This window comes from Ornithodoros turicata, chromosome 6 (assembly GCF_037126465.1).
Source record: "Ornithodoros turicata isolate Travis chromosome 6, ASM3712646v1, whole genome shotgun sequence".
NCBI classification, from domain to species: domain Eukaryota; kingdom Metazoa; phylum Arthropoda; class Arachnida; order Ixodida; family Argasidae; genus Ornithodoros; species Ornithodoros turicata.
Genome location: NC_088206.1, coordinates 19,022,401 through 19,166,579, shown reverse-complemented (window position 1 = coordinate 19,166,579; position 144,179 = coordinate 19,022,401). Strand labels below are relative to the sequence as shown.

General features: G+C 44.5%; 6 protein-coding genes and 1 long non-coding RNA gene across 13 annotated transcripts; 3 read left to right on the top strand and 4 right to left on the bottom strand.

The window, feature by feature from the left end:
* Positions 1-34,141: 34,141 nt before the first annotated feature.
* LOC135397692 (uncharacterized) lies at positions 34,142-35,176 on the bottom strand. Its single transcript, XR_010423697.1, has 2 exons — positions 35,117-35,176; positions 34,142-34,736 (listed from the first exon to the last, which is right to left on the bottom strand). It is a non-coding gene; the product is annotated as an uncharacterized LOC135397692 (long non-coding RNA).
* Positions 35,177-65,241: 30,065 nt separating this feature from the next.
* On the bottom strand, positions 65,242-95,277 carry LOC135399334 (ubiquitin carboxyl-terminal hydrolase 19-like). Its single transcript, XM_064631205.1, has 27 exons — positions 94,922-95,277; positions 94,543-94,671; positions 94,314-94,444; positions 92,272-92,385; positions 92,054-92,160; positions 91,905-91,979; positions 89,886-90,001; positions 88,567-88,760; positions 85,744-85,909; positions 85,129-85,355; positions 84,053-84,118; positions 81,621-81,731; positions 80,717-80,827; positions 79,302-79,385; positions 78,188-78,282; positions 78,054-78,114; positions 77,149-77,264; positions 76,925-77,068; positions 75,846-76,053; positions 75,587-75,776; positions 75,394-75,494; positions 73,794-73,836; positions 72,841-72,916; positions 71,508-71,660; positions 69,909-70,075; positions 68,375-68,742; positions 65,242-65,490 (listed from the first exon to the last, which is right to left on the bottom strand). The coding sequence occupies exons 1-26, from the start codon at positions 94,992-94,994 to the stop codon at positions 68,408-68,410; spliced, it is 3,393 nt and encodes a 1,130-aa protein (XP_064487275.1). The 5' UTR covers positions 94,995-95,277; the 3' UTR covers positions 65,242-65,490; positions 68,375-68,407.
* A 6-nt stretch (positions 95,278-95,283) lies between these two features.
* On the top strand, positions 95,284-99,144 carry LOC135399337 (E3 ubiquitin-protein ligase Hakai-like). Of its 2 annotated transcripts, XM_064631212.1 has the most exons (7): positions 95,284-95,326; positions 95,697-95,855; positions 96,401-96,534; positions 96,923-97,009; positions 97,079-97,140; positions 97,215-97,338; positions 98,178-99,144. In XM_064631212.1, the coding sequence occupies exons 1-7, from the start codon at positions 95,314-95,316 to the stop codon at positions 99,084-99,086; spliced, it is 1,488 nt and encodes a 495-aa protein (XP_064487282.1). In that variant the 5' UTR covers positions 95,284-95,313; the 3' UTR covers positions 99,087-99,144. The 2 variants fall into 2 exon arrangements, with proteins under 2 accessions (XP_064487282.1, XP_064487283.1); XM_064631213.1 differs by lacking the exons at positions 95,284-95,326; positions 95,697-95,855 and adding an exon at positions 96,104-96,269.
* Positions 99,145-100,411: 1,267 nt separating this feature from the next.
* Positions 100,412-119,948, bottom strand: LOC135399335 (slowpoke-binding protein-like). Of its 6 annotated transcripts, none has more exons than XM_064631210.1 (14): positions 114,010-114,635; positions 113,712-113,767; positions 111,449-111,519; positions 111,271-111,368; positions 110,669-110,746; positions 110,287-110,558; positions 109,627-109,808; positions 109,438-109,544; positions 108,225-108,325; positions 106,840-106,884; positions 106,670-106,732; positions 105,548-105,624; positions 105,400-105,462; positions 100,412-105,325 (listed from the first exon to the last, which is right to left on the bottom strand). In XM_064631210.1, exons 3-14 carry the CDS (start codon positions 111,472-111,474, stop codon positions 104,581-104,583), a joined length of 1,857 nt encoding a protein of 618 aa, XP_064487280.1. In that variant the 5' UTR covers positions 111,475-111,519; positions 113,712-113,767; positions 114,010-114,635; the 3' UTR covers positions 100,412-104,580. The 6 variants fall into 6 exon arrangements, with proteins under 6 accessions (XP_064487280.1, XP_064487279.1, XP_064487277.1 ...); XM_064631209.1 differs by lacking the exon at positions 113,712-113,767 and having other exon boundaries at positions 114,010-114,247; positions 114,305-114,635; XM_064631207.1 differs by lacking the exons at positions 113,712-113,767; positions 114,010-114,635 and adding an exon at positions 119,914-119,948.
* On the top strand, positions 117,406-119,434 carry LOC135397691 (mucin-2-like). Its single transcript, XM_064629298.1, has 3 exons — positions 117,406-118,625; positions 118,698-118,970; positions 119,142-119,434. The coding sequence occupies exons 1-3, from the start codon at positions 117,446-117,448 to the stop codon at positions 119,306-119,308; spliced, it is 1,620 nt and encodes a 539-aa protein (XP_064485368.1). The 5' UTR covers positions 117,406-117,445; the 3' UTR covers positions 119,309-119,434.
* A 5,528-nt stretch (positions 119,949-125,476) lies between the features above and the next one.
* On the bottom strand, positions 125,477-128,051 carry LOC135397689 (uncharacterized). The gene is made up of 2 exons (XM_064629296.1): positions 127,726-128,051; positions 125,477-126,244 (listed from the first exon to the last, which is right to left on the bottom strand). The coding sequence occupies exons 1-2, from the start codon at positions 127,940-127,942 to the stop codon at positions 125,688-125,690; spliced, it is 774 nt and encodes a 257-aa protein (XP_064485366.1). The 5' UTR covers positions 127,943-128,051; the 3' UTR covers positions 125,477-125,687.
* A 1,784-nt stretch (positions 128,052-129,835) lies between these two features.
* LOC135397688 (uncharacterized) lies at positions 129,836-132,489 on the top strand. Its single transcript, XM_064629295.1, has 2 exons — positions 129,836-130,168; positions 131,650-132,489. The coding sequence occupies exons 1-2, from the start codon at positions 129,950-129,952 to the stop codon at positions 132,076-132,078; spliced, it is 648 nt and encodes a 215-aa protein (XP_064485365.1). The 5' UTR covers positions 129,836-129,949; the 3' UTR covers positions 132,079-132,489.
* The last annotated feature ends 11,690 nt before the right edge of the window (positions 132,490-144,179 follow it).

Here is a 144,179-nt window from a genome sequence, read left to right as displayed (position 1 = left end):
GGCAAAGTCCTGGAGCGCATGGTGCTGCACAGGCTCGAGTGGTGGCTTGAGAGGAGATGTGTTTTCCCCCGGGAAATGTCAGACTTCCGTAGGCATCGTAGTTCAATGGATTCGGTGATGGATTTGGTCTCTGCTGTTGAGGAAGCGAAAGCCCGGAGGCAAACCGTGATGGCTGTCTTCCTGGACGTCAAGCAGGCGTATGACTCCGCGAGGGTGACACAGAGAAGACTGCTGTACCGCAAGGTGTCCCGCAAGGAAGTGTCCTGAGCCCGTTACTATTTAATATTGTCATGGTTGACCTCAAGGAATGTATACTGAGGAGAGTAAATCTCTCCATATATGCGGACGATGTGTGTATCTGGACTGTCGGAAAGTCCCGGCCGGCAATTCAACATCGGTTGCAAAGAGCACTGGATGGCATCAACAACTTCTTCTTGAACGCGGGGATGGATACCTCCACCGAAAAAAGCGCTGTCCTTCCTTTTACTCGAAGAGAGATGCGGAGGTTCCAACTCCGGATTGGTGATTGCCCCCTCATACAAGTCAAGTTTCACAGGTTCCTGGGTGTTATCCTGGACCGCAACCTGTCGTGGAGAAGGCACATTGACTTCATCATCTCAGGCTCAGCGCTGGGGGAATGTGATTCGCCACTTTGCCGGCGCGCGCTGGGGCTGCACTGAGCGGGATCTTCATGTGCTCCACAAAACTCTGGTTCGCGGCTCCCTGATATACAGCTTGCCCGTATTGCACGGTATATCAGCAACGTCTGAACACAAGCTTCGGTGTGCACTGGCACGCAGCCTGCGGACGTGCCTTAGTGTCCCGCGCAGCGCTGAGACACGGATGGTGATCGCCGCCGCCAGGGAAATACCCATCGATGTCCTCCGCCGAAGAGAAACCATCCGACACTACCTACGGTTGCTCGCTCATCACCGGCGCCATCCTCTGGTTCAAAAGCTACGCAGGCGGAAGAACAGTAAACTCTCGCTATATGTTACAGCAACATCTGGAAACATCCCTGGCTTCACTGTTGCCGCGACCGCCCCTTCAGTGGCACCATGGACACTGCCGAGCCCATCCCTCTCGACACACATCCCTGGCCTCCTGGGTCCGAAGAGCCAGATCCCCGTTTCGGTTCTCAAGCAGTCTACTTTGGAAATGATGGATACAAAGTACAGAGGTCGCACGGCTGTGTTCACAGATGGTTCGTCTACGTCGGATGGCTCCTCCGCTGCCTTTGTCGTACCGGAGGAGTCACTGTCATGTGGGTTCCGCCTGTCACATCGCACTTCGTCGACCTCTGCGGAGCTGTATGCCATCTTGTTATCTCTAAAGTCTGTCTCCAAATACCCTCCCCGCTCCTGGGTGATATACACTGACTCAAAATCAGCCCTGCAATGTGTAGGAACCATGGGCATCCGCAGCTCGTTGGCCCCGCTGGTAGTTAGTATCCTGGCGGCGCTCAAGGTTCTCGGCGAACAGGGACACCGGATGACCCTACAGTAGGTCCCCGGCCACACCGGCATTCAGGGCAATGAAGAGGCAGATTTGGCGACTGCTGCGGCCCACCGTATCTCCAGAGCCGTGCCCATTATCCTCTCCAACGGAGATAGGCGCTCCTACTTGTCTGCGTTGGTGTCACCCTTGGCCCGCCAGCAATGGCTCCATGACATCACTCAATGGTCGCTCCTCCATGCAGTGGACCCGACATTATCATTTAGGATGCCAGGTGGCTTCCCTCGCAGCTTTACGACACTCCTGCGGCGTCTACGACTCAACGTCGCCTTCACCCCTGTGTTCCGTGTTAAGCTGGGCTACAGTAACACGGCGCTGTACCTAGCTTGCCGCACCCCAGCTACGATCCTCCATATCATCGAGGACTGTGAGCGGTGCACGTGTGAACGCCGGGTACTTCGACGCCAACTTGAATTCCTCGACCATAGACCATTCAGCCTGTTCAAAGTACTTGGCCCATGGAGCTCCCCTGCGCATCAGTGCCGGGCTCTTCGCTCCCTTTTTGCTTTCATGCAAGCCACTGGACTCCTCGAAGAGCTCTAAACAGAACTCCGACCTGTCGTCGCTTCACTCTCACCATAATTGATCCTCTCATATTAACGACTGTGAAGTGGGGTAGGGTCCTGTGGCTACCACGGGGAAACATCCCATGTCATCACCACTTCTTCATTTATTGTTGTTGTTGTTGGCTGACCTTCCCCCCTTTTTTCCTTTGGTCTAATAAATATACCCCCCCCCCCCGCCCCATCCGTACTCAACCCGACACCCGAACGAGAAGAAAGACAGGCATGAGCTGGAGTAACCGGCAAGGCTGTCCGGTCTCCAATGGGTTATGTGCATGAAAATTTTGTTCTAGACCCATTGACTGTGTCAGTAGTACGTAATGAAACAAAAATGCAGCCTGAGTGGCTCATTACATCATTTCTATTCCTCTTTTTGGAAAAATGTCTTTAAAAAGGTGTAAAAAATGAGACCCGTACCCGACCCTCTCAATATCGCGAGCGGGGACCCGTATAGGAAGTGCGGGTTATCCGCGGGTCACGGAGGACCCCAGGGACGACGTTGCGCCGCCTCACGAAGCACACGTGTAACTCCAGCTTTAGCGCGTATCTTCTCAGACAACCTAAACCACGGAATAATTACCAAAATCCAAATGGACGAACGTGGTATTGTCCCTCGTTAAAAAAAGCCTTTCTCCGCTACCGGTCATCGGAACGATGGATAATCGTCGGGTTACCGGCTCCCGTTATCTGGCATCCGTATCAAAAACAAGGAGAGCAGCGCGCCTTCTGAATACAGAACATGCCCGAACGATCCTTTAATTTATGTAAACGGCCGTCGACGAGAGAGACCGCACAAAACGGCTTTTGGGATTTACTTTCGATCCCTTTTCTCAGGAGTCTCGGTGGACACTATATGTCTTTATTTAGAGATAAGACCAACGTGTTCATTTCTTTTGTTCTTTATTTTGTATTTTAGCACTCAGCTATTGACGTAGTTCTTGCTTGCCGTTAACAGCATTTTTTTTTCTTGCATAATCTCTACGGCGATATCGAATAAAATTGTAAAATGGGCACATACTGGGGCCATTTGCAACGGGTGACGCCGTGAATCGATGTAGGGTTTATTGATAACGGTGGTAGAGTCGAACGTTCAATGTGTAATTTCTGCTTTTCAACACGCTTTGTATTTCGTGAATACGATAGCCTGTGAGATACTAATCGGATATTAGATATTCTCTTGTATACATCTATGAGGACACCTTGTGTAGCCAACTGGCGACAATTTAAAAGGGAAGAGTGACTCAGCGCCATGTGAACGTGTATTCAGTTTCCTAGCTATTACAAAGAGAATTGAACGAAATCGGAAACGTACGCTACCTGCACCAGCCTATGAACACACTACGATCTACATTGGCGCAATCTGGAATGTATCAATGGCAACAATACCGGACAGGATAATTCGAATTTTCTCTCGTACACAACAAGGAACGTAGTTACGAATAAAATTATAAGTATAGCGTCATAAAAATACAGCGTAACAGAAGAAACCGTTTGTAGCACATGCAACGACGCAATTGAGCGTTAATGTCACTTGAATTTCAAGTAATGTTATCGTCGCTAAACGTTAAAGGGACAACGAAACGGGGGGGGGGGCAGGCCCCCTCCGGGAAGTCTACCCAGGTGATACTCAAGATATGAACATTCCGAGGGATATCCTAAGAATCGCGTGTTCCATACGAGTGATCATGAAAATCCTGTAAGAATATGCCTCACAACGTCACAACACGGAATTCCCGACACCCTGCCCGACCTCTGTGTTTGAAAAAAAAAGGGGGGGTAGGGGGCGTTGTGGCCCGGCGCCCTCCTGCAGATTGCAAACTCTCCGCCTATATTTTTTTCGACGACTGACGTACTTTGACTATTATACCGGAATCGCACCGTCTTAGGAAGACAGTGCTATGGCAACGGACTGTTTGGGGCAGACACTTTTCAAATTTGCATGCGTGCGCTACCAGGCCATCGACGGACTCCGCAACATGTAGAATGGATCTCAGTCTCTCGCAACACGCAGTATTATCGATAAGCGCAATTTGACTACGATGGATCAATGCAGTGTGTAATATCGGAGTGTACATAAAGCAGCGTGACCCACCCGAACAGCAGTACATAATGAAGGGAAAGATAAACCTCATGACGCACCCCGTATCGCTAACTGCCACTAATGGGACAACATTAACATGTAATGTTCGACCACATGAGAACAGCCTAGAGCACGTCACAACGCAAGACAACTCTATTTCAGCATTTATTTATTTTTTTTTTTCTTTCACATGAATAGTCTAATGTTCACCCGCTCTATAGCAGCCAGATAGCAACGATTAACAAAATGTGTTATCCTTTTGATGCACCGGTATTTTCTAGTTTATTTTCCAATATTTTTATTTTATTTCTTATTAGTTATTCTGCATTTTCAAGCTTCTTCAGCCTCTAGTATGGTCAGAAAAAAAAAAAAAAAGGTCGCGTGATAGAACTTCTAAGAGTAAGTTGCCAATGTCCAAAATGATATTATGCGAGAAAAAAACACAAAAAAACAAGGCGGTTGAGAGCATCTATAATACACAAAAACTAGAGTTTCGTGCAGTGAAAGTGCACTGCGGAGAGTGCACTACTAGAATGCATGCAGTGCATAGAGCACAGTGTACTGCAGTTCAGTGCAGTAGAAGTGCACTGCACAGTGCACTGCTCGAGAACAGCCAGAGAGGAACAACAACCCTGGATGACCTCACCTACTCTTAGAGAATCCGAAACTACGCAGTTTCGCAGCTTCTTTAAAAAATTCGTGGAAACGCGTAGTGTTTACTGACGATATTTAGTAATGAAAGAAATATTTAGTAATATTTTGCGTACTGAGTCTTCGAAAGAGGTTGAGTCGTAATACGAAATCAAATAAGTATATTATCATTTTTTATTTTGTCAGTAGTGGTAGTTTAAAGGAACTGCGCACATCAAAAGGGCACTGAAGTGTCCTTAAAACAAGCTATAGTGTGCAACAAGTGTGCAAAAGTGCCTATACTGCACAAAGTCTAGTTTGTGGTATATTAAATAGATGCTCTCAACGGTCTTGTAGTTTTTTTTGTTTTTTTTTTCTCGCTTTTATCGACAAATTGACATTGTTTCTTCATACATTTTGCGATATTATGCTATTAAAACTATTAGAAATTGTTGGAAACTGGTTAAGCTGGAGTGCTTTGTTCACACAGAACTGAGGGCACCATTACCGCTCGAAAATGCAGCCTTAGCAAATATATATATATATATATATATATATAATAAAAATCACGCTTAAAAAATATGTAGGTCCTGCAACATATATACCATACTTTTGTAGTTTTTTTATTCAGTCAACGATTTATATATATATATATATATATATATATATATATATATATATATATATATAAAATCGTCGATATCATATCAATCGTCGAATTAATATATAAAATCAACGATTTATATATTTATATATATAAAATGGTACCACCATAAAATCGTTGTTCACCAGTCAACGATTATATATATATATATATATATATATATATATATATAAATAGGTATTCAATAAAGATCAGAAGTGGAGACGGTGCTTCTACAGGATAAGGAATAAAAGGGGGACTTTATTAAAAACTAAGAGGGGGGCCCTCTTAGTTTTTAATAAAGTCCCCCTTTTATTCCTTATCCTGTAGAAGCACCGTCTCCACTTCTGATCTTTATTGAATACCTTTATTTTTCGTGGTCAACCGCATTCGTTTATTTCAACTTATATATATATAATCATTGACTGAATAAGGAAACTACAAAAGTATGGTATATATGTCGCAGGACCTACATATTTTTAAGCGTGATTTTTATTTTCCAATCCTGTACAATTAAGCATGCTCAACGTTCGTCGCTAACAAATATCATTACTAAATGTTAGCAGATATTGTAATTCTAATTCGACTTCCAAGCCACTACACTGAATGAAACGAATAAACCAGTTGGAAGATTTCCATCTGCATACAAGACGAAATGTATACTGTATTTTAAACTATAAAGCTGCAATCTCATTTGCAGCCTCGATGAACTTCTCGATTTTCGAATCTCGCTCGGAACGACAAAGCCATTCTTGCCCAACCAGAATTTAAAGAAAAAAGAAAAAAAGAAAAAAAATATATGGTCTCATTCACATATCCTCAAACCAATCGCTTCAAGATGCATTCCATAGACCACCTTCCACGTGAGCGTTTCTTGCACGGAAGTAGCTTGAAGCATATAAATGTGTTTTTGGAAAAGCGTCATTGAAGCATAGTTTCCTCATTCGTCATTCGGAAAGAAGTTTACGACACATCGCTGCTGTGGCAGCAGCGATGGGAAAAGTACCTCAGAATTGTATTAAAGTAAATTACCTAGTAACTGGCATCAAGTATACAGTACAAAGCACTACACTGCAAATTTAGTTGTAGTACAGTACAAAGTATAGCGTAGACAAAGTACTTTGAAGAACTCATCAAGTACATTCCAATTTAGTACCTATCGCTTTGCGTTTCTTTCACTGATGTGTTTTGATTTTCTTAGCAAAACTTTAACAAGCAGCTTTTGCAAGTGCTATGATTCCCCGCTCGTTAACTTCTTACTCGTGAACGTGAACTGAATCAGATAGCATAATTTGCATTTACACGCACACGGCTGGCGATCAGCTGCGCTGTGATTGCGCCAAGTAGTGGGAAAGTGCTTAGAACAACAGGAAAGTACTAGTTGTAGTGAATAGTCAACAGCTTGAGCCCGTTAACAATGGAGCTCCTCCAAAAATACCCCTTCTAGATTTCGAACCCCTTTTCGTACCTTCTGTTTTTTGTCTGGAATTCCAGTAGGACGCTGCAGCACTTAACAGGAAAGTACTAGAGAAAAATACTTTAAGTAGAGTACAAAGTAGAAGTCCTCAGAAATGTACTCGAAGTGGTACTTGAACACTTTGCACTTCAAGTATAACCCATCATTGCGGTGGTAGTATTCGCAGGGCAACTGTTATTCTGATGTAGATGTACGGATAGAGATGAAGTGCTAGTAATAAAGTATTATGCAAAAACACGGGAGACCACCGCACAAAATGATTCGACGAGCACTGTAAATGAGAAAGAGGGGCGTAGCAACGGCGATGGATTCAAATCCTAATCGGGCCCAAAGCCAAACACCCGCACAGATTAACGCGAGTACTCCCACTCAGACATGCAGCCGCATCGACGAACGCATCAGTTCAACCCTTCTCGCTCAACGCACTCGCACGTGCTCGCACTCACTTTTTAAAAGTGTCTAACTACCTCGAAAGCAACGACGCCCTTCACTGCCAGCCCCTCGTAACCATCTCTCGCTCCATAACTCCTCAGTCGTTAACCAGAACAGAGAGAAGAATAAAGAAAGAACGACTCACCTATTCCCGCTTGTTTTTCGCAGCAGACGACGGACCGCTGGCCGGTGACGCCATTTTGGATTCATGCAAAAAAGCGCACACGGGCCACAAAGCGAACTTATCCGCATTTTCCGCAGTGCCATCGTCACGCCGTTGCGCGAGGCGTCACACATGGCATCACACCATTCACTCTTTCCCATCTCTGAACAGGTTCAACAGACGAGAGCCAAGGTCTAACGCCGCACTGAGTCGGAACGGGAAAGGGCGAGAGTCCGATATCGCTGGTCCATTGTTGCCGCGTCATTACCGTGCCGAGTTTTATTTCTCCAAAATGACTCTCCTCTCTCGCTCTCGTAGATTCACCTTCTTTCAGAAAAAAAGAAAACGAAGCAGACGACGACTTTCAACATACCACAAGAAAAAGGGAACTCGCTCCCTCTTCGCCGCCACTTGAAGCTATCATTATGTATCCCGGAATATACACATATGTACACGTACGAGAGTCCGCAAAACGCTGCTCTTTCTTGTCCAGTCGGCAGTACGCTTTCGAAGTTTCGGATTCGACACTGGCGCCGCTTCGGGGTTGAATATGTCGATGAACCCATTTTGGAATGGTCGTCTGCTTCATGCAGACAATCGTCTGCTGCCCGTTTGGATCTGTAACGAGAAGGTGACAAGGCAGCTTAGTGTTCGTCCTTCCACAGAACAAACAAAAATGAAAAAGGGCGTAATATACGGACGAAAAATATCTTACTCATGCCAATATTTTTTTGCTGAGCCATAGGACCTTGTATAAAACAGAGGAAACAGAACAGAAACAAGCTGGTGCAGGCTAAACTCTTAAAACAGATGGTGGTGGTGGTGGTGGTGGTGGTGGTGATGTTTCTGGAAGAGCTCACAGTTGTCGACCTCACAGAGGTGGGGAACGTCACGACTAACGCTCTGGGGGAATGTGCGCTTGAACCGACTTCTAAGGCTGAGCATACGCCTTTTTGTGGCACTACAAAACTACACCCTTAGACAGAACTTCACCACGCGACGCGCTTCTTGCCAACCACCATCGCGAATGACATCGGGACGCGTACGCCTTTTTGTGACACTTATACGCCCCGCGCTTTCCACAAATCAAGCGTTATAACGGTATCACTCTGCGCAATAGTTGGCCTTCAGCTCGTTAGGTGGTGAAGCTCTGTTTTAAGAGTGCACATAAATGTCACAAAAAGACCCACGCCTCCCGTTTTCAGCAAATCAGGGAATAGGACGATGCGTCTGTCCTTTGTGCATGTCTACCCAGACACAGCGAAATGTAACCGACAACTAAAGGACCTCCTCTGAGATACTTCGCCCTATAAAGGGGGCTACAAGCTTTGTCTTCATCCAACCGAAAGCTTCAAACAACCTACAGTTGGCAAAATAACCAACCTGCACAAGGATGTCTGCACTGCAACGGTGCATACAGAACTATTTATCTATCTGGAATGCGCAGAATTAATGAATTAATTGTCCAAAAACAGGCGTGCACCTCCTACTTTCAAGGAGTCAAGGGAGAGACCGATATGAGGGTTTGGCTCCGGACGGTGAGTTGTAGTGCAGCGTCGTCCTTGCTGCAACTTATGCTTACATAGACGTGTATACTCTAAAAACAGAACTTCACCGCATAGCACGCAGTGCGCCAATCATTGTCGCGAACGATAGGGTTATCGCTTTTGATTCGAGGAGAGGGGGAGGCGTACGCCTTTTTGTGGCAATTACCATATATTCAAATTGCCACAAAAAGGCGTACGCCCCCCTCTCTCCTCGAATCAGAAGCGACAACCCTATAATTCGTGGCAATGGTTGGCGCACAGCGTGCTATGCGATGAAGCGCTGTTTTTAGAGTGTACGCGCTTATAAAAAACAGCATTAACCACTGGATATTGCCATGACGGACATCCTGCATCATAGCAGGTGAGACGTGGCCAGTCAGTCATTGAGTCGCCATTCACGACACCCGAGCCGGTTCACAATACATTCGGCCGTCACCAAATTCATTAACGGTTGTCGCCGCGAGGCAAGTGACCCCTGGAGGTCGACAGGCGCAACGGAAGTCACGTGACCAGGTCCCGCCAATTAATTCGGGCTACGTAACACGCGACGGGAAAGCCTACACCGGTAAAGCGAAGGGGTGGAGGCCGATAATCGACGTGTATGTACGAGACGTGTCGCTTTTGCTAGACTGTACGGCGCCCAGGAAGTCGCCGAATAATTTCTCGGCAGAAACAGCATTTCACATAAAAAAAAGAAACGGAAAACGATATAGGTAACGTAAGATGTGCGCCCCTAGAGTAAGAGGTCATTGACGGCAAGCGTTCCTGTAGTCCCCCGAATTTATCATATTAAAAAAAGCGAAGTCAGTTTCAGGTAGCTTGCGATACTATTGTGACCGAGTTACTTTTTTCGAAATGCAACTAATCAGAGTACAGTTATCAAGTTAAAAAAACGTGAGGTACGCTCCTAAACCAGACTTCTGCCGCAGGTCGCTCTTCTATGCCAACCGTCATCCTCAGTGACATTGTGAGGCGTTCGGCTTTTTGTGACACATGTGTAGTTATGCTGACTGTCACCAAAAGGTGTATGCCCCGCGTTTTCCACAAATCGAATGGATAGCGGTAAGAGTAACAGTTACAAGCTACTTTCATAGAAAAGTTGGTGGTGGCGACGTTGTAAGCAGAAAAGTTACTCATTATTGTAACTTCGCAGTATAGTGTAGCTCAGTATAGCGACGAACTCACAGTCGCTGCGAACCAAACAGAATATTTAAAGCGACAATTTTGGCAAAAAAAAAAAAAAAGAGAGAAGGTGTAGAAACGCTGTTACAAGCCTTAATTCCTACGATGCTTCGGAGGCACCGTGAAAAAATATTTCAACTAAATTAGCAGCCAATTATTTACAACTGAAGTTTATAGCCAGCGCGTCGCTGCAGTGACGCCACTAGCAGTAACTTCTGGGTTCTGTTCTACCAAGTAGGTACGTAATCAAGCCACGGATTCGAGACAAAAAACTTGCTCGTTATATTTTACCACATCTTAAAAGAGTTTTCAACCACGTTTACTTCGATCGTACATCCTTGTGACGTCAGTCGAGCGGGTGCTTACGTCATCGTGAAGTCGATGCCGAATGTGAACATGTCGTTTGTTGTTGTTCTTTATCTAAAAACCATGGCCAGCCGCCGCCCCGAATGACATCATTCTCGCCTTTGATTTGTTGAAACTGGGAGGCGTACGCCTTTTTATGACACTTATGCAGTTATGGTAATTGCCACAAAAAGGAATACGCCTCTCGCTTTCAACGCGTAACTCACAGTCGAAAAAAGCCAAACAGCAACGCCAACAACCCGCACCTCTTGATTACCGACCAAGTGCGCTAAGCACTACGCTACACTGCTACACTAGCACGGCTTACTGTCGTCTTGCCGAGGGGCCTCGTTCAATGAACAGGTCGCGCACCCTTTACAAAGATAGCTCGTAATTACACATAGCCGTATATGCAATGCAAAGGCAATATCAGCGTAGGAATACCACGAATGCCACAAACAAAGACAAGCGGTCGCTGTTTCCCATAAAATGCCTCACTCACCCGAATTGCACTCACGAGCAGACGCGTTCTATATACTGTCCGTGGACCTAACTGGGGTGCATGTTTCCTTACTGATAGGTACACACTGTGCACTAACAATTAAACAAACCATACAACAATGGTTATTTCTCAAGCTCTGTTATCTGAGCGTGGTATGTACAATGATCGGATAATGCGAATCACAGTCCAGTTGCACCCGAAGTGAATAATGACTCAAGCCACAACCGTTCTAGATTTTCGTAACAACAACAAACTTTTCGCACACCAGGCGCAAACTAATAAATCTAACTTACTAATGGTCTAGACTGTTCCATATGATACTGTTATGAAGGAACAGCAAAGAAAAAACAAACAGGAAAAGTTATAAAATATAAACAGTATCTATGTTGTTCTTACAAGTAGGCCGCAAATCTCCATTTCAAAACGCATAACGCAAGGAATCACAGTGCATCGTCATCGTCATCATGTATAGCCGTTGTTATTGCTCTTTATTTCACATGAGACCTAAAACACACTATCGCTATCAGGCTTCGCCATACTTTCCTTGACATTCGGGCATGTTCGGAAGTCATTTTTCCCGTTCTATAATCCCAGCTGCCGAAGTATTGAGATGGTGATTTGAAATGGAATGCTGTTTGTAAATGCATTTAACTTGAAATTCTGTACCAAATGCTATTTCAGCCCAGCATTGTTAGCACAGCTAGCTATATATCTCTAGTTTTATCATTATTATTTATTGTTTATTATTTTATTTACAATTTATATTTATTTATTTATTTGTTTGTTTATTGTATTTTTATATTTACCTGGCACAGCACGAAAACTTATTTGATGCTGTTGTCCTGTTAACTATACGACCAAATTAAAGCGCGATGGTTGCTATCACAAACACAGTAAAACTTTCAAAATACCAGAATCAATTATTCTTGTAAGAGGTACCTATATAATAACTAATTTTTAAGAATCTAACCCTAAACGGGAACATAATAGCCTGCCACGTAAAATTGTTACCATAGGCTTTTATCTGGTCGCTCAACTGAAACTGCCCTTCTGATTCGAAACGAAATACAGCTAAAAAACATCGAAGATAGGCAGATAAAAAAACTCTATATTTGTTGATTCCTCTAGGGCATTCGATCGCATCCCTCACTAAGCACTGCTACAAAAATTGTGCATGCGTGGTAGTACAACATTATATCTACTTACATGTGGCTACATTCTTTATATTGCTGTGAAAGCTAGTGTACCGTAAAAAAGTACATTATGTCGTTCGCTATTTCTTACATAGGCGTATAAATGACATTGCTAACGTTTGGGGAGGAACCCATTGTGCTTTGTATGTCGATAACGCTATTAGTGATGCAGATTTCGTATCGTACTTAGACAAGGCGAAAACATATATAAAATTTTATCATGGGCTTCCCAGAATTGTCTGAGGTTGAATGAAAGAGAGGGGGAGATAAATGATCTTCCAGAATAAAATGACTGATTGAATGGTTTGAGGCAAGGGCTCTAACAGCCAATATAATAACACAATCTGATCTACAGAATCATCTGGAAGTGTATTTCGATGATAAATTAATGCGACAGACCCAGGTCGACATTGTTGAAGAGGGGGAAAACAGTTGAACTAACCAATCTCCAACCGAATGTGTAGGTTCACCTCCGCACATGACTTGTGGTCATGTTGTAATCATATTGACATCAGACTTTTCCGTGCCATGATTTAAATCATAACCGAGTCTTCTAGAAACTCTTTTTTTTTTCTTTTTTTTTCAAGAATAGCAGATCATGTTGGTGGTGATTGGAGCGGATTTACACGTAAGCCATATATTGAGGATCGCGCTAGTGCCAGTTATTTATTTGAAAAGCACGGCATCATTATTATTACATCAATATTACGGGTTATAAAGTTTCTATAAGTCTAGTAAATAGTCTAAATAAAGACGATACTGCCCACGAAAGTGAAGCAATGTTCGTAGATGCTGCATAGTTATCTTCGTTAAATCTTAAAATAGAAGTTCGGCGCTCACGGCTAACCTCTACAAAAATGATTCCGTTATCACTATTGTTTCGTGGAAAGCTTTGGGCGTACGCCTTTTTTGTGACAATTAAGGTAACTGCACGAGAGTTACAATCAGGTGTACACCTCCCGTTCCCAAGAAATCGGGAGAGAGAAAGGTGTTAATTGGGATGATGGTTGACTAGGATTGTGCTCAGCGATGATGTTTTAAAGGCGTTCACCTTTATGTGACACTTTGCATTGGTGTTAATTGGTACAGAAATGCGTTCACTTCCGATTTTCAACAAAAGCAAGAACGGTATTATTCTAAATGGCGATTAGTTCTGCGCGCTTAAAAGAAAACTTCACCGCATAGCGCGCTCTTAGCCAGCCACCTTCTCGAACCACATATCGTTCTGCACGATTGGTTAAAAACGGCAGGCGTACGCCTTTTCGTGCAGTTATGGTAATTGTCACAAAAAGGTGTACGCCCCGCACTTTCCCCAAATTAGGACTGATAACGGTGTCAATCTGTTTTAAGTGTGTGAGTGTGTTTTATGCGGTGAAGTTCTGTTGTTACAGCACAAAAAGAAAAAAAAACAATAACAAAAATAATGCAATATTATTATTAGATTTACTGATTTTGTGGAAAGTGAGCACTCATACAGAACCAAAACGAGATCAACCGCACCAACGACATGACGGCACCGTCCCACGGTGGCCATCGACTGCGCGTGCACACTTCCGGTCTGACGTCACATCCGGTCACCGGGAAAGAACTTGAAAAGTCGCCAGGTGTCAGAGTGGGCTGGGAAGTCATCCTCCCGGATAGAAAACAAAGAAGCAGGAATATTTCACCTGTTGTTACTCCGCATTAAGAGAGCTAGTGCATCTCATTTTACGTAATAAACCAGAGCCGGAAAGAGGTTTCCAGCCCAGTTATTACATTTTATTGGTTTTCGCCGGAGAGAAGTGACATCTTGTTACCGAGAAGCAGCTGAGAATTAATGATAAGCGTGTATTTTATTTTCGTTAGATAAAAGAAGAAAAGCTTCGATAAGACGAGCAATGAAAACCGGTTAGTGCGAGAAATCGTTATAGGCAACGGTAGCTGCTAATAATGACACCCCTAAGGCTGGTACGCATAGAACCGTTGGGTACACATGGATAAGGTTACGTACGCTCGGAAGCTCATACAGCTGGGCAATGAAGACAATTTGCACTGTGAAATTTAGAATAAAATTTCTAAACTCTTTTTATTCTCTTTAAATTTTTCTGTAGAGCTTAGCTTACAGATGTCTTTTCTCCTGACTGTTGGTGCAGTCTGTATGGGAGAGGGTAAAGTTGGAGAAGCCACGTGAAATGGCTTGAGGGACGAAACAATGAGGTCACTCCACGGGCAATAGGGGAGAGTGCGAAACTGGGAAGTTGCGCAGACAGGTGGCATACTTGCATAACGTATAGACTAGTGCTTCTGGAAGAGTAACACATCACAGGTTCCTTGGGGTCATCGTGGACAGATCTCTGTCCTGATCAGCCGAAGTTCAACGCATAAAGGAGAAAGCTACATCCGTCGTTAATGTCATGCGCTACATCGCAGGAAGTCGATGGGGAGCGTCTCCGACGGCTACGCTCGGTCTGCATCATTCACTAATTCGTCAGATGTTGGCGTACTCCCTGCCACTTCTACAAGGCCTGTGTCCCACCTCAGAATCTATCCTCGAGAGTGTGGTTGCAAGGAGCCTAAAAGTGTGCTTGGGGGTTCATCGGTCAGCTTCTAACCAGCTCACAGTTGCAGAAGCGAAGGAACCTCCGGTACCAGCTCTAAGAGTTCAGGAATCATTTCGTCACTTCATCAGACTGTCAACGCGGCATCGTCGTCACCACCTTGTTTAAGCAATTAATAAGAGAGATAATTCCACTTTTCACCAGGCCGTTCTGCCATACCAAGGCATCTCACCATCCTATAAACGCATTTCAGCATCGCCTTTGCCATGATGGGGTGTTGTGCCTCTCAGAGTCAATACAGAAGTTCCAGGCCTTTCGTCGAAGAAGTCCTCACCTCCTTGCATGCAGCGACAGCTGAGCTTGGAACTGATCCAACGTCTGGGTGATCGCACGGCGGCATATGCGGATGGCTCCACAATATATATACAGGATCCACCTGTGCCTTCGTTGTACCAGCGTCGAATACTGCCCGCGGTGCTCGACTATCGTATCGTACTTCTTCTTCTTCCACCACTAGGAACAGTGGCCACCAGCCACACAGGGCGTACTTCATCGACAGCAGCAGAGCTACACGCTCTTCTTCTAGCCATAGAGCATATCTCGTGCGCGCCTTCCCAGGGAAAATGGGTTATCTGCTGTGATTCTAAAGCAGGTTTACAGACCCTTATGACACCGGGTACACACCACCTCTCAGCTCCTGTACTGAATGACATACTAGTAGCGCACCAAAAAGCAGTGACCGCTGGCAATGACGTGATTTTCCGGTGGATACCTGGCCACTGTGGGATCACCGGACATGATGCGGCCGATCACAACGCCGGGAAAGCACATGGAAATAGTACATTCCGCAGTGTTTACTTCACGAAGGCGGACGCCAAGAGCGCCTTAAAGTCTCCGAGTCATAAGCTGTCAAAAGATCAATGGTTTTGTGGCGAGGCTGGATCTTCCCTTCTGCACCGGGTTGACCCCGAACTAGCCCTGGTCCTCCCAACATCCATGCCATGGCAGCTTACGCCATTGTTTCACAGGCTCCGGCTTAATGTACCATACAGTGCAAGACTCCTGTACAGGCTTGGGAAGGCAGACTCTCCTAATTGTCCAGTCTGTGGCTCAATCGAAGACGTCGAACATATTATAGTTATGTGCCCAAGATACTCTGAGTGTCGTGACAGACTTGTAGCGGCGTTAGGCCGGGTTGACAATCGACCCCTCGGAGTGCAGAAGGTGCTGGGCCAATGGCCAACGAGCACTCAACTGCCAGCTTTGCGAGCCGTTACAGTTTTTAAGGGACACCAAGCTGTTAGACGGGCTATGACCCTGTCTGTGGCGTTCGTCGCCGCTTCGCGACATCTCCAGTGGGTGTGGGTGGATGTGTCTGGCATTCCTTTCCTTAGGTGATCTGGGGTAGCCGGCCCCCGTGATGAGAGTTACAATCCCCTTTTTTTTTCTTTCATCATCATCATCATCATCATCGAGGGGGGGAGCATTTTCTCTCTTCTGGTTTGTTGAGAATGGGAGCCATACACCTTTTTGTGGCATCAAGTCAGGAATGATAAGTATCATTCTGTGCAATGGTTGGCCTTCACCGTGCTATGTGGTGAAGCGCTAGAATCGGGGACGTTGATATGCGCCGCACGAAAACAGAACTCCACCGCATCACACCTTCCCAATCGACAATAATTGCGAATGAAATCGGGGTTGTGCCCGCTGGTTGTGTACTCGCTTGGCGGAGTCGGCCTTGTACTCTTGAAACACGTTGGGGGGGGGGGGGGTGTTATGGCAGGATCGGCTCGCCGTTGTTGGCCATACAGAAGTGGGCGTCGTCACAGCTTGAAACAGAACTTCACCACATAGCACGCCGAAGGCCAACAATTGCGCTGAATGATACCGTTACCACTCACGATTTTTGTAAAAAGGTGGAGTGTACGTCTTACGACAAGTGACAAGACAAGCGACAAAACTTGTGACAAGAAAATTGACCTCATAAGTGTCACAAGAAGGCGTGTGCCTCCCGTTTTCCCGTTCGGAAAGAGAACGATAAGAAGCATGTTAAGCGGTGATGTTCTCTTTAGGTTCCACGCCTAGACTGGGAGGTGACACGGGTTCGAGTCCCGGTACCACCTGTGCTGTCTGGGTGTTTTCCCTATAGGTCCTGCTCAGACGCTGTAATGCAAGTGTCGGCACAACCCCGTGTGAAGTCGGCCCAGAACGGCTATCCACCCGAGTAAGATGTCGCCACACCGGCACAGACGGATCGCTCCGCAATACAGGAGCAGGAATCCCCTCCCAACGGAAGCAAAACGAACTGAACAGAGAGAGAGAGAAACAGCTACATAAGCTCGCTGTTGATGCACAGGTACTCCATCAGTTGGCTTTCATAGCTAACGTGTCCACCAATAAAAGACGACCGCGCCGAACCTGCCCCGCCGTATAACCACATGACTGCCACGACGCCATAGAGCTGCCTCGATACGGCAGAGAATATGCACAACCCGCTGAATCAACGTTAAGGTTTCCCTCCATATATAGAGACGCACGTTTGTTCGTACGCAGCCAGGTATAAAAGAACGATCCTTCAATGCTGATCGTGCCACGCACGGCGTCAATCATCCACAAAACGTTGTCCACCCACTGGCAAGAGTTAACCAGATCAAAAGCCATTCCTTGATACAAAAGCATATCTGACGTGCACTCGTCACAGGCGCCATTTTGTTTTTGTCCTCCTCCTACAACGCCTTGACCTTCCTGCTTGAAAGCGACCATGCGTTCTATGGCCCCCTATACTCATTAGATACGCTTGAGACGTCAACTGCCGCGGCCATCTTGGAGGTGGGCAAAATCGTCCAGGCGCGTCCGGGGACTGCCATGCACCGATGCCCGAAGCCTTCTTTTTGAAACTTCCGCGCCCCCGCAATACTTTATCATTATTTAACTCTTAACATTTACGACGTACTTGGTATAATACTCGAGGACCCTGATTATTCGCTATTATGCTCGGGGCATTCATGCACTGCTCAGAGGGATTCGCAGAAGGCAATGACCGCGCTGGCTGCCATGTTAGGGTTAGCCGCTAGGCCTAAATCTGCCGCGAAAGAGTTTGCTCGCGCGTGTTTGCTAGCACGATTTTGTGTGATTTATAATGCAAAAAAGATTTAACTCTCCCTTTGGCATTGGGTGACGTCACTCAACAGTACCTGGTGGAGGGGGAAACGAATATATCTGACAACACTCGAGGGTCACATTCGAGTGCACTGCACTTGGGAAACGACTTTATCGCGCTGTGACTTCGTAACCAGACGAAGCAGTTCGCGGCGTACTGAATCTCACATCACGGAACCAACGAGCTGGAATGCCGCACTGAGCTATGCTTTTAATGAAGAACGGAATAAAACATCACGTTCTCAAAAGGACCGTACGTATACTATAGAAAGAAAAAACTAATAAAGAAATCATGTATCCTACAAGTGGAATAAAACCGAAAGGGAACTTGTCCTCGCCGCACTCAGGTAATGTTCTTCGAGTTAAAAAGTAAAAAAACAAACAGGAGAGAAAGAAGACATGGGCATATATAGATGGCACCACCGGTGAGCTGGTCTGGCACGAAATTCCGTGAGGGGGCGTGTGACGGCTTTACTGCCGCACAAACAGTGCATTACGCTCCCCTCGCCCGTCGTCTTTCTCCCGACCGAGCCACGAGGACTGCATGTGGCTAATGACACCTAAGCACAAACGCGGTTCCCACATGGAGGAAAGGACGAGGAGGCGATCGTGTCCATGCAGCGGCATCGCACAGGGCGAATAACCGAGATTATAATCCCTTACAGAAGGTGCACGTATCTTGGTGGAGTAGTGCGTGATCGCGGATGTTACATGTTGTACTCGGTTAACATCAATAGTGTATTAGGTATTCGTATAGTTTTGCTTTCTTATAGCGTTGTCCATATTTGAAGGCTCTTATACAGGGTGTTACCCTATAAAAGTCTACCCGTGCCGCCATGCCGTATTCGCCAATTACTCAATGCAGGTGGCACATTGTGCGATCTTTATATAAAGCTCATAAGGACATTTACTCTTGGTAAATTTCAAAGTGATTGAGTGCCGCAGCACGAAGTTATAACTCAAAATGTGCAATTCCCATAGTCAAAACAAACAAGATGGCGGCGTTGAGAAGAGCACTTGACATGCTGCTCCCCACAGGACAACGTGTCGCATATCTTGCCAGCCGGATGGAACTGCAGTTTTCATTTCGCTTTCGTGTAACTGTCGTATTTTGCTCAGAAGTAAGCAGCGTGAGGAACGAAAAATGCCGACGTCTACTCAGCAGACGACACCCAAAACGGATGTCGTCTGCTAACTGAGAGGCGCCATCTTGGCTGTTTTGACTACTTGAACCTCACGTTTTGCGCTATAACTTTGCGTTACGGTGCTCAATCACTTCCATATTTACCATGATGGAATGTCCTTATGAGTTTTATACGTAGGCAACACATTGTACCGCCTGCATTGAGTAATTGGCGAGCACGGCATGCCGGCGCGGGTGGACTTTTATAGGGTAACACCCTGTATATTTTATTACTTCTTCAACCACCTTCAGCCCGTTTCCTCCACCAACAGTTTGCCATGTACCCTGGAACATCTCCCTTCTCTCTTTTTTTTTACTTTGCATTAAACATATCCCCCCCCCCCCTCTGGAAACTGTATTTGACATTCAACGTTATCGAGCACGTGTAGGTGGTGTGGACCTTTTTCTTCCTTTTTTTTTTGTTCTTTTTAATGTAGCAGGAGTGGCTTTGTTTATTTTGTTCAGCACCTCGATGTCACATGCGCAACATCATGCGAGTCGATGCGGAAAATACGCAGGACGATGTTCTAATTGCATCTCCATCCCACTGAAAACAGTCTGCGCAGCTCGTAGCATTTGTGCGAGAAATTATTCACGCTGTCCAACTTCTGACCACGCTGACATCGTATCATCATTGCCACCAACGCCTAGTGTGATGTTCTATTAACCACCCTTCAGCGGCACAGAGGAGCTGGAGTATAGCCGGTACTATGGTATACCGGTACTATACACTTGTGAAGCCACAATCTGGCCAGTCTATCAGGGTAGTTGCAGGTGTTTTTGTTAGGATACTATTCGGCACGTGCCAAAACCACCTCGCCGCGCCGAGGTATAGAAGGACGATCGCACGTCAATTTGCAGATATCTGTAATGGAATCCAAAACGATTCCAACTTCCTGCCCTCGGTAATCAGTTGCGAAAACAGCTGGGCGTATGCGGATGACCAAGAGAAAGGAACCGAATGTGCTCCAGCAGTGATTTATCCAGACCCCCTACACCTCCTAACACCCCCCAAATGTTCAGTGAAACCCCCCTAACTTTTTCACCTGTGTACCCCCTACAGGAGGTGCCCTTGAGATTTCAGCTTTAGACACATGTCGGTAATGATATGTTAAGCTGTGATGACGTAACTATAATAGTGACCCCCCCCCCAATTTTTTCCAACACCCCTCCATGCTTGGTATTCTGGATAAAAAACTGGCTCCCAGTGCAAAACGGCATCAGCTCCTCGACCGAAGAAGCAGCTGAGGTTCAAAGAATTCTGCAACATCGACGGGCTGCTATTCTTGCTCCGTAGTCTAGGATCCCTAAGGCCTATAGTGTTGCTTCGACGGGCCACACTTTGATTCCCGAAGCACGTTCTACGACAGCCCCTTCCCTCCACTCAAGGGTGCGCTGGGCCACCTTCCAGCAGACTCGAGTGTCCCGAGTGAGCTCTTAAACTGAGCGGGCGACTGCAGTGACATCGTTGTTGAGTTTGTGGGGCACGTACTGTCAGATTGCACGGCGGAGACAGTTACGTGACTGGAACAATGAGACAAGGACCCCTTGAAACACTTGGATCTAAGGATCCCTAAGGGCATGCAGAGCGGGACGCCTGGATCCATAGCTCCGTAAACCCTTGTGCACACATTGCCCTGAGAAGTGGCGCTCCGGAACTTCAATCCAGCATCATAACTATGCCCCCGCTCACGCATCTTTCACTACAAATGATTTTCTGGTGAAACATCCCGTTGCCTCAAGCGCTCCCTGCTCCGCTGACATATAGTTCCGCACGACATCTCCTTGTTGACCGCAACTGAAGAAATCAATTAAAGGTCGCCCATTCGGTGATGTCCAAGAGGTTCAAGGCAACACAGCGAAGCACATGAGGGCCGTTAGGAAACACGACTAGCAGAGGCGCTCTCGTCGCTGGCAGGAAGACGGAAATAGCCATGCATAATCCTAATTACGAGATGGGACCTTCTAGACTTTAACAGAGCACATTCACTCGCGAAAGAAAAAAAAATCATCAAGTTAAATAAGCAGTCTTCGTAGCAACCGGCAAAGACTAACCAGGTCCCAAAACTGGCATTGCGCTTTTGGGTGTTCCCAGTAACAGAGAGCTCAGCAAGAAAAGCCGTGCTCTGATAACTGTTGGAATGGGTTCGTTTCAGTTTGTGTCGAGACTGCCTCGTATCGTAGATTAGCAGCTCCTGCAAGAATATAGGTAGGATGGCTCTCTGAGCGCAAATCCACTGTCCTTTCACTTAGCAGTGCCCGAAGCATCCGTGCAATGCCGGTGCATGAACTCCGTGCCCAGAGGCACCTCGACATCGGAATCGCTGAACGGGGCATCGTATTTGGTGAATCTATACTTGACATGAGGGCATTTTGAGTTTATTGCAGCCACTTCCCAGTACTGGGATTGTCTAGAAGTTCACCGCACAACAGTAATGTCAAGTTCCCAGTTGGTGACGCCCGACGCGACCTCACGGCGCCAATGGAGACGTCAGCAGGGCCCGTTTTTCGTGTTCTCGCTATTTCTTTCTTTCTTTTTTTTTTTTGTTTTTTTTCACACGTATTTCGTGTTCTGTGGATCCTTCATGTAGTGACCGCGCAATTCCCTTCACTTCGATGCTTCTGCAGCTCATCACGCTTAACTTTTAATTATCTAAATGGCGTCAGGGAATCAACGTGCGAAAAAAATTGCAGAACAGCAGACGAAGAACGAGAAGGCGTGGTTTGGACATGTCACCTGATCTCATTAGCCAAGAGGACATCGGTCTCACAAGCGAACGACCCGGGTTCGAATCCGTGCGCCGGCTGTGCTGTCTGGGTGATTTCGCTGCGTTTTCGCCACAGTTCCCTGTGAAGTCGGCCCAGGACGCACGCCCCCCCCCCCTCGCGGTAGTCGTGACGTTGCCCGCCTGAGTATGGCCGACTATACGGCGAGCAGTTTCACCAACCACCGTCTCTCGCGGACGCCGCAAAACGCCATGGAGAAAGCATGTCGAACTTTTCGGCTTGGTGTCTCTCCTCCGCCGGATGTGCGCGTCTACTTCCACCGCCTGCAAGCGACATCGCGTCATCAAGAGGGAACTGAGCATGGGCATAAGCGTTTTCTAAGGCAGTTTCTCCTCCTCCTCCTTCCTCACGCATGCGGTGGCCGTGATCCACGAAGGGAGATTGTGGCCAGGGGCGCGTTGCTGGCGTGCTCAGGGCTTTTTGTGAGTAACGTCGTTTCACTGTCACCGTTTTGCTCCGAATGTGGGATTTAATTCAGCTGCAAAGGATAAACGACGAAAAAAATCAGAATTCCCTGAAAATAATAAACATCGGGAAACACCCCCCGAATATGCAAAAAAAAAGAAAGGACTCCGAAAACCCGGAACCCTAGTTATGTCGTCTCGTCTGTAGCTCTCTATCTCTCTTCTTCTTCTTCTTTGAAGTCTCGACAATTCCATTTGTTTGCCATTTAGCCCGGTCTTGTCTAGATCTTCGCGAGGCTTGCTGTTCAGGCTGTCTTCTTTTCTTTTTCTTTTTTTTTCTCTTCATTTTTGGCCATTTCCTATTTTCCCAAACTACAAGCGCCGGACTACCCGGACGTGTCCCCGTCTGCGCTAACAATTCCCATGTTTTCTTTCTTCATTTCAACTAAACCGCCTAAACTAGGGGTTGACGCTGGGCAATTAGTTTTAGAGGTCACGTTCGTGAATCACTGAACGGTCGGATGCCAGTGTTACCAGATTTAGCGCCTTTCGGACCAGCTCCGGTGGCGCAGCGGTAACGCGTGCGCTTGGAGACTGGGAGGTCCGCGGTTCGAATCCGCGGGCCGGCTGTGCCGTCTGGGGTTTTTCCTGGGTTTCCCTCAGATGTGTGATAGGCGTATGCCGGCACAGTTCCCCTGAAGTCGGCCCATGGACGCAGCTATCCTCCCCCGAGCGGATTCCGCTCGGTCTTCCACTTCACCCTTTCCTCTCCTCCTCTCCACCACCTTTCCCTTCCCGAGAAACATGCCGCCTAATCAGGCAGGCAGACCTCTCGGGTTCCTCCCAACGGCACTCCTCCTCCTCCTCCTCCAGCGCCTTTCGTAGCATTACAGAAACAAAACATTTCGGTCTGGCGCGAAGCATTATAGCCACTATAGAAGCCATCCCATACACTTTTAGGAGTTCAACCAACCAATGCGTTAACAAACAGACCACTATATAGTATACCTGAGGCGCTTCAACGTGTCTCGAATGTCCATGTGCAACTTCGAATAACATATTATTCGAACAGACATAATTCGATGGATTTTTTTTAAATTTCGTGTTAGCGCCGCGAAGCAACCGTTGCCACGAGCGGCGTACAGACGTGGACAGATGGAGAGAGGACAGCAGGAAAGAGTGGGGGGACAGGGGAGGTTAGTATGCGTCCTGGACCGACTTCAAGGGGAACTGTGCCGACATTCGTCTGGAAGGACTTCACCACATAACACGCTGAAGGTCGACCACTGTGCAGAATGATACATTTATCACTCCTGATTTGTGGAAAGCGCGGGGCGTGCGTCGTTTTGTGACAATTCTTCGCACATCACAGTTCCCTTAGAAGTCGGACCAAGACGCACATTCCCCCCGTAGCGCTATAGTCGTGACGTTGCCCACCTCTGTGAGGCCGACAACAGCGAGCTTTTTCAGCACTACCACCAACACCACCACCCTTGTGACAATTAACGTAACTGCAAAAGTGTCACAAAATGTCGTTTTCAACAAATCTTGAGAGAGTACGATGGCATTTTTGATTAGGGTTGGCTAGCTGCGTGCGATGCGGTGAAGTTCTGTTGCGATTAGAAAGGCGTTCAGTTTAATAATTGAAGGTTGACCTTCCATGTGGTCACATTACTTGCTTTTAGCACCCTCTTGCATCTAACAGGTTACCTTGACAATTACGCCAACCAGAAACACCCGTACTATAAGCTTGGCAACTCATCTATAGAGACAATTCTAATGTTAGGACTAGATTTATTCGTGTGAGTCAGCTAACTGCGGTAAAAGCCATAATTCCGCACGGGGAAATCATTTCAAAAGTACACGATGCGATTTGCCATTAGCATATGTATGATCGATCACACCGATAGAAAAAGAAAAAAATACGATCACACACAGACAAAAAAAAGGCATCCACACATTAAAATCAAGCCCATCATGCGCACGATACACATTAACATTATATGTATCAACGTCTAATCAAACTCAAGAAGCCCCGGAATATTCCTCCCGTTGTTCGAACTCGTTCTGCATGCACATAGTATAACCGCGGGGCACGAAATATTCCAATCTGGGCAAATTATGCACCGCGTATAGGATATCGTCCATTACTTTTAAATCAACAGCGCGGAAAAATACAAAATCGACCCGGGGTGGAAGACGTGGGTCGAACATCACCCGACAAAAGGGCCACGCCCGGTTCCAACACATGCAAATGCGGTCAGACAGGGAGGAAAATGAAAACACGAAGGCCGCGTTTTTCTACGAAAAGGAAAATTGGTTGCGCAATTATAGACTCACGCCCGGTGTACGTGGTGGTGTATCTGACGTTCGGGAATATTAGAGGAGTGCATGAGACGAAAGGAAAATGAGCGTATAGTGTGGCCGGTGTGACTTGGAGCAACTCAAGCAACTCGGATTGGATTGGATTGGATTGGATTGGAAGAAGCTACGTTCCCAAACAAGCGATTTTGAGGCGCGAGAGCTTGGAAATGTCACGCTTCTCAATGTCACACTCTTTAAATTATTATTTTTTTAGTTATTCAGTTATTTTACAATCTTTAGTTATTTCGCGTGCTTCGGGATATTTGACGCAAACAATTGTGCGTAAATAAATTCATTCCACAATCCGCTACGGGACACAATGTCGCAGCAAATAATCACAGGTGCAAATAATCCGACGTTTTGCGAGTGCATAACCGGTGACAAAAAAAATAGGAAATTTGGATGAACTTATGAAAAACGTAAGCAGTGCCTAGATGAAGACGCGCGTGGTGTGCGGGCCTACGAGGGCCAGCGCAGAACACGGAAATCAGTGTACCAATTTGTGCGCTCGGTATATAGATGCAGTGAACAAAGAGAAGTCTTCTTCCATAAACACTTTTGAACCTGTCTCTTATTGTGCACAAAGTTTAAAATACCGAGAATGGCATTATATATAGGAGTGTATTGTGTGCACAGGCACTTTTGCGGTACCGAGCGATATTTACGCGTCTTCACAGTCCATGTTGACTATAGAAGTATTTTCCTTCGTGACGAAGATGCGAGGTATCGTATACGAGACAAAATCTAACTAGACGCTGGGGGGGGGGGGGGGATATGTTTATTAGAGATAAAGAATGGGGGAAAGGTCAGACAGACAAAGGCCGACTTGCTATTCCCAAAAGAGAAAAGAAAGAACAAAAAAGAGAAAAGAGAAGCAGAAAAGGAAAAGAGAAAGTGGCAGGGGACGATGGGGTGGCTGATGGGGTGGCTCAAGGCTCACACCGCGCGGTTCGCTCAACGTGCGAAGGAACAGTATTGTGAGCTTGCCACGCGCATTGCTTCAGTTACGCAAGCTATTCTGCAGAATGTCCCATTGACACGTGGAACGGGCGATGCCGATGAAACATGTTTTCATTGTTATGAGCGTGCGTTTCGTCCTTGTATAACATTTAACGTTACACATAGAAGACGACAGCTGACAGTAACATAATTCATCCTGCGATGAGATATTTTTGCACTTTAGCGCTATTTTTAATATGAAAAGAACAGATTTCCATCTGTTCTTCTCTCTGTTTGCTCTGTTTGGTATTTCTCGTTTAAAATGATTTGGGGAGAGTGTTTAGGTTAGTGAGGTTACAACGTTATTTTCTCAAAAATTTCGAAGTGGTTTCACAACCCCTTTATGGTATAGCTATAAAAAGTCCCAAAACTGCGGACGCATCCAGTTTTAAACACTATGAACACATAACAATATCGACGTTTGGCTATATGAGAACATGTCATGTGGTGAAGATGAGCGTTTGCTTCGCTTCTAATTCCGTAATGCGGCAAAAACTTTCGCAAGTTGGTTGCCACGTTATATAGGCGATCGGAAATATACATATTAATTACCTTACAAGACGGCATGTACGTATCTTGAATTTCGTTACTATAGGTATTTGTGCGTTTAAAATACTTTTTATTTATTTTCTGGTCAATACTCTAATTACTTTTCGTTCGTATGTTTGTCTTCGTAGGAAATTAGGGAAACGGATAGCAGCTTACTGACCAGGACGAACCCCCTTATTTTTTTTAAGAAACAAAAGAAAGGTGACTAATTTGCAGAAATGCGAATTCCAGAACGAACCCATAATATCTATGCCTAGATAAAAACAAACAAAAAACGAATTACTTTCCTGGCCAATACGCACTCAATTGCCTTGTACTTTTCAAAGTATGTACTATAGTCCCACTCTCATTGTTTTCTTTTCCCAGTATTTGTATACTGTATCCTAAGCGCGTTCGCCCATCAGCATTTAGAATCGTATTTTACACACACTTTTATTATACACTCTAAAAACTGAACTTCACCGCATCGCACGCTCTGCGCCAACCATTGCCACGAATGATAGGTTTAGCGCTTCTGATTCGAAGAGAGAGGGGGCGTACGCCTTTTTGTGTCAATTTGAATACATGATGACTGACACAAAAAGGCGTACGCCCCCTTCTCTCCTCGAATCAGAAGTGATAACACTATCATTCGTTGGCGCAGAGCGTGCTATGCGGTGAAGTCAGGGGCGGTTCCAGCGAAGTACTTCGGGGGGGGGGGGGGGGGGGGGGCGACGTCAGCGGGCGTTTAGCCAGTCGCTATCCATTTGGGTGCGAGAAGGGGGGGGGGGGGGGCTTGGGACCGCCACTGGGTGAAATTCAGTTTTCTGAGTATATGTTCTACATGTCTTCCAACAAGTAACCAAGGTGAAGTATGAAATAAGAAATAACGCACGTGCGAAATAGGTTGCCTTACAATTATAAATAATACGAGCTCACAGAATATATGAGATGCTCTGCTATCTGGACGTTACGCACACTCTACACGCGCACGCACATAAAGGTTCCCAGCACGCTTTCTGTACACAAGGTATAGGTGCAGCGTTCAAGAAAAAAGAAAAAAAGATAACACGCAACCGCGTAGACCGCATGCAGGTTGAATAGCGCGAGCGTTTTCCACGGTCTGCTGATCCCCGCGGGCGACTTCCTTTTTGATTAGCGTACCTGCAGCCTAATCGGACGTCTATTCTCTCTTCTGCAGCCATTCTTTTCCCGTAGTAGTACTTAATTTCTCGTCTGCTGCGTGCGACAACAGCGGAGGGGGAGAGGAGGAAAAGTTTCCGCCGTTTCTCCCGTTTTCATTCAAGATTTGCAGCCGAACATGACGGGGATTTCCTTTGCGGCCGGATGGAGATCATGCGAAGTGCGCAAGCGCAAACCGAGGTGACCAATCAGCGGTTGGACGGGTGAGGTCGAAATGGGGCAGCGCCGAATACTAATCGATAGTGAACTACTATACGAAGTTCTACTAGTCGCCTTCAATTTGAAATTTCTTTTAAATTCTTTGTGGACGGCCGTCATATATAGTTCATGACGAAATTTTGCCTCAGGTACTGATAGTTGCCAAATACACTCTTTAAACAAAACTATGCCACATAACAAGCTGAAGGCCAACTATTGCGCAGAATGGTACCGTTTGATCACTCCTGATTTGTGGAAAGCGCGAGACGTATGCCTTTTAATGACAGATTAACGTAACTGCATAAGTGTCACAAAAGGGCGCACACCCCCCGGGAGAGAACGACGTCATTCGGGAAAACGATTGATTGGGAGCGAGACGTTCATATTTATCATTATTTTACTTTTTAGACGTATACTCGAAATACTTCTTATACTGCGTCGTCACAACATAATCTAATACTGTCTGAAGTAAAAAGCAAACAAACGGCTGTACCGCGTGAAAACGCTGACTTGAGTGATGACTCAAGAGGTATAGCGTTGAAGTCGGACTACATATTGTAGCACTTTTATACTGTGCTCCGTATATACAGTCAAAGTCTTTTATAGCGAACACCTTTTTAACGAAAACACCACTACAGCAAATTTTTTTTGCGGTCACCCGCTGAAGCCCTATAGGTCCAATAATGGACATCCTTTTTAACGAAAATACCTTTACTGCGAATTTTTTTGGCTGTCCCCTGAACTTCGTTGTAGAGGAGTTTGACTGTATACAGTTCCCTGCAATAGAGCGTATATTGCACGTTGCCTAAAGAAAGTGTCGAAACCTGTACTTAAAAAGCCAGTTCTAGTGGACGGAACATCTGTGACATGGTACATGCATCGTACCCCTATATGAGCGCAGCATGACACCGGCATAACATTTGCGACACCTGGCGGGGTGTAATGATCGGCCGGTCCCACGACAGCGCCGACCGGAAGGCGCCAAAGACAATGACGCCTATACTAACCGGAAGTTCCCCTTCACTGATTTGCAACAGACGATAACAATAACCGTTACCTAACTATGCAAATAAGACCAAAGTGTCGAGCAATATAACATCACGAGAACGGGCTGGGAAACGTGTAATGCTGCAGGTCACTTCCGGAGAGGATTTTTCTTTTCCAGAGACCATTAACTAAGGCAATTAATATTTAATAAAAAGTACGCGCCATGTTTCATTTGTGTAGGCTGCCTCCCTAACACGAGGAGAAGCTAAGGCCTTTTTCAAAGAAGTAACTTTTACAGGAAGATCGGTGTGTACCGACAACCCTATTATTCGCGGCAAGGGTTGGAGCAGAGCGTGCTATGCGGTGAAGCCCTGTGTTTAGAGCGGTCAGCACCGTGCATTCCCAATGTCTTAATGTAGTTACGTCTACCTTGTAGTATTTACCCGGGTAATAAACAACATCCTGATCAGCACCGTGCAATTAGAAAGGTTTCTGGAAATTTAATATAAAAACTGCAAGAAAGTTGATTGTTGTATAGGCCGGCCGTGAGTTGATACTACATTTTCGGCAGAACTCGAAGCTTTGTTTGTTTGTTTTTATTCTTCACTACTTTCATAATGTATACTGATGATCCTCTAGCTGAAAGTAGTCGACGTTCACTGGTCACCCTCAGTCGATACCCTTTTCTCCTTCACCAATTTTTCAACGTAGGTATTGGTCGCACACGTATTCCCGACCGATCTAATTTCTACATCTAATTTTCTACTCTAATAAAATCCGAAAACCTTCGAAATACACGTACCTTTTCTTTTTCCGAGCAGATGCATAACCAACCGCATACAACCACAACCATTCGAAGCTCGGGAGAGCCAAAAACCCTTCGCGGAGGGCAGAACCCGCGTCCCCTTCGATGAACGAATCCGAGCCTCCGAGTTCCGACCACGGCTCGATTTTCTTTTTGGACAAATGATCGGCTCCACGTCGGCGAGCACCCAACACGACATGCAGACGACATTGAAAGAACGAGCCAATCAGATCGCGCCGGGGTCTCCCTTCCTCCCCCACCATTGGGTGTGGCCAGAACGACGACGCCGTCGCCATGGCAACCGTTGGCGAATACAAACAGAGCGCCCCAACTATACGTATGCGCGCCGTGGTGACTTGGCGTTTCTGTTTCCTTTTTACGTAACGTTTGTGACGTGAAGGGTTGTAGTACTTTCAACGTGGTTGGCTATAGTAGTGTGCGACGTAAGAACGACACGTCAGGTGCTGATGCCGACGGCTGTCGTTTACTGTGTCGCATTTATAATTAAGGCTCGCTGGCGTTGTCGATATGCGAAAGTTGTTGCGCGCTTTATTCGGACATGTTTTTAATAAAACAAAATGTTATTATTTTACGGATTGTTGTGAGAACATTTTGGGAGTTTGAATCACGTGTCCTGCGTTAATGAGACAAGCCATAAGCTTTGCTAGTAAGCAAAATACAAAACTTCGCCCCCACAGCACACGCGCCTCTATAGCCAACCACCATTCCGAATGCCGTGGTTGCTTCCCCCGACTTTTTCTTGAAAATGGAAGGCATGCGACCTTTTGTGACGCTATGTAACAAGGCGTGATTATCATGTGCGGCGATTGGCCTTGGGAACCTCGAGTGCTGAGGTTTTCCCTGGGCTTTTCTGCAGGCTTTGCAGACGAATGCCGGCAGAGTTCCTCAGGAAGTCGACAGACTGTACTTCGTGACCTCTCAGTACTCGTTCCATTGTAGTTCACGTGTGAAATAGTGACCGTTCTAGTTGGAGATGCTCCATTGCTTCTTAATTATTATATGACCATAGAAATAGAGAAAGACCAAAGGGCACGCTTTCGTTTCTACGATGTGATAATGATATCATCCTGTTCCTTTTATTTTTATTTTTATTTTTTTTTTTGGGGGGGGGGGTCGAAACAGGATTCGCGTTGTTGCCCACACGCGTATGGGCATAATGGTTGGGCTTCCCAACATAACACCCTCTTCTCCAACCACTGCGCTGAATGATGCTGATAACCCTTCTGATTAGAGGGGAACGCGGGACATACACTCTTAGAAATGATGATGGTGGTGGTGGTGGTGGTGGTGGTGGTGATGGCGATAGGGCTCTTAGAAATGAACTTCACCACATATAGCACGCTCCTAGCCAACCACCATCTCTAATGACATCGTCTGCCCTGATTTGTTGAAATCGGGAGGCGTACGCCTTTTTTGTGACACTTATGCATAATTGTCACAAAAAATGCCTATGGTTCCCATTTTCAACAAATCAGGGCAGATAACGACATCATTGCAGTGAAGTTCATCTCTAAGAGCGTAGGCCTTTCTGTGACAATTTACATGGCCGTATAAGTGTCTCAAAAAGGCGTATGCATCCAGTTTTCAACGAATCCGTAAAGAGAACGGCACTATTCTGAATAACGACTGGTTCTCAGCATGTTGTGCGGTGATGCTCTGTTTTTAAAGTGCAAAGATAAACAAACGCTGTCGCTTGTTCCCATACGATGCTCAGAAACACCGTGCAAAATATTTCAATTACATTCACAGCCATTTATAAGTGAATTTTGTAGCCATCGCTTTCGTTGCTGCGACGTCACTGTCGGCAATTTTCGGTTTCCGTTCTGACACGCAATCGTCCCACCGAACTTGAGACAAAACTTGATTTCCTTTATACACTCTTAGAAATGAACTTCACCGCATAGCACGCTCCTAACCAACCATCAGCGCGAATGATATCGTTGTCTGCCCTGATTTGTTGAAAACGGGAGGCGTACGCCTTTTTTGTGACAATTATGAACAGCATAAGTGTCACAAAAAAAGGCGTACGCTTCCCGTTTTTAACAAATCGGGGCAGATAACGATATCAATCGCGCTGATGGTTGGTTAGGAGCGTGCTATGCGGTGAAGTTCATTTCTAAGAGTGTAAGATATCTCAAAACAGCCCTCAATCGCACTTACCCCGGTACACACTTGTGATGTTCGCCAGGGTGCGGTAGGCACTTCACTGCATAGTATACGCTCCAAGCCAACCATAATCCCGAAAGACATCGTTATGTCCTCTGATTTGTTCAAAACGGGAGGTTACGCCTTTTTGGGACACTCATGTGCACTCTAAAAACATAACTTCACCGCACAGCACGCTCCTAGCCAACCATTGTACAGAATCATACCTTTATTACTGTTGATTTTGTGAAAACGGGAGGCGTATGACTTTTCGGGACATTTATGCAGTTACGTTAAGTGACCCGTAAAGGCGTATGCCCCGCGCTCTCCACAAATCAAAAGTGGTAAAGGTATATCATTCTATGCAACGGTTGTCCTTCAGCATGCAATGCGATGAAGCTCTGTTTTTAGAGTGTGCGTATATGATAATTGTCACAAAAAGGCGTACGCACCGCGCTTTTCACAAGTCGCGAGTGATAACGGTATCATTCTGTGCAATATACGCGATTAGTTTTCCTCGTTTATGTAAAAAAATAAGGCGCTCTGCTGCGTGAAATTTCGCATTTGGTATTTGCACGTACGAATGAAACTGGACAATACATAAATTGTAGTTCGTACATCACAGATGACGCGTCGGACGAATCTTGTTCCTTATGTATTGCTTTCAAGGTAACGGCAGTTTTCATCCCGCGAGGAGAAATCTTTGCATTTTAGTGCCCTTTAAGTACAGCTTCGAAGTAACTTGCCCATCGTTGGAGAGGACTAAAGATAAGAACTTGATTTGGTCGATGCTGGATCGATAGGATTATTTGTGGCCAAGCGAAATACTAATTTAGTTCGCTATCGACCAGTATATCTTTCTTTACTGGTTCGATAAAATTATCGTGCACGTTGTTTTAGAAACGTCGACGTTAAAGGGGGTTTTAAAGCGTATGTTTAGGTTATTGCCATACAGAAAGGAAAGGGCGGAGGTGGTTTTTCTTTTCTTTTTTTTTTTCTAATATTTTGCGAAAATATCATATCTCATATCTCTTTACGCTAGATCGTGTCATTTCAAGAAAACGCATTACCGCGGGAACTACACTCTTAAAAATGAACTTCACCACATAGCACTCTCCTAGCCAACCATCATCCCGAATGACAACGTTCTCGCCCCTGATTTGTTGAAAACGGGAGGAGGAGCCTATTTTGTGCCGTGCATAATGGACACACAAAATAGGCTCCTCCTCCCGTTTTCAGCAAATCAGGGACGAGAACGTTGTCATTCGGGATGATGATTGACTAGGAGCGTGCTATGTGGTGAAGTTCATTTCTAAGAGTGTAGGCGGGATAATCGTAGAAATATTATGTAGAAAAGCATTTATCCTCAGCTAGCTGCTGTCAATATCGTATCAGGTACAGTATATGACGTGGTCATCTAAATGCCGCACCCTATAACTTGATGTTGGTATTGGTTCAAATGAGTTAACATGAACTGATGAGCCTGTGCGCTGGCACCTCACATATAACATAGATATTTGATCTTTTCAAAAAATTAAGAACAGAAAATACGGTGCCATATTGAAACGCTCATGTAGGTATATCTCATAATAACGTGCTTGTGGAAGCAGTTGTATATGCACCTGGATGTGGACAAACACTTATGATCCAGAATGCAAAAAACTGTTAAAACAGAACTTCACCACATAACACCGTCGTGAGACACGGAAGTCATTCCGAATTACATATACCCTAACTGGTTGAAAACAGGAGGTGTACGCCTTTTTTGGACACATTAATGCAAAATGTCCAGAATGAAGGGTAAGTCTGCCATTTTCAGAAAACGATGTGTAGTTTTTTGTAGGTCCTCTGCAGTGTCTCTTCATTGCTAAGAGACCATTAAGAAGTTGCAGCTTCAAAATATAAAACCCCATTAAAGGGCCACTAAAGTGCAAAAATTTCTCTTAGCGGAAAGAAAGATGTCGTTATCTTGACACCAACACAGAGGGAACGGGATTCATCGGTTGCGTCGTTCGTTATTTCTGAGCGAAAGAAACCGCAATTTCCGTTTTCCCTCTCCCTCTGCTTCTCAAGAAGGCCGAGAATGCGGAGCGGTCTCTCATTGGTTACCTCAAACGATTTGTCCAATCATCGCGGGAGATCGTTCGAGGAGACCAATCGAAGAAACTTGACAAGCGTGTTGATCTGGACGCGTTGTCCTGTGTCCAGCGCCGTGTCCTGTGCTTCTCTCTTGTCCGCGTTTTTCGCGCTGTATTCCCATGGAGCAATGGGAGGCCTCTCTGCATTGTCGCCTGGAGAACGAAAGGGAGAGGGAAAGCGTAACATTGCAGTTCCTTTCCATCACAAACCCCCATAGAAGCAACCGATGAATCCCGTTCTTTCTATATTACTGTAAAGGTAACAGAATCTTTCATTGCGCTAGGAGAAAATTTTTCCACTTTAGAGCCCCTTCCTCATCCTGAAATTCTCAGAAGTTTGCAACCTTATCCCTCCACAATTTCAGACTCATTTAAAGTATCACCATACTTTTAAAATAATCAATCAATCAATCAATCAATCAAGCCATTTTAGTTTTTGTTGAACTCAGATTTCATCAAAGAAGCGGTACAGTTCACATAAACGACGAACCACTTCCCAGAACACCATCACGTGACCCTGGCGACTGGCGGTCATATAGTGAGCAGACGACGACGACGACGATGATGAGGCAACGGATCGATCTCCAGATGCGAAGGTGCGGTCACGACCGTCCTAGGTGGCGCTGTTCATCCCGGCTGTCGGTGATGGCATCACTTATGCATGAACCAGGCCAACCCTCCTGGCAGCCATGAATCAATGGCTCGCTCACAGCTGCCCTTCCCTTTTACCCTTCCATCTATTTTCTTCCTGCTTTCTTTTCCCGACCGCGAATAAAAGTATCCAGAATGACGATACCTCTTCTCACAACGAAGCCCCCTTGTCGTCTTTTCGTGAACTTTCCTTCTGCAGGCTGCTTTGCGCTGTATAATGTAGATCTCGGTTCGTTCAGTCACGCAGTCAGCGTTGCCGTTAAAGTGGAAGTAACGACTCGAATTTGCTGTACGAGAGTAGGAAAGATACGGTGCCGGAAGCGCTTTGTCAACCAGCAACCGTCCCCGTGTGATACTGTAACGATAGTAGAGTATATATACTGCACTCTCGAAACAGAGTGTGTAAAACTAAGCGTGTAACTCTGCCAGCTCGCGAAGTATATGTCGAAGAAGACGCGCCACTTACACAGCCCGGCGACTGAACAAGGCGGAACACGTTCAATACGAGTCATTACGTCAAAGCGATACGTGGTTCCCAGCTTTTCCGCGGTCCGATTCCTGTAACCTACCTCGTCCCGTCCTATTCACCCGTTCTATAGTACGTGCCCTTTTTATATAGCTTCCAGGCAGACCAATTGCGAGAATGACTGCCCTCCTATATGGTACTTATATACGGGAATAAAGTATAGGAAAAGAGAGATACAAAAAGAGAAAAAGAAAGAAACACGACGATACCTGGGATCCCTCGAGCGCGTTAGGGCTAATTGCCGCAGATCAATCACTCGAACTTCCGAGCCGTCTGCTCCACGCATACCGATGCGTGAGCGTGGCCAAGCTTAGCCAAGCCAGGTCGGTCACGCTCTTTCATGCGAGAGAAGGACGACAGTAACATCACTGGTGATGTGAACGAATGCGGGTGAAAAGTGCTATCGAAGGGTTTGGGACATCGAATCGGTGCAGGATATGTACAGGATACATTGTATATACAGGGTGTTTCAAGAAACGTGTCATTCGGACTTTATAAAAAAAACGGGTCGACGGAAAAATACGGGGTAAAGGGCACTTGTGTGGCAACTGAATTTGCCAGCTTGCAAAAATATCTTCATTTGATTTCAATTAAAATAAATTGAATTACTTTAATTGAACTCCAAAATTTCCCAAGTCAACCTAACGTTTTTTTAACAGAATTTGAGAGCCCGTAGCGAACTTAGTCAGATCCACCAAGAAATCCACTCGATATTGCAAATGGAACTGCCCAAAAAAAGTCCCGAAGTTGAGGCTTCAGAGTTTCGGGTATTCAACAGCGCACCAAATCAGTCGGAAAAATGCGCGGAGGGCAGGACATGCTCCTGACCCCATGAAGCTAGAACAGTTTATCGCCGGACCGGCGTGCAGCACAAGACGCGCATATAACAAGGCAGGTGACATTCCACCATACGTTGATAAGCGGCAAACAAAAATGATTCCGCCTCTTTTTTCCCGCCCTGTTTTTTTTTCGACCTTCTATCTTTCATGGGGGCAGGAGCAAGTCCTCCTCTCCACGAATCTTTGCGTCTGATTTGGTGCGCCGTTGAATACCCGAAACTTTGAAGCCTCAATTTCGGGACTTTTTTTGGGCAGTTCCATTTGCAATGTCGAGCGGATTTCTTGGTGGGTCTGACTAAGTTTGCTACGGGCTCTCTAATTCTGTAAAAAAAAAACGTTAGGTTGACTTGGGAAATTTTGGAATTCAATTAAAGAAATTCAATTAATTTTAATTAAAATCAAATGAAAATATTTTTGCAAGATGGCAAATTCAGTTGCCACACAAATGCTGTTTACCCCGTATTTTTCCGTCGCCCCTTTTTTTTATAAAGTCCGAATGACACGTTTTTTGAAACACCCTGTATATTGTGTTTCACACTTAATCACAATGTGCGAATATTATACTGAAATAAAAATATCGTCACTTTTCCAATAATTCGTTGCGAGAACAACGATCGACAATGCACATTATGTGGTGAAACTCTGTGGAGCCCCCGTAGGTACTGTAAACGCATTTTTATTTGCGATGTATTAATTTTCGCGAATCGCGCATTCAGTCATTTGCGAATTTATTGGCGAGTATTTAATTTCGCCATTCCAGGGGCCAGGGCTGATTCCTTTCGCGGGATAAACGTCAAGCTGATTTCGCGAGTACAATTTTTCGCGATTTCCTAGCGGTCGGGAAATTCCCGAAAATACATCGCGAATAAAAATACGTTTACGGTGTACTGGGCATCAAATATACCGCCTCTCTGCAATTGTAAATTACTTTCGTTCACATTTGCACGCACTAAGATTTTGAGCATATGGATTGGAAATATCGTAGCAATAATTACGAATCACTGATGAGATGGAAAGGAACATGGATAATCAACCTTGAGACTATGGGGGTCACAAAACAAAACAACGGTAAAAAGTGTCGTAAACGCGTCGTTGTTTTGTTTTGTGTACCTCAGTCTCAGGCTTGACTATTGATGTACGTCATCACCAGCTCGCCTGCTTCCTTGCCATATTATATGGAAAGGAGGTTTCGAATACGTCCCAGTGAGACGCTTATTTTTAGGTATTGAACACACGTGCGCATTGACAAATTGGGAACAACAACAACTTTATTTTGAGATGGAGAGTGGGGAGGTTCATCGCCAGAGGCGATACTCTACCCCATTGCTGGTGGGGATGTGGGGAATAAAATAATGAGCCCCTTCACAATAACGATCGAAGGCCGATGGTGTCCAGAAATGTCAAAAGAGCTTTGAGCGCAGATCGTTGCTGGGCTGGATTGGGCCAGGGACCAAGGAGAAAAGTGTACGTGGCTGCATCAAATGGATACTCGAAATGCTATTTACAGGAAAGATATGAGGGGTGTTCAAGTCACACCGGGACTTTCTGTCTTCTGAGTGTACAAATGGCTCGCGCTACTTCTTTTTCGTGATTTCCACGCACGACAGGCCTCCGCGTCCACCACGTGGTGGGCCAAAGTTTGTGCAAAACAGAAGACACGTGCTGGACAAGATTGTCGACAACGAGGTGAGCGCGCACATCGAAAAGCGAATTGTCATCAAGTTTCTCGTGAATGAAGGCGTAAAGTCATCTGAAATTCACAGAAGACTTCAGGCTCAGTATGGCCACGATACACTTAGCCGCAGCAAAGCGTTTGAGTGGTGCAAACGGTTCGGAGACGGCCGTACATCAGTGCAGGACGATCCCGGCCGGGGCGGCTCAGAGCCCAGTGTCAGAGTTTCTGAGAACATCCAACTTGTGGAGCGCCTAATCCTCAAGGACCGACGGATAACATGTCTCGAACTGGCTCGAAAGACGGACCTTTCTGTGGGAACGTTGAACACTGTCATTCATGAACACCTCCAATTTCGGAACGTTAGTGCCCGTTGGGTCCCGAGGCAGCTCAGCGTGTTTGACCGGCAGGGAAGACTGGAAATCTCCCAAGTGCTAAGGTACCGTTTCGACACTGAAGGACAGCCGTTCCTTGATCGGATCATCACGTGCGATGAAACCTGGGTGCACCATTTCATTCCTGAGTCTAAACACCTATCAAAACAGTGGAAGCATCTGGGCTCGCCAGCTCCCAAGAAGTTCCGAAGCACCCCGTCCGCGGGTAAGGTCATGGCCACGGTTTTCTGGGACAAGGCTGGCGTTGTTCATATTGATTCTCTGCCCAGTGGTACCACCATCAATAGTGCATATTACTGCAAGGTTCTCAGGGATGTGCATAAGGCGCTGAAGCAAAAGCCACCGGGCCTCATCACCAAAGGAGTCCTCCTCCTACAGGACAATGCACGCCCGCATACCGCGCATCTCACGACACGCACCTTACAGGAACTTGGCTGGGAGTTGCTGCCACATCCCCCTTACAGTCCAGACCTCGCCCCCAGAGACTTCCATCTCTTCGGGCCACTGAAGGCGTTCCTTGGGGGCCGCCACTTCAGCTGCGACGACGAGGTCAAGAATGCGGTCCGATCATTGCTGCTACGCGCCGGTAAGGATTTCTACGCTGCTGGCATACAAGCCCTCGTGAAACGCTGGGGCAAGTGCATTAGTGCCAGCTGGAGATTACGTTGAAAAATAAAACTAATTTCTCGCCTGTAAGTTCATTTTACTTTTGCGAAAAATGAAAAATCCCGGTTTGACTTGAACACCCCTCGTAGTTCACGTATGCATGTGATTTTTTTAACATGACATTCTCGGGTAAACATAAACAAGTCTCTGCCACAACTTCACGAAGACTTCCACGGCACGAAGACTTCCACGGCACGAAGACTTCCGGACCTTCCGCGACTAAGGACGCTCGGAAGCAGCCGCCATGGAGAATTATATCTTTCGCTTTCCTGATTTGTTGAAAACTGGAGGCGTACGCCTTTTTGTGGCAGTTTCAAATGCCACAAAGAGGCATATACGACCCTCTCTCTCCTCAAATCAGAAGCGATAACTGTATCAATTGGCACAGTGGTTGGCGCAGAGCGTTTTTGCTGTGAAGCCGGATGTTGTTATGGCACCAAACCGGAAGCGGTGAAACCGAAGTGAACAGTTATAGTATTACCGAACCAAAGACATGCGTAGCACATATCCGGATAAACAGCATGATTGCATTGTAAACATAGGGATCTTCGTACGAAGTTAACTGCGACCAACCTCGACGAGTTTTTTTCGACGACTCCCCCCCCCCCCCCCTCTCTCTCTCTCTCTCTCTTCGAATCCGAGCGATAAATCTTTCATCCGTGGCAATAATTAGCGCATTGCGTGCTATGCGGTGAGGTTCTGTGTTTAGAATCGAATCCAGGTGCCGCCAACCTACCACATTCCTAGCTAACCGCCATATCGAATGACATCGTGCTCTCGAATGATTTCTTTTTCTTTCTTTTTCTTTTTTTTTTAACGGGGGGCGTACGCCGTTTCGCGACACTTATGCAGTTATGTTAAGTGTAAAAAAAAAAGTGAACAGATCCCGTTCACAAATCAGTAGTGATGACGGTATTATTTTCTGCAATGATTCGCCTTCAGCGGTGAAGCTTTGTTTTAAGAGTGCACTCTACCTCAATCAAAGAGGCACGCTCGAGGGGCCGTGACTCTTCCACACTCTTAAAAATGAACTTCACCGCATATCACGCTCCTAGCATATGAACAGCATAAGTGTCACAAAAAAGGCGTACGCCTCCCGTTTTCAACAAATCAGGGCATATAACGATATAATTAAAGATGATGGTTGGCTAGGAGCGTGCTGTGCGGTGAAGTTCATTCAGGGAGAGATTGTCCGAGTCTCTTCGTCAGCTGGACTCTCGCCCTTTCTCCCTCTCGAAATTGCTTGGTCCCTGGCCCAATCCAGCCCAGCAACGATCAGCGCTCAAAGCCCTTTTGACATTTCTGGACACCATCGGACTCCGATCGTTATTGTGTGTGTGTGGGGGGGGGGGGGGGTCTATATTTTACACCCCACATCCCCACCAGCAATGGGGTAGTGTATCACCTCTGGCGATGAAACTCCCCACTCTCCTTCTGAAAATAAAGTTGTTGTTCGCCGCATAGCACGCTGTGCGTCAACCAACTGCCACGAACGAATGATAGTTATCGCTTCAATTCGAAGAGAGAGAGGGGAGGGAGCGTACACCGTTTTGTGTAAAGTTTGAGATATAATAATTGACACAAAAAGGCGTACGCCCCCCTCTTTCTTCGACTCAGAAGCGATAACCCTATCATTCGTGGCAATGGTTGGCGCAGAGCGTGCTATGCGGCGAAGTTCTGTTTTTAGAGTGTAGTGTAAAATGTCGGGTGCTATCAAAGAAGGCATTGCCGTCGGGATAATAGATGTGTGTGAATCTTACCCTTGGCTGGTTTTCGAGCTACGCCCTTAAAAATGAACCATTGCGTATGCCTTTTTGTGATAAAAAAAATATAACTGTGCAACTGTCACAAGAATGCGTATGCATCCCGTTTTCAACAAATCAGGGGAGAGGACGATACTATTCGGGACGATAATTGGCGAGGAGCATGTTATCCGGTGAAGTTTAGTTTCAGTCCCCTACGACGCTTTCAGAAATATGTCGGCACAGTTTCCTTAGAAGTCGGCCCAGGACGCACAATCCCCAGGGCGTCAGTCGTGACATTGCCCACCTCTGTGAGGCCGACAACGGCGAGCCCTTTCGCCCCCACCACCACCACCACCATCCATGACGCTACTAAATATGGCAATGAGTTTTAGTAAATAAGGAAATACAGAAGTACAGACCGGTCCATGAAAGAGCTTAGAATTGAGCTGGTACTTAGAAGAAATTTAGTTTTGCTGCAGAAAGAAGGCCCTTACTGGAGGATCCGGAGTCATCGGGGAAAACATCTTGAAGAATTGAATACTGAGGAAGATATGGTGAAGCTATCAAGAATGGAAACAAGAGGAACTGGGAGAAGAGGTCATACTAAAAATGTATGAGTAGATACGAGATACCAAGAGATTTTCAATTTTAATGGTCATGTATTCGAATTTATAGGAGGCTTTATTTCTTCGTTTTTCTTTTTCTTTTTTTAGCAACACAGTTGATCATAATACGTGAAGGAGGAAAATGAACGCTGCCGGTTTTGCCGCACACGTTCCGTTGGCTGTGGCCCCATGGACGGTGGAGTTTTTCTTTTTCCTTCTTCTTCTTCTTTTTTCCCCTCCCTTTACCCTGCGATACCTTGTGTGGGACGGGGGGGGGGGGGGTCCTTCTTCTCTCTCTTTCCTATCATTTATTTTATCCCTCAATCTATAGTTTTTTTATTGTAAATAAATAAATAAATACCACCACCACTATCAGTGTTAAGCGTCACACCACTACCGCCACCTGTTTTAAGAGTGTAGCGGTAGCCCAACGTTTGCTTTCGCTTTAATTTCATTTCTCCGTTCAGCTTTGAATACTGGGCTGCGGTAAAAAAGAAAGAAACCTATAAACTTTACACAAGCCGCAAAGAGCGGAAGCCCCAGTACATCGAATGGAGGTTGTCTTTGCCTCTTCGAAAGGTCATCCCCTTATCTTTTGAGCGGGAACGTTGGATCTTTATCTCCCCCCAGTGGGTAATACAATTATTACAGGCATAACGGAATATCCATACATGGTGGGGGACCTGCCCTATGAGCAGAACAAAGGACGTCAGGGAAGAAAAATCCAAAAAGAAAGACGGAAATCGAGAAACCGATAAGACAATCAAGGCATCGAGTTCACCATTCGATCATGTTGCCCCGAGTGTAACGTTATACGAGGGGCGTTCAAGTCATACCGGGACTTTTCATTTTTCGCAAAAGTAAAATGACCTTACAGGCGAGAAATTACTTTTATTTTTCAACGTAATCTCCGGCTGCACTAATGCACTTGTCCCAGCGTTTCACGAGGGCTTGGATGCCAGCAGCGTAGAAATCCTTACCGACGGGTAGCAGCCACCCGAGCAGCACCCCGATGTCGGGCCGACATCGATCGACCCGATGTGCTCCTGCCGACACCCCCGACATCGGCCCAACACTCTGCAACACCGCCGAGAGTTGGGCCGATGTCGGGTCAGGATATTGGCCCGATATGATTTGGGCATGCTGCCGATGTCATTTCGACATGCTACCGATGTTGCGCAAACATAATTTTGTATTTTTATTCGTGTGTTGGCAATCGTAACAACAAAAACAACGTTAGACTTTTTATTTGCGAGGGACATTTTTTCTTACTCGTTTTATTTCGTATACGAAGACGGGAGTCAAGTCCTGTAGATCACATTAAAAAAATCTTCAGTGTCGGTTTCTGTATTTCGTTTTATTTCCTGATGGTTTCCTTTGTTTCTCGTATTTCCCACGGCGTGCAGTGAGCGCAGCGTTACAAAAAGCAAGACGAAAAAAAGTTTAAAAGCTCCCAGGACCACGAAGTGCAAGAAGCTTTCAAAAGATCAAGAAAAGATCTTCCCGGAACAGCACCGCAAGCGGTACAGCCCCGACGACCTTGTTATCGGCCGCACGTTCAAAGACACGGCCCACCCAGGGGCGGACCGCGTTATCAAGGGGCCCTTCTCCAAATATGAAGGACCGGCTCCCTTTCGCCTCCCTTCACCGCGAAAGATCAAAAACAGATGTCTTACGAGCTTTCGTAAATTCGAGAGCCCTGCTCGTCTCGGAATCAAAATGGCGGAGGTGACATATGTCTCAGTTTAATTCGCTCACGCATACAAACAAGGCTCAAATGAGGAATTGCTTCGAATATTAACTCGACATCAACGTAACCAATGTGTTTCCTACTTGCTTTTGGCGCGGGACACCAAGTAGGTCGATGGAAAGCCAGTGTCAGCGTCATGTCGTTGGTTTCGGTCAACATCGAGCGGACGTTGCCAGCTTAGTGGGATGTCGGTCGCAAGTTGGCATTGTCGGCTGCATGTCGCTTGTTTCGGTCAACACCGAGCCGACATTGCCAACTTCAGCGTGACATCGGTCGCAAGTTGGCAGTGTCGGCTAGATGTCGCTTGTTTCGGTCAACATCAAGCCGACATTGCCAACTTCAACGTGATATCGGTCGCAAGTTGGCAGTGTCGGCTAGATGTCGCGATTTTTCATCAACATCGAGCCGACATTGCCAACTTCTGTCGTACATCGGTCACAAGTTGGCAGTGTCAGGGATATGTTAGGCCGACATGCCCAACTTGCTACCGATATCGGCCCGATGTCGTGTGCTGCCATGATCGGACCGCATTCTTGACCTCGTCGTCGCAGCTGAAGTGGCGGCCCCCAAGGAACGCCTTCAGTGGCCCGAAGAGATGGAAATCTCTGGGGACGAGGTCTGGACTGTAAGGGGGATGTGGCAGCAACTCCCAGCCAAGTTCCTGTAAGGTGCGTGTCGTGAGATGCGCGGTATGCGGGCGTGCATTGTCCTGTAGGAGGAGGACTCCTTTGGTGATGAGGCCCGGCGGCTTTTGCTTCAGCGCCTTATGCACATACCTGAGAACCTTGCAGATTAATATGGACTATTGATGGTGGTACCACTGGGCAGAAAATCAACATGAACAACGCCAGCCTTGTCCCAGAAAACCGTGGCCATGACCTTACCCGCAGACGGAGTGCTTCGGAACTTCTTGGGAGCTGGCGAGCCCGGATGCTTCCACTGTTTTGATGCGCGTTTAGACTCAGGAGTGAAATGGTGCACCCACGTTTCATCGCACGTGATGATCCGATCAAGGAACGGCTGTCCTTCAGTGTCGAAACGGTACCTTAGCTCTTGGGAGATTTCCAGTCTTCTCTGCCTGTCAAACACGAAAAGCTGCCTCAGGACCCACGTGCACTAACTTTCCGAAACTGGAGGTGTTCATGAATGATAGTGTTCAACGTTCCCACAGAAAGGTCCGTCATTCGAGCCAGTTCGAGACATGTTATCCGTCGGTCCTTGAGGATCAGGCGCTCCACAAGTTGGAGGTTCTCAGGAACTCTCACACTGGGCTCTGAGCCGCCCCGGCCGGGATCGTCCTGCACTGATGTACGGCCGTCTCCGAACCGTTTGCACCACTCAAACGCTTTGCTGCGGCTAAGTGTATCGTGGCCATACTGAGCCTGAAGTCTTCTGTGAATTTCAGATGACTTTACGCCTTCATTCACGAGAAACTTGATGACAATTCGCTGTTCGATGTGCGCGCTCACCTCGTTGTCGGCCATCTTGTCCAGCACGTGTCTTCTGTTTTGCACAAACTTTGGACCACCACGTGGTGGACTCGGAGGCCTGTCGTGTGTTGAAATCACGGAAAAGAGTAGCGGGAGCCATTTGTACACTCAGAAGACAGAAAGTCCCGGTTTCACTTGAACACCCATCGTACATACGGGCTTCCGTGTTACAGGCACCTATTCTTCCGCAAATTTAGTGTCAGGGGGAGAGAGGCAAATTGGCGTCTGTATTTTTTATTTAAAAATTCAGCCTTTTACGACATCGACGTTAGCGATAACCGAAGAAAACATGCGCGTATTTTTTCCAGGAAAGGTGATACAACAACAACAACAACTTTATTTTGGCTTTGGAGAGTGGGGAGCTTCATCGCCACAGGCGATACTCTACCCCATTGCTGGTGAGAAAGTGGGGAATAAAATAACGAGCCCCTTCACAATAACGATCGAAGTCCGATGGTGTCCAGAAATGTCAGAAGAGCTTTGAGCGCAGAGCGTTGTTGGGCTGATTAGGCCAGGGACCAAGCAATTTCGATAGGGAGAAAGGGAGAGAGTCCAGCTGACGAAGAGACTCGGAGAGTGTGGTTCGGGAAGGTTGGTAGTGGGAGCAATGAAGGTGATACAGATTGTACACAGCTACGTAAACTGGCATGTGACACATATGGGCCGAGATCGATGGATTCCTTCTCTTCCACTCGCACAGCCTTGAAACAGAACTTCACGTCATATGGCTCGATCCTATAGCGAACCACCATCCTGAACGATATCGTTCTCTCCACAGACTTGTTGAAAACGGAACGGCGTACGCCGTGCGCTTTCCAAAAATCGGGAGTGCATTATTTTGCGCAATGGTAGGCCCTGTAAATGGTAGGCCCTGTAGACCACCTCTGTGAGGCCGAGGACGGCGATCCCTTTCATCATCATCACCACCACCTAGGCCCTGTAGGCCATTTAAATGGTAGGTCCTCTATGCACTCTAAAAGCAGAACTTTACCGCACAGCGTGCTATGCGGTGAAGTTCTGCTTTCACAGTGTGTGGTGAAATTCTGTTCTTAGAGTGTGTGGTGCAATTCGGTTTTTAGAGTGTGTGGTGAAGTTCTGCTCTTAGAGTGTGTGGTGAAATTCTGCTTTTAGAGTGTGTGGTGAAGTCCTGTTTTTAGAGTGTGTGGTGAAGTTCTGCTCTTAGAGTGTGTGGTGAAGCTCTGTTTTTAGAGTGTGTGGTTAAGTTGTACTTTTAGTGTGCATAGAGCACGCGGGGGCCAATCATTAGTGGCGGTGAATCGCCCGCCTCATCATCATCATTGTATGTATGTATGTATGTGTGTGTGTTTGTGTGTGTGTGTGTGTGTGCGCGCGCGTGTGTGTGTGTGCGTGCGCGCGCGTGCTTTTAGAGTGTGTGGTGAAGTTCTGTTTAAAGAGAATATTGTGCATCTGACGGTATCGCACGACTAATTCGACGACTTAGCATAAACATCCGTGCATACAGCATGCTGTATGCTGTATAGCATATGCTATAGGTGCATTGCAATGCACCTATAGCCCCCAAAAGGAGTCAGTAACTGATTACAATTACAGCTCAATTACTGTAATCAACTACATGCTCAGTAATTACTAATTAGTTATATCCAGGATTACTTTCGATATTTGCAACTGCAACTTAGTTACTGTTGCAAGTAGTTTGTAGCGCACTTGAAGTTACTTTTCGAATTAATTTGCATACATTAATTGCTTCTCTTTCGAAAGGGCAGTTTTTCATCGTTTTATTGTGGCATTTTTAATTCCCAAACTTTCTCTCGTGCTTTTGCAGCCTCAGTTCTTGCATGTTCTTGTGTTTCTGAAATCTATATATAGATTGCCGGTCATCGTACTACACTGTTGTCATCTCATTTGTCATTTCAATAAATATTTCCATATTTGTACTGCTTTCTTCATCAGGAAAGAAAATTGAAATTAGACCTCAAAATTCTGTACTGGAATGAATGTATAACCCAGTGTAACTCAATTACTTTTGAGTAAGCAGTCGTGGTGTTAACGTCTTCCTGTCTTTGGTATCGTTCATTAGTTGGTCCCTGTTTGTCTTTGTTCTGCTTTTTCTACTTTCCCTTCTATTCACGTGTACAGAGGTAGCTTGTCCCCCGGGACTCACATCTCCAGCTTTTTTTCTTTCTTTTTCCAATCAATCAATCAATCGATCGATCATTTTTCACACTAACCGATTAGCCGAGTAGTGCCGAAGTGCTGGAGTAGCCAGCCCAATGTAGAGTTGGGCCATCAACCATCTCCATATTTTTCTTGTTCATACCAACCAACCAACCGACCACGCTAACCGCAATTGTAATCAAATTACAGTTATGCTGTCATAATTGTGACCGTAATTTAATAACTTTAATTACTTAATAAAGAAAGATGTTGTAACTATAATTCAATTACTTCTTAAAAGTAATTTTTACGGGTCTGCAAATAGATTTCGGTACCGTGTCGGGCATATATACATACAGCGATCGAAGGCGATCCATCTCGCTCGAAAGCGAAAAAGAAGCGGCTCATTCGCGGAGTGTGCACGAAGTAGGAAGGAAATATCCTGCCTTGTGCTCTGGGGCACGCATGGGTTCACCGGCAGTCACGTCATTTTCTACGGGTTCCTTCCCTGGGGGATCGCAGCCGCTTATTACCCCGGACTGCATGCGCGGAGATGGACAGGTCGCGGAATCAGTTCCCATTGCAATTATACCGCGTATACACTAGGTGGTGCTTCCTCTGCTGATATGGACTCCGGATTGGCATCCGCAGGCATACGATATAGGCGCACTCTCTTTGGTAACGTTAGGCATAATTAACGTGAAAATGTATACTGCGACCACTCTGTTTCACTGTGCTTGCGTGCATATTTTAGGGAGAAATTCAACATATATAGACACTCAAGGGAAGAAACTTAAAACAGCCTCCTTTTAGTAGTGATGATGATAACACTGTTAGAAGAAAAGGTATAAAAAAGGTATAAATCAGGTCTAAAGTGCGACATTTATACCTCATTACCACTGTCTATACCCTGTTTAAACCATGTATAAGGTAATAGATCACTCCGTCTATACCTTCCACGGCAGCTTCTCCATTACCTTTATACCTTCAGCATTTTGTATACCGTTTCTTCAACAACATCTGGGATCACATTAATTTGTGACGGCGATTATATCATCTCAGCTAAACAATAAGTTAATTTAAAAACATAGCCCATTGCGACCACTCTGTTTCACTGCGCTTGCGTGCATATTTTAGGGAGCAATTCAACATATACAGACATTCAAGGGACTAAGAAACTTAAAACGGCCTGCTTTTAGTAGTGATGATGATAATGATGACAAGAAATAATATGGAGATGTATATAGCAGGATGCTCCAGAAGCGATTATGTAAAAATACGAACTAATTATGCATCGACTGAACCCCTTAACGCCCCTGAGTAAACGCCCTCCATACACCACCCTCCAGGGTGTATAAGGGGCGTTTTTGTAAGTAAACGCAGTTTACTTTTTTTACTCTGCAAGCTCAAGTGAAGGGGTGTAATAACGGTCTTGCTAAAAGATGTTTACAGAAAGCCTTCATCTGAATTCCATCTATGGAATATAGCCCCTGTAAATGGTGCTTTCTGCAGGATATGGAGTTTGAAATAGTGCTTTCTGTAGAATACACCAATTGCAGAAGGGTGTTTTGTGAAACATCCTTCTAAATAGGGCACTGTGTTGACTTTCGGGCTGTATCGAAATGAAACTTATACCACAAACGTGTGTGCCACGGGACACGATATTTACACCCGAAAGTTGTAAAAGATATTACTCTGAATGAATAGCGAAGTCGTAAAATGATGTGTTCTTCGCTATAACTATAAGCTCTTAGTGTTTGTGTTCCACATAGTTTTTTTTTTTTTTTCTTGATGATGATTAGAAATAAAGTGCATGTTTTCGAGCATGATCTCCGTAGTGATAACTTACATATCAGTATCGCACAGGGTAAGCTAATTCCCACTTCACCAACATCACAAGAGCCACGGTGGTTCCTGATGAGATATGACTTGCGTGCTAAAGTGCCCCTCCGCCGTGATATAAACTTCTCTATCGCATAGAGTTGCATTCAATGCTACAGGTAACTACCCAGGTGCAAGTGTAAGGCTTTATTATCGACTTCCACGTCGGGCTACTCTCTGCAGTTAAAAGTAACAATAGGACGCTAATATTTCCATTGTTTCCGAACCAATTATTGCACGTAGTCCTCTCACTGTCGAAAGTATATAAACTGCATAGCTCATGTCCAGGCTATAACAGCAGCGCCAACTCGTGGTGGTTTTCCTCTCGTGCGGAAGAGGCAGATGTTTCCCGCCCCTCAAACACACACACACACACACACGGGCAACACGCCCGACCAAAAGTTAGAAGTCAGTTCACGTTACTGAGCTATAATATGCTTTCGTCTGGCTTCGTCGATTGCGAGCTGGTCTTCCGTTTAAAATTGGCGCGTTTAATGTTACATCTGCTTCTCTTCACTTTATACCTTGTTTTACTTTTCATTTTTGCATAGACAGTGAACGCACAGCCGCATGCGCATGGTCAATCGACACATGCGCAGAAGGTCTCCGAACATCATTCATTTCGTTTGTGAATGGACCCTTTCCTTCGTTGCTTTGGTAGCGGTGGGGGAGGGTAACATATTACTCTCCAGTAATCCACTCTGGCTGTTTCGAACGTGTCTTTAGAAGTCAAGTCATGCAATGATGTCATTACATCCATACAAGCAGCCGTTCCGAATGAAATACGCGATATGTACGTTTTCATGCTTTCCAAGATTATGTACCACACTGGTGCAGAACGAAAAATGAGCAAAAAAGGTCGGTTGGATGTTAAATGATTTGTCGCAGGACCTATTCGAAACAAAAGCAAAACAAAAAATCTTCAAACGTTTAAATGAAACGGCGCTGGGCCCTCTGGTATTTGCACATCCTCTTCCTGTCTGTGTGTGCTCGGTCACTTCACTGAATTATTATTAATTATTATTATTATTAATTACTTCACTGATCAGTGGCATCGTGAACCTTGTCAAGCAATGCTGATGTCGATGATGATGATGATAGGAGGGAAATGACGGGTAAAGTACTTCATAATTGTACTTAAAAGTACAAATACCTGGCACACCACATTGCAAATGTAGTACCTCAATAAAGTACAAAGTAATAGGAAATGTACTTTAATGTGGCCACAAAGAACTCTGAAAATTTACTTTGTCACTTAGCGTTTCGCCGTTTGGTAGGTGTTAAAAGTGAGAAAGTAGTTAGGCTGATGTTTTAGCAACAGTTTAGCGAGCGTATCTGGCAAGCGTCAGTTATGAAGCCCTGCTAGTTAACTGCTTACTCGTGAATATGAACTAAACCGGATGTCATAATTTGTTGAGCTAGTGCAAAGTATAATTATATCCTGCCAGATTCGTCTGCCCAGTGCGCAGCATTATGGTGCTACTCTCTGGATATAATATGCAAGAAGGCATAATTTCAGGGGAAAACAACCAAGTCAACAGAGTCCAAGTTGGCACTTGAGTACTTGATGGGAAAGTACCGGAACAAAGTATACTTGAAAAGTACAAAGTAAAGAAAAAAAAGAAACAGCTTCAACTGTACTTCAAGTAAAGTGCAAGTACTCAAAATGTACTTAAATTAGCACTTGAACACTTGGTACTTCGAGTACTCCCCATCATAATGGAGGGAAGATGAAGTCACGAAATACAGGGTGGGTGCAGGTAAAGTAGCCCCCATTCATGCACGTATGGCGCTGTGGGGCTCCTTTATCTGCACCCACCCCGTATATTTGGCACTTGCACCACAAATGTTAATGTACATCCTTTGTAAACAACACCTTCTAATAGTTAGTTTCAAAGCGAAAGTGGTGCTCCGAGGGCTCAATTCAAAGTTGCAACGCAGTACAGGGACTAAAGGTTTTATGTTTTTCCCCATTTTCAGAAACAAATCAAGAGCCCCAAATTTGTATGCGATTTTTTCTTCGCATATACTGACGAGAATTTCCATGTACACATACATACACACATACACATACACGGTCACAATATGTTTTCGAGGTGAAGACACACAAGTTGTGGAAACACACACACTCGTGTGAAAAGGAAACACACGCACACATATGGCATTGAAGTGCGAGAGACAAAGCCTTCTAGAGAAATCTGATAAGTGCGGAAGCTCCTTACTTCTTGAGAATACTTTCCTCCTGATGTTCCAAATGAAATATCTTGTAAAGTGAAACGTGCTTTTAAAGTGGCAGATTGGGCCAGTTGGTACGTGATTTAGGTATGGAACTAGGAGCAAAACACAAGGACAGCAGAACAGAACGAAGAACAGACAGGAGCCGTGTGGCGTGCCGTTCTCCTGTCCTTGTGTTTTGCTCCTAGTTCCGTACTTTTAAAGATGTACCGACTATTATCTAAAGCAATTCATCAGCTACATGCAACATCGACGGTTCGCTAAAAGTAGGGTTTTACTGGTTCTTTCTTTCTTTCTTTTTTCCTTTGAGGAAATTAGCGGCACTGATTTCAATCAATCCATATGGAACTACACTTTAAAAAAAACATCAAAAATACACATACAAATGAATACGGCACTCTGCTTAAAAAATCGCGGCTCTAACACGGAAAAAAAAAGAGAAGAAACTCTGTTTAAATCTGAGAAATAAATAGGTAGGTAGATAGAACCACTTCTGCAACTCGGTAAAAGGTGAGCGATGTGTACCGATAAGATATCGGGACGTAACATTAGAGATGCGAAGGGGGCAACGACAAATACGGAATGTCGGCAACACCACATCCCCGGCGAAAACATGAATTGACGATGCAAGCGTGCAAGCACGGGCAAGACTTGATCGAGCTCACATGCGGGTGTTTATGATATGACATATGACACACGATTTCCCGCCATACGCTATGAATTCGCGGTAGGGTTACCGTGAAGACTACTTTATTCAAACATGTGACGCCCGAATTTTATAATAATAATAATAATAATAATAATAATAATAATAAATAAGCGTCGGCAGAGCGGGCACAGACCCCGACATGTCCTTTTTTACTTTATTTATTTCTGTACCAAAGTCCTGATTTTGTGTCCTAACGGTCGGAAAGTGGCCAAAGGAAAGATAAAAAACATGTACATGTATACCGAAAGCTTTGCAACACAACAGTGAATTTTGGGTAACTGATACAAATTCCAGATTGCCTGCGATACACATCAATCCGTTTGATAGCGAATACACAGATGACGAAATTGTTCGCTTACTCCCACCTGTTTTATCGCAAATACATAGATGCCGAACTGTAAGCGCGCTAGCTGGTGGTGCGATTTTCTTCGAAGTTTCCCACCCCAGTTCCGAAAGTCTAAGGGTAATAACAAATGCCAATCGAAAGTAATATAATGGTCGCGCAATCAATTCTTCACGTCTAAAGGAAACGAAGCAATCAAATATCTGTCCCGCAAAGCACGAAACCGACGTTCCGTACGCAACCGATGAAAGGACACAAGCTTACCTCCAAATCCAGAGAGACACTCGTCGAGCAAGTAGAAGGCAACGCACACATGTCTATCTCACAGAAACTCACCGGAGACGAACGCAGAATATACAACTTCAAACGCAGACGACAGAACGCGGCTCACACACAACGCGGAGAGCGCAGCCAACTTCCCTACCCGTTTCACCTGCCGGCGCACGCATCTCCCTGTTGGCAGACGACTCGTCATACTAGAACATCAAACCGCCATTCTGGTGTACGCTTCGCCGTTGTAACAGAAGGATAATTACAGAAGAAGAAAAAAAAAAAACAGCGGCCCAATAAAGAAAAAAACAAGAAAAGCAGGGCTCGCGCTGGCAATGGCAAAAACGAAACAAAATATCCGAGAGCAGCCGGACGGTAAGCGGACGTCACAAGCAAAAAGAAATCACAAAAGTGGCTCCAAAATGCAGGAAATAATATTTCGCGCTCGCGGTTCGCTCCAAGGACAATAGAAAAGGAAAGAACAAAAAATGTAAGCAGAAAACAAAGAGTGGGAGAGGACCGAGGATGAGGGAAGTACTAGAGAAACGGGGAGTAAATTCGACGTCATGCGTGACGTCACGCACCGCACGCGGGCTTTGAGGGTAGGCGTGGTGCGTGCTCACGTGGGGTGTGTGTGTGTGTACGGGGGATTTGGGGTCGGAGTTTTGACAGTTTCTCTGGGAAGTCCACTCGGAACGTGTGCAGTTGACTTTCTGCATTGGCTCTGCTCTGTAAAACATTTTGTCACCTTTACAAGACAGAACGTAAGATGTTTTGTGTCGGAGACTCGGAGTGACGTCACTTTAAAACCCTATGAAACACAGACAGTGGAACCACCATCTCTGTTGTCTTCCGTCCAATCCAATCTAATTCAATCCAATAGCAACAAAATGAATAGATTTATGGGTCCCAATCGTCCGAACCGGAAGCAGAAATTAAATGGGGAACTCTTTCTGCTGACCTTTCTGCTGAATGCGCTGGGAAGTTCGTTCACAAATTGAATGACGTGCTGGTAATTTTGTTATTGATTGCCTCTATAGACCCAGAAGGTAAGTCGAGGTGATGATTCAGGGATATTTAATGGAATTTTTACGGCGTTCTTATTCAACGTTCGGTAACAAACAGTGATTATGTACACACTTTAATGTCAAGAGTATAGGGCACTGCATTACAATAGATATTCGACCGACGACTTTACGAGGAAAAAATTACTCAAGAAAAATAAGGCGGAAATACACAAAGACAAGGACTCCAGACGCGGTGAAAAGTTGCGTGCGAAGCTCCAGACCAGGAAAAGGAAAATCGCCGAGAAAATTTCTCAGGCTAGACACTGTCTTCTGCATATGATTACGCCTGCAAACAAGAAAGAATGGACGACAGGACAGTACGAGGATAAGAGGGCGCCTTCCACCTTGCGTTTGTGCAGCATCTCTCTGCTTGGGAAAGTACGCGCCGGCCGCTACATAAAGACCACATGCATCTTATGGAGCGCTTATCGCTTCAGTGGACCTCCTGCTCTCGCATTTTGCGATGCACAAAACAGTCACATGGCGAAAGAAAGTCAGGATTAAGTCTGCGATACGTTTTAAAAGCCATCCTACTTTTTTTTTTCTTATTTTTTCGTGCTTGTGTGTGTTCGAAGTAATCATTTGGTAGTGTATGTGGAAAATTTTGATATTTTTTTAAATTTTGTTTGCCAACGTATACAGAATCAGTACTGTGAGAAACCATACGGGTCATAGCGTAAGCTAGTATGATCCTTAAAAAAATATGCATCGTGCATGCTTTACACATCAACCTCTGGCAATAAAAAGCAATACATTTTTTAGTCTTTCTACAACACTCGATATATGTTTTTTGTACAGCATAAACAACACATACTCCAACAAATCTATAAAGGGCTATAAAGCACAGTGACGCTGACGTTTTTAGTCTTTCTACAGACACTCGAAATATGTTTTTTGGCATATAACACATACAGCAAATCTGTAAATGACTACATGGCCATCACTTACATAATCCTACATGTCACGCAATCCTGCTAGTTCATCCAGTCCAGGGAATCTATGCGAGATAGGTATCTCCTAACAGCCAGTTTGAAGTTAGGTGACGTCACAACAGACACTGGTAGCGAGTTCCACTTGATTACGCCTTGGTGACCAAATAACCGTTTACCGTATACGTTTTTAAATTGTTGAACATTGGAATGGGGGTAATGCAGAACTACTTATACGAGTTACAGCCGAGAATTGCAATTCAGCAGCAATTTCCTCATTGAGAGTGCACTTACGAATAAGCAAAACACATCTTTCAAAGCGCAGTCGCTCGAATGGTAAAATCGTCGTAAAAAGTCGAAAATCACTTGGCTTGTGCGAATATTCGAATTTTTTAATTCTGAAGCGAACAATTCTATATTCGACTCGATTTCGGAATCGGATACGGAATCCTATATTCGAATTTCAGATGGGATCGATCTTTCTTCCAGACCGAATATATTGGAATAGTTCAGACGCTCCACACGTATAAGTCCGAAAACGGCGCAAGAGAGGGGCATAAAACAAAGTGAGCGCTACTTCATATATTCTGATCCATATGCATTTATCGCGAAACATGCTGTACACATGTCTATATATGTACATGTGCTGCATGGGTATCCCGCCCGGTTATAAAACTACGTATTCGCATCGTATTCGATTCGGTTTTAAAATAAATATTCGCAGGTGCCTAAAAATCGCAAAAAGTAAAGCTGCATTTTTTTTTCTCCGAATTTTTCTCTCTGACCGAGACTTCCGCTTGTCCCTAAGACCGACGGGAGGCACCAGCGAGCTCGAACGTCCTCGTTGGTGTAAGAGCCGTCGTCGTGTGAAAGCACTGAGTGGTCAAGACGAAGGAGTAGCAAGCTTGAATTGTATGGCTCACATTCTACACCAACTAATAAACAAACGAACAAACCACACAAGCAGTCAACAGCGATTGCTGCTTTAGGAGACAAGAAAATATGATATAACGGATATTTAAAAAAGAATGTTACGAGAAACGGTAGAAAGCACGAGATATCCCGACCTCACGTGTGATTCCGAAAAATATCCGAAAAATTACACGTAATTTGGCTCCACACTGGCATAATCATCCCGCCTTGTCGCAAATCTCCGCGAACGAAAACATTGAAACGTACCCTTCTCGCAATAAAGAAAATAAATAAATAAAGCGACACACATGTCGCTACGAAAAAAAAAAAGAAAGGAAGGAAGCCAAATGTTGCGCTCTCACGTCTTCTCCTTATTCGTATCAAAACGTATACTTCTCTACACCTTCGATTTATGAACCCTCGATTTACGAGTACCCTCACGAATTGACGAAGCAACGTCATCATGAAGTTACCGTACCCACGGGACCCAATGACAGCCATGCGTGACTCAGAACTCTATTCGTTGATTGGGTGCGGTAGATCACGCGCGTCATCAACGGTTCACTAACACCCTTTCCCGTTGTACCCGCGCTGCCGGACCTAATTACCGATACCGTAACTAACCGCTACTTTACTCAAAAGTACAGCACAATACTAGCGTCGCCACAAAATCCATACAAACTAAAATACTAGTATATCATCATTGCGAATGCTACAGTAGCATTGTGGTTGTTTATACAACTGATAAAAAAAACTGTCCCCGTTTTCCGTATTACTCAGGGTCACCTACTACTCTGTGTTTCGCGAAACGCTAGAAATAGGATTGGACATACTTTGTGATGATATCCTGTGGAATATTACCTTAATGAGAGTAGTCAGAAATGGGAGATAACCGTCAGACATGTCCACGTGGATGGCAGTAAAAGAAAATAACGAGGAATAAACAAACTGTTTTGTCGCAATTTCCCTTTCCTCTGCGCGCTTCTTGAGAAAGAGAGTGAAAGGGAAAGCGTAAATGGCGGCTTCTTCCATTCATAATGACGAATCACCAGACGAACCACAGGTAGTGGGAACGTAGCTATACGTTCCTACTGTACCGGGCGAGCGGCCGCAACGGTATGAAGGTCGCTTAGAGGTCACCGGCGAACCGCTTCTGAAAGAGCTCAAAGAGGTGGGTAACGTCACGACTAACGCTCTGGGGGAATGTGCTGACTTCGGCTGGTCCTGGGCTGACTTCTAAGGGAACTGTACCGACGAATGAGAGCGTCTGAGGAAAACCCAGGAAAACCCCAGACAGCTCAGCCGGCACCGGGATTCGAACCCGGGTACCTCCCAGTCTCGACGTGACATGGCCAGCATGCTAACCACTGAGCCACGCGAGCTGGTGCTCCTTGCGCGACTGACGCCGGACGGCAGTGACCAACCCATCGAAGCAAAGAAGAATGCGGGGGTCCATTTCCGGCAGCGTTGTTCATTTTCCGCTGCGCTATACACATGCTGGCCCCCATATCATCGTCATCATGTATTTCTCTCTCTCTCTCTGGCCACTGCGAAAGCGCGCGCGAGTAGGTCTCTCTTTTACCCCTCTCTCGTCTGTACCCTATACATCAGAAACGACGCGTTTTTAACGATTTCCACTGACCGCGTCGTCAGTTGTTGTTCCTCGTCGACAGGCCGTGGTTTCTTATGATGCTCGCAGTGTGTTATCTTAGATAACAGCTCGTGTATTATCTTAGAAAAAAACTTACAAAGGTCATTTATGCTCTAACACATCTCAGGTTTCTTTTGCCTTTAAGATGTCTGTTAACAGTTTATTACTCCCTGTTCAATAGTTATCTGTCTTATATGCTCTGGAGATATATGGTGTTACATATGATACGTGTCTTCTTGACATTTATATGTTACAAAAGCGAGCATTACGTATTATGTTACATTTGTTATATTCCGAGTCTATTACGTTTGGGTTTTCACTTTTACACATTAGGACTGTTTATGAATTACGTGACTTCAAATGTCTGACACTTCTTTATAAGATGCTCAGCGGTGTGGTAGCTTCTTCCATGATTAAGCCTCAATTCAGAAAAAGTGTGTATAGTCTACGTATTGACAATTTAACCCTCTATGTTTACCTCAGCCCTGTTCTAACTATGGATTGTTTTCCTTCACTTACTTTCCCGGTAAGCTGTGGGACGCTCTCCCTTATGAATTGAGAGACTCCGTCTTCTTTGAATGTATTTAAACGAGGTCTGACACTTATGGACAGTTAAAATTGTCAATTGGTATTTATTGCTTTTTCACCATGTTCTTTTTTTCTCTCTCTCTTCTCTCCCCCTCTGTCTCTTTGTCTTTTTGCCCCTGAGACTCTTTGTAATTGGTAATATGTACTCTTTTATTATGTGGGCCGCTTCACAGGCACTGCCTCGCGGCTATTAATTGTACTATGGTGCAACTTATGTTGTAATAAAATGAGTTGAGTTGACGGTCACTGCGCAAAATATATCGATTCAAGGGGTATCCAATTATTCATAAATGAATTTTTATAGCCAGCGTTTCTCCTATTATGACGTCGGTGATAGTAGATTCTGGTTTTTGCTCGGCAGCGTAATCAAGCCAGCGATTCGAGACAAAGCTTGTTGATTAGCACGTTTTATCATATCTCCAAGCAGCCTTCAATCGCTTTTATCTCGGTCACAATCCCAAAGCGACGTCTGCCAGTGTGCTTGAGCTCATGCTTTCGTCAACGTAAAATTGAAACCCGACCTGAACATGCCTTTCGTATTTCTCGTTTATCTAAAAAACTACTAAGTTCTCTCACTCTCTCTCTTGCAAGCAACTGTGGCTATAAGAGGTGTACAGACGTGGACAGATGGAGAGCGGACAGCAGGAAGGGGCGGGGGACAGGGGGGGATTAGTATGCGTCCTGGGTCGACTTCAGGGGGAATAGTGACACCATTCGTCTGGAAAGTCTGCCGGGTACCCAGGGAAACCTCGGACAGCACAGCTGGCGGAAGGATTTGAACTCGCCACCTGTCAGTCTTCAGCACGACCTTGGCTATCACAACGAGGGGATCGGTTGTTATCAGGGCGGCCACATACCGCTGGTATGCAGTTTTTCATGCGCGTGATCTTTACACGTCACTTAGAGCCGAAGACTTCTCAAAACCAGTCGATGACTCCAGACTGTCTGAACGTGCAACCTTAGACTAATAAAAAAATATATATTTATTTTATTTCGTATCGTAAATCGGCGTCAACTGAAAGACTCAGCCGTAAGTAAACATTAGGCGCTTCCACGAATTTTCTAAACAAGTCGCAAAACTGCACAGTTTCGGATCCTCCGAGAGTAAATGACGTCGTCGAAAGTTGGCGCCTCTCTCCCCCTAGCGACAGCGCGAACATCTCCGTTCTCCACTCAGCGTTGGAAGACTGTTACCGGCTGTTGTGAGAAGACGAAAATCGACGTTGGACGATGAATGTTGCCAGACGAATGGCAGCTTCTACACACTGTGACGTCATGCTTCTCAAAACTATAAATTAATTTCGTGACACTTTTTGTGGCACTTTTAACCTCGACGCTACATCCGTATCACGTGATCCATATCCCTGAAATGGTTGGACGCGCCGTGCAGTACACGCGTACCCTATCGCAGCAACACTTTCCGGCCCTAACGGTTGCCATCCACCACCGCGTTATTACGTGCACTGCAAGAGAACCCCGCCGCACCGAATATGGCATGCGGCGAGCGCCAACTTGAACGACCCCGGAATACGTACTCCCTTTCTCCCATTAGCTGCCTAATGTATTAATAAAGTCCCCATCCTATAATATCCCGACGCAGTATCGATTCGTCCTCTGCAGGCCGAGAATAAAAAGGCCCAGATAGAGACACAGAGGGTTTTATTTTGATCATCAGCAGGTATTATAGGTTTGCGCGTGATACTTATAACGATTGTTGGAACACGAGTGCCAAGAGGAAGGGTCCAGTTGCCAAACAAATCCGTTGCTAGGCAATGGACCTCCTCTTCAACGCTGGCTCCTCCCCTTACCGTCTTATCTGCCACATAGGCAAAAGGGGATATTTTGCACTTTGGCGATTTTGTCAGATTTTGCGAGAAGACAGATAATCTGCATACCCAAGGATATGGCTGTCCACGATAGCTATATAAAACACGAATTTCGCTTCTGATTTTGTTGTATTTCTGTATTTTTAAAATTAATATTTCCGTTTTCTTTCCAGTGAATAACGGGCTTAAGATGGGTAATGACGGGCTTAAGGCCGACTTCCGCCCAGGGCAGGGTGGTCGTCAAGTGTACCTTCCCCCATTTCGGAGCAAAGATTGTGCAATAGCCAGCAAAAATTTCACGCGTAGAATTTACTGAGTATTATATTACCCTTATAGTCTTTAGCTACGTATATAGATATGACAGGTACGAGTAATTAATTTGCGCACATCGCGATGTTCATATTCAAAAAGGCATGGATCACGAACGTAGTTTTCTTACGACGTAAAGTCACGCATTATCATTAAAAAGGAAGGGAAGAAAATGACGACATGTGAGCCCACTTGCAAGAACATTGAGGAGATTCCTCAGTGGCGTCCTCACTATATAGCTTTTGGCGCGAGCATGAGCAGCGCAGCAACAACTTTATTTGAATAGTGATGACTGGGGAGTTTCATCGCTACCCAAGCAAGCAATGGGCGACGGTTGGCAGAAAGTCGAATGCCAGCTGGCCAACGACTCTTCGGCCAGCCAACGTCGGCGCAACGTTGCATAGTGCTAGGCAGAACGAGGGTTGGCACCAAGTTGGAAGCTTGGTGGCCAACGAGTAATTTATTGCGTACACCTGTTTGTTCACCCACTTCATCCAGAAACCGACACACACTTGGCGCCAGCGTATAGCTCACATATGGAAAGGCAAAAGTACGTACGCTTTAGGCAAGAGGCTGGCCAATGCTTGGCAACAGGTTGGTTGGCCAAGCCTGGCATTAGGTTGGCAATACACAGGCTGGCCGAGGCCGATGGTTTGCAAGCCGTCTGCAAGGGGGAAGTATACCTTTACCATGAAACGAGCTCGTTGGCCAAACACCTGCCAAGCAAGACCAGGTTGGCCAGCCAAGCTCCTGCCAAGCTTGGCCCAATCTCGGTATGTAGCTTAGGCAGTGGCGACACTCTACCCCATTGCTGGCGGTAATGTCGTGATGAGCAGCGTAGAGGACTATAGCGCGTGCCTGAAGCAATACGGAAGCTACTGAGGACACCACTGAGGAATCTCCTCAGTGTTAGTTCAAGCGCCAGAAGCAGTTGAGAGATTTGTTACTTTTCCTCGCAGTTCCGTTCTAATCCACCAATATCTACGACTGGCCTGTGCCTGCCTCTGGCTGCTGGCCTGCTTCTGGCCTGTGCATTCTAAGTACAGTAATTTCCCGAGAAATCAACCTCTGGAGAGGGGGGGGGGGGGTGCATGCCGAACATTCAGGGTGTGTGTGGCGGAATATGCTTATGAGTATATATGTATTGGCAGCTGAGCTGTATTCAATGAGCTGTAGCAATCTCGGAAATTCGAAGGGAAAAAAAAAAAGAAATAGAACAGGGTTGACTAGGGAAATCCCTGTGTAAGTATCATATTCGAACGCAAACGCTAGCTTTCGTAAAACATCAGCAAGCAGCAATTTGTGCACAATTTCCGTGTTGCGTTTCTGTGTTTCATCTGAGGGAGCGCGTTTCCGCGTGAGGAGGGGGGGGGGGGGGGCTTACTGCTCTGTGCATTCATATAAAATACGTTCATTTCAAAAACGTTTTTAGGGGAGGAATTGCGAGGTCTGTAATGGTGGGGGTTGCTGGGAAAATCCCTGTCAGCAAGGACGCTAGCTTCTGGTTGTTATTCTATTACAGATTTTTTATCAAAAAGCTAGAGCAGCATAGATGTCGTTCTTGCAAGTGGGCTCTATAGCCTGCGCACATCCTCTCAAAGAGCTTATGTAACCACAAGGTGTCTAATTACCCAAAATTAATTAATTAACCATTTAATTAGGGTCATTTTGGGCAAAAGCGAGATAGCAGAATGTGGGACAATCCTCGTTGAAAGTCATTCTATTTCTCTAAAAATCCTGAAACGAGCTCCGTGCCGTGAAATATCTATCGCCGAATTTCGCTGTGCAAACGAACCGAAACCAAAACCGTGCGCCACATGAGCGCATGACCTTCGCCGACAGAGATCTGGGCCGCGAGGCGGTTAATCTGGCAAGCAGCTGAGCACCCCCAATCATCTCGATCGCTCCAAAGCACGTGGCCCTCTGACGTGGAATGAGCGCTGTTCTCCCTGCGCTCCAGATCGGCGCGGTTTCGGCTCATTTGCATAGCAAAATTCGGCAATGGACATTTCAGCGTACATGCGCGTTTCAGAATTTTTAAAAGAAATGGAATGGCTTTCAACGAGGATTGTATCCCATTCTATCTCGCTTTTGCACGAAATCCCATAATTGAAGAGATAGCGGATTCGGGTGGGCACGTGGTTCAGCAGACGACGAAACCCGAAGACGAGCGACCGCCATGCGTGATCCAAGCGACTAAAACCGCTAGATTCCTGGCACTCATTCGGGTGGCAACGGTCATGTGATCCCGAGCCCGAGCGCCAGTCTCGCAATTTCCGAGCGCTAGGCCGTATTGCCACGAAATGACCACCCGAATTCGCCGTTAATGAATTTCAGGTAATTAGTCATCTTGTAGTTACATACCCTGTAGAGAGGATGTAAGCCTGGTCGTGTTACTCAACTGCAAGAATGTATTTTATATGCTACTCTCGCAGCTTTCTTTATAAAAAAAAAAAAATGTAACGGACAAAAACGAACACGCTGTATGTGTAACCTCTAAAAATAGAACACCGTACCGTATAACGCGCTCCGCGCCAATCACAACGCGGAATGGTATATAGTCATCGCCTCTGATTTGAGCAGAGCGGGATCCGCGTACGCCTTTTTGCGACAAATATACGCTATGCAAGTAGTCATCTGCATGCGCAACTCTCCAGTTTCCCTCTCTCGCTTATTCCCCGTGGAGCGACCTAGTTTGTTCCCTCTCCCAAATAAGTGGCAGCATTTCAAGGTTGAGGCGCATGTGGTTTCTTCTGTGGACCCACGCAGGTGTATACGAATAGCCCGGCCCTTATTGCTGCCTTGTGATTGGACAGACACTTCGTCGCGTCGTTTATCCACACTTTGCCCAGCCACACAGCTCCCGTGGCTCACTGGTTAGCGTGCTGGCCATCTCACGTCGAGACTGGGAGGTACCTGGGTTCGAATCCCGGTGCCGGCTGTGCTGTCTGGGGTTTTTCCTGGGTTTTCCTCAGACGCTCTCAGATATATGTCGGCACAGTTCCCCTAGAAGTCGGCCCAGGACGCACATTCCCCCAGGGCGTCAGTCGTGACGTTGCCCACATACGTGAGGCCGACAACGGCAAGCCCTTTCACCATCACCACCACCGCTTTGCCCTCTCCCCTGCGCAGAGACGAAGCTGTCATAGCGCATTAACATACATGGAAATTGCTACGGAAAGGCGTGTTATGCGGTGAAGTTGTCCTTTCGAGTGTATTTACGAACTCAGTAATGTTTCTCTGCTATACCTTAACCACCTCAGAAACAGTACAAGTAGCAGCACCAGAAACGCATTGTCTGAAACATTTACAAGTTTAAATACGAAACGACGGATTTATGACATTTTGTTAGGTTATCTTATTAATTTCATTATAATTTTTGTTACGCGCTACATTGGCAGCGAAGTTCGGCCGCCACAGGCAACGAAAACGACCGTCCACCCAGGTACCGACACCGCAGTGCGTGCGTTCACTTTATGCACGAAAAAGAAGAAAAAACACCAGGTACACGAAGGCTAGCGGGGTTTCACTGATCCTCGAGCGACACATCGATTTCCCCGAAAAATCGATTTTCGGCTTTGCAAACTCCCGCCTGAGTACAGCTCTATTGTCCCTATTCACGCCACCAAAAATCCATTTTTGGATTTTCCCACCTGTACCTCATGCACAAAGAAAAATGAACCCTTTCCTCCGTACAAGCGAGATAAACCGTAGCCGGGCAGGACCGCCGTCTCCATTTGCCCTTCTCGCAGTCTGCATTTAAAGGGGTTGCGACAGGTCATATCGGGTTATCCCAGATAAACGTAAAAAAAACGGTGGTTTGCATCGACGTGAACCTGCATTGAAAGTTTCACAGCGAAGAAGGTAATAGAAACGGAGAAAACGGGCACCGCGGAACCCGAAACTCATGCGGCTCTGACATCACAGACCTCACCGCAGCCAGTGAGACAGCGCACGAGAAGTCACGTGCTTATGGCTGCCAATGGGAATGAACGCAACTCTGAGGTCTGTGACGTCTGCGCTTTGCACGGGAGTGCGTTCGAGGGCTTACATCTTGCTATGCACGACACCTAGAAGAATACTTCTTTAATCCTCGGTATTCTGGCTCGGAATACAATGCGCCCATGATGTAATGAACCAGTCTCCTCAGGAACTCCTCAGCACAGGAGCCCGTGTCGCGCGCGGTTTCTGCGACCTTTTAGTGTACAGAAGGGCAATTTCAAGGGACTGCGAAACGATTTTTTCTCGGTTTTGTATGACGGGCAGGATGTTCCTGAACACAGAACCAATTTTTTTCTTGTGGCAAGCGAACGGCTTTCTCACTCGAAACTATGCGCCAAGGAATGCTACAAAACCTGTAGGAAATCCACAGAAAAAGCGGGGCATCTTGACAAGTGCGACCAACTCGAGACCATGCATTTGAAAGTGCCGCCGTCGTCTGCCAAACTACCACGCGTTGCATATTTTGGGGCGCTGACGTTGCCTGGACGTTGCTGCTCACTCGGGCCACCTGGCCCGCAGAAGCAGGCCCACTGGGAGGAGCCCACTTCAAGTGATTTGACGTCACACGGCGGGCGCCGCAAAGCAGAGCCGCAAAGACCAGTGCCGCCATTTTGGTGCCGAGCCCTCTTTGAAACCCCCTCGGACCCACTGCAGGCAGAGAGGTGTGTCTCCGCCAGCGGTGACTGTAGTCCACACATTGAGATGTTGTACAGGGATGTTGAAAAAAAAATTTAAGAAGAAGAAGTTAAATTGTAACAGTAGTACACAGAAAAAAAGTTAGGGGTTGTTGGCTTTTTTTTTCTTCTTTTTTTGCGGGGGGAGAGGAGGGGCGGTTCGGTGGTCGGTATATAAGGTGGCAGGCGCGATGCAAGACGGGAAAGCTGATCCACGTTTTATTAGCACGATTATTTTACAAGTTTGCCATGAAAGCATGCAAATGAGCTCTAAGCACGTCTCCGACGGGTGTTTTCGCGACATGAAACGCATTTAGAAGAAACAGTTTGAAGCATGCAGACGAACTGCATGTGACTCGGGGCCTCAAGCGCCCACTTATGCGAATCACAGAAGTCTTTGGACTTCTGTGCAGAGTTGACCTGCAGGAAACAAGGTTATTTTAAAATCTGGGCGGGCTGGTGATACATTCTAAAATCGTTAAAACCCCCAGAGACTGTCAGCGCGTCTAGTCTCATGTTTGACCTTGGGCTTTCTCTGCAAGGGGGTTCTAACGATTTTAGAATGACCTCTAGTTGACTTGTCCCGGAGATGACGGGTTTGAAGTCACAGTGAAGTCCCCATCTCCGGGCAGCAAAAAATCAAAGTATGGCCAAAGTCTTACCATAAACAGCTATGTAAAAACGACTATTCTAATATCCAAGTGAATATTTCTATATTTGATTCGATTTCCAAATTTAATACGGAATTTTATGTTCGAATTTCGAATCAACTCGATGTTTCATCCAAACCAAATGTGTTTGAAAAATTGCGAAGCTGCACACGGAAGGCGGAGAATATGACACGAGAGAGGGCATAAAACAAAGCGAGAGCTACTTGATATTCTGATCCATATGAATATATCGCGTGACATACGCCATACTCATGTTTATATCGGTACACATGCCGCGTGTGTATCCAGTACGGCTATACACACAAATATCCGCTTTGTATTTGTTTTAGCTATGTATCTGTTCGCTTCGTAGTCGCTCTGGTTATTTATCCATTTGCTTCACTTTTAAAATAATTATTTGCGCATTCCTAATGAGTTTTCCCCGATATGAACTGTAGTTGTCCCGGAATGAATTGTCCTGGTACGAGTTGAATGTGGCATGAGCTGGACAGATATGCTAATGCCTAGAACACACTTTTTACCGACGCTTGCGAGTCTATAAAGAAAACTGAAACAGGGGCACCAAAAGAAGCAGACACCTCTCTCAAATTTCCACGCAAATAAGCTATTTTCCGATCATGTGTGACGTGTTCAAGTAGGAAGCATGTTTTCATCAACACATTTATTGACAACTACATTGTAAAACATGCATAAATAATATTAAACTTGCAACCAGATACTAATCAAGGCTTCAATATTTTACACAAAAAGCAAATACATGGTGCACTCTGTAAAGAACATGGGGGACATTGTTGGAAATACAAAAGTGAACATTCCATAAAAATTATTTTCTGTACAGGGAACTTGATAGTAATGGAGAGAGAGAATAAAATTGTAATCGCTCTTCATCAGATCATTTTCAGTTGTACTTTCCACACCGAGCAAAGAAAGCTCAAGACTCTCCAATATTATTAGTAAAAGCATTAAAAGGAAAAAGGAAAAAAATTTATTGTTTTCTGCATGGTAAGCCCTGACCAGTAGGGTTTTTTTGCTCAAGAAAAGGCCTGAGGTAAATAACGATCTGCATACTAGGAAAGGTGCAAGGGAAGACTTGCTCTCTATTGTCAAAAGAAAGGCAATGGTGTCAGTAAAGGTCACACCACAAGGTAGACAATTTACGGAGGTATTAAATACCGGATGTCGGACAAAGCAAGGACACCAAGTCTTGCATCTCATGAGCTGTAAAAGAAGACAAAATCAGTAGGACAACAATAAGACACTACAATGATATACTGGAACACTAATATTAAACAAGAGGGAGTTTACAATGTTCACAGTGCATGAGGTTCTCTAATGAACTCCTCCCAAAAGGAAGCACTTTTCGGGCCAGATGTCAAAATGTAGCAGACATTATGCCCCAGCATGCAAATGATATCTAATTCCAAGAATGCTGAAAACAATCCACATTATAGTCCTTGCAAGAGCAACTAGTGACAGCAAAATGAAATAACAAAACACTGTTAGGAAAAGTGCATATTTTTACTTAGGGAGGCGCAAACATCCATGTTATTAGGTTGCATATTTTTCCTTGCAAACCATATTGTAGGGCAGTGTTTCCCAAACTTTTGGCGGTGACGGACCCCCGGAAGCGATGAGAACTAATTCACGGACACACCCCCCCACACACACACACCGTCACAGCCAGTGTATAGCCAGCAACCTCGTCAGCTGCTGCGTGCTTTCGATACAGCTTCAGAAACGATTCCGGACTGGTTTCTTCTTCTTGTTTGTATGTGTATGACGCGGACAAACGTGCATTGCAGGACTATTCTATCAGAAATTAGAAGCTAGCCGTTGAAGCATGCTTGTAGCAATTTTGGAAGTTCTGGGTGTTTGGAAATCAGGCAGCATGTACGAGCGCGTGTTTGTGGGGACGAAAATCCTCACTGAAATGTGAGAGACGGTCGCGGACCCCCACGGACACTCTCACGGACCCCCGGGGGTCCGCGGACCACACTTTGGGAAACACTGTTGTAGGGCACATTTAACATTTAGGTTGGTACTGCCACGTCATGCTTTGATTAGAAACTGCACAGCTACTCTTGTGCACTTAGTATTAGAATGTTCCTTTTTTACACTCCGCTGTTTAAAAACAACATTGAGCTGGGACTAGCTGTATTCTGGTCGAGAAAGTTTGCTGTTCACGTAGAGTTGTCTTCACTGAAAAGCAAGCATGTTGATTACATTTCAACAGATCACCTTTGCAGATATGACAAGCAAGGTTGTCTGTAAAATGCAGCACTAGATAAAAATGAATAGCACTATCATATCTGCACGAGCCATGTTGCATCCAGTCACCATGGGGACAGAAACGTTATTTGTCAATTTAACCTTAACATTAACCCGTAATATTCCCTTAACATTTCATTACCGGCTCACTGGATTTTCTACACTTTTATTTCTCTCAGTTTCGTTGAAGTATGGACACATCTGTCTTGTGTGGGCGCAGTTCCAAGACAACAAAAATAGACCCTGAACAAAAATATGGGTTAATTGAAAGCAGCTTAAAGCAAACGTCTCTCCAATAGTGTTTAAGATATATGCACAATTAATTTCTAACACTGAAGAACGATTTGAAAGAAATTTACAGTAATAAATTAGTTTACGAGACTAAAAAATGTGATCACGCAATGAAACTATTACAGTCGAGCCCGTTTATTACGATCTTCGATAGAACGATAACTTCGATATTACGATCAAATTGCTGGTTCCCGTCAGCTCAACTACTGAACTACACGTAAACAAAACATTGATATAACGATCGCCACGGAAACGCTTGCTCGCACGTAGCGATCGAAATTCTCGTGCGAAGTAGAGAAGGTTGTTCCCTCTCCATATCGTTCTCGCCCGCAAGTTTTTCATTTTTATTTTTCCCTGTTTTGCTGCGTGCTTGCTACAATGGCGTCCGCAGTTCCGAGACCCCTTTTTGACGAGGAAAGACGCGTGGTTCGACCCGAAGTTGCATGCGCTCTATGGGTTTGTACTGCTGCAAAACCTCGTTGTGAAGTACCGCAATGAACGTGAGCAATGGACGAGGTCGTCGATCTCAAAAGGTGCGGCATCTCACGTGATGTCGGCGGTTACATTATCAATAGCTGACACACAGCTGCGTCAATTTAGAGCTAGATAAAATGCTTTTGCGCTCACAGCAAACTCTCGCATGGTCAGCGGCATTCTACTTGTGGCGATCCACTTCGTTTTCGTGAACCCGAGTGGCAGTTTCTGGAAAGCTCGTTTTTAATCATACTCCGATATAACGATCTGATTTAGCGTTCCCGTCAATATCGTTATAAACGGGCTCGACTTACTACGCGATAGACAACACGTGCGCGTATCATTTAAGCAGGGACGGAAACCGGAACGAAATCGAAAACCGCTTGGAACGCAAATTATTTCAATAACAGTGACCGGAACGTAACCGCAATTCACCATCGACAATTAACTGAAACCGTAACTTGAACCGAAAAATGTGATTTCGGTTACCGGTTCATATGAGTCGGTTCAAGCATGAACGCAAACAACTTTGGATGCGATATTTGAATCGCTTTACAACTCTGATTAGTGGTGTTGTACACGCTTCTGTTAAAGTAGCTCTTCGTCATGTGCTTTTCATTAGACGACATAATATCTTATGCGCTTGGACCCTTAATCGGATGACATACACGTCCTATGACATGTATTGCGTACGTCCCTTATGAGTTCTGAACTTATTATTGTGGTTATTTAAGACACTGTCTCGTTTAGCTTTAAATGCAAAATTTAGGTGTGCGCTTTGTTATTTCGTTTGTTTATTATGACTTTATGCTCTCTTGCAAAAGGGGACTGAACCTCCCGTCAAGGCAGAGGCACTTTACATTTTGCAAAACACAACATTTTGTGTTTGTAAAATAACCACAGAAAAACAACCACGCTTTGTGGCTAGCAACTGCAGGACCCAAGCTTAGCTGCAAAAAAAAACTGTACAGAACGTAGGTTCCTGCATTGGACAGTCGAAACTTGCAGCAGCAGAAAGACAAGAGACCTAAGTAGTGAGAACAAAATGTATACAAAATCATCAACTTACCTGGCAGTAGTAACATTGCCCAAGCACAGTATCTCAGTCCACACTGTCGATGTCGCTTGTAGGGCTGTAGGCAAGGTTACTCATGATGCTCGCAAGATCATCTCTTGATGGAACGGAAGGCGTGTGTTCGTACAAGTTGCTATCTACAGCCTGCTGAGCAGCAAATTCTCTATCGAGTAGGTTTTCCCTGTCTTTCTGGAGCTTCTTGGAAGCGAGTGGAACACTTGCACCAATGTTGGAAGTTTTCATTGTGTTTTGTACATGGAAGTCAACACCTCTCCTGCGGTAGAACAACATATAAGCTGACGACGTTGGCACTTTGTTCTCTGGGAAAGGGATGACTCGGCTGTCGTCGAACAATCGCCAACCTGTAGAAGATAGAAGAAATGGTGGCAAGGTAACGAGAGGGGGGGGCCTTACGTGGAACTATCTGCCTGTGTATAACAATAATACAGTCTCTCATAGCACTTACAACTGAGTACAGTCAAGGAGTCTAGTTTCATTTCACATGCGCAATATGTTTTCATCGTGGTGTTCCTGTGAGTGGTACACTCCGTGCACCACGTATTCTTAGAACAGTGCACAGCTGGAAGTGCGAAACGAACGTGCGAGATACATGGGCATCTTGTGTGTGTAGTCTAGTGCCAATGCCTAGTCTCAATTCAAAAAGACAAGTCAAAAAGTCAAAAAGTCAAGTCAAGACAAGTCAAAAAGACAAGGAAGGACACAGTTGCGCGGGTTATGCTCTTTGAGTGGCACTGTTAAAGGCATTGCGTATTTAGATTATTGTCAGCTACGTTCTTTTATGGAACATAATAACTGGAAAATGTTTGGGGAGCCATTTAGTACTTCTTTAGCATAATCCTCCTGAGAGTTTTCCTCTGCATCTTTTGGAGTCCCAAATGCCATGATGGGGTAATGACCACGTCACCTGCTGCTACCGTGAGATATGGTCTGGAACATGTCCACTACAATGCGGAGATTCAAAAGTAACCATAAGTATTTGCTTACTAGTTACACTTATTTTAGTTACTTTAGAGTATTTTATCTCTCTAATTTCAGAAACTAGTCTCATCTTCATTCACTACCTGTCACCGACTGGTATTCAACATGAAAGTTGCTCTCTCAGAAAGTGTTATTAATTACAGTTAGTGGTTAATTGGAGAGTAAGTGGTTACTTGTAACAAAGTTACTTCCCAAGACATAATGAACCTTTCCCATGAACTGAAAGTGCAGCAAGTAAAGACATCACTGTCTCAGATAAAGAAAACATGGTGTGTTTAACAGTCTGTGCAGCTTCAGTATTCTTTTGCAGGTACTATGATAGCTGATAAGCTGTTCAAGCAATACAGGGTGCACTGACCTTCTCGATGATTGTAGTTTCAAAAAGGCGTAAAAATTGGGCGGTTCGGGAGTCCATAATCGAAAACGCTAAATCCCCCAAAACGACTATAGATTAATGAGCTCCACAAAAACCAAGTAAAGTTCAATATATGGAGGTTCACCCGTACAGGAAGCACAACATCCTACTTACCCACTTCACTGGCCTCAGTATTCGACAGGTCAGTACAGCGGCCAAAAGCTGTGTAGTGACCACCCAGCATGCCACCATGATGGTTGATGACAGCAAAAAGGTCGTACAACGGCGGATCACCTTCTTTAGTGATGGGACTGCAGCAGTAGGAGCTCACATCCAAGCCCCTGAAATACATATTTCTCAGCTTTTTTCCTACCTAACTCTTACAGCTAACAGCATGGGAACATAATGTTAGTGATGCCCAAAATATTCACATTACACAATAGTGAAGTAGACGAAAGGAGGTATGTCTGTTGTCGCACACAGGATTAGTATAGTGAGGGGGCGAGTTTTCGTATCGAGCTCCCCCTACATTGGAGGTCTGGCTACGCCACTGCCAGTACTTCAACTAAAAGCAAGCATGTGGGATTGAAGATGTGCTTAATCCTCCAAATGACAGTAATGATGCCATTATATTGTGTGTAAATGATTTCACAGCACCCTAACATAACAGGAATCAAGTTATTTTAAATCAGCACTGCAACCTATGGGAGAAATGAGAGAAACCTTGCAGACTCTTTTTGTATCTCTTCTTTTACCTGTCTTAGAATTTGGGTCAGCTGCAAGGAATTGTATTGGACAAACTAATGTTACACGTTCAGATGCAGTTTTTAAGCGTTATTTGAAAATCTGTTCTCGAAGATTCTCACCTGGTGATCTGCACCACGCATCTGAACGTTTTCTGTGTAACCGAAAAATAAGTAGTCATTTCATTTTAAGTACAAATGTGTTCACGACATTATACATGCAGAGTCTGTGATTCACCTTTTACATATTCACGCACCACTCCGTACTGTCCGGCACACTTCTCCGTTCTATGTTATAGATATTGCTGCTCGACAGTCACCGTCTCGACGAATACAAACATCTTTTAATGTTTTCACCAATGACATTGATTTGTTTCATCCCTGTTTTAGTCACTTTAGACAGGAGGTGCTCCAAAACCTCAGCTTGGTGTAATGTACGAAGGTGCACTGCTGTGCAGGCATACGCTGTTTGTAGGCACCATTATAAATAAAGTATTATTATTATTATTATTATATGTACAAAAACTGCCCCAACATTGGCTATCATTTTTCCCCAGCATAAAAGCAAGCCGGTTAAAGCAACATGCATTATTTGACACAGTATAATATAAACAAAAAAATCTTCCCAGTGAGCATTATAAACAGAAGCAATTCATCGATTAATGACATTCACTATGATGACCACGGTCCTTCAGTTTTTATGGAGCAGGGGCAACAAAGGCCATTTAGTACAAGCCGTATGTCTTTTAGGGTTAAACCTGGTAAAACACGTCTTTTTTAGAGGGATTACACTGGCTCCAGCTCTTTTGGGTTAAATACCTTTCACAGATTTCAGAGGGGAAATCCAGTGCTATCTTTCAATCTCTAATTCGGGGCGAATCCCTTGAGGGAGAGAAGCAAAATGTTATGAGAAGGATGGTTGTAACTACTGACTGACAAGTATGCACAGATAACATATCCTAAAGTGATGCAACACAAATATTGCTTCAGCCTCACTGCAATTTCACTGTACATGGAGAACAGTACTCACGAAATGGGAAATTCGACCATCTTGTCAATTTTGTCGCGGAAGATGAGGCGAGTGAAAGAGAATCTCTTCAGCTGTATTATGAGGACAACAGGAAGACGCCACAGTGAGAGTTCTTTGGTTGCCTGACGGTGCTCCTTGCACGAAGGGCAGTACCTAAAGTGAAAAGTTTTCACAATATTGTTGCATTTGTAAACCTAAAACAAACATGGCTGTGCAAATACAGATTTGGACTTTTCAAATACCGAAGCAAATACTTGTACATATATATATTTGATTCGAAATCTGAATCGAATATGGAATTCTGCATTGGTATTGAAGCCTTCCAAGCTCTTCCAAACCAAACATGCTCGAATATTTCTGAAGCTGCGCTTGTGAGCCCCAGAACGCCTGAAGAGAGGGTTAAGAAGAAACAAAGTGAGCACCGTTTCGTATGAAGATCTGTATGCACATATCACGTATGTGTGCTGTATATCAACATTTACGCTGCATGTGTGTTTGGTTTATATTTTTACATCTAACTATATTCACTTTGTACCAGCTTCAGCTATATAACCGTTCGCTTCGTATTTTGCTTTGGGTACATAACTATTCGCATCACATTTGCTTGGGTACGTGGCTATTGTCTTCGTATTTGATTTGGGTACATAAGTACTCACTTTCTATTCACTTCATGTATATTACTGTTCTCTTCATATTCGCTTTGGGTAAATAATTACTCACTCTGTGTTTGCTTCAGGTACACAACTGTTCGGATACGTATTTTGTATTTCTTCGGATACGTAATTATTCGCTTTGCATCTGCTTCGGGTACATGACTATTCTCTTCGTATTTGCTTTGGGAAAAAACAACTCGCTTTGTGTTTGTTTCATGTACACGTTCGCTTCATATTTGCTTCAGCTTCATAACTATCCACTTCGCATTTGCTTCGGGTCCATAACTATTCTCTTTGTATTCGCTTTGGGTAAATAACTACTCACCTTGTGTTTGCTTCACGTACATAACAGTTCGCTTTGTACTTACTTCGGGTACATAACTATTCGCTTAGTATTTACTTCCGATACACAGCTGTTCACTTAATTTTTTTAAACTCTGTGTTAGCGCCATGAAGACAATGTGGCCATGAGTGGCACAAAGATACGTACATACTGGTCCGACTTCAGGAGGAACTGCACCAACATTCGTTTAGTTTCCTATGTGCTTCATATTTGCTTCGTGTACATAAATATTCACTTCGTATTAGCTTCGGGTACATAAATATTTCCTTCATATTTGCTTTGGTTTTAAAAATAACACAAACACAGCCCTACTAAAAATGATAGGCGACAAACATACCACGCTTCCTGAGGGCTTAACACTTCAGGTTCCGTGAAGAGCCGCAGACACTGGTCCAGTGTTATCTTGTCATTGTCTGAAGTGGAACACGAGTGTCACACATGCACATATTTCATGTAACACTGCTAAAAATCTGGGTGTTTGGAGAAATTAGCCGTGTTGTGCATTGCAACTGCCATTTTTAGCATTTCGTATGTCTCACAATGTCACATCCTACGTCGTTGTCCTATTGATTAGCAACTGAACGACAAGGGCATCTTCCTTTTTTATGGCTTGTTTTTGGCACATGTGCTGTACTAATACTAACTGGCCAATTTCAAGAAAACAGTGAAATCAATAAATGCTGATCAGCAGAACTACTGTAGCACGCATACACCTTATGTGTCTTTGTCACTTAGCAAGATACCCTTGTCTGGAGCCAGCCCAGTTATCCCTCCATTGTGGCTTTCACAGCATGTTGCATCAAGAACAACAGGATTCACATCGAAGATTTCATTTGCCTCATGCTAGTTTTTTTTATCACAGATTCAACTGAAAACAGCCTATGCCTAATATTAGTTATAGTCAGTGAAAACATCAGTCACACACTTGACCAAGAATCGCTCCACGCGTGCGAATGTAGTGCGGCATGGCCAAGTGGGGACTCGGGGAGAGAGAGAGAGCGGCGTGAGGACGGCACTACATCGCGAAGCGGGGGTGTCGTGCAAAGGCTGGTAGCCAATCGCAGGAGCCTTCCACGTGTGAGAGGGCGGTCCCAATTGTAGGACTTAAGTTGTCACTGACTATTCGCGACTCCAGGGAACTATAGGTGGCGCACGCTGAACCTGGACTCAAGGGTTGCCACTTCCACCACTAGGTGGCTACGGCTTCGCTGGAGACGCGAATAGTAGGGCTCGTGAGTTAGGCACAGAAGCTGTTGTCAGCAGTCATGCTACTCCATGCGCCGTACTCACCGAATGCTCCGTAACTAGGTTCCCCATCAGCTATGGTATATTCCTGGAAAGACATAGTTCTCAGAATCTTGCAATAGCTTTCACCATCATACATTACAACAGCTCTGAAGAACAAGCACATTCCAAGGCCACTGCAACATTCACAAAGGTGATGGAGCTAATTCTACATAGAGTCTAAAATTATTTAAAAAAAAAAACAGCAGTGAAACCAGTTCTACATAGATTTCAATTAGATTTCAAATCTGACATTCTTCATACAGTATACTCTGGTGTTAATTCAAACTCAGGTGTCTCATATCTCTGATTAATTCAAACAAACTTCAAATTTCCCAGAAAATGGCTTTTCCGCGTTGGCAAAGCCATTTCTTGAGGGACCGGCCTTTGAACAGATTGCTCACCTCTGGGTGGGTGTACCTGTCTGCTAAACAAAAAGTCTCGTATGAAATTTTTTGCTTTGGCTTGCATTGAAAATTTTGTTTTGAGTACTCATTGACTAAGCAGTCAACCATAGATTCTTTTAACTGTACCTCTCCATTTCGAGATTGTTGAATTTATAGACTTGGTAACACGTCTTTCACCAATGTTTCGTGTGTGACACTACTTATAATCGCTTGTGTAGAGCAAAGCTTGAAAAATGTGCTTCACATGTGCAGCTACCCATATAAGAAACTAGGGCTGTGCGAATCGTGATTTTTGGGTTCGAATCGAATACGAATCGAATAGTAAAATCTTCGAATACTGTAGTAGCGAATAGAATAATGTCGAATACCACACAAAAATGTGTGCTGATTGTTGAATAGTAAGCAAAAGCTTGCATTGAAACCTGGGGCTCAGTTGTAGTTTGTGAGACTGACTGCAAACTATATACACGTATTTCATTGACGAATACGTTTGTGCTAGGATTATCCTGAACATTGTAATTCCAGACATAAAGTAGCTCCCCCTTTCTATGGTGTCATAGCTGGTCCAGCCAAAGCTCAAAATAATTAAACTAGCTTAAACATCCCTGCCAACATTTGCTAAAATATTTCTCAAAAGTGGCAATTTTCAGTGATCCCTCAAATTGCGATTTTAAACCATGCCTGCAACCCCGCGGCAGAAGTGTAAACTAGGCTTCGCCTGATGCTCAGAGACATGAGGCGAAGCCAACTTGCAGGATATCATCAAGTCTGCACGCACAAAACTGTAAAGTAAGCTTCACCTAACACTCAGAAGCATGAGGTGAAGCCACCTTGCAGAATATATTTGAGGCGCAGAATTGTAAAGTAGGCTTCGCCAAACGCTCAGAGGCATGAGTTGAAGCCAGCTTGCGGAATTTCGAATATATTCGAGTATTCGATGAAATGTTATTCGATTCGAATACGAATAGCGCGGTACCGTTATTCGGTACGAATATCGAATATATCGAATATTCGCACACCCCTATAAGAAACCATAATGTTTGTCTTGCAATATATTTAGGCAAATTTGTGATAATTCGAACTACTGATAATTCAAGCAAAAATGTGTGACGTTTGAATTAACGAGGCCCTCCTGTATTTACATAGCTACATGCATAGTGCTTTTAAGAATTGTTATCCACAGTCAGTGATGTCCTTACAATGTCCTTTGATTCCACGAGTACGTAGCTTCCTTGTCGTCTGTCGTTTTTCCAATCCATTGCCAAGTGGTACACACTAGTCAGATCCAAGGGTTCATTTCCTGAAGTACACCATTTTATATCAAACATAAGGCCATGTATGTTTAGAAACAATTTGAGACAGGTCACTAGGCAATTCTGATATAACACCCACCTTTGTCTTCAAAAGCTCGCACGGCTTTATTAATGTGACTTTCACCAAATGGGTTCACAGGGACTATGTTAAACATGCACATTTCGCTGTTGCTTGTGGCATCATCCATTCTGTGCATTACTTGAGTGCTATCCACTGGGAGTGGATGTGTTGTGGCCGACGTCAGTGTAGACAGCGACGACACCGACCACTAGACAGCAAGAATTTTTTTAAATGCTTCACTGCAAACTTGAAAACAGAGACCCTGCGCATAACATACCTTATCAGCACTGTCTGTGCTATTTTCGTCCATAATATCCCCGCAGGACTCGTGTGCAGACTTTTCCGATTTGTTCTCTTCGTCGCACAGCCGATTGTCTTGCAGATCTCCTGTGCTGCTGATACTGGTAGTTAGTGTAGACGAATGCGATGCTGAGAATGTGTGCTTCGTCGCTTCTACGGGTGGCTGGAACACATTCACAGAATGCCTGAAAAAAAGAATGAGCAAAAAGAAAGGACGGCACTGGATCATACTTTTCTCGTACAGGAGATCCCAGCCCATGCGGCTCTGCATTGCATGGCTGCAACGGCAGCTGGCATTTTTAGTCCATTTTAAGGCACTCAAAAATGGGCAGCTACTTTGTGCACGAGAAAATTGTGGCAGAGCAGCTTGTACACCTGATTACAAACCTGTGTGTGCAATCAAACAATAACAACATGAGCAAGCTTCATCAGAACATTTGTTTTTGTTTTTCTTTTATTATTATTTTTTTTAATTCCGTGTCAGCGCTGCGAAGCAACTGTGGCTATGAGCGGCGTATAGACGTGGACAGATGAAGAGAGGACAGCAGGAAGGAGTGGGGGACAGGGGGATTAGTACGCGTCCTGGGCAGACTTCAAGCGGAACTGTGCCGACATTCGTCTGGAAAGTCTTCGGAAAACCCAGGGAAAACCTCATCAGAACATTTGGTGTGACAAATGCTGCAGGTGTGCCTTGAATGCTACCTAATGAAACTCATACAGCACATGTGTACATGTCCCCTCAACAACGGGCCACTATGTAGTGGCACTTTATCTGATAAGCACCTCCTTATACTGACAGGCACACGTTTCCTGTTTCCTCCTCTCCTGTTGCGTCAATAAATTTCAATATGGTCCTTTAGCAGGTATATATCTTAGAATGTAGAAGCATTTGCAGCTAAAATACTTAAAGAAGGGGATAAGTCGACTCACTACTTTATTACAGAGGTTCAATTGTCACAGTGTAGAACTGGGGCTGTATGTTGTATTGTCTAAATGTGCCACTAACAAAAAACGAAAAAAAAAGAAAGTCACACTTTTATATGCACCAGTCATTACCTGGAATATACTTCCATGAGGCGGCAAAGGTTGGAAAACGTGGCCTGCGACTCAGGAATGCTCAGCACAAATGGTTGCCCGACCAATTCTGGACTGAACTTGCACGATGTCTTGTGCTGTGCCCAGTGATTCTTCTGACATGTCCTGCCATACAACAGCAGAGAAAAGGTAATGTTCACGTAGTTCAAAAAGGGGATTATTTGATGACGCTGTTGCATGCTTACTGGTTACAGTAGCCCACACGGAAGCACCGTGTGCACCTCTTCAATTTTTCCTGCTCAGCTACGCATTCCTTCCCACATGAAGAGCACATTGTGACAGAATATGGCATCAAGACACGCTGAAAAACAATGCGTAGCAATCACAAAGTGTCCCGACCATGTAGCCTTCGCAGCTTGGCTCTGGTACCTGCCCTTATGTAGAACTGCGGTCTGCTCCATCAAATAAATCCTGTATACTATTACTTTTTTTACTCATATTTCTGGCCCGTTTTGGAGGTGGAATCGACAAAAGTCCCAGTGCGCAGGGCAACAAAAATACGACGCAGGTACAACTGCGCCCAACATGCCTTTCTTTTGCCCACTGTGTGGTGGCTCTTAGCACCACTGCAACTTCTAATTTTTATTTTTTTTTTGCTTTTTTGGGATGGTATTTTGGGAACGGACAAATAGGATGGCCCCTGTTGTTTCATGAAAGACACCTAACTTTTGATCAGTACATCTGCACTGATATTATGTTTGTCAGTAACAATTAAGTAAACAAATACCGTACAGAGTCATGCCTCATACCCAACGCAATTTACGGTTAAATCCTTTCGCTTTCAGGTTTTATATGCTTAATCAGGGGGGGTCAGTAATCGGGTTTCACCGGGTTCAACCCTAAGACGCGAGGCCCTGTTTATGGTCACATACAAAAATTTATTCAGCTGGTTCTGCTGTCAAAGCAATTCCATCTCATCGGATATAGCTGTTGTGATGAGATTTCTTTTTGTTCTTCATTCTTCGAGAGAATGGCAATGGAACAAATGCTCCAAGCCATTGGCACTGCCAAGCCATGAGACATGGGGGATAGCGAGACACCAGAGATTTATGCATAGCAAAGTGCATAGCAAAGTGCATAGCAAACTTACTTGTACTACAGCAACCTCAGCTACAGACTCCTTGGCTATTTCCTTATCAAGAACTTCAAACCTGTTAGATAAGCAAGACACATTGGGCTCAGCAACTTCTTACATATGCAGACAAAAAAAAGTTTGTTGCTTACACAAATATTTGGTCTTTAGGGTTGATGTCGGTTAGAGAATCACCCTTGCTGTAGAACTTGTATATTTTTCTATTGTACACTTCCAAAACTCGTTGCTGTAAATATGAAGAGTAAATTAAGGGAAGTTTGAACAACACACCGGCAATCTTAACTGAGCAACAGAGCTCTGTGCAAATTTACTACATTGTTCCTGTTTTTTCCATTCCATTTTCCTGTTTCCATTTTCCTGTTCCTTTTCCCCTCTCACTTATTTTGTAAGAGGCTCTTCTGAAAACTGCTGAAAACTCGCAAATCATTTACCGTAATTTCACGCGTATAAGCCGCAGGACCCGTTTTTAGGAATGTTTTGAAAATTTTGGGGCAGATAAGCCGCTAAAAAAATTTGCTGTAGTGGTATTTTCGTTAAAAAGGTGTTCACTATAAAGGAGTTTGACTGTACTCATTTACTCAACACAATGGGGGTGATGATCAATGAAAGCTTCCATAACAAAGTAAAAATTATTTCTTCTATAGAATAGTAAAGATCTAAGATATTAAAACTAAGGCAGTCGTCGAAATGGCCTGACAGTGCTGGAACACTAACCCACACTTATTTTATTATTATTATTATTATTTTATTATTTGCTTTTCGGTTGCTTTCTACCATGCTAACATGTGTTGATTTTGTATCATCGTTTTCTGATATCATGTATGAAAAGTGTATTGTGCATTTTTCAATAAAGAACCTTTTGAAGCGATCTGTATTTCTATCAATAAGATGCAAGTCTCTTCCCCACGAAGGTCACCCTTACCAACCGGAATAACAGGTAAGTTTGGTGGTGTGACAACTGATCAAGCTTTCTTACAGCAATCTATTTCTGGCTGAATATTCTGCGCTGCTCATCAGGGTGGCAGCAGTGTTTTGCAATGGACAGACTTGACCGGGTGCCTTTAGCCTAGTGCTAAACTAACTATAGCCAATTTTGGCTCTACCAATATGAGACTTCACACACTGATGTAGACAAGTGACAACTGCTTTCCTAAATGAACCCTGCTTTTAGACAGGCCAAATACGATATCACTGAGTGCAAATTTTACAGTCACTACTGATGTAATTTCAAAGGTGATCATTTACATTCTTGGGCTGGACCCCTGTCTTGCGGAAAATTTCGTCCTTCATGTCTTCCACCCTTGCATCATAGCACAGTTGTAGAACCAACTGGAATACAAAAAAATGATATGCATGGTAAACAAAATAGTGTTACATGAACAATGAACAACATGCAGTACTAAACAACTCATGAAAGAAACAACAGAATACAAACTTAAAAGAAAATATGGGGCAATTAGTATTTGTTATGAAGCTACCGTTTTTACTCGCATATTGAATGCACCCCAACTTGAGTGCTGAAATGCTGGTACTTTTTTGTTCCCCGCACATTAAACTCACCCAGACTTTAGTAGCAAGTCTGGATCATCTCTCGCAGCACCAGGCTTATCGCGCTCGCGTGGGCGCTAGTTTTCGGCAAAAAATGTGCATCTTACACGCAACTAAACACGGTATACAGTTGAACATTGATATAACAAAATTCACAAGGATCCTGATTTCTTTTCTTGTATGGAATATTTCATTGTGGTTGTATTTCGCTGTCTCTTCAAATTTGAAATTGATAAAATTTGAAGAGATTTATGGCCAGCAGTTGCGAAAATACAAGCACCATGAACGTGTCTATGTTTGGTTTTGTATGCGTGAACACAGAACGAATCCATAAACGCAGATCATGTTCAGGAGGCAGATGGCGGAGGACATAGCTCAAGCCGAAGCATCGTTCGTCAAATGAGTTATTATGAAGAAATACCGTAGTTACTCGCATATTGGACGCACTCGCGTATTGAACACAAACCCAACTTGAGCGCCAAAATTCTGGTACTTTTTTGTTCCCCGCATATAAAACGAATGCAGACTTTAGCAGCATGACCGGATCGTCACACGCAACGCCGACCAGCATATTGTGCTCGTGTGGCCGCTCGTATCGCGGAGCCACTCGCAGTCAATGAGAATGAGCGCCTGGCCCCAGAGTGATGAACGACGAATACAACGAACATAGGGGAGTATTTCGTCCACGCTTGATGGAACAGAAGAGGATTTTGTGTGGGAGAATCGCAAAGTTCGATTCCGGGGAGATCACCGTGGATATCTAAAAATAAAACGGGAGTTACGTGTACCTTCAATGTTGGGTTCCAATTTTCCCCCTCGTATTGAACGCAGTCCCACAATGGCGCTATTTTTGTTTTAGTAAAAAATGTGTGTCCTATATGCAAGTAAATACGGTGCTCTCAGAATTAATGGGCTTTCAAGAGCAGCTCCAAATTCAAGGGCTTACAGGGCCTTGAAATATGAACTTTCAGGTTCATTGGTTTCAAAGGGTTTCAAGACCCTGTGTGAACCCTGCTGTGGGCAGAAGCCCATAGAAGACAAAATAAACGTTTTAACAGTAGTGTAAATGTAGTAGAACATACAATAGTGTGAAGGAGAGAAACTGTCCTTACCCTAACTGGATTTTTGTATGGATCTCTGTAGAAAAAGAGCACTGAAAACATCTTCAGCTTTTTTGGAAGTGGTACTGACAGGTAGAGGAATGGGTCAAAGTTGATGGACACCTGTTAAAAAAAAAAAAAGATGTGAAATAATTTGAAGCAAAGTTGGTACAGTGGAACATCTTTAAACAGAACCTGACCATGAAAATCTGCTTCATTCATCAGGATCTCCATTTAATGAGGAAATGTGGTGTAGGATATTAAATGCTGTCTTGGATTGTTTCAATTGCTGCAATTGCCGTGGGAAACATAGTTTGGAAAAATGGGAAATACGGACAAAAACATAATATTGCTGCTTTTATGCAAACTTTACCCTTGAGGTGCAAAAATGCACCAATCTTTGTTTCTGGCATCTCTAGGAACTGCCTTTTCTGAATGATGCTGTCCATGGCTCAGAGGTTATGCAGGAAGAGTTCAGAATTATGTTGTTGTTGTTCGAAAAAAAAGTTGTCGAAACCCTTCTGGTGAAGCAATCACAGTCAAAATTGTTAATAACATCAATTTTTTCAAGTATCAGCATGTGGCGTACATGTCTCTGTACCACCATCAGAAATAAGCCTAGCCTAGGCTAGCAAAGTGGCCTTCACCACCGGAAGCGGAAAGGCTCAAACTAGGATGCACACAGCGATGGCGCTCAGAAACAGTTGTAGAGCACCTCAAAACCTGTTCAGAGAGTTCCATTTTCTGTTTCGTTTACCCGCAGGTACCAAAATTTTGATTCAGATTCACAGGAACATTTTTGCACTGCAAAACCAAGAAACTATGTGTCTGTGGTTCTTTTCAAGCAGCAATACCATTTAAGCAACTTCTAGTTTGCTGGATTCCACTGTACTGAGAGACTATGTTTGTCAGGTACCTTGTGGCACACTGGACACACTACGGTGGATTTGTACTGCCCTTGAAACAGGTCGACGACAATGGAGTCGTTTCGAAGCTTGTACCTCTTCCATGATTCCTCAGCGACGACCTAGAGTAAAAGAAATGTTAAAAGGAAAAAGGTAGGTTAAATGAAAACGAAAAGCAGAGTTCTTTTCCTTTCCTCAATATGGTCAACATAAGTTGGCTTTAAGCAGAACTTATGACAGATACAAGAGACTCATTGAACAAGAACAAGAAAGAAGAAAATGACATATTCCCTGTCGAGCTTCTTGTTGTCTCTATTTGATTATGGTGAAAGCTCACGCCATCAGTGTTTACAAACTACTACGTATGGCCACGGCTTTGAAAGATAGTGTGGGAAAGAGCAGATCAATACATATATACAGGGTGTCTTTCTAGCCTCTACAGAATTTTTATAAAAAAGCTATGAGAGCAGCGTAGATGTCGTTTTTGCAGTTGAGTTCCACAGTCACGTGGACATCCTCTCAAAGAAAGTATGCAACTACAAGATGACTAATTAATTACCTAAAATTTAGTAACTCTTTAATTAGGGGATTTTGAACAGAAGCGAGATAGCAGATTGATAGACTATCCTCGCTGAATGCCATTCCATGTTTAAAAAACACCCTGTATAGCAGGTGAATCCATGAAAGGAAAGGAAATTAGGCCTTGACAAAAGACTGGAAGGCTGAGTACAAAATGCTCCCACAAGAGATGGCAATTTACTGGTATTGTGAAGGTCACCTCAACTGCTTACGTTACCCACACGTTTTAACTACAACTGTTAGCAGCAGTGAGTTTTGTACACTGAACGTGTAAAGCCTTGCTACTTTCCATTTCATGGTTGCTTTCCATTCAAAGGTTTTGTTTATTAAAGCATGTACACACCCACCCTCTGATCAGTACTGGCACTGAAACGTTACACATTTATTGTAACTCAATTGCTGTGCATACTAGTGCAAACTGCTGTGCAGCAAATTGCTGTGCATACTAGTGCATACTAGCAAATTTTTTAATTAAGACATATCCCAGCATTTGGAGAGTCTTTCACAGCTACGAGGGGCGTTCAAGTCAAACCAGGACTTTCTGTCTTCTGAGTGTACAAATGGCTCCCGCTACTTCTTTTTTGTCATTTTCACACGCGACAGGCCTCTGCGTTCACCACGTGGTGGTCCAAAGTTTGTGCAAAACAAAAGACACGTGCTAGACAAGATGGCCGACAACGAGGTGAGCGCGCACATCGAACAGCGAATTGTCATGAAGTTTCTCGTGAATGAAGGTGTAAAGTCATCTGAAATTCACAGAAGACTTCAGGCTCGGTATGGCCACGATACACTTAGTCGCAGCAAAGCGTTTGAGCGGTGCAAACAGTTCTGAGACTGCCGTACATCAGTGCAAGACGATCCCGGCCGGGGCGGCTCAGAGCCCAGTGTCAGAGTTCCTGAGAACATCCAACTTGTGGAGTGCCTGATCCTCAAGGACCGACGGATAACAGGTCTTGAACTGGCTCGAAAGACAGACCTTTCTGTGGGAACGTTGAACACTATCATTCATGAACACATCCAGTTTCGGAAAGCCGGGCCTCATCACCAAAGGAGTCCTCCTCCCACAAGACAATGCACGCCCGCATACCGCGCATCTCACGACACGCACCTTACAGGAACTTGGCTGGGAGTTGCTGCCACATCCCCCTTACAGTCCAGACCTCGCCCCCAGCGATTTCCATCTCTTTGGGCCACTGAAGGCGTTCCTTGGGGGCCGCCACTTCAGCTGCGAAGACGAGGTCACGAATGCGGTCCGATCATGGCTGCTACGCGCCGGTAAGGATTTCTACGCTGCTGGCATCCAAGCCCTCGTGAGCATTAGTGCAGCTGGAGATTACGTTGAAAAATAAAACTAATTTCTCGCCCAAATTTTACTTTTGCGAAAAATGAAAAGTCCTGATTTGACTTGAACGCCCCTCGTACATTTATGGAAACAAGCTTTTAGAGACCTCACAAGACGAGTGCGACATCAAACAACAATGATGCCCAACATAGATAGGGTTGACATAACTAAAAATACTCGCACATTGTGTCCTCTGATGCAGAGGTGCTTAACACACTCTCCAGTAATGTTATGTAATGCCTCCGCAAGAACAAGGAGAGAATCACCTATTTCCTTTACTTCCTTCTACAAAACATAATGCCCCACAAACATGGGTGCACAGATGTCATACTGTAAGTCAATTTGGTTTGGTCATTCTGGGTTGAGGTTCAGCTTTACTTTACATTTGGATGAGGCGGCCCACAAAGCGCAAGCTTCATCATCAATTTCTTCATACGGTACATATGAGCTGTATTTGAGTTCTAGCATTGATTTTGATCTAATTCAAAGGACTGGAGCAGAAACAACAAACTGGTAACTTACTTCATCTGGGCGTCCATCAGACTCAGCATTTTCAATGTATGGCTTTGACTGGATCCTGTTCAGGTCCTAAAAATTTCAAGCGTGTTTGTCATACCTTTACCAGAGTCTATAGCTCAGGACAGTAGACGCAAGGAATAAAAAAATAAAATAAAAATACAGGATACACAAACTTCATGCTACACGTGCATTGGCAAATACTATACGGCGGCATACGTGACGAAATCAGCCTAGATGATTTCCTTGACGGGGGACAAACATGTCGTAGCAACGGAGAGCCTTACGCATCTTCTTGGCATGACACAGACTCGAATAATCGGCTGTTTCACGCAAGAATAACATGCCATAGGTACCCTTTGGCACTGTACTTGTAGTTGCTGTCATTTTTCACGAAAAACTTTTCCGCATCGTAGCGGGGAGTTAGCGACGCTTAAGTGCAGCGTGCGGCCTCACGAAGGAATTTGTGACCTTCAATTGAATACAATTAAAGAAATTGTGGTCCCCGCGTGTTTGTTATATCGAGGTTGAGACTGTATATGTAAATTCAGGTTAAGAAAGCAATAATCACATCAACAAACAAAACTCTGCTTTTACTCAAACATTATGATGACGAACCTGTCGTCGGTCACTCGAAGTCCCATTCCCCTCAACAATATGTAAATTCTATGTCTAAATTTTTTTTCTGGGCAATCTCGAGCCAACGGTTCTAGGGGTATGCCTCACAGTCACAGCTCTAGATTCTTATGCAATGGATTGAAATGTCAGTATGGAAGACTTGTAAGAAAGTGCAATGTACAGTGTTAGTAACACAAAGTTGCAAAGAATCCAGCGTTAAAAACACAAAATTCGTAGCATATCCAAACATCCAAAGAGTTTGCGTTCTATTTTATGGATGGTACACCAGAAGGCCCTTCTACATCATGAACATCATTCTGGGTGAGAATGTGTTTAAAGTGAAACCGCTTATTGTCTCCCACAGGCGACCCCTGGGCATGATTACCTCATGATCCTGGTTTGGCACATTATGGTCAAAGTTGCATCTGTACCACTAAAACTCAAATCATCATCATCATCTTTACCTCATGGAGGCCATCGAGCAGGAAAGCCATGAACTCTTGAGCATCGTGCTGAGCAAACCCAGTGAACTGAGGTGCCTTGACACTGATTAAACTCTTGAGACGAGAAGGAGCCAATGACTTCTGCGTACCAGACCACAGAAGACGCAGAAGTACGGCAAAGGCCACAGCCAGTTCGCCATGCATCCCAAGAGGATTGTCGCGGTTGATTTCTGCTTGAAAGGCTCCACCTGCGACATTTACGAATTGACGTCTACATTGACGAGCTTACTACACTTATAGTACAGACTGAGAGACATTCCAGTGTAAATACGATTAAGCGGCTGCAGCCTACAAGAACTTATCGATAACAAGAAAGAAAAAAAAATTCTTCGCTCCGCATCTTTTTAGTATCAGTCGGAATATCAGCTAAATTCGGTATTGCTGCAAGTTGCGGTTGAAATGCAGCTGTACCCACATCATACAACATGGTTGCTCATAGCGCACACACACACACAGGTACAGAGCGGGTACAAATTTACTTACCACCGCTCACCTCTATTTATCAACAATTTTCAAAATGTGGACAGAAGCACATCATTACTAGTAAATGACTTTCACAAGCTTCTGCAAACTCACTGAGAAAATAGTCACGAAACTCTCGGGTGTTGGCTAGGCATTGCAGGACGCTGTTCATGAAGCAGGTGTTGCCGACATTGTCCAATCCAGTGTGCCCGAGAGCGACAGGACCCAGCGCCGGGTAGCTTCCGTGTACGAGCTGGGGGGACACCGTGCACGTTGGCCTCTGCAATCATACTACTGCTTCATCTGCTAGCAAGCTTCTCAGAATAGCATGCACAAAAGGAATGACTATCTTACTGAACGCATTATCTTACTGAACGCATCCAACGCCATTTAGACAAAAGGCATGACATAATGCAAGTACGGCGTAGACATGGCACAGCAAATAAGACTAGGGACAATCAGCGAACAAAACAGGACACGACGACTGCAATCCCACGACTGAAGATTTATTGACAGGAAATGATGAAAGCAAAAAAAAAAAAAGGAGGGAAGGAGAGAACTGGTCATTCCTTTTTGTCTGTCCGCGCATGTCTACGCCGTCACGTTACCAACCGCCGCTGATATCCACAGTGCCACAATGCAATAGCCCCTTAAATCACAAACAGCTTTTAGCAACGACATGAAAGCCACGAGCTCCCAGTGTCTGAAACCACTTGCAGTGATCTGCTGAAGCAGACGTCGCTTGGTGCCACGTCTACTGATGCCTCGGATGTGTCACTGGCAAAGCATGAAGAGAACGCATCTGGCCAGCCTTGTTTCGTCTAGATGGCATTGGCACTACTCCAATGATATCAGTATTGCCTCACAATCAGCAAAGTTACTTCCCTGTTCCTCCCGCGAGCCAAACAAGACAGAATCGAGCAAGATTTTCATTACACTCTTCCGCATGCATGAAGCACAAATTAAGTTGCACCTCAAAGACGCCTGCCACCTGCCCTACTGTATTAAAGTACATGAAGGCGCGCGTTAAGACATCTTCCACACCAGCAAGGAAGCATAAAAGACACTACCTCGTTAAAGGTTCTGGTGAGAAAGAGTGGCTCTGGTACGAATGAGGCAAGCTTGGTTAGGATAACTTTTGCGATGCCAAACATTCTTCTAAAGTAAAAGAAACTGGATCGGATAGGTACCTGGTCATGCTGGAGTTTGGAGACAACAGAACATGCAAAGGTGAAAGGAGGCATGCATAAGCAGGGGATATGGCAATTATGTAAGGGATTATAGACTGTAAAGATGCCTTGGCTTTCCTTATCCTATGGGACTTATCAGGCATATTATTCAGTTTCACTAGCAGTATAGATAAGGCCCCTGGTTTTCTGCTGCGGAAAATTCAAAATCCTGCGGCACTGTCTTGTAAATTCCGCGATTTTCCGCAGCAAGCACTCAACAGCTGCTTGAAACGGGAAACACTTTATTTTCTTGGATAATGTGGGAACAAAAAATATTTTATAAAATTACAGATTCAAAGCACTGTTGTGGCTCACCATTACATACATGATATTTTGTGTTCTCCTTTGACAAACAATGCCGTCTGTCACTTGCAATCTTTGTACCAGCTGAAAGATCATTCAGCATCTACAGAGTTTATAGGAACTCTATATGAAGCTTACAAAGGAGGTTACTATGCATGCCCTGTGGAAGTTACATCTTTAGGGCATCCTTTTTGTTTCTGGGCTGTACCGCTGTAGGCATTATTTAAGAGTCTTTAGAGGCTAACTCCCAGACATCAAATAAAAACATCCCCCACTGCCACCACTAAAGTGCACACGGGAGAAACACCGCCCCTTCCTCAGGCGAAGTATGCACGATAAACTTGGGCTTACATTATCTTAAACAAAACTGCAACCTCTCTGTGTTGATCCTGCAGCAGGGGCAATATCGTAAAGCAGGCTTCACCTCATGCAGGGAGGCATCAGGTGAAGCCCCCTTTCGGGAGGTGTCGTTCATATTCGGCGAACAATCGGATACTTGGAAATCCGAATATTGGGTATTCGGTTCGTGAATGAAATACTTTGAGTGATCGATATTTGATGCCAATTCGAGAACTCGAATATCCGCACACTCCTCAAAATAAGAGATTCCGTGAAATTCTGTGCCAAACGAAGGATTCCGTGATGAATTCCGGCACAGAATCGCGGAAAACCCGGGGCCTTAACTATCACATCTGCGAACAAGCTGCACTACACTTCTTTAACTTAACTGCTAAACACTAGACAGTGTAGCATTAGGCAGTGGTCACTAAAGTGACTTACATAAGGCATGCTACTCACATCCACGGACCTCAAAAATGTCAAATCTATTTGAGTATTTCCGAGTGCTTAGTCGGTGCGGTCTCTATGTATCTCAACTCAGACTCCGTGTTCATATACTTTAACAGCGATGTATGTGATGTGGTCTTGGATAGATTCTGCACTTTACTACTTTTCATCTCAAATTGTAGCCTGTAGTGTACACGAATCAGCTCAAACTTCACACTTTTTGCAATGCAAACGAGACAGCTGTGCTCAGCAAGACGACAGAGTGAATCATCCTTCTTACAGCCAACTTCGAACGCGGTTCGTCCCCGCAGGGAGCTGAGGGGAAGGTCGAGGCTAGTTTCGTTATCGCTGTCAACCATCCATAGATCAGAGATCATAAGCCCAAGGGGTGGGTCCGGTTGGGTGCCCCACCCCTTGGCCTCGTAATCTCTGATCCACAGTTTGAGTCACGAAAGTGACAGCTTTCATGTCGCAGGGCTTTCCAGGATGACATCTTACCTTGGTGCTGATTTTCAAGACATATTCACGTCAAAAAGTGATCGTAAAACTGCATCTCCGACATCATGCAACTAAACGGTAATGACCAAAACTGCAGTGGAAAGAAGGGGACAGCACCAACCTTAGCAGGTTCTCCTTTCCTGGGAGTGAAGTTGCCAGCATCTCCAGAGTTCATCTCTGCCGCGTCCTCAACTGGTCCAGGGTCCTCTGACGACAACAGCTGGGGACCTTCTCCTCCACTATTCTCAGAGTGGGGGGGAGGCAGGGGGCTCTTTGATACAGGCACCCACATATTGCTGGGGGAGCTTCCCGCACCTGTTTGCACACAACACCACAGGACTTCACCTCACTTTTCCGCTCGGAATACAGCGGACGTGCTACAGTACGGTGGTATCTAAGTGCAGGGCATTCCGGGGCCTTTTATCGGATTGTGTTTGCCGTTAAATGTGGTGTCCGGACAAGAAACACAGTTGAACTGAAGGTGCAATTGGAATAGTGAGTGCCCGAAATACATGTAACCAGGATATTTCGTTTTGAAACAGTCGGAAACATCACAAAATGAATTTAATCGGATTTTGCAGCTGGCTTCCCGGCTGAATTCATGCTACAGTGTGCGGACCGACATCACTGGAGTCAGTTATGAAGGCAGGCTGTAAGTCACAAAATGCAGTCTTCCGAAGCGCAATCTGCTGCCAAACAGTAGCTAGAAACACCTGCGTTTCTGCTTTCGATGGTATCGGAATTGCAACCAGCCTGGTGCCGTCAACAGCTGAGCGATTGGGGATCTCACCGGCAATGCCAATTACGTCACTGGAAGAGGCGAAGCAGGGAAGGGTCATTTCAACCAGAAGCTGGCAGTTGGTTTTGAATTCCATGTTTTTGATTAGAGCCTGAAGTTTTCGGGAAATATTTTTTTTCTAAATTTGGGGTGTAAAAATCGGGTAAATAAACATGTGCTCTAAATTCACGCGAATTCGGGTGAAAAAAATTCCAGTATGCTAAATTAGGGGTTAAATCGGGCTCAGTTACTCAAACTAACGGTACTGGTTTGGTACAAACAGTGACATAACTGCATTTGCTGCCATACAACTTACATAGTGTGCATTCCTACAGATGTCTCAATGAGGAAAATTTGCCAGGTAAAAATCAGGTTCCACACTAAAGAGGTAACCTTCAATTCGGGGTGCAAATTCGGGGAAGAAGCGGGTTACACTCTAAAACTTCAGGCTCTATTTTTTATGTGTTATGAAAAAACACGAACGAATTTTGCAAATCTTTTTGGGTGCTTTCTTCTTCGAAGGCATCGCTAAGTGGACATCACATTAACTTTAGAATTCCGTATTCCTCACCACCTTTAAACATGATTTTATGTGGTGCTCTCGCTGCGTGCAAGGCACTGTGCAGTGTATTTAGGAGCAAAAATTTATGAAGCGCTCTTACTTTTCTCCTCGGGAGCTTCGAGAGAAGGCCATTTCTGAGCAATCCTCTTGACGAGAGTTAATTCCAGCTTGTGCGTACTCAGTCGGAACTTGCACACTTCAGGTTTTATTTCTTCCCTAGACGTGACATAGGTTAGCAATTCTCAAAGTGCGACGAGGGACAACAGATAAACAAGAAAACCGAGGGACATGGAAACAGCGCAAACACTTTCTCCGACAGAGCAACGTTTTTAATTCCAGCAAACCACAAGCTATATAACTACAGTCGACCCGCGTTTATCCGGACTTCATTTATCCAGATCCTGCGCTATCCGGACAAAAAAGCATGGGGACGGATTTCTCCCCATGTATTTCGCCCTCGTTTATCCGGACTTCAGCTTCCGGACTCGGACGAGAATTCCAGGGAACAGAAGTGACTAATACCCAACAATCGGCTTCAGTTATCCGGTCATTGTCCATGAAGGACACTTGGCCCACACCTAGTCAAGCGAGGTCGAGGACCCTGGTCGTGGCCTCCTTTTTACTGACACAAAGAGGGCGTTGCTAGGAAGAATTTTCTCCCTTTCAGACTTTGCACATTACACAAAAGTAATCCACTGAGCAGTCTGGTCATTTCAGACTAAGAAGGTCCGCAGCGAGGACCCCTGCGCTGCAATCGCAGATGACGACATCGTCAGTGTCGTCGCTTCCGATAATGTTCAAGAAGAACCTAATGATGAAAGCGGGGATGCACCAGCTGTGATGGTAGAAAATGTGCGGGCGGCACTGAGAACAGTGCTAGTAGTATTTTTTCGAGCAACAGAACAATATTTCGCAAGTTAATGCCATTAGCAAAGGTTTGCAAGGGCTGGATGCGTGTATTAGAATGAAACAGATGACAATGGGTAGTTTTCTGTGTAACGGTCAATAAAGATGTCCTTTTAGGATCACTCTGGATTTTCGTGTTTCACTTATCCGGTTCCCCCGCTATCCGGACATTTTCACGGGAAACGGAGCCGTCCGGATAAACGCAGGTCGACTGTAAAAAGTTTTGAAGGGGAGGAAGGGGAACGAGAGAGGGTTTGCCAATACAGTTCTTCCGTTTAGCTATTTTAATGGGCTCATTAAGCAACCATCTCCATTTGTTGTTCTCACTAGGAGCAGCCTTGGTCTCCCGAAAGATAGGTTGACAACCACTACATTCGTGCAGACGTGGCGCCAACCCACTAGCCACGGGGCTGTTCTCAGTGTTTAGCTGATGCTCCCTAAGGCATTCACTGACAGCTAGTCTGCCCCGTTTTGTTGAGGTGCAGCAGAAGCCACTACCATTAAACCATGCACTCACCATCCATGAGACAGCTCAGCAAACCATCAACCCTATCTCCTCTTTCTAAAAATTGGGGACACAGACCTTCAGAGGCCTTCCACTGAACTGATATAGCCTTTATTTTTGAAGTAACCAACTTTACCAGCTTCACTTCTGTCTTACCCATCCCTCTGGACACGCTACTTAGTGCATGTTTTGTTTATTTTTAAACCTCGTGAGTAGGGTGTTTTTCAGGAAAAGACAAATATGGTTTCCCACTCAATGATGTGGATTTACTTTCGGTTGCAGCATTCAAGACTCTAAAACTATGGGTCCGAACGGATGTTGTGAGCTACTGTGCCACACTCGCAGAAACTCATGGAAAAAAACAAAATGGTACACAGCCAATATGGCACTTTCTGCTCAAAGATGTTGTACAATTCTGAGTTGTTTTGAAAGAGAACACAACCTGGCGTATGGTACACAGCCACCTTGGTTGGTACGGATGAGTGCATTAGGGAAAGGGTACCTCAAATGAGCAATTCCACTCACTTTCATTACTACATGTTGATCAACAATGTTGTTCTTCGTACCATTATTGAAAATGGTTTCTGTCGGGAAGTCAAACCCAAACCTTTCTTTCTCTTTCAGCTCAATTAGCGTATGGAAAATAACCGGTTCAGTGTGATAAATATTTGTGTCGGAACACTGAATAGAATAAGACTTTTTACTCACCTAACGTTCAGGTGCCACAGGAACGTTGCATCATGTGGCGCATTATACTGCTTGAAAAATTCCACATTGCTGTCCCTAGAGAAAAAAAAACAACAAAACATTATCGAATGTAGATGTGTCACTGGAAAACAGGTTTAATGACACCCCACCTCAGCTGGAACATCACAGAAAAACTGTGCTCTCCAAATCTGACTTGCAACGATTCCTTGAGGATGCCTTTAACAAACAGCGTGACTGTCACTGCATCTCTGCTAACCTGAAGATTGAAACCCGTTAGGTTAGCCCCCAAACATTTACGTAGTTAGTCTACACCAGCCATTGTGAAACACACCCTGAAACCACCTCACAATGAATTTTTTTTTCTTACCCCACTTTCATAGTAGTCGAACTTCGGGTTTACCACGTCGCATATGACGTTTGGTTTCTCTGCATTTCCCACATCTTCTATAGTAGGGGGCGTGCTGTCCCCTGGCATTTCTTTCTGAAAGAAAAAAAAAATTATAATTATCAAAAATTGTCAAAAATATTATCATCAGTTATATGACTAGGGTGTAGGGTTCGGAATGCCAAGCCATATTTACGATCCCTCGCACATCCAGGCTAGTCCAAATAGCAATATAGTGCATGTTTCCTGCTTATTGATACGTTTAGCACTTCTCTCTTTCTATTCCTCGACAGTTGCTGTTGTGTTCTTTTCTGGAGCAGCAGGGTCTATTTTTCTGAAAAGCCTGTCTCTATGTTTCCTTTCCGCTCTCAAATCAATGTGTTGGTGAAGATCAAAAAGAAAAAAGAAGATAGCAAAAAGATACGCAATTTTTTGTGTCGTCTCACAGATCAGAAGAGCCCTCGTGATTTTGTGGGAGTTTCAATGCTACCTGATGGCTATCTTTGGCTATGCAGTGAGTTGGCTCAGCATCTAATGTGTTTGTCATTTGTCGTGGATGACACGGCTGGTATGTTCTCCAATTGCAACAGATAGTTTTCATAGAAGGGGTAGTTAAAAACAAAGTTCGGCAAGATGCCGTTCTTTCCTTTTCGCGCGTACCACACTCCGTTTGTTGTCAGGAAACCTTAATTTATTATTGCAAAATGCAAAATCCTGAGACTTTGAGACAAGAAACTATGCCAGGATCCCAACCCTACTAGGATGACTGTATGTTCGAAAGCAGAAAATGGGAAAGTGCAACGGGACAACCGAAAAAAAAAAAAAAAAAAATACTGATAATATTTTTTGTTCCATACAAGAACACAGTAGAGTCATCTTTATGTCTGCAGGTTTGGCAAAGAACTCCACTGCCAGATTCAGGTGGACGGAAAAAATCAAATTGCTTCTGGAGAACTTCGTTGAAAATGAACACACGTTTCGTTCGCCATTTGTGAACAATGATGGAAGGTTGCCAGGAGGAGGTTCTACAAGCTGTCTAAATCCAGCAGCACGAAAGGATCAATGCACTCATATCCACACACAAGGTTCTCGTGGATGTAACCGCAGACGCAGCAATAAATTGTACTCCATGGAAGAAAATATTTTCATATGTTTATGAAAAATTAAAATTAATTCCAAATAAAATTAAAATTGTTTCAGTTTTGCTTTCTTCGCTTCATACTGATTCCGAACACACATTCGAATCAGGCTTTTTGGGAATATCTGACTCAAAACTGAAACGTACAATTCAAAATCGATTTGCAGTGTCTGTGAGATACTCATATTCATTTTGAATTGGAAATTTTGTATTCACACAGCTCTAAAGATTATCCATAGAAAGAAAGAAAAAAAAACATAGTGGAGGGTGACCAGTTAATAGCTGCAACTATTGCTGCAAAAGTGATTTTGCAGTAGCGCTGGAATTCTGAGGCTTTACTAGGGCACTGGGAATTGTTGGTGCATTCATAATGGCCCCTCCCCAGAGCAAAACTCCCTTCCTTGGTTGGTGAATTTGTTTGACACGCCAGGGTTGAGAATGAGTCATGAACGACAAAACGATAGTGTGTCGAATATCAGTGTGTCCACTCGTTGAAATGTTGCAAAGTGCGCTAAATCTGTGGTGAAATGTTGAGAGACCAACACAGTAGGAGAGACCAACTCAGTAGGTCACTTCAATTTTGCACTGCATGTTCTTTGGTTGCGTGTTTGAAAGTGACAACGTTTGACGGTCTATTTGGCCAATTTTCTTCCCCAGGGTGCTTAGATATCAAACGAATGAGTTTTATAAATTAGCGTTGTCTCTGCAGCCAAGGGAGTTCCAGCAGCGAAAAACGTGGTGACGCATGTTCAAAGGGGTAATCAGAGGGCAGCGTGCAGCCAGCTGGCATTGTTTCAGAGTTTCGTTCCGGAGTCATTCTCATATTTTCTTCCATGGGTATGAAGGTGATTGTAGAGTGAAAAGTACTGACTGAAATCTCACTCACTTCTAGTTGCTTCCATGTCACGTTTGGATCTTCCTTCACCATTTTCACAGTGATCTTCTTCGCCTTCTGAGCCAGGCTCGCACAATCTGGCACTACACGTGCAAACAGATCACAGTCCCAGTGTCGCCCATCTGTAATTAATCGTACAATAAGAAGCACGGAATTAACCAAATCTATGCGTACACCATACAAAAGTTCCCACAGCAAACAGCTGCACTATTGTCCTCACCGGGCAGTGTGACAGAGCAGTGGTCCTCTGTGGACTTCAGCGAGACTTGGTTCGAGTCAACAGATGCGCCGACATCCAGAACAATACTAACTTCAGAGCGTGTCTGGCTCCAGTCATACTTCAGAATTCCTGCACGACGAAATGAATTAATTGAATCAGTCAGTTAAATCATCGCTCACTGCTTTTGACACACATAATCAACCTTGTGCAAAGAATACCTGCTCGTATATATTTAATGCTTCTAGGATTGCCTTTTTATTTGTAATGCGATGCATTGTACAGATCCACGGGACAGCGGAAATGCATAAGCTCGCACTTGTCCCGCTAAACTGATTTTTGTAATTCTACAGGTCCTGACGTGTGTGACAGGAGCACTTACTTTTTTTCTCAGGTTTGCACTCAGCTTCTTTGCATGCATTTTCCTTTTCTTTCCGACGTTTGTTCCCTTCCATTGTGCATGTAACGTTTTGTAAACGCCGTTTCGCTCTACGCCGCACGCTGTTTTGTGACGATTAATACTCGTTCACCGAGATCAACCCTTGCGAACGCACCACTGATGCCTTCGCTAGGATTTCGATAATTTTTCTTGCTCTGGAATTTTCACTACCGCACACATTATGAACACCACCGCCGCCGCTTCCGATTCTAGAATTTGCCGAAAGCTCTCAATCCAGAACAGCATGAGAACAACAGCAACATAAAACACGTGATGCATGCAGGCACCAAATGAGAAAGAGCGTGGCGCTGCTGTAGCACCGTAGTGGCACAAAGATGGCGGACACGGGTAGGAATCGGTCAAATTTTGGGATTCATCATGTTTACTGTAAATACGAAAGTATGATAGGGTTCGGAACATTGAGATTCCAAAATTAAAGTGGATGTTTTGCAATCTCTTAAATGCATGGTGTTTGACAGAAATATTACAAAGCTACGTTAGGGCGCACAAAGTCTGTGACTTTTAAAACATCACTGTTACACATTACGGTGCGAAGCAATTGTTAGATAAGCGACATAGTGCGCTTTGTTCTAGGACAACCCTTTGAACCGTCCCTATTTGATACTGATATATTACTCCGGTGCTAAACAAAGGTCCAACTGAATCTTGTCGACTTCTGTCAAACGACTGACTTATTCTGTTCACAAAACTATGCCAGCTCCTGCCGCGAAGAAAACTACTAAAGGCAAAGGAAGGGGTCGCGGCCGAAGAAGTGTTCGCGGCAGAAAAGCAGCGAGTGTTGCCAAAAAGGCAGCAGCGGCAGTTGAAGAGGAAGATGACCGTGCTTCGCAAGGTGAAGAAGAAGAAGTTAAGAAAGGTACACGTGATTCCGATTGTCGTTTTCGCACTGTACGCTTGTATCAGCACGGATTCCGTTGCATGCATGCACAAGAAGTAAACTCCGTAAACGCCAGCTATCAGCAGTTTGCAGACTACCCACACGTATGACTTGACATGTCATTCCCATGTTCAAATACCCGTGAACTGCCCTTCACCGCACACACGGGGAATAATGAGAGAGAGAGGGAATGTTGATAACAAAAAAAAAAGGCATGGTAGCGGTTGCCGCGGGATCCAACGTTTGATAAGCAGCGTCTCAGTCTCGCACCTCATGGTGGTGCTTTCTACACCTTTATGACACATGTTTGAGAAGCATGAAACATGCAGTGCGTTCGTTCCTTGAAGGTTACAAAGGTTCATGAGTGGTACATGTTGTGCAGGGCAGTGAAAGGTCATACACACAACTGCTTGCCCCCTTGTCAAATTTGCTATGTTGTATCAGTAGGTTTAGGGGATGTAGTAACTCAAGAATCTCTATTTCCTCATACTATGTTTTTCTATAAAGAATTCATAACATTTCAGAGGAACCTGCAGAAGAAGAACAGGAAGAGACAAAAGAAGAAATAGCCACGCTGGATCCTCCATCATTTTCACCGCTAGCCAGAGGACCCCCGGAGCCACTACACCAAAACAAGAAGCTAAAATGGGATCATAAGGTTTGACGTTACTCTGTTCAATGCACGACCTACTACCGCATATAGCGACCCGGACATATGTCTATAGGAGATGTGGGTCACAGGTTGGTTACGGTAGTTCAAGTCCCATAGCGAAGTGCTCTCTGCCAAAACTACCACCTCTGTGGTGGGAGCTTTGTGTATGTCCACAAGTGTCTATCTAAAGTAGTAGGCAGTGCATAGTAACTAAGTTAGTTGCAATTATACCTGTAACTAGTTACATTTAAAAAAGGGTAACTATAATTCAGATACTATTATTGCAGGCTAACTATAACTTATACTTTTTCACTAACTTACCCACGATTGGTAGTAGGCCGTTGTTCAGTGTGTTGTGGAAACCTGCCTTCCACCTAAAGATGATTGCACGCAGGTTAACCTGATCGGGGAGAAGCTCATCAATCCCATGATACACTGCTGCGAGAAATGCAATCTTCCAATTCTTACCTACGGACGTATGGTAAGATCCAGCAAACATGAACAGCAGCGTTGACAGCCATGAGACATACCCTTCGATTAACTGTTACAGATTCCATGTAAACACGTATTTTGCTACGACTGCGCTAAGAAAGCGGAAAAAACATGCTACAGGTAAGAAATCGATTGAGTGGCTGCGTGCCCATACAATAAAGTCGGTACTTATGTGTATTTGGACACTGCTTCAGGTGCAACGACAAGGTACAGCGCTTGGAGCCCAGCAATTTGGGTACTGTGTTCATGTGCACATTTGGTGCCAGGCAAGGCAAGGACTCTTGTCGCCGAACGTACCTCAGTCAGCGGGACTTGCAGGTGAGTAGTGTTTTAGAATTTGAGGCTTGAGGAAGCACAGAGGCAGGTCAAAGATCTTGTGCTTCAATAATGCCTTCCAAGCAGTACCGCTGCTACAACTGATCAAGCTACCGCTCCTACCCTGAGGGATAGCATAAACATGCATACACTTTTGTCCTCGATTTCATTAACACAGAATAAGCAATTTGAATGCCATATTGGTCATTTTAAAGAGCATAAACGTACCGCAAACTAGCAGTTCCTAAACAAGTGAGAAACATGACAGAGAATGCTTAATATTTTTAATTTGCTAGCAAAGTTGACGTAAAACGGCCCGGGGCGACGTCTGGTGGCAGATAATCCCCAATTCATCAAGCAACAGTGATCTATGTTCCCGACTGACTTGCTGGTCTTGATGGCTACGTAGCCAACACATAGGCAACTTATTTCATGTTAGACCAAGTGTTGCCCGCATGCAATGTAGTTTCTTGCCGTTCTTGACGAGCAGTACGCATTTGGCGAGTTCTTTGACAGAGTGCTCCTTGTTATTTTGAATTTTGTTTTCTGATAACTACGAGTTCAATGGGGAGAAAAATTGGGTCGTAAGAGTACTGAGGGCTCAGGCAATCAATCAGATAAATACTCGGAGACTGCACTTCTACTGCCTCACAGTGCCTGTAATGAAGCAAATGTATGGCACACCAGATGAAACAGCAGGCTCTTCATGACGCATGAGTACACAAAGTTCACTGTTCTCTTTATGGTGCACCATCCACTTTTCCCAGAGATCTTGGATATGACTGTGTTTCAGTGTTTGTCCAGTCTGTGAACTATAGTGGTGCTTACAAACATTTCAACAGGCTCACATCAGTCACCGGCATTTAAAGAACACCGGAGCCTCGTCGTCCTCCTCCAGTCAGGCTCACGGTGGACTTCAGTCCAGTGGTGGAAGTGCACCCCCACCTCCACACCCTACGCTTGTGGCACGCGACCCCCGGCAGCACCATTCTAGCCATCCCCCTGCTGCAATCGACACTTCTCGTGCCCCGCCATCCCACGCCCCGGCACCTCCTCCCCCTCACACGGTGCACCTGCCTCCTCAACAGAAACCTTCAGAAATGAGAGAGATTCCGGAACTTCGGCTGCCCCCTCCTCCTCAGATGCCTCCCGGTCCCGGTACTCAACAGATGGCTCCTCCGCGCGGATATCCCACTCAGATCCCCGTCGTCAGCCGGTCAAACTTGATAACTGTCCAGATACACGACGACAGTCACAAAGGAGCCCCGCCGAACATGCCTCCGCCACAATTTGCGAGCCCACCCCATCAAGTTGTTCACCCCCCACAACAGCAAGTGTATCCGCCAGCAGCTACGGGACACATGCAGTATCCGCCGACGCAACCTCCTTTCTCTCAACCGCCACCTGCTGCGAGTTACACGACGGGGGCGCCGTCGATGAACCAGCCTCCTCCCGGGGCACCGAGGATGCCTCCGCTGTCGATGCACCCGCCAATGCCTCCGCAATATGGGCATCCTCCACAGGGCGGTGGTCTACCACCTCCACCCCCGAGGTTCCCCCCGTCGGGGATGTCGTACGAAGATGGCGCGCCACCTCCGCAGTTTCATCAACACTGGGGAGGAGGAGGAACGAACCTCCCACCACCGCAGCAGAGGGGCATTATGCCGCCACCGAGGGGTATACCAACAACGCCCCCGCCGCTAGGGATGCAGCGGGAGCCGACTTTTCGACCGGCTTACTATGGACAATGAATGCAAAAAGGTCTTGATCTGTTGAGTGGAGTGTAATGTAATAAATGTCTAAGTTACATGGTGTATCATTACTTCACATTGGATGCTCTTGAAGCTTTCCAAGGTCTAATTGATGATGAAGGAAAGTGGTTCTCTCTGCATCGACGGAAACTGTACGTGGCTGTATATTCCGTGATCTGTGGTGCAAACATGAACGTGCTTGTAAGGTCTTTTACTTACTATGAGGATACCATTACATCGGACGTCCATTGTTCTTCCACTCTCACTGTTCTCGTGGAGTTGAGTAGGTTACCAGTGTTGTTTCCAATGTGATGGTACTCACGTTCCATTGTTGTGACCAGCGGATGCACTTCTGCTAACAAATGCATATGTTCTAAATGATGGATGCAGCTGTGTAATGGCAAGATGTCATGTGGTTTTTCTCTTTCCCCCTTCAAGAAGACCAAGCCAGTCTGCCAGTGGGGAAGGTCATCTGCTTCAATTCTATTGAGCTGCTGTGGGGCAAAAACTCGCAAACAACGTTTGAACGCATCTGCTTCCAATCGTCTTGCCATCATACAGGACAGTGGGAAGAAAGGGCACATTCTTTTTATACTTTCATGTTGACAAAAGGGGGCCATATGGTCATGCTGGCTAAACTAACGAAGCAACAGGGGAGAAAAAGTCTACATGTGCCACTCACAGAGGATGGCCTCCCGCAGAGTTTGAACCACCACGCATGGGGAACATGAAAGCAATGAGAGTTCACAGCTCTGTGTACCTGCATGCGGGAGCTTTATTTTTTAGGCATTTCTGAATGGAATTCTGATATGTCACGACTCGCGGAATGTCCGTCTTGCCCCCCACCTCACATTTCGAGACTATGATTCAAGGGGCTTCAGTATTTCATTAAAAAATATTTATGAGAATGCATACATGACCACACAATAGTGATCCGTTAACAAGCATGACTTATGACTCCTGATTACAGGATGGAAAGGAACGTTGATGAATAACATTGGAGGGCGGCATTCATTTCTGGTTTCTCCTACTGATTCCCATTGCAATGGGTTCTACCTGGAGAATATAGTTCTCACTGCACAAAAAGCGGAATTTGCACTAGCAGCTCCATGACAATAAGAAAACAGTATTCATCATCGGCAAACTTTTGTCTGGCAACCAGTCTTTGGTGAACAAGTTGTTGCTGGGTTGCAAGAATTTACTGTGTTCATCCCATATGTCCAAAAACTAAACTACGAAAATGTAGTGCACCGTAAAAATTGCACATCAACGTCCCTGGTCAACAGTATGTACTGCATAGTACTACCGCCAGTATTTCTTCAAAAATTCAGCATACATACCAACAACATAGTGACTTCTTGGATTTATTTGAAAAGGATATTTTCATATGCATACACCTGGCTTGTGCATAGTAAATGTATGTCATACAGCACATAAAAAAACTATATAACACATACAACAAAATTAGGTGCATGACCAACAATGTGCAAAACTTGTTCAGTATGGCATTGAGTTTTGGAATCTTGCATGTATACAGGTTTACTCAAGAGACATTCTTATTATAAACAAATGGCAGTAAAATGAGTGCAATTGAACTTCTGTATGCAATAAGGAGATAAGTCGACTTATCCCCTTTTTACTATTTTTTCTGCAATGATATCTACATACCAGTACGTGCCTGCCAAAGAAAATTTAGGACGGCATTGCAATTTATTGGCCCGCTACAGGAGGGTAAGAAACGGGAAATGCACGTGTGTCAATGGGACGGACAATCAGATCAGGCCCCTTTTCTCGGTTTGGGACTTTTCGACTTATCCCCTTATTGCAAACAGAGGTTCAATTTATTCCAGTCATTTTAAATTCAAATTAATGAGATATTAGAAATTAAATTTGTATAAGCTTTCTAAGCAAGTAATAAAGTAAGTAAATTAGTTTTACTTTTTTTAACAAATAACTAGTGCTGACTAAATTAATCCACCCGCAATTTGAACTTCCATGGGGAGAAGGGGTAGTTCACCTTTCATTCTTAGTCATACGGTGAACCACCATGAATGAATGAATAAGTGATGTGTTACAACAACTGCACTTCTGCACAGATTCCTCTGGCTTTTGCGGGTGATATGCTGTTAAGACCGATATCATGATTCACAATTCCCTATTCTTCCCACTTAGACGAAGACATGAAAAGAAAACTTGCACATCCACTCTATTATCATGGGAGACTTTCAGAAATTTCACTGCTCCTTTATTCCGTGTGGAAATGCACTGGTCCCAATTTCGATGCCTTTGGTTATTGGTAAGAAAAAGTGACAGCTGCAAAACAATATGCTCACAAAAAGAGTGAGAGCTGCCTAGCAAAGATGCTTACTGTTGTGCGACAGAACTTGCAGACGACAGGTCTTTTGCTTTCCCAGTAGATTTGGGGAAATGGCTGAACTGATCTCAAGATGCCCTCATGTTGAGTACAGCATAGGGTACAATATAGGGTACAGTATAGGGTACCCCAAGTGAGAGACAACTGCACAGTGGACTTGATTCAGGAGTTCCACCGTTCCGTGTCTTTGGGGGTAACCGGCTCTAAAAGGCAATCTCGGCACAAAAGAAAGGTGCAATATGCTATGCAAGTAAATCAACTGTCTGTGCAGCTATACAGTTTCTCTCTTTCCCAGCGTGCTCACGGGGGTGAGGGGGGCCGTCCCCCCACCCTGAGCATCAAGGTCACTTGTGAAAATTGTGCACCCTTTATACACAGATCATCATGATTTTCCCCAGAAGTCATAATATGAACCTCTGAACACCCACACAATCTGCAGCGTCTATCACCAGGAAAGAGGTGAGAGGGGCTGCACACTTTGCCCCCCCCCCCCCCTCCCTCACCCAAATAAGGGGATAACTGCCCAATGCTTTCCTGTAAAGCTCTTCTTGAAGAGAGACCTATGAGCGACCTCTTATTTCTGTCCTGCGAGTGGACAGGTGTTATGTCACACGGTTTCTCCACACTTTACCTCCTTTCATGCAGGGGCGAATTTAACACTTCCGTATGGGGGGGGGGGACACTCAATGTTCGGCCTGACCATATATACGCATAAATCATATCAGGCGGGACCAGCAGCCACCAGCAAAAGGGTATACTATGCAACAAGACTGCTTGCAAACGCCTTTCAGCGCGAACATTTTTATTTGCATTTCGCAACTCTTACCAGACAAGAGAAAATGTAGAAATGACGTTACAAAAGACCACGGAATAACAGTACAAAGTAATATGCTGATGCAACCGTGATATGAAGAAAACACGATGTCCAGGTAGAGTTTGACATCGATTTTTCATTTCTGTCGAGAAGATGTGGGGTTGACCTGCCAAATTTCGAAGCTCAATTCAAGACTGACTCAAGTCAAGAAAAATGACTACTGAAGATTACAAATTTCACTGTTGCACAAAGGCAATTGAACCTCTATTTTTCCGCTGAACCAAATGTGTACAAAGTCCAGACGACATGGGTCGTGAAAAACCTTGCATTTTGATGTGGCGAGGGCGGCCTTGGTTTCATGGGGGGGGTCACCGCCCCTCTTTAGTCCGCCCCTGCTCTCATGTGCAGAGAAACGTTGATGCAAATGTTGTAACACATCATATTGGCAGGTGAATTGCACTTTTGCATCTCACTTATTCATGTATGAAGATTCATCCAGGTGGTACCCGGATTAAATTGAGTATGCAGATCTGCCCTTTTGCAGTTGCAAATGTTCCGTAAATGCACAGGTAACTTTCCAGAAGAAATGCCCACTCTTAAATGCACTTTGTGGAGAAGCTTGATTGTTCCCAAAAGGAAAGGCCAAGAAGTGTCAAAGACCTGGAAATGGCTTGGACAACATGCAGGTACCCAGAGTGGTTTCCCCAAAAACAGCTTTGTGGTCTCTTTATCATGTGAAACAGAGGCCCCTGGGGATTGGTTCCTCTCCCCAAAAAGGGGGAGGGGCAACATTTCAAGGTGAGGCACACACGGTTTCTTCCGCGGACCGATGCTGGTATCTATACCCCCTCTCACACTCTGTCGCATGGTTTCTCCAAACTTTGACCTCCTCCCTGTGCAGACACAAACTGTCATAGCATATTGTGAAAATAGTGGAGCGAAACCAGTAGAAGGAATGAACAGATTAAAAAAATGGTCAGTTTGTATAACAGAAAATGAGATGTCTCCAGAAACAAGAATTATTCACTGCCTCAAAACAATGGCATTAGACTAATTCATTGGGAGTAACTAACAAATAAACTGGAAGGCAAGGGTGAAAAGCTAACACAATTAAGAATTGTTTTCCTCAGTCTCTATTCTGGTTTATGCTCCCTCTGGTTGAAAGGTTAGGTTACTAGTTGCAGAGGTCATTTTGGTCTTATGCCTGGCTTAACAGAGACATTAAAAACATACACAAAAAGAAAAAAACAATAAAAAGTCAGCAGGACTGCATTGCAACATTCATACATTATGGTGAAGAAACTGCACTGGACCCCAAAGTAGCTGACAGCAACTGCACCAAAGCATTGGCATGTACTCCTAGAGTTATGAGCACACTGTATTGCATCAAGTTTTTAATGATTGCCCATCCTGATGAACGTACCATGAACATTATGTACCTCTCGCGCTGCCTATGCCCCTGAAAGTACATGCATGTTGCTCACGCCATTTTTGGTACCCTTCTTTTTTTTTTCTGTGCTTTGGTTATGACCTGCAGTATGGAAAAGCTGAATAATGAACAGCGGTTGAAAAGCGTTTACACTAGACTATCAGGTTATAGAAAATATGTGTACTCATAGCCAACAGCTGCACAGTGTTTCGAGAGTTACACTGTCCCCAGTATGTACAAGGAATGCAGAACATTTTCTACCTAGTGCTTGTTATTGCCTCCGTAAGTGTAAAAAGACTAGAACTGGTGGTCTATGCCCACTAGATGACTACAACATTCTGGATTCGGGCGATTAGGTGAAAAATGTAAATAATAAACCTAGTCAGTGTGCTACAGTGCACAGGAGCTAGCGAGCAGATATAAGGCAAGAAATGCTCATGTAGTGTACAGCAGAAGGGAGATAAAGTGATGAATTTCAGCTAACGTACCAAACAAGTCAAAAGCTAGTTCATAAGTACTGAAACGTCGCTGTACCAGCGCTGGACAGCTGAGTCAAAAGCTAATGCCTCATAATAAGGCAGCAGGCACAGTTGTGGGAGTTGATTGAGGAATGCATTGCGAAGACTATCCTATGTGTGAGTAAACTGTGCGTCTGAACTGAAACATTGTAGCCTGAGTTATTCAGCAATGGACGGAAAGAAGTTTGGAAACTTTTCTCACTTTCAGGAGCAGCGCTTGGATGGCACTGTGGGCTGGTTTGTAGGCTCAAACCATTTTCGATTATTGGTCACTATATAGTCTCTTAGTTTCTGTAGTCAGCACTGCCTCAAAACACTAGGTACTATACTACGACTTCAATGAGCTGCATCAGATGCTCTTACAATGCCTCAGTGTGCAAACTGCACTCACCAGGCTGTTCGGCCACAGGTGTTCCCTGGCCGAAATAACTTTCCGAAGTTTCTCGAACTACTGGAAAACTGGGTTTGAACTCCACCACGTCGCAAAGAGGACTGGAAGGTGGGGTTGTATACTCGTATGACGTTCCCGTGCTGATGCTCGACTGCGACTGGACCCAGTGAGACATCGGAGGTGGTGTTCCGGGCGAGGTTCCTAACGTGCTCGACCGCTGAAACGGTGGTCTTGTTCTTGTACTGTCACCAGCAGGTTCTGGCAGAGGTTCTGAACAAGCACTGTTGTCTCGCTCAACACTTGGAAGATCCTTATTGGATGTGGTAGTCGATGCATCTGCAATTGTAGTTGCAGGGTTGGATTGTTGAGAGGACGTCTCGGGATTGTGTGCCTGCTGGTCGTTTGGTGGAGCGTGGCTGTCCAAAGCGAGCGCCGTGATTGGTCGGGGTGGGACAGCTGGTGGAGGTAGGTCTGGGTCCGAGGATGCGTCCGCTTGGGTCGACGGAGTTGAATTCGGATGCACAACGGGTGACCCTGGAGGACCCATAGTTGCCTTTGGAGCGGCTGAGCGACATTCACGGTTGCTTTCAGAGTCGTCTGCATCGAGCGATAGTAGCTGAGCAGACGACGGGGGAGGACACGGCTTTTTCAGGACGATTCCACACTGATGTTGAGAGTTAGCACGTTTTTTGAGTTGCTGCCTGGAAGAGCACCTTTGCGGAAGATATCCACATGACAAAAAAAAATTAATAAGAAAAATATTAGAGCATTGGTGGTGCAAAATTACCTGCTGTCCAGGGACTCCTGACTGCTATATGATGAGGATATGCTGCCACATGGTCTTCTTTTCCTGCACATGTAACAATAACTGTCACCAGTATGAAATTGTTGTGCATTTATGACACTAGCATCATGTATTACATGATATTGCTTACCCTTTGTTCCTGTAAAATTTTTGCACATCTCTCAGCAGATGCCTTGCTGCAGAGCTCAAGGGTATTTGCAAGACTGGCTGCAAAATACATTAGCACAGCTCATCTTGCATGACACAACATAACTGATATTGTTTTCAGAACCTGCTCCTCTGCACTTGCCCTGATGGCTGAAATACTTTTCGATAGAATTACCTAAATAGTAACTGAGCACAAGGAGAATGTTCCACAAGCATACAAAGTTTAGGACACAAAATTTAATTAACCGAATTGTCCAACCAATTTAGTAAAGCATTGTTTTGATGTAGAATTTTGAATGTACTGCATTGCTATAGTCCTGCTGCTCACAAAGTGCAAAAATTTAACATGTTCCCTCCGGCTTGATTCTTTCACCTTTTAGCATGGCAGTAAATAAGCATCAATTAAAGTTTAAAATTAAATTAGCAAACTTTTGAATATTACATACAAGGTGTTTGTTTTTTCTTATTCTTTACATGTTTTTTTTAATAAAAAAAGTTACGAGAGCAGCATAGATGGCATTTTTGCAGGTGTGTTCTATGGCCAAGCAGACATCCTCTCAAAGAAAGTATGCAACTACTAGATGACTGATTACCTAAAATCCATTAATTAACCCTTTAATTAGAGGCTTCCAGGCAAAAATGAGGCAGCAGAATTAGTTGTGGCCACACTCATCACTGCATATGGTCTTTGCTACAATTTCATATTGCAAAAATTCAGAAATCTTAATCGTGTCTAGTGCATGTGGAGTGAGATGGCATATAGACATCTCAAACCATTCTTCATTGAAAAACTGAATATTTACTTTTAATTACATATTCAGGGTTCTGAAAATTTCAGATCATGTTATCTTAAGGGAAGTGCCTCAGTATGAGAACTGCTGATATTTCAAACAGAGACTGTTCTTCTTCAGTTCCTTCCTAACTGGTTCACTGGATTTTCTACCCTTCCTCAGATCATTTTACAGCTTTTAAAGATGAGCAGTGGATATAACGACAGGGCTTTTGTTTTACTTCTATAGGGCTACATGTGCCAGGTTTTATTCATTTGGAAGTTTGAGACCTAACGAAAGTAGCTATGTTTATGTTGAAACAGGTGAGGACTTACAGGAACATATTGAGACCTCATTTCTCGCAGGTCAATGTTGCGGAAGAAATCGAGGCTTGCCACCTGTAATGATATACTAATTGCTCTAGACTGATGCAGATTAGCTGCACCACAGTCGAGTAACATGTTTTACTTAACTGCATTGTTCTAACAGAGGAAAATGTGCTTACTTCCGTCAGAGATGGGAATCTTCCTTCGAAGATAAACCGTAAAACCTGCAAACACAGATTCCACCAAGTGTTCACAACCAGGCATGACACTGATCGAGCAATAAAATAATATTGTGTACTTCACCGAGCTTGACAAACAATGGGACCTGACAATCAAAATAATGTTGTTGTTTATTCTCACACAGGTCTGCTACCCCCCCCCCCCCCTTTTTCTTCTTTAACATTATATCTTTCTCAGATTTTTCGCAGCAATGTTGTCATGCACTATAGCATGCAACATGATGTGTTAATTTTGGCTAGAAATGTCAAATGGTGATGTTTCTTATTCGACTGAATACAATAATAAAGTGCAGATTTTCAATCAAATTGTCTTCAAACTAACAACAGGAACTGTACCTACATGCACCTTATGCATTTTCTACACAACTGTCCTGTTCTTCAACATAGCAAACTTCTCAATAGCCAGTATACTCAACTATGTTCATCATTCATTTCACACAAGTCTTAAGGGAAGTTACCATGGCTGCTTTGAACATGCAGTGCATAACAATAGTTTAGACAATACAACAGAGCACCACTGAAGGTTGTCTGACAGAACATGCGAGAATTGGAGAATATTCTGTGTTATTTGTTTCCTCGATCATTTCTGAAATTGTGAGGTAAGGTTAATGGCTTGAAGAGGCAATCTGATCCTGACCACAAGCCTAGAAATCACTGCCACGTGATTACTAATGCTTTTGACAACCATGAGGTAAGTACCTACTCACGTGCTTTGTAAGTACTTTCATGACATTTAGTGAGTGCATTTTGTGAAGCTACAAAGAAGAGCCTCAGGTGGGACTAATGAAATCACCTGAGAGGTCACTGATTAGGTCACATTCTAGATTCAAGTTCTTCCCCTATATCAGGTTTTCCTACAGCTGGGAACCCATATGTATACATAGGGCCCTGTGTTTTAGGGTAAAACCCAAAAAAACCCAGAAACAAACTTTGCAAAGTGCCAATTTAGCCACCAATACGGGCACTGGACAACACTCAGCATTTAACATTCAGCACAGCTGTTCCGCATCTGATGTCAATCTAAAATGCGAGAAGCACTTTTTTTTTATTTTCCGCCCGAAAATGTACTCTTCCACCCGATATCACCCAATTTTACGGCTCCTGAAATAAAACCCAATTTTTACCCCCAGATTTTCAAAAAAACATAAAAACCCGAAAACACAGGGCCCTATGTATACAGTGTCATACATTTGCCCTTTACCCGCAAAGCTTTTCAGTGCAATAGATGTGAATCCCTATCATCATTCATCATTTAGTTCATAAAGCAGTATACTATTTTTTTTTTAATAGTCGTATGTGTCTTATAATGACATGGTTCCACAAACCTGATAGACCTCTGCACAATGTTCCACGTCCAGATAATTTTTGTCGGTTGGTTTCATCGTTGAAAGTTCGTATCCTGCGGTCATTTCAAAAAGTGCATGACCTGCAAAGAAATTTACGTTTTTGAAATGCCACTGCGGACTAAAAAATGCTATTTATTACGCACTTCCACGAATTTTCTAAAGGAACCCTCAAAATTTCATAGTTTTGGAGCTGACATCTCTCTCTTAGCAAATGTGTGCACCTCTGCTCTCCACCCCACATTGGAAGACTGCTAGCTTCTTCAGTGAGGAGACAGAAAATGACCTTAAAGAAGCAATATTGCTAGATGGGTGGTGGATTGCGTGTATTGTAATGTCATGCTTCTCAGCACTGCAAATATAATTTTATGATAGTTCTGCAACACATGAAAAAACTATTTTGGCAGAACATAATGTGCGATACATAAATAGCAATGACATAAATTGGGCGGGATTCTGAACACATGACTTACACCCAGGCTGTCACACAGGCAGTCATGGCTCTTGAATGATCATTGAAACCAATGACCACTGAACATGCACATAGCGCCACCAAGTGTGTAACATAGCAACTTGTAAAAGACCACTGGGTCCAGTGCTCCGTGACAGGTTGACACGTTACATGCTTGGTGGCACTACGTGCATGCTCAATCACTATTGGTTTCAATCATCATTGAAGACTGCCCATGTGACAGGTGTGACACTTTGTACCATGAATACACTATATGGGGCCGGACTTTTTTGTATATTTTCCAGCAACATCGGGGGGGAAGTATTTTGCTTCAATAAGTTGGGAGTAATAGGGTTGAAATGAACCTGATTCAACCCAATTCTGGTCGTATCGTATTGAATCAGGTGTATAATTCAGTGCACTCGGTATAGTACACATAACAGAACAGTGGGCACAGAGTATCAATATTTAGTCCATGCATTTAAGAGGCAGCAGGGTCCCTGTTTTGACAGTTTGTATGAGCATATTTATGCATTCACAACATAGTTCCCAAGGTCCTGGATCCCCCACCAGCAGTTTTTGGGGAAATATCAGGGCTGAACCCTATTTTTGCTGACTAGAATCGGAGGGTAAGTAGCGGGTGTAATCGGATATAACCCTAAAAAGCCAGGCCCTAAATGTGTAACATATACAGCATAAGCTTCCTTCCTAAGGAGAGTCTAAGGTTTCCCATAGGTCACTCACCAAAGCAGACAGCATCTACAATTTCTCTGTTGTCCCAAATTTTCTTTTTAACAAAAGATGCGATGCGTGGTATGTAGCCCAACAGAGCATTTTCGACGCCGGTTAATCTAGACAGCAGAGTAGGGGGGGCAACACTGAGTATACACGAACATAAAAAAATAATGAAAGAAAGGGAAAAAAATGCCACACCTTGCTACTCCATTTTGTAAAATAATGTTCCCAAGGTGAAGGTTGTAGAAGGCTGGAAAATCTTTGCGATGAAGAAAAAGCATCCCTTCCATGATCTGCTTCGACAGGCGCTGGATCTGGTCCTTGGGAAGTCCGAGTCCGTTGGGTCGATATTTCTCCTGCCAGTCTTCATTATATTTGCTCTGAATGAATTTACATGAAACATGAATTTACCAGATGGGCAATGTTTTAAGTATGGCACTTACAAACAAAATAAACTGTAATGAGCATTTAAGAAGTCAGCCTTCTTCTTCTGCTATACATATAGCCAGATCTAAATTTGTAATGTACATCATGAGTACTTTAATGTATGTACTTTGTCAAGGACTTTGTACTTTACTTGAAGTACATTGGTAGTATGGTAGTATGTACTGTATTTAAAGTACAACAGGTGCCACGTACTTTCTTGAGTTTTACAAGTACAATTTTGGGGTACTTTGCTCACCACTGCAGTTTATGTTCACGTGATGAGCTGACATTAGAATTTTAACTGACCCTCCTACCAAAGAAAATAAATAACACTATACTATTTCGCACCTGCCACGACTGACCTCCTTTCAAAACAGAATATGGCATGTTTTGTTGGAAGCAAATGTGCCACTCAATTGGTGTCATCCTTACATGATAGATGAGATCTTTGAGCGAGCCGCTGGAATTGAGAGGTGAAATCACGACCACGTGTGGTCGTTCGGCAAGCACTTTGATGTCGATATCGAGCACAGGATGCACGTATGGATGCTGCAGCCCCAGGAAAATTTCCTGAAGGCTCGGTCGCGTGTGGCATGAACCGTGGCGGACAGGACACGCTTCCGGAAGAGCCGTCACAGTTAGCAGGCGCTCTGTTCTAGTAATGTTGTCTCGAACTACAAACCAGTGACGGTCCATACGGCTTCCTGGTTGAGAAAAGAAAGTAAGAGAGTTCAATGCAAACTAACTAACTGCAACCATTACGAAAGTTTGTAGAAAAAAAAAAAAACACAGAGATCTTTGTGCAGGTACTGACCTATGTTGTTGAGTTGGTACCTCAAGAAGTACCTTGTTGAGCCCCTGAGGTAGTATTGACAATTTACGAGGGCTTCATCTGTTAGGTGAAATAGCAGAGTTCTTAAACGATTTGCAAACTGTCAAATATTATTTGCCTTCTAGATGATCTATATCTTTTAGGAGTTCCTGTTAAGGCTTCAGGTAGACCCATCGACATAGGCATTTAGAAAGTACACCCTTAAAACAGAACAGAAGCCAACCACCATCCCGAATGACATCGTTCTCTCCTTTGATTTGTTGAAAATGAGAAGCGTACGCCTTTTTGTGACACTTATGCAGTTACGTTAATTGTCACAAAAAAGCGTACGCCCCATGCTTTCCACAGATCAGGAGTGATAATGGTATCATTCTGTGCAATGGTTGACTTTCAGCTTGCAATGTGGTGAAGCTCTGTTTTCGGAGTGTAGAAGATGGGTCTGCTAACAGTTCCATTGTGATCGCATTCTATGACGCAGCGATGGTTTTTTAAATAGCTTATAAATTATTGAAAAAGCACTCGTTTGGGTTTGATTTGACATTTTGTTAGAAAAACCTGCACTGATTAGAGTAAAGTAAATTTACTTCTATCAATGTCTCCATGAAACTTGCGGCTTAGTTCCATGCGGTCCGACAGAAAGCTGCTTTCGTCGTCCAGGGCAGCGTACTCGTAGCGAGGGTACCTACAGAAATGTTTGATTCCACATTGGTAATCTCACGCAATTTCTACATTTTTTACTAAGATATGTCTCTTTATAGTCACCTGCATCTTAATATTGCCCATACCATGACAGCCACAAGTGCCAGAAGTGCAAAGACAGCCAATAGAACTATCTGCAAATCAGAACAGTGTCCTCCAGTTAATCAAGACACCTTGAGATGTTACTTATGATATGCCTGCCTGTTTCAAATAATCATAAATAAATCATCTTGTCCGATAGTTTCATCATGCTTCAAATACACAGATAATGTAGTTTTTGATCAAACTAAACTGCAAAATGTCACGCAAAAATAATTTTACCAAATAAGAACTAAGCTACTCAGTGATATGAGAGAAGCTAAAGCGTTAGACATCAATATACACTAGGATATCGATATATTGAACCTACATACAGGGTATTTATTTTTATCTGTTACAGATTTTTTTTATAAAGCAGCTATTGAAGCTACATGTACGCCATTTTTGCAGGTGGGTTACACAGCCAGGCGGACATCCTGTCAGAAGGCGTATGTAAGTACTGGACGACTAATTACCTAAAATTCATTACTCGAATCTTTACTTGGGCATTTTGACAGCAGAATGGAAGACAATCATTGTTGGAAGCCATGCTATTTTTTAAAGGTCCCGACATGAGGATGTGCGCTGAACCAACACCACGTAGATAGGGAAAGCTTGTTTACTCGTCGCCGTGACGTAACAATTAGGAGTCAGCCAATGAGGATCGTGTTTTCAACGGCCGTAGCCAATCACGAACGTGCTCTCAGCGGTCGTGGCCATGAGGACGAACCACCGTCGTCTGCGAGCTGTGATTGAGCGTCCTCACGTACTAAATGGGAAAACTTGGAAATAAAGCGCAAAACCGTCCCAAACTTTCTCGAAACTGATTTTCTGGAAAGAGTCTTGCACTTTTTGCCTCAATATTTCGGTCTGCAGGTTCCAGGTGAGCTTCAATCATTTGCGTGTTCTTGAATTCGCAGAACGGTGAATCGGAGTAGCAGACGAATTCTCACTTTATATGTCCACGTAGCGAAGGAGGCAATAAGCAGGCCTTTTGTATCTAGGTGGCGGTGGCTTGTCACTCTTTTTGCACTTGGCAAGTGCGTAGTGCGTAGGGGTGCGTAGGGGTGCGTTGGGTTTCGGCTCATTTGCATGGCAAAATTTTGAAATTTATACTCCAAAGTATGTGCTCGTCTCAGGATATTTAATGAGGACAATGAATTTATGTAATATCTAGCACCAATTCTGCTATCTCGCATTTCCCGGAACATGTCTAATTAATAAGGTAATTCATGGATCTTAGTTAATTAGTCGCCAAGTACCTACATACGCTTTCCGACAGGACGTCCACATAGCCCACCTGCGAAAACGATATTTGTGTAGCTTTCATGGCTTTTTAACAAAAGATCTGTGACAGATAAAAATGAACACCCTGTATGGTGAAGAAGTCCTGTAGTTCCAATCGAATGACACCCGTGTATCGTTTTTACTAAGGTGAAGATGGTTATACTGAAGAAGTTAAAGTAGTGAAGATAAATATTTTCCACAGGGCCACAAAAGGAAAGTTTCTGATCATGCTGTGCGTTGAATGTTAATACTTAAGAATGTCAAAGTTTGCATGCTTCTTGAGGAGCAGAATCTGCTATCACAAAGAAGCTGCCGGTAGCATGAAACATAAAGACATTGCAGGAATGTTGAGGATCTCTTAAGCATTGTGAAAGAGAGTGGAAAGGAAGGAGGTGTGATTGTGGCGTTAAGGTGTCACAAAGCTCACGCAAAGAACATTCCTGCGTGGAGCACACTTATCAAAGAGAAAGCATTGGAGCTAGGGGATGAAGTGTAAGGGATAAGTGTAAAGGGTGTAAAATGTGCCTCATCTTCAGTGAGAGTCGGCCTGCAGTTGACACAGGGTGAGCGAGTAAAGGCATTCACTGACACTTAAATGTTCTGTCCCTCTTACACCCTTGTCACACAGGCACGAAAAATTATATTAAGTGCCTAGTGAGTTAAGTTGTGATGTCATTCGTGCGGTGATACACGGACAGTGTCGATACAATCGGGTGCTATCGGGGTTCTTCTTTCCTTTCTGTCCAGCACGCGGCCCACAGTTAGAGGTGCGCATATTGATCAAACATGCATTCCTCGCACATGAGCACATGCTGTAACATTCAATGTGCTTCACATAGTTTATTGTTGTACTCAGATAACATTTTCATCAGACGTGTGCACAAATTGCTACTACATCGTGTACGCGATACATGATACAACGTAATACACGATTAGAATTCGGGGAGAAGTCGGGTTTCACCTGAATTGGTCCGAAACTGATTCGGGAGGGAACAATCGGGCGGAATCAGGTTTAACCTGAAAAGGTCAGACCCTAATTATATGTGGTAGAAACCGCTAATTACCGACATAGTGAAGATATTGATGCAGTGAAGGCTTTCAATGGTCCGACCACCTTCACTGTAAAGAGGTTCGACAGGTAATAGGGTGTGTGGAGATAATGCACACCCATGTCTGTGCATGTAATGTGTTGTGTGCATACTTTACCTGCACACACCTTATTCTAGCTACGTAATACAGACAGTTTTGCGTGTGCTTACGGCTGAATTCATAGCTCCAAGTCATCGCACCACAGTGCCCGGCGTCTCACGTGCAAATGTGTATCCTCGTACGGTGTGTGCAAAACTTGCGGTGCGCACTAAGGCAGTGCTGAAGTTGCAGTGCCGAGGGAACGTTGGCAATTCCAACGTAGTCTTGTGGACACGGTTGTGAAACATTCGTTTCGTACTGTTCGGCATTTCCTTCAATCCAACCGCTCCTAGCTCGTGCAGACAAATGCTGCGAAGCATTGCAGAAAAGCGTTCGTAAGGTGCATCTCGGAAGCGAATAACTCACCCAATAATATTCCCTCACAAACGAATCGAAATCATGTGCCATGTCGACTACTATCATAAAAGTATTCGGCAATCGGTAGAGTATATCATGCTTTTGCAGACTGCGCTACACGGATATCCATGTGTAGCTAGAAACTCGTAATGTTTCATCTGCGCGAAGGCGGGTTACTTATCCCTTGGTGAGCCCGCTTTGCTGCTTGCAGATAGGACATTGACGAATGGACTGAAAAAACATCCGCACGAAGCAAATATTGATAGGAAAAATCCGTGTATAAGTCAAATCATTCTCGTAACGTTCCCCCGTTCCAACCGCTAACCCGACGGAAAAACAAAACAAAACATTGGCAAAATGGTATCTATAGCGATGCGATTGACCTTCACCTGGAGCGCAAATCGAAACTAACATGAAGCGCAAACATGGAGGCCTTTTGATCATTTCTAAATCTGCATGCGCACATGCGCTAAATCGTACTATACAGTATACGTAATTTGTTGCGAAAGACAAAGTCAACGTACACAAAATTTTTTTTTTTGTTTCTTACACGCGATTTGTTAATATTTGCTTCTTCTTGCTTTATTTCTCAACGGATTTCGTGCGACGAAGTGCTCTCGCATTTGGTGGTGAAACGACTGATGGTTTTCAAGCAGACCTCAGGGCCCGCTTAGGTAACCGGGAGAGAGAGACGACGTCAACATATTTCGCATCATCGCTCCTGGTGGAGTCCTTGATGGAATAAAAAGGGCTCGGAACAGTCTTGCCGTTTCCGAGATGGTTGTTCCATTATCAACAAAATGTTTAGCACACGCAAACCATTTTTCTTTACTGTTATCGTTATATTTGTATGATTCATGATCTTGATGATATAGAAATAAAAGAACAACTAACACAACCGTACGTGCCCTTTAGCGCGGTCGTTCCAAGGGGGCGAGAGGGGGGCCCTTGCCAGCATGGGCATGCCGAAAGGGGACAAAGGGAGCCTGCCCATGTAAAATTAAAATATCATGAGAGCGCACCAGGGCGACAGGTCCCGGAAGCTCATAATGTTGGGCAATAAAGCAAGAACCGAAAGGATTTTGCAATTTAGAATAAGGATTTGTCTATTTCACTTTGCAGGAATTCCCTTTTCGTTTTCTTTTTTCTTTTTTTCATTCTACATTTTGCCAGTATAGTGCTCTGCAGTGCATAGCGTTCATGCAATAAAATAAACTACGTCACGTGCCATGTGTGCGTGACGAAATTCAGGGCTTCTTTTTTTATAACCTTTATGAAATTTTTATAATAAAGCTATATTTAGAGCTACCTTGACGCGGTTTTCATACGTGTAGGTTATGCGGCCAGGTGGACATCCTTTGGGAAATAGCATGTAAGTGTTGGACGACTCATTACTTAAAATTCATTAGTTAACCCATTAATTGATGTTTTCCTGGAAATGCGAGATAACAGAATTAGAGCCAGCCATTATTTAAATCCATCCTCTTTTCTAAATATCCTGAAACGAGCACGTACTCTTATATATCTATCAGCAAATTTTTCCTGTGCAAATGGGCCGAAACTGAAACCACGCGCTTCCCGAGCGCAAAAAGTGGGAAAGGGTCATTCGCGTCGGAGCGCCACGTGTTTTGTAGCTATCGATCTGATTGGAATAAACGCTGATCTGTTGGCCACCTATAGACCGCGTTCCGGCACCAGCTGGAGTTATGGCCATGTCACGTTGAGACTGTGGGAGGTATCCGGGTTCGAATCCCGGTGCCGTACGTCTGTGCTGTCTGGGGTTCTTCCTGGGCTTTCCTCAGACGCTTTCAGACACACTCTTTCTTTTGAAATTCCATGTTAGCACCGCGAAGCAACTGTGGCTATGAGCGGCGTACAGACGTGGACGGATGTAGAGAGGACAGCAGGAAGGAGTGGGGGACAGGGGGGTTCGTATGCTTCCTGGGCCGACTTCAGGGGGAACTGTGCCGACATTCGTCTGGAAAGTCTTCGGAAAACCCAGGGAAAACCTCAGACAACACAGCCGGTGACAGGATTCGAACCCGTGTCACCTCCCAGTCTCTGCGTGTACAGCGATCATCTGCCACGGGAGCTGGTTTCAGACACACTGTAAACGTATTTCTATTCGCGATATATTAATTCTCGCGAATTTCGCGCCCGCTTAAAAATCGCGAAAAAGTGTACTCGCGAACAAAGCTTGACGTTTATCCCGCGAAAGGAAACAGCCCTGTGGAACCGCGAAATTAAGTACTCGCGAATAACTTCGCAAGTGACTGAATGCGCGATTCGCGAAAATTAATACATCGCGAATAAAAATACGTTTACAATATGACGTCACAGTTTCCTTGAAGGCGGTCCAGGACGTACATTCCCCTAGGGCGTCAGTCGTGACGTTGCCCACCGCTGTGAGGCCGACAACGGCGCCACTAGCACCACCACCGGCCCTTGGGAATCATGAGTTTTAGTATATCGTACGCTAACACCTTTGCGTACGTAAGGAACAGAGTTTGTGGTTCCGCGCACGAGCAAGACATAAATAGAGACTTGCGCAGAACCACGAACGCTATCCCTTACTTACGCAAAGGCAATAGCGTACTGTGCACTGAAACTCTCTAAAAATGTGAGTTTTAGTATACCGTGCGCTATCGCCTTTGCGCTTGTAAGGGATAGGGTTGGTGGTTCTGCGCATGCGCAAGACACTATACGTACGCAAAGGTGACAGCGTACGTTATACTAAAACTCACTCGTGTGTCTTTTCATGCGGGATTGCACGATTGCAATTACACAGTTCCTAGAGCGCGCTTCCCAGTGATAAGGAAGTGCTATGGCAGGTGTAAAGAAGAATGATTTTGCGAAAGGAAGGTGTCGGCTTCGTTTGCGATAGGAAGAAAGAAAGGGCCGCGCACTTGGCTAATCTTGCGATTTCGTGCACAAGCCCAGAGCAGTGCGCGCTATCGTTATCGTACCTTTTATATCGTATAAATCAATGAGGTAGAAAGACACTTAGCTTATCAGCAAACTTCCCAACCATTTCGCGTTGTTCAGCACCGTGTCTCTGCCTGTCGAATGACATCACGAACCACTGTATAAAAACGACACTAGGCGAATGTTCCACCCACTTTCCTTTCAGTCGCTTGCAACTCATTGGTCATGTCGAAGCCATGCAGAACAGCGCTCTTCGTATCTTACATGCTCGCCCTGGTTTCCTGCGCAAGAAGTTCCATCACTGCTTCGAATGGGACAGCGAGACCGAATACCTTTCCAAGTTTGGACGGCAGTCATGTAGTTGTAGAGGTAAACGCCCGTGACCTATTCCAATTCACAACTGCTCGGAACGAAACCCAGAACCCTGACCCCACGAACAAGAATGCGTCGACCACCAGTGAAGGATTGACATCTGTGCGTGATGCGAGGTCTATCGAAATGGATAGTATCTTGAAAGCAACTCTCACGTCAGAACGCCCTGTGGTGCTTACCCAAGTAACTTCCGAGGATAGTGCAAATAACGAAAACGAGACACTAGCGTCAGCTATTCCAGTTCATGGGTTTTACATGGTGCAACCTCTGATTGCTTTCCATTCCCCTAATGAGAGCATACCCTCTACCGTTCACCAGCCTGCTGGAACCACATCGAACCCAGACGTGCTGCTCGGTAGAAGTCCAGGAGACTCGGTCATTTCGGAAGAGGCCGAGAGAGGGACAGGGTCCTCAGCAATGGCCATGTCTTTAACTACATTCCGTGCAAGTCCTGTTATGTCTACAACAGCACCTCCAAAAGCTGTAGATGTACGAGCATTCGGCGAGAAGTTAACCACCACTAGGAGTACTGTAGCTGAGGAACCTCGCATCAAGGAGACTTCGGTCTCTATCGGGACCGCGACAAGCTTGCTGAACGAAAATGTTGCCAACGTGACGTCTTCGCTGCCTGACTGGTCGAAGTCTACGGCGCTTGTGCAGAATGCGACCGTAAGAAATCTGGATGAGGGCATCACCAGCGCTTCTACAGAACCCCAACAGAATTCAACAGAGGCCTTCAATCTGGCGTCAAACGGGACAACGTCAGTTCCTCTCGCTTTGGAACTAGCTTCCCCAACTCTCTCCACCCCCGCTGATGGTATCGCTTTGAGGGCTGGTTCTGTGACGCCAATGGACAATATTACCACAGTTTCAAAGTCCGATGGTGTGAAAGTTGAAACCACGGCTGGCGATGAGCGCGGAAGCAGTGCTTTTAAATCTCAAACCAAGGGCAGCACTACGGGAACACCAACTACAGAAATTGCTAGCTCCCCTTTGCACACACAATTGAATGTGGCACAAACTACTTCGCAAGGTAATGTACTTTATTAAATTACGCCCCCCCCCCCCCCCCTGTTAAACAATGGACACCTCCTTTCATACGTAGATGCCCTGCAGACTTCAACGCAAGTCTTGCAACATAGGCCACCGACGACAACGCCAGTTTCAAAGCGGTCTGGACCTATTCCCGCTAGGCCAATCACTGTTCCGGGACCGGAGTTCGTCGTACCGTTTTTGCCTCAAAGCAGTCGCGCGTTTGACGACGTTATAGGTACAGAATTCATCCGGAAAGGCGCTTGCGGGAAATGCCAAAGGCAGCTGCGGTTCTGTGTGCAGAGATGTTTCGACCATCACAGCTGCGAGGCTCCACATAACACCGGTAAGAACGTACGGTAAAAAGATTGTTGCATGAAGTGTTCGCCAGCCGTTGCACATATTGTACTCGACAGTGAGCCGCAGGACTTCATGTAGTCGTGCTTTCGTGTTCAGCATTTGCATGTGTAAGCATTTCACTGTTGCACTTCATCTACTCTAACCATTTCTGTTCCAGCTTTGACGTGTCCGAAAATCCAGGTTCCCTGCTTCCCTCCTTTCAAGACTGAAAAGGACCAGTGCGAGTCGAGTGCAGACTGCGAGGGACTCAATAACCTTTGCTGCCTTGTCGGTTGCACAAGAAAGTGTGTCTCTGGCTTAGTTGTTCCCGTTGGACAGTATTAGAACGTAAAGTTAATTCATTTGGTGATTGACTGATTTTACACTGCGTTTTTATACCTGTTCTGTTACTTCGAAATTTTACTGTCCGTGCCTATATACCGACGTCCAATAAAACTGTTTTTAAGAATTCGCATCATTTTTTATTACTTCGTCGCACCGCCAAACAATTTACCGAACTAAGCGGTACATATATTGAAGGGTAGAAATTTGAGCGATCCGGTGGGGAGCAGCAGATATTTCGAACACCTTGTTGTTCTAAGCGATATACGGGTTGACAACGTGGCCTTAGGGAAATCATCGTGCTGACTTGTTCTTAGCTGTCACCTCACTTTTTTTTTTTTCTTTCGCTAGCGCCGAAATTCTGCGTTCCTCTCTGGCCAGTCACTCTGAAATTGATCTGTACAAAGCAAGACTTCAGTCGAAGTCTGTCATGAGCATCTGATAATGCTCTTCTCAATGTAAAGTACCCCTGAAAAGGTAGGCTTGTGTCGAAAACGAAGGTACCCCAACCTACACATAGCCTTTTTTTACACATTTTTTTTACACATGGCCTGGTGGTACTTAACTGCAGCAAGAAAACTTAATCCTTTTATACAGGATAGACTCACCTCAGTCATAATCATTGAAACAAAGTTGTTGCAACTGCTAGGTAAATGACACCGTAACGTGCAAGGCTTACGTCTCGGAACATGTTACGCATCGTGTGATTAGCAGAGAGATGTCCTTTAGGAGGTTTGAAACGCTAGTTGCAGACGACAGCAAAACCCGTGGAGTTCCGGTTTCGTATTTACACGCGATGATTCCTCCCTTCCAAGGGAAGTTATATCCCCATTGACAATGCGACCTTTCGTAAAGGAAGTGTTCATCACGCTGGATATACAATTTTGCGACAAACAACATATATCTGATTTTGCTTTCACATCTTTTTTTTTTTGCTTATCGAAGCGAGTGACCATAGCAGGAATACACGCATGAAATGCTGCCCTCTGCTAAAACACGAGTAAATGTATGACCATCATGAAACCGAAAAAAAAAAGTATTGGATTGGACAGCCAGTGTTCTTTCTTGGGTGGTTTAGAGTCCGACGTAGTCTTCGCCCATGGCCGCCCCGCGCTGCGCGCCGACGGCCAGCGTTCGCTACGCCACGCTTTCTCATCCTGCCGGGATCATAGACCGACGCGATTCGGCGCAGCGCAACGAAAACAGCACCGGAGATTTTCACATTTCGTAGTGGGAAAGCAGTCATATCTGTACCCGCGTGCTGGAATTAGGGTTGCCACCAGGCCGATATTATACCGGCACGGACGGTTATTTGCTCGCTCTGCCGGTACATTGTTGGAAAAAAAGGTATAAATAAGGTATGATAATGTGCTCTTATTGCTCTTATACCCCTTTTATACCTTCTCAGCTTCAGCTGTATACCTTTGGAGGGTATAGAAGATGTACAAATTTCCTATTACCTCCAACCCTTCTCGACGGTATGAAAGAGGTATAAAGGAGGGCTAACGTACCATATTTATACCTCATCACCACGCGTTTATATCCGGTACCAGGAATATAGATCACCAGGCTATGCCTTTCACGGTATAGATGAGGCTGCTATACCTTCTGTTTCTTTATACCTTTACTTCCGCAACATGCTGCATCACATCATTATTATTTTTTTCTTGAGACGGTATCAGCTGAGTTAAACGGATATTTAATTAAGGAACACAGACATCAGTACAGTACTATCTGAATCCACATGGTTAGCTTATGGCTGTATAATATCTGTATTGCTGGAACGTTGAATCTAGATGTCTTCACCATTAGGGTTGCGTACTTGACGAAAGCTGCTCATGGGGTAACTTCGCCAATAATCCTGGCGGTTACCGTGGTACAGGGAGCTTCCCAATGAAGACTTCTGAGGGATGCTCGCATGTTTTCTGTGGTGGGTAGTCCTCTTGGACTACCCAAATCCCAGAGCAGGAGGGTTAGCACGCCTCTCCATCTCCTGTGCCACCATCATCTCTCCCGTTCTTTCACCCTCCCCCCTTCACCCTCCCCTGGGTGCACCGAGCCGCCACTTCAGAGCAGGCTGACCGCACCTTCCCCCTACATCACCCCCCCCCCCCCCCCACGACACCGGTATATCAGTATTTGTTGCTCTGTAAATGTCTATCTCGCGATACATCGTGATACACACTTGATGACTGCGCAGAGCGATCGTGCTCCTTGAAAATTTTCTTGAGTTTTTAATTACATATTTTCTTTTCTTTTTTTTTTACATGGGGAGTAATGTGCACGAGCTTTGCTTTCTACTTCACAACCATACGCGTTTGCGTGTACGTGTTTGTAGTACGCGTGTGTGTGTGTATGTCAAAAAATTTTCTTCCCTCCAAAGGTGATTTTTCTAGTTCCCTCCTCTAAAAATGCCTATGCCTAGGTGTGATTTAATACCATGATGGTACTCGTGCAGACTCTCACAGGGGTATAGAGCTGTACCCCTAAAGGTATGGTATATATAACTTTGTTGAGGACGATTTTTTATACCTGTAAGCGGGGTATAAAATAATACCTAAGAAGGGCTGAGTTGTTGAGCAGGCGATCTATACCTCTAAAGGTATAGATTTTTCTCTGAGTGTATTTGTGGCTTAAGACCTTTCACAGGGGCTTTTACGGGGTTTTTCCTTCAACATTCACTACAGCTTGAATAAATCTGGAGCACAGGCCCAACTCCGCAGCAGTCGCCAGTAGTTTTCTTATTCATAATTATTATTATTATCACTGTTATTCATTAAGTGTTGTGTTCGGAGGGGACAAGATCAGTGGTTGTGCAAAGCTGTTGGTGATTGTGCCGAGCCAGCTAGAACTTAGGCCGTATACAACCATCATGAGATCTCCGCCCGCAAAGAAGGGTTTGTCTGCGTCGACGTGTTTTTCAAAGTAAGTGGCAGTCCAATCCGGTTGCTCCAATACGATCCAGTGTAGCGTTCATGCCTGTTTATAGCAATTTCTAGCATCAATGATACAGCCAGACACAGGAAGATATGTTTCCTCGTATTATCTTGAGCGAGCACGCTCTCTCTCTCTCTGTGAGAGTCCACCCCTCACCCACTTCCCTTTCCCGCGAGCCTTTCCTCCTTCCCCTCTATTCCACCTCCTCTCCCCCAGCCGGTATTTTTCACTACGAAAGGTGGCAACCCCAGCCAGACTTGCACGTATTTGGAGTATTGTATTTAGAATACTGTATTTTGGTACTCTGTTGCGGTATTTTGGTACTCTACTCAATACTTTGTTTTGTGTATTTGTACTCTATTTAAAATACATTTTTATGGTATTTTGTACTCAATGTTCTAATTACATATTCAGGATCCCCTTCTCAAATTTTGTGTCTCGTCTTTCCATTATCTTGCTTGTTCAGTGGAAATTCCTCGAGTCCCTCGGACTTGTCCCGGACATTGGCCCTTCTTGGAAGTCTCCATTTAGAGATCTTGCCCCGTGTATACTACAGTCACTATACAGGGTGTCCCAGAAAACGTGTCATTGAATTATAATTAAAAAACTACGCCACCTAGAATCATGCGGTCAACAGCATTTGTTCTTATTAGGTTTTTGCCACCTTCTAATGTGAATGTCATGTACTCCAAGTTTAATTATGTAAATATTTGCGAACTGAACTCGGAAATTTGCCAAGTAAAGGTCACTTTTTTACCCCAATATGAAGAGCGTGCCGAATTCACTCAAATTAATGATAATTCACAGTGATATTCACGAGCTATCCCATCGGAAAAAATAGCCGAATATCATGGTTTTCGGAGCACCGGACATAGCGCGCGATGACTTTTTGAGCGCTATCGCTCTCAGTGCGACGAAAGGAGGTTCCGAAGCCAGCCCACAGAGTGATAGTAGAAAAAGTAATAGTTCTTAAAATTGGGAGAGGGAAAGCATTATCCCAGCGAAAGTCGGACGTGATAAGCCGTGTCTGTTTTATCTCTTTCTGCGATGTCGGTGAGGGCTGGATTTCCAGCCTCCTTTCGTCGGACCGACAAAGATTGCCCTGAAAAATTCGTCGTGCGCTATTCTGTGCGACCTCCGTAGAGCATGATGTTCGGCTATTTTTTCCGATGGGATAGCTTCTGAATATCCCTGTCAATTATCATTAATTTGACTAAATTAGACACGCTCTTCCCATTGCTGGGGTAAAAAAGTGACCTTTACTAGGCAAATTTCCGACTTAAGCTCGCAAAAATTTACATAATTAAACTTACGTTACACGACATTCACACGAGGAGGTGGCAAAACCCCAGTAAGAAGAAATGCCGTTGGCCAGATGACTCTAGGTGGTGTAGTTTTTTTATTATAATTCAATGACACGTTTTCTGGGACACCCTGTATAAGCTTTATGTAGTGACTGTAGTGTATACTAATCCTTGGCGAGTGAGGGTTCTATTATGTGTGCCCTGACGCGGTAACGCCGAATTCTGACCTCGCCGAGCAGGGACCTGCCAGAAGTTTGCTTTGTTCTGGGTCACATATACTTGGTTGAGTTATGTGGTATATTTTTGTCATCTTTTGGGGACTTGTGTTTAGATGACTCATTTCACACAGGGACGGCTTGCGTAGTACGCGGGGTATAGGTGATTCCTGTCACATAGCGGTGACTTGCCGCATTGACCAGTGACTGGTGACTTTTTGCGTTTAAGGATAAATAGTATCTTAATTGTATTTCAAATACTTATTGAAGTATTTCGTACTCTATCTTAATTACTTTAATTTTCATGTAATTATACTCTACCTTAATTACATTCTAACGTCAGTATTTATTATTTTATCTTGAGTATCTTGTACATGTCTGCCTAGCTGGAATTCGACTAAAGACAATCCGTGTTCCCATCGTTGGCACTGTTGTGTTTGTATTACTGTAATACGTTTAGTAGCCCCAAACCTGAACAGTGAATTAAATAAGAAAGTCGCACGTCTTCCCAGTTGCTCTTCTTCCTTTGTTTGTCTGTATAGTCCATCCGTCATTTATTATATAGGTACGGATGTTCCTTTCCAGTTTCGATCAAAAGCTCAATGGGCGACGCCATGTGGGAAATGCGAGTCCACCGGAGCCCACACCGTGCACAGCTCGCTGGCTACCGTCAGATGTAGAGCATTGTTCTACTTCCCCGACGGCGGCTGGCGTAGTCCCACGTTGCCGGCGCCCTGCGCTTCGCCGAGTGTCGTCGAATTATGAACTCACCGGCGGCGGCTCGCGATGCGCGGCGCTGCGCGTACCACCAGGAAGCCCTCGAGAGCAAACATGTGTATTTCCACCTTTTGCTATGTGGTATCTTCCTTCGATCGCAATGGCTCGACGGGATGATAACGATTAGATAACAGGAGAGCGACCTGCCCATGACTACGTGTAATCCTTATACTAATATTTAACCAAAAAATCAGCATGTTCCCATTTCACAAGTTGCAGGCAATGGAAATTTTACGTCGAGTTAGGTTTGGTGAGGATAGTAAAGTAAAAAAAAAATGCAGATGCGGCTTCTGCAACACAGGAACCCACCATCTCCACATCGCTTATGTAAGAAGGGCAAATAATTAAAGCTATCTGCTAAAATTACGACGTAGCCAACCGTGATATTCGTAAGAAATTTGATAAGGGCTCCAAACGAGGGGTCACTCTGGCTCCACTAATGAGCTAGACGCTCCAGAGCAACAGCTGCAGGAATACGCAGCAGGAAGAAACTCACTGATGATAACTTGTGTACATAACTTGTGCTTCTCCGCACGTGCGGAAATATTACGAATCCACCTTGCATGGTTTACAAAGCGAACTTCGGCCAATGACGTGGAGTGGGATTTTCTCTTATTTTTTACATGCAGTGTTCCTGCGCAGCTCTCTCGAAAGCCATTAGCCATTATATCTGAACCAACTTGGCTATATATAGACATGTGTAATTTATCCTGCTGCGCGAGAGCTGTGCACTCCAAAGCACTACACAAATTTTGGCTTATCGAAACGAGTGACCATAGCAGGAATACACGCATGAAATGAACCCCAGGAACACTGACGTCCGGCGCTCGCTCTGGTGAAGGCGCCTGGCGTCCCTCTCGCACCCTTTTGTGACTACACTCTGAATTTTCTTGGAAATCGTACAGATATCATTTTATTCTAGCAGAGTACGACGTGCCTGCCGCTTTACCATTTTATTGTGATAGGCATATGACACCTATGCAATACCAAGTCACTTCCTGTCCAATGGAACTTCTATGGCTTCACGAAGACAATGAGAACCAAAGGCAAAGCCACACTTCCAATTTGCTTACAAGTATATCTAACAATGGCATGACGTCTTGAGTATAGTGTCTCCTGGTTAAGACCTCCGAGCTCTCTTCACTACATTCACTCTGTTAAAATTTCACTCTGGGCATGCAGCTCTTCCAGTGCTCGGCGCAGGGACCTGCGCTTTTGCACTGACGTCATGGACAGGTCATCGTAGGTTTCACTCCGGTTTCTGCCCGTTCTGCTTTCGCCTCTACCGCTGCAGAACCAATAGTATGTCAAGTGTACTACGAACCAAGCTAACAAGGCGCACATCATGCAAATAAGGAACAGCTCCACGTAGGTGATGAGGCTCATGAAAGATTTCGGACTCATGCCTTGCGACGGTATCCTCACCACGGAGTTACTTCCACCAATTGAATAGAGGTATACGTTCATTTTACGGAACAGATAGTCCGAGTAGGTTTTCCGCTTTTCCACGTCTTGTATGGACGACAACTGGATCTGAAGTTCCGCAAAGTACTCCAGCAGGCGCCACGGCAAGGTCGGGTCGTTCAGAGGGTAAGTAACGTCACCGACTTTGATACCGATTGCGGTGGGAAGTAACGCATCTGACATCTTGATGGAGTCGTCGGTGCCGTCGAAGTCAGGTTTCTTGCTGGAAGAACTCTGGTTGCCTGTTATTATTAAGGGTGAAGTATTAGGGCCGTTGGTTCTACCTTAACGTGTCAGACAAGCGCACCAAATTTCATATCGAGGTTCACCTAGCCTTCAGAGCAAAATGAGTTTCAAGTATAGCATTTTGATAGCGAGGATAGTTGAGTCGCTTACGAAGGCGGGTATTATCGCCTGTCCAGTGAAACCGATCGTGATTTCAATTGAAATGGCCGAACCGGAGTCCTCGCGGGAAGGGACAAGAATTGAACATTCGGTCGTGGATACTTCTACTACGACAAGTCTTTTTAAAGCTCTCTGGTCGAATATAAAGAATAAATAAACGAAAATGTTGCTTAAGGAGTCGGGGTGGCAAGTTGCTCATGCGGAAAGACGTGGATCTGCATTGCACTCGGAGAGGTGGGTTTCTGCGGTAACCGGTTGCGTCAGAACACTAGAGAGTTTTAGTGCATCGTACGGTATCGCCTTTGCTTACGTAAGGGATAGTGTGGTAGCTCTGCGCAATGCATGAAGTTCTCAGTGTTGCGCGTGCGCAGAACGACCAACGCTATCCCTTACGTACGCAAAGGCGATAGGATATGAATGCACTAAAACTCTCTACTATCCCTTGACTACACAAGCCGCGGTTACATGAATGCGACAGAGGCGTATCGTGTCGAGAACCTCCTCGCACCTATCTCGACCGGTGGATTGGTTGATGTCGCCTGTGGGAAATGATTTGTTGCGATAAGTCGACACGATACGATAAGCTTGTAAACGCGGCTATTATACGTAGTGCCACAGTCATGCACACAAGCAATTACAGGGGTCATCCACTTGGCCATTGCTTATCACCGACACATATTACTCCAATCATGTTCATCTGTTCACGCTGATGTTCACTGTTCATGTTCAATCACGTCTACGCGACGCGTATTCAGCTTCCTTTACACTAATGAGGCAGATATGAAGAGAAAGAACGAGCGGGATGACTTGGAGCAAGCGACGCATGGATGAGTGTTAGCTTCTTGGGTGTGTAGTTTCGACTTCGCACACGTCACGTTGGGAGGCATTTTGGTACACGCTTTTGACATAACCATGTCATGGGTAATTTACTCAAAATATGTAACTAATTAAGTTAGTTGTCTTGCAAAAATAGTAACTAAGTTAGTCTATTTTCAATATAACTAGTTACAGAATGACACTTGGGAACTGGCTGGCTGGCTGGCTGAGGGAAAATATTGCAATATACCTGGGTAACTTAGTTACAGTGACACTTTACAGTTGCTTTAACAAAAAGAGGCAACTAGTTACCGCTGCAAATTTCTTTTGTGGAAAGTAACTATAGTTATAGTTACAGTTAACTTGTAACTTTACTTCTACTACAAGTTAGTACTTCTTCTACGTACTACTTCTACTTATTTCAAGTTACTACCCGAGACTGGACACAAATATCGATAAGCGCCACCACCATGAGTACCACCATGAAGGAGCTACATCTCACCTTTCAAGAGGACTCTATTAAATCGCCACTGCGCAAATGTCTTCCTTATACCAGACGGTGAAGACACATTCCCTTGTGGCGTATCGGCGATGATTCGAAAAACTTTGCTGCTAGCGTTGCTGCTACGGGGACTTCGCTTGAACTGGTCCTTGCAGAAGTCCACATGGAACTTGCTGAGGACACCGCACGTCCACAGCTTCGCAATGTACGTCTCCATCAGCTCTTCCGATGGAAGTTGCTGTGCCTCGACGCTATGATCGCTTCCACTCCAAACGAATGAGAATGTACCAAAGAGAGGAAGCAGTGGCAGCACAAGGACAGCACGCGCTGCCATTGCTTTCCTCCTCTTTTTCGAGTCCTAGGCTGCGATGTACGTCAAATGAGTTTGACAGCCACTACGGATTAAATCTCGTGTCTTCATCACCCTACCGAATTTATATCATTGCAACCTACGCGTCCCTGTATTCTCTCAAAATAGTTTCTGTGTAGTATTTTTTCCTTCCTTTTTCTTTTCTTCATCTTTTTTCTTTCCTTTTTTTTTTTTTTAAAGGCACGGTCGCATCCGGTAACCCAACTATGACACCGATACCACAATGTTGGGCATCTACCGACAATCAACTTGGCTATTTTTTTTTCCTCCGAAAAGTTCTTAGATATTAAATAAACGAATTTTAAAGGTTAGCGCTGCTTCCGCAGCTGCCGATCGAGGCTCCGGCGGCGTGACGAGGAAGCGGCGGAGTGAGAAGTCGGCGGCATTCCTTTTTCTCAAGGTCGGTCGCGCCATCATTGGTTCTCAGGGAGTGACGTTTTCTCGTTTTGCCAGAGAGGGAATTCCGGCATACTCTCAATGTCCGGCGTCTGTTCTTGTCATGTATTCCATCGAATAATTAACAGTCAACTACGCCACCTTTTCGCGTGGGATTTTCGATACCGTGGTCAGTGGTCCACGAGGAATGACACTATAGTTTCCAAATCGACTGGAACGGGTGCGACCGTCGCTTTAATTCCCTGTTAGCACCGCGAACCGACTGTGGCTATGAGCGGCGTACAGACGTGGACAGATGGAGAGTCGACAGCAGGAAGGAGTGGAGGACAGAGGGCTTGGTATGCGTCCAGGGCCGACTTCAGAGGGAACTGTGCCGACATTCTTCTGGAAAGTCTGCCAGAACACCCAGGAAAAACCTCAGACAGCACTGCCAGTGCCGGGATTCGAACACGCGTCACCTCCCAGTCTCAACGTGGAAGGCGATTATCCTAACCACTATACGCCACGCGAGCTGGTATCATAAAATTAATTTCCAGTTTTGAGAAGTGTGACGTCATGGGATGGCCAATCTACCCACGCGTCTGGCGACATTACTGCTCGAGGGCCTATTTCCGTCTCCTAACCACAGCTGCTGGCAGTCTTCCGACGTGGGGCGGAGAGCGAAGACGCGTGCTGTTGCTAAAAGACAGATGGTAGAGCTCCTGGTGACGTCAGCTACTCTTCGAGAAAATTCCTTTCGAAATTACTACTTTTGAAAATTCGTGGAAGCGCGTAATGCTCACTGGCATGATTTATATTTTTCGTACGGAGTCTTTGAGCGGAGTTGATTTAATAAAATAAACGTCGTTTTTTTTAGACCGTAGTCGTTGTTTAATTGCATTGAGATCCAGGGCCCTTCTGCATATGAAATGCACGTCACAATTCCTGACACGTACGCAAAATGAATTATGCACGCACAACTTAACACATATAAGAGCACGGATTCCGTCCTGCACCACGCCACCGTGCATTGGCTACCGGGTCAAATCGGACATAGAGGGAGTTTTGCACACGACCTACTACAACAAATCGTCGTGTGGCGCCCTTTGAATCCCGGCACCGTCTATGCCGAACATACAGCAACTATGACAATACGAGTGCGATGGAGCAGGGACAGCAACAGTGCTAGGTCGCCAGGTCCTTCAGTGTCTTCGTCCCTCTTCCTGGTGTCTGCCTCCTCAGGCTCAAGGAAATGCAACAATTTGCTCGCAAGAATGTGCTCGCTTGCCTCCTGCTTCGTTGTTCACGAACTATATATATATGCTTCCAAAGTTCACTGCCACGGGAGGGCAGCACCGATGCGCATGTGCATTTCAAGATGATGACGAAGTACAAGTAAGCCGCCCCACATATTTTGGCCAGCACTTCGGACGGCAGCACTGCGGTTGTAGATATGTCGCCAAAGTGGAGTAGAATATTATGCCCCTTGGCTGGGTTCTGATGCTCACCGTCGTCAACTTACACGTCTTCTGCGGGAAAGCGGATGGACCCAGGGACGTCCAAGATGACGAAGACAGCTCCATCGCTGCTGAACTTGGCCAAGTGTTGAGATCCAACCGTGACGTCCGAAAGGCACCTGGTCGTGAAGAATGGCCGCACGAGTACCCTACGCTCACCAAAAACGGCATACTTCTTCAGGTACGAGTCGCCATTTGATACTCGTGGTGCTACCGACCTAGCTCCGTTTGAGTTACAGCTATACTCGTGAAATGTAATAGACCTCACCCTGTTTGTAAACAAATGACGTCACAGTGTTCAACAGCGCCACCAATTTCGTAGACTTGAACTGCGCTCGAAGTTAGGGGCGTACAAGGTCGCGCCCGAAAGCCACGGTCTTGAGGGGGATTACGATGGTCCCTGAAAGGGACGCGACCTTCGGTCCTACTTTTCTTTGAAGAGGAGGCAGCAAACAAGTATCCATTCGGGAAACCCAGCCCTCCCCTTCAGATTTGTTTCGCTTTCAGTCTGTCTCCCAACGTCATGGTGACGTTTCTCGGGTAGAGGTCTATTGCTACGGTGACGGTAATGCTACGCAGGTTACGTAATTGGTTGGAACCGATTTAGTTTGATGATTGGGATTTAGTTTGATGATTGATTGGAAACGATTTGAAAACGACTCTTTTGTAAGTTTATCTCTGCACCGCAAGACTGTAGACAGACTACTGTAGATTAACTATACTGCACCCAAAATAGTTTCAAAAATGAGTAACAGTTATTTAACTATATACACGTCTTGTACTCAAAGGACAATTGCTTTTTTTTTTGTAGCTTAAACGATTCTTCTGTAAATTTCTGCCTGCAGTACTAAGACAGTATACCTATACTGCACCCTTGTTTGGGAGGACAAATCAGGTCGCTCCTCGGGTCGTAGGAGAGAGAGGGAAACTGATGAGCTGCGTCGACAATTTACCTATTTGCAAAGCGTGTAAGTCGTTTACAGCAGCCAGTTGCTTCGGGTGCTAATAGATGGCGCCACAGTAGCCACGCTATTGCTTGCCTTCTGCGAGTGCCTGTGTGCCTTTGCCTATGTGAGTGTTTCCGACCTTTTTTGCTGCTGTGCTACAGTTCTGTGCATAATCTGGAACAGCACAGCACTTGTTCCGTGATTGAGTGTACAAACTGTGAGAGAGATCTGATCGTGTGGGACGAAGCTGTTTGTTAAATTCACGAACCGTCGCTATACACTGCCCGCGTTCGAGGCCTTTTGCAATGCACGGGTTTCCACAGAGAGAGAAAAACACAAGAATGTCACAAGACATTTCGGGGGTTGTGGGTTATGGATGAACTGCTGCACCACGTTTGTGGTGAGAGTTTCACCATTAATTCTTTGATATTTTGCCGCCGGGAGATGGGGTGCTCATCGTGATCTCAGCACGTCATCGCTCCGCCCAACTGGTGGGAATAAAAGCCGAGCGAGACCACCTAGACAGAGAAAGCCTGCTTACTCGTCGACGTGACGTAACAACTAAGAGTCAGCCAACCAGGGTAGTGTTTTCAACGGCGGTAGCCAATCACGAACGTGTTTTCAGTGGTTGTTGCCATGGAGACGAACCACCGTGTGTGTTTTAAAATATGCTCCTCCCAATGGTCAAACGTCACGTGTTCCTATCCTTTTGCAGGGTGAGGCGTACGCCATCGACGATACTTCGCTCGCATGGCGCCTCATCAGGAACTACGCCACCACACAGCTTTTCGCCGTCAAGATATCCGGCAGCAACGACGCAATGCGGACCTCATTATTACGGCACAACGCAAAACGCTTCGACGAGTTCTTGGATCAAGTAGAAAAGGCCGAACCTCCTAGAAGCTTTCCCAGCAGGCATAATGTGCACGTATTCCAGGCTTCGGGTATCGTGTCCGAGGTTAACGTGTATGTCATCATCTGTATTACAACGGTACTCGTGGCGTTGCTTTCGGGCTACTTCGCCTACGTTGTTGTTAGGCATACTGGACTATTAGGCACTAATGCGGGGAAATCTCTTCACAACGACAAGGAAGCTCAGTGTCTACTCTCACGGAGTGCAGACTGCGGCGAACAGAGTCCGTAGAATTTAGCTTTCAAATTATTTCTGCTCAGTACTTGCCGATGTTGCCAGATTTGTCTTTCCACTTTGTGGTTGCATAGCGAGACTTCATAAACCTCCCAGTAGGTTTAAGAGTGCTGGATACTTCCAACCATATGCGTGCAAATATCTTCTTTAGCATTCCTATAGCCTCACAGTCGAGCATAGTTTGGCCTGAATTGTTCTTGCGCCACTAAAACTCAAATCATCGTCATCTTTATGAAAATTCTAATATTTGATAACTTTTTAATGGGTTGTGGAACGGCTGGGGATTTTCTCGACAACCTGGATATCATGTTGAGATTCTTTTATATGATGACGGGGCTATATATATGTGATGTGATACTGTTGCCCGATCGTTGGACATCATTAAAATGATTTGGACCGTTGTGTGCACTTGGTTTGTTCTTGTCGTGTATAGTCGGTGAATTGAGAGAGAGACGAAGAAATCATAGGCGAAACACGAGTATTCATATATCAGCACACAAGAAAAAGAGGTCGGTTAAATCTTCTGCTTCTATAATCAAGTGTGATCCGTGATTTTTCTCTTTCTACTGCTACACCCCGCATATGTGGCCCCTACATGTGTTTGTTTGAACTGTGAAATACACCATGAACCACGAAATTCCCCTTCAGAGCGTCTTATAATACTGTATAGGATCACTCGTAAATAGGTCCCGCTCTTTAGTGACTCTAGAAAGCCCCTCGTGCTCCTATATTTTATGGATGCAGCGAGCAGTTTGACCTATGCTGTACACTGTGCATTGCCTGCACGAGATAAATGTCTTTATGTTTAATATTCAGTGTTTTTTTTTCCTCCGACATGTGCCCTGATCACAATTTTCTCGCAAACACATGGCGGATCCAGTGGCGGATCCAGGCGTATGTTATATATTAGTTTTCCCCCGCTCTCCAATTACGGGCTTCGACAAATAAACATCCCCCAAAGAGGGTCTGAATCCGCCCCTGCGCAAACGTATTGCTACATTCAGTCCCGACCTCTGCAGCCCGTGTCTTCCCATTTCGCCTATTCCCATTTTGCCTAATGCTTCTTAGCGGATTATCTCGCCATCCCTTAGCAGATTCACTGACCTCGAACTGCAGGGGGTCCAATTTTGCCTAATGTATGCTGCAGACAGTCCCACTTCGCCTACTAATCCGTGTTACGTAAGAAAGAAGACGGTCCTCTGGCATGCTGCCAAAAGTCAATTTCGGATCTTCATATAACTTTACATGCAACCTTGTTGGTTTCACTGAAGCATGAGGTCTGTATTTATAATTCATATTACACTAGGGTTTCTTCCCTCATCTGTTGGTTCACAAATATAGACTGTGCAAGAGTGAAAACATAGTTTTTATTTACATTTTTTTAAATTAAAAGGGCAGCTTTGTTTTCTGCGCTTCAAAATTCTTCCAAATTTGCAGCTCTACTCAATATGCATTAGATGTCCCACGGCATCGAGGTACGACATCATGTCCCGTTCGCCATTCTGAATTATTGACTGCTCAATGACATTCTTAAGTAGCATCACAACTTTTTATTAATTCCAACGCCCTACGCCGGCTTTTTCAACTGACCCTAAGTGATTTGGGAGAAATTCACAGCACACCCTGGAGGAGACTAGAATTTGTACGACACCGACTAGAAAAGGAATTCCTGTCGGAAATATTTCCGTGTATAACTCCCACCGTTAGATAATGGGCAGGCCCTCTTCAGCGCACCTTTTTACCGAAAAACGCGCGCGTTATACACCGGAAAATACGGTGGTTAGGTTGAACGTGGGTTAAGGCGTCTCGCTCGGTGGTGTCGTGCTAGCTGGGAGGCGGTGGGTTCGAATCCTACCACCGGTTGTGCTGTCTGAGGTTTTCCCTGGGTTTTCCGAGACGAATACCGGCACAGTTCCCCCTGAAGTCTGCCCAAGACGCATATTAACCCCCTATCCCCCCACTCCTTCCTGCTGTCCTCTCTCCATCTGTTCTCATCTGTACGTCGCTCATAGCCACCTCTCATCTCCACATAGCCACCTCGCCGTCGCTCATAGCTTCGCGGCGCTAACACGAAAGAAAAAAAAAAAGTTAAATTAAACACGACTATAGTGACACCAGTTTCCATATTTAACATCGCTCAGGTGACACTGAACATGGCTCGAAGCCTTGTTTCATTCATCATGCTGTCCATCAGGAGTCACTATGTAAAATGCTTGTAAAATGTTGTTGTTGTATTTGTACATTATATTTACACCTTATATTTGCAAATGTAAGGGGTCTTTGTTTCGGACGACGTAAGGTAGTTGTCCGACGAGTACATTCATTTCTTGCACACGTCATCATCGGGTCGGAGCGTGTAAGTAACGCCCACTTGCCGACAGTCCGGTTTTGCCTAATGAGATTGCACGGCAGTCCCATTTCGCCTAACGGCTGTTACCCCTCCCGCCTCTTTAATCCGATAATCCGGGTTAGGCAAAATGGGAATAGGCGAAATGGGATGTAACCCTGCAGCCACCCTAGCGTTAGTACGGATGAGCCTTTTGAATTTCGTGTCCGATCCGCATCCCCATTGCCCGATCACTTTCTTATCCCCATCCGACCCGCAAAGTGGAACTCTACCAACAAGTCCACCGGCATAATCCCTATACCGCCCGGGAACGGATTGACAGGGTGCACATAGCGTGTTGTGGCCATTCATAACTAGTGGGGAATTCCCCCCTAGGGGAGAATTTGGGAATGTCATGAAGTGAGTGACACCATGCATTAACGTTCGCCTCGAGTCGGTCCCTGCGCGCACCCTGTGTATTATGCAGTTTTTTTTTCTTTCTTTCTTTTTTTTCCGTTAAGTTTTTGAAAAAGAGCTTTGAGAGCAACTCTGATGCCATTTTTGCGAGCGGTTACGCGGCCATGCGGACGACCTGTGGGAAAGAGCATTATTCATTTGCGAGACAGCAGAATTGGAGGCGACAGTAGTAAAAGATGGGTGGGCGTAACGGGCAACGAGAGTTACGGGCGCGCCTGGGACGACTTCATCGCGTATTTTTCCCAGCGCGGCGCGTTTGCGGAGGGTTGTCCGCACGCTTACCGGCGGGGGGCTGCGCGTGCGCTTATCGTAGCGTATTTTTCAACATGGGCCGACATCTTTCGCCATTTTTCCCCCTGGGCCGACTTCCCTCAGAAATTTTTCCGTTACAATAGGTGTGCAGTGGGCGGTTTACATGCAAGTACAGACATGCAAAGGATAGCCATACACAAAAGTACAAGTGAAAATATGTTTATTAAAGTTAGTGCAAGGAATTATGTTATGACTCTGTGTGGAGGAGAAAAACCCAGCCAAAAAACCTGAAGCAGAAGAAACACAATACATACACGTAACAAATAATACACTTACTACAGGTGCGATACATAGCATTGAATAGGTATCACTGATCAAACACACTATTTTTTATTAACTGTAATCATACACGCAAGTTTTCAATTAATCACAATTAAAATGCAGTAGCACATTTAATCAAAAAAGATATTCTTAATCAATACGATTACAATCAAAATTGCAAGTTTTATTATAAAAAGTCTGAGACGTGAGAACCCGATACATGTAAGTAATTTCGAGCACAATATGGAAGCTAAGTTTAATATTCTAACATGACACAAATTTAATTAATCAATTTCTTAAATTCGAATCAACACATAGCATTAATATAGAACCTAGCCGACATATCCCCCAACATGTAGGGAAATAATAGCTACACAATACCATATCAAAACGAGAAACGGTCTCCACATTTAATCAAAGAAGATATTACAATCAATATGAGTAGTAGGGGTGGTTGAGAAACAACTTGCGGTCCAAACTACGGCACCCCTGCCCTGAGCCCTGCGCGTATTTTTTCCTGCGCAGCACGTGTGCGGAGGGTTGTCCGCGCGCTTATCGGCGGGGGAGGGCTGCGCGTGCGCTCATCGTAGCGTATTTTTCAGCCTGGGCAGACTTCTTTGGCCATACGTGGGCCGACTTCACATATTTTTCCGATACAACAGGTGAGCGGTTTACATGCAGAGACATGCAAAGAAGGGGGGATATGTTTAATGATAACAAACAAACACATAACATAACATGATAACAAACAAACAACAACAATGCAAAGAAAGGTCATACACGAAAAGTACAAGTGAAAATATATTTATTAATGACAATCAAGTTGAGATATATTTATTAAAGCCAATAGTGCTGGGAATTGTGCCAGTTGTGATGCCAATCAGGTGAAGGAGAAAAACCCAGCCGAAAAAACTTCACAAGCTGTAACAGGGGCGGCGCTCGGGTGGAGGGCTGCTGTGGTGGGTGGAGCGTGACCTGAGGGCTGCGTGCGCGCTTACCCTTCAGCCGGGTCGACTTCTTTCGTCATTTTTCCACCTGGGCCGACTTCCTTCCCGCGACAGGTGGGCGGCGCTCGAGTGGAGGGCTGCTGTTGTGGGCGGCGCGTGGCCGGAGGGCTGCGTGCGCGTTTACCCTTCAGCCTGGGCCGCCGACTTTCGTCATTTTTCAGCCTGAGCCGACTTGAATCGTAATTTGTTCCAGCTACAACAGGTGTGCAGTAGGCTGTTTACATGCAAAGGATAGCCATACACAAAAGTACAAGTGAAAATATATTTATTAATGTCATTAGTGTCAGAAATTATGTTATGACTCTGCGTGAATGGGAAAAACTTAGCCAAAAATCTGGAATAGAAGGAACACAATACATGTAACAAAGAATATACTTATTACAGGTACGATACAATAGCATTGAATAGGTATCACAAATCAAACACAATATTTTTGTTAACAGTAATCACAAGTTTTCAATGAATCAGAAGTGATAACACACTTAAAATATTCTTATTCAATATGATTATAAACAAAATTACAAATTGTATTATAAAACGTCTGAGACGTGAGAACCATCAGTGCAATAGCGGGAAGTTCTGATAGTTGTATGCAGTTAAATGTGAACAGCACAGACCCTGGAAGACTATGGAACGCGAACACAAGAGGAAATAAAATCTATACAACTACAAAGAAGATATTCCTAATCAAAACAACAGAGTAATCTATCATTCAGAAAATCAGAAGAAAAAATCAAACTCATCAGAAAATAGACATGTTAAAAATGAACTTCACCACATAGCACGCTCCTAGCCAACAAACAGAACAAAGAACGACACGAACACAAGATGAAATAAAATCTATACCACTACAAAGAAGATATTCCTAACCAAAACAACATAGTAATCTATCATTCAGAATATCAGAAGAAAAAATCAAACTCATCAGAAAATAGACATTTTAAAAATGAACTTCACCACATAGCACGCTCCTAGCCAACAAACAGAACTAATGATATCTGCCCTGATTTGTTGAAGACGGGTGCCAATAGATGTATGGAAGACCACGGAACACAAACGACACGAGGAAGTGACCTCTATCTGACACTCTTATCTGACCTCTAGAGCGTCCCGTTTGCTGGACGAAATAATATAGCCCCTAACCCTTTGAGTGATAAAGCATGCGCGGTGCTATGGTCACATAGATAGAGACATAAAGTCTCCTGGCTTTGAGGAAAAGAGTGAAAACAGTGCATATTTTTTACGTCTTGGATACCTCCATCAAGGTTCGTAGTGTTTGTTAGAATGAAAATTGTATATTGGTCGATTTTATGATGGTTCAGTGATTGATTATTTTCCTCTGTTGTTGTTTACGTGTCGCCGCGTGTTCCTCTGTTCTTCAGCGTTAAGTCTGTGCTATATTGTTAAGTCTGTGCTATTTCGCCTTTGATAGATTGATTAGCTATTATTTCTCTATGTGTTGGATGGTGCGCAGGTTTTGGCTCTCTATTAATTGTAGCTGTTGATTGTGTTGTTTCTCGTTATTTCCTTAGGTCTATGCTGTTCACTTAATAAGAAACTAAAGTTGAGTAATGTTGGAATATGAAACTGAGATTCCCTATTGCGCTCGAAATGTTATGACAGATATTCACACTATTGCAAAGATGGTTCTCACGTCTCATACTTTTTATAATATAACTTGTAATTTGATTGTAATCGTATTGATTAAGAATATCTTCTTTGTAGTGGTATAGATTTTACTTCCTCGTGTCGTTCGTGTTCAGTGGTCTTCCATACATCTATTGGCACCCGTCTTCAACAAATCAGGGCAGATATCATTAGTTCTGTTTGTTGGCTAGGAGCGTGCTATGTGGTGAAGTTCATTTTTAAAATGTCTATTTTCTGATGAGTTTGATTTTTTCTTCTGATTTTCTGAATGATAGATTACTATGTTGTTTTGATTAGGAATATCTTCTTTGTAGTGGTATAGATTTTATTTCATCTTGTGTTCGTGTCGTTCTTTGTTCTGTTTGTTGGCTAGGAGCGTGCTATGTGGTGAAGTTCATTTTTAACATGTCTATTTTCTGATGAGTTTGATTTTTTCTTCTGATTTTCTGAATGATAGATTACTCTGTTGTTTTGATTAGGAATATCTTCTTTGTAGTTGTATAGATTTTATTTCCTCTTGTGTTCGCGTCCCATAGTCTTCCAGGGTCTGTGCTGTTCACATTTAACTGCATACAACTATCAGAACTTCCCGCTATTGCACTGATGGTTCTCACGTCTCAGACGTTTTATAATACAATTTGTAATTTTGTTTATAATCATATTGATTAAGAATATTTTAAGTGTGTTATCACTTCTGATTCATTGAAAACTTGTGATTACTGTTAATAAAAATATTGTGTTTGGTTTGTGATACCTATTCAATGCTATTGTATCCTACCTGTAATAAGTATATTCTTTGTTACGTGTATTGTGTTCCTTCTATTTCAGATTTTTGGCTAAGTTTTTCCCATTCACGCAGAGTCATAACATAATTTCTGACACTAATGACATTAATAAATATATTTTCACTTGTACTTTTGTGTATGGCTATCCTTTGCATGTAAACAACCTACTGCACACCTGTTGTAGCTGGAAAAATGACGAAAGTCGGCGGTCCAGGCTGAAAAATGACGAAAGTCGGCGGCCCAGGTTGAATGGTAAACGCGCACGCAGCCCTCCGGCCACGCGACGCCTACAAGAGCAGCCCTCCACTCGAGCGCCGCCCACCTGTCGCGGGAAGGAAGTCGGCCCAAGTAGGAAAATTGTGAAAGAAGTCATCCCAGGGTGAAGGGTAAGCGCGCACGCAGCCCTCCGGTCACGCTCCGCCCACCACAGCAGCCCTCCACCCGAGCACCGCCCTCCTGTCGCGGGAAGGAATTCGGCACAAGTAGGAAAATTGTGAAAGAAGTCAGCCCAGGGTGAAGGGTAAGCGCGCACGCAGCCCTTCGGTCACGCTCCGTCCACCACAGCAACCCTCCACCCGAGCACCGCCCCAGGTGGTGAAGGTTTTTCGGCTGGGTTTTTCTCCTTCACCTGATTGGCATCACAATTGGCACAATTCCCAGCACTATTGGCTTTAATAAATATATCTCAACTTGAATGGCATTAATAAATATATTTTCACTTGTCCTTTTTTGTGTATGACCCTTCTTTGCATGTCTCTGCATGTAAACCGCTCACCTGCTGTATCGGAAAAATATGTGAAGCCGGCCAAAGAAGTCTGCCCAGGCTGAAAAATGTGAGAGGGTAAGCGCGCACGCAGCCCTCCCCCGCCGATAATCACGTGGACAACCCTCCACACACGTGCCGCGCAGGGAAAAATACGCGCAGGGCTCAGGGCAGGGGTGCCATAGTTTGGACCGGCCGAAGCCTCGGCCAGACCTATTACTACTAACATGATTACAAACAAAATTACAAGTTGTATTATAAAAAGTATAATATTCCTATACGTGAGGACCATCAGTGCAATAGCGGGAAGTTCTGATAGTTGTATGTAATTAACTGTCAACAGCAGAGGCCCTGGAAGACCATGGGACAGGAACGACACGAACACAAGAGGAAATAAAATCTATACCACTACAAAGAAGTTATTCTTAATCAAAACAACAGAGGAGAATAATCTATCATTTAACTATCATAAAATCGTCCTCGTGACATAACCTAATCGAACACTATACAATTCTCATTCTAAGAGACGCTACAAACATTACATTGTCTTATCAACACAGAAAATAGATATGTTAAAAATGAACTTCACTGCATAGCACGCTCCCAGCCAACAACCACATCTGATGATATCTGTCCTGGTTTGTTGAAGACGCGGGCCGATAGATGTATGGAAGACCACGGAACACGAACGACAAGAACGACAAGAACACCAGAGGAAATAAAATCTATACCACTACAAAGAAGATATTCTTAATCAATATGATTACAATCAAATTACAAGTTGTATTATAAAAGGTCTAATATATACGTGAGAACCATCATTGCAATGGCGTGAATATCTGTCATAACATTTCGAGCGCAATAGGGAATGTAAGTTTCATATTCCAACATTACACAACTTTTAATTGATCAATTTCTGCAATTTCATTGATCAATTTCTGCAATTTCTGCAATTTCATTGATCAATTTCTGCAATTTCTGCAATTTCAGCATAGACGTAAGGAAATAACGAGAAACAACACAATCAACAGCTACAATTAATAAAGAGCCAAACCTGCGCACCATCCAACACATAGAGAAATGATAGCTAATCAATCTATCAAATGGAGAAATCTTAACACTATAGCACAGACTTAACGCTGAAGAACAGAGGAACACTCTAAGCTATTACAATCAATATGAGTAGTAGGGGTGGTTGAGAAACAACTTGCGGTCCAAACTACGGCACCCCTGCCCTGAGCCCTGCGCGTATTTTTTCCTGCGCAGCACGTGTGCGGAGGGTTGTCCGCGCGCTTATCGGCGGGGGAGGGCTGCGCGTGCGCTCATCGTAGCGTATTTTTCAGCCTGGGCAGACTTCTTTGGCCATACGTGGGCCGACTTCACATATTTTTCCGATACAACAGGTGAGCGGTTTACATGCAGAGACATGCAAAGAAGGGGGGGATATGTTTAATGATAACAAACAAACACATAACATAACATGATAACAAACAAACAACAACAATGCAAAGAAAGGTCATACACGAAAAGTACAAGTGAAAATATATTTATTAATGACAATCAAGTTGAGATATATTTATTAAAGCCAATAGTGCTGGGAATTGTGCCAGTTGTGATGCCAATCAGGTGAAGGAGAAAAACCCAGCCGAAAAAACTTCACAAGCTGTAACAGGGGCGGCGCTCGGGTGGAGGGCTGCTGTGGTGGGTGGAGCGTGACCTGAGGGCTGCGTGCGCGCTTACCCTTCAGCCGGGTCGACTTCTTTCGTCATTTTTCCACCTGGGCCGACTTCCTTCCCGCGACAGGTGGGCGGCGCTCGAGTGGAGGGCTGCTGTTGTGGGCGGCGCGTGGCCGGAGGGCTGCGTGCGCGTTTACCCTTCAGCCTGGGCCGCCGACTTTCGTCATTTTTCAGCCTGAGCCGACTTGAATCGTAATTTGTTCCAGCTACAACAGGTGTGCAGTAGGCTGTTTACATGCAAAGGATAGCCATACACAAAAGTACAAGTGAAAATATATTTATTAATGTCATTAGTGTCAGAAATTATGTTATGACTCTGCGTGAATGGGAAAAACTTAGCCAAAAATCTGGAATAGAAGGAACACAATACATGTAACAAAGAATATACTTATTACAGGTACGATACAATAGCATTGAATAGGTATCACAAATCAAACACAATATTTTTGTTAACAGTAATCACAAGTTTTCAATGAATCAGAAGTGATAACACACTTAAAATATTCTTATTCAATATGATTATAAACAAAATTACAAATTGTATTATAAAACGTCTGAGACGTGAGAACCATCAGTGCAATAGCGGGAAGTTCTGATAGTTGTATGCAGTTAAATGTGAACAGCACAGACCCTGGAAGACTATGGAACGCGAACACAAGAGGAAATAAAATCTATACAACTACAAAGAAGATATTCCTAATCAAAACAACAGAGTAATCTATCATTCAGAAAATCAGAAGAAAAAATCAAACTCATCAGAAAATAGACATGTTAAAAATGAACTTCACCACATAGCACGCTCCTAGCCAACAAACAGAACAAAGAACGACACGAACACAAGATGAAATAAAATCTATACCACTACAAAGAAGATATTCCTAACCAAAACAACATAGTAATCTATCATTCAGAATATCAGAAGAAAAAATCAAACTCATCAGAAAATAGACATTTTAAAAATGAACTTCACCACATAGCACGCTCCTAGCCAACAAACAGAACTAATGATATCTGCCCTGATTTGTTGAAGACGGGTGCCAATAGATGTATGGAAGACCACGGAACACAAACGACACGAGGAAGTGACCTCTATCTGACACTCTTATCTGACCTCTAGAGCGTCCCGTTTGCTGGACGAAATAATATAGCCCCTAACCCTTTGAGTGATAAAGCATGCGCGGTGCTATGGTCACATAGATAGAGACATAAAGTCTCCTGGCTTTGAGGAAAAGAGTGAAAACAGTGCATATTTTTTACGTCTTGGATACCTCCATCAAGGTTCGTAGTGTTTGTTAGAATGAAAATTGTATATTGGTCGATTTTATGATGGTTCAGTGATTGATTATTTTCCTCTGTTGTTGTTTACGTGTCGCCGCGTGTTCCTCTGTTCTTCAGCGTTAAGTCTGTGCTATATTGTTAAGTCTGTGCTATTTCGCCTTTGATAGATTGATTAGCTATTATTTCTCTATGTGTTGGATGGTGCGCAGGTTTTGGCTCTCTATTAATTGTAGCTGTTGATTGTGTTGTTTCTCGTTATTTCCTTAGGTCTATGCTGTTCACTTAATAAGAAACTAAAGTTGAGTAATGTTGGAATATGAAACTGAGATTCCCTATTGCGCTCGAAATGTTATGACAGATATTCACACTATTGCAAAGATGGTTCTCACGTCTCATACTTTTTATAATATAACTTGTAATTTGATTGTAATCGTATTGATTAAGAATATCTTCTTTGTAGTGGTATAGATTTTACTTCCTCGTGTCGTTCGTGTTCAGTGGTCTTCCATACATCTATTGGCACCCGTCTTCAACAAATCAGGGCAGATATCATTAGTTCTGTTTGTTGGCTAGGAGCGTGCTATGTGGTGAAGTTCATTTTTAAAATGTCTATTTTCTGATGAGTTTGATTTTTTCTTCTGATTTTCTGAATGATAGATTACTATGTTGTTTTGATTAGGAATATCTTCTTTGTAGTGGTATAGATTTTATTTCATCTTGTGTTCGTGTCGTTCTTTGTTCTGTTTGTTGGCTAGGAGCGTGCTATGTGGTGAAGTTCATTTTTAACATGTCTATTTTCTGATGAGTTTGATTTTTTCTTCTGATTTTCTGAATGATAGATTACTCTGTTGTTTTGATTAGGAATATCTTCTTTGTAGTTGTATAGATTATATTTCCTCTTGATTTCGCGTCCCATAGTCTTCCAGGGTCTGTGCTGTTCACATTTAACTGCATACAACTATCAGAACTTCCCGCTATTGCACTGATGGTTCTCACGTCTCAGACGTTTTATAATACAATTTGTAATTTTGTTTATAATCATATTGATTAAGAATATTTTAAGTGTGTTATCACTTCTGATTCATTGAAAACTTGTGATTACTGTTAATAAAAATATTGTGTTTGATTTGTGATACCTATTCAATGCTATTGTATCCTACCTGTAATAAGTATATTCTTTGTTACGTGTATTGTGTTCCTTCTATTTCAGATTTTTGGCTAAGTTTTTCCCATTCACGCAGAGTCATAACATAATTTCTGACACTAATGACATTAATAAATATATTTTCACTTGTACTTTTGTGTATGGCTATCCTTTGCATGTAAACAACCTACTGCACACCTGTTGTAGCTGGAAAAATGACGAAAGTCGGCGGTCCAGGCTGAAAAATGACGAAAGTCGGCGGCCCAGGTTGAATGGTAAACGCGCACGCAGCCCTCCGGCCACGCGAAGCCTACAAGAGCAGCCCTCCACTCGAGCGCCGCCCACCTGTCGCGGGAAGGAAG

Coding starts and splice junctions, on each gene's coding strand:
- LOC135399334 (XM_064631205.1), bottom strand. CDS start 94,994: ATGGAAGGGAACAAACGTCGGAAAGAAAAGGAAAATGCATGCAAAGAA. Junction 77,265..78,053: donor CTGAGGTTGCTGTAGTACAA/GTAAGTTTGCTA, acceptor ATTGTTTTTCAG/CGTGTCTTGATGCCATATTC. Junction 71,661..72,840: donor TTAAGCCCTCAGGAAGCGTG/GTATGTTTGTCG, acceptor TTTTCACTTTAG/GTACTGCCCTTCGTGCAAGG.
- LOC135399337 (XM_064631212.1), top strand. Junction 97,010..97,078: donor TTCTTACCTACGGACGTATG/GTAAGATCCAGC, acceptor TAACTGTTACAG/ATTCCATGTAAACACGTATT. Junction 97,141..97,214: donor GCGGAAAAAACATGCTACAG/GTAAGAAATCGA, acceptor ACACTGCTTCAG/GTGCAACGACAAGGTACAGC.
- LOC135399335 (XM_064631206.1), bottom strand. CDS start 114,361: ATGATAGTAGTCGACATGGCACATGATTTCGATTCGTTTGTGAGGGAA. Junction 110,747..111,270: donor TCATGGAGACATTGATAGAA/GTAAATTTACTT, acceptor TTCACCTAACAG/ATGAAGCCCTCGTAAATTGT. Junction 106,733..106,839: donor GATTCCCATCTCTGACGGAA/GTAAGCACATTT, acceptor ATATCATTACAG/GTGGCAAGCCTCGATTTCTT.
- LOC135397691 (XM_064629298.1), top strand. CDS start 117,446: ATGTCGAAGCCATGCAGAACAGCGCTCTTCGTATCTTACATGCTCGCC. Junction 118,626..118,697: donor GGCACAAACTACTTCGCAAG/GTAATGTACTTT, acceptor TTTCATACGTAG/ATGCCCTGCAGACTTCAACG. Junction 118,971..119,141: donor CGAGGCTCCACATAACACCG/GTAAGAACGTAC, acceptor TTTCTGTTCCAG/CTTTGACGTGTCCGAAAATC.
- LOC135397689 (XM_064629296.1), bottom strand. CDS start 127,942: ATGGAGACGTACATTGCGAAGCTGTGGACGTGCGGTGTCCTCAGCAAG. Junction 126,245..127,725: donor TAATAGAGTCCTCTTGAAAG/GTGAGATGTAGC, acceptor TAATAATAACAG/GCAACCAGAGTTCTTCCAGC.
- LOC135397688 (XM_064629295.1), top strand. CDS start 129,950: ATGCCCCTTGGCTGGGTTCTGATGCTCACCGTCGTCAACTTACACGTC. Junction 130,169..131,649: donor AAAACGGCATACTTCTTCAG/GTACGAGTCGCC, acceptor ATCCTTTTGCAG/GGTGAGGCGTACGCCATCGA.